The sequence below is a fragment of the Brachyistius frenatus genome, unplaced genomic scaffold, assembly GCF_029030835.1.
Source record: "Brachyistius frenatus isolate BFR_SWC_R1_liver_20210118 unplaced genomic scaffold, ASM2903083v1 Contig_65, whole genome shotgun sequence".
NCBI lineage: Eukaryota > Metazoa > Chordata > Actinopteri > Embiotocidae > Brachyistius > Brachyistius frenatus.
Genome location: NW_027210664.1, coordinates 89,038 through 233,216, shown reverse-complemented (window position 1 = coordinate 233,216; position 144,179 = coordinate 89,038). Strand labels below are relative to the sequence as shown.

At 42.7% G+C, this 144,179-nt stretch overlaps 3 protein-coding genes across 6 annotated transcripts; all 3 read left to right on the top strand.

Moving 5' to 3' along the window:
- Window positions 1-87,240: 87,240 nt before the first annotated feature.
- On the top strand, window positions 87,241-95,574 carry LOC138625759 (serine/threonine-protein kinase H1-like). The gene is made up of 3 exons (XM_069706895.1): window positions 87,241-87,503; window positions 88,262-88,967; window positions 95,317-95,574. The coding sequence occupies exons 1-3, from the start codon at window positions 87,241-87,243 to the stop codon at window positions 95,572-95,574; spliced, it is 1,227 nt and encodes a 408-aa protein (XP_069562996.1).
- A 4,050-nt stretch (window positions 95,575-99,624) lies between these two features.
- Window positions 99,625-111,070, top strand: LOC138625692 (integrin beta-1-like). Of its 2 annotated transcripts, XM_069706790.1 has the most exons (15): window positions 99,625-99,720; window positions 100,656-100,738; window positions 102,117-102,339; window positions 102,977-103,147; window positions 103,527-103,771; window positions 104,151-104,306; window positions 105,814-105,909; window positions 107,021-107,110; window positions 107,220-107,360; window positions 107,522-107,730; window positions 107,845-108,089; window positions 108,185-108,407; window positions 108,897-109,132; window positions 109,477-109,643; window positions 109,900-111,070. In XM_069706790.1, the coding sequence occupies exons 1-15, from the start codon at window positions 99,657-99,659 to the stop codon at window positions 109,963-109,965; spliced, it is 2,415 nt and encodes an 804-aa protein (XP_069562891.1). In that variant the 5' UTR covers window positions 99,625-99,656; the 3' UTR covers window positions 109,966-111,070. The 2 variants fall into 2 exon arrangements, with proteins under 2 accessions (XP_069562891.1, XP_069562892.1); XM_069706791.1 differs by lacking the exons at window positions 99,625-99,720; window positions 100,656-100,738 and having other exon boundaries at window positions 102,256-102,339; window positions 102,958-103,147.
- Window positions 111,071-111,634: 564 nt separating this feature from the next.
- On the top strand, window positions 111,635-136,783 carry LOC138625690 (enhancer of polycomb homolog 1-like). 3 transcript variants are annotated; one of them, XM_069706788.1, is made up of 15 exons: window positions 111,635-111,920; window positions 112,517-112,632; window positions 122,108-122,267; window positions 123,832-123,977; window positions 124,412-124,618; window positions 124,732-124,880; window positions 125,996-126,149; window positions 127,299-127,457; window positions 127,711-127,800; window positions 128,073-128,221; window positions 129,304-129,722; window positions 132,491-132,636; window positions 133,047-133,188; window positions 134,326-134,725; window positions 134,861-136,783. In XM_069706788.1, the coding sequence occupies exons 3-15, from the start codon at window positions 122,168-122,170 to the stop codon at window positions 134,931-134,933; spliced, it is 2,334 nt and encodes a 777-aa protein (XP_069562889.1). In that variant the 5' UTR covers window positions 111,635-111,920; window positions 112,517-112,632; window positions 122,108-122,167; the 3' UTR covers window positions 134,934-136,783. The 3 variants fall into 3 exon arrangements, with proteins under 3 accessions (XP_069562889.1, XP_069562890.1, XP_069562888.1); XM_069706789.1 differs by lacking the exons at window positions 111,635-111,920; window positions 112,517-112,632; window positions 134,861-136,783 and adding exons at window positions 115,218-115,729; window positions 134,076-134,109 and having other exon boundaries at window positions 134,326-134,411; XM_069706787.1 differs by lacking the exons at window positions 111,635-111,920; window positions 112,517-112,632 and adding an exon at window positions 115,219-115,729.
- Window positions 136,784-144,179: the final 7,396 nt, after the last annotated feature.

The following is a 144,179-nucleotide window of genomic DNA, read 5'->3' as shown; positions in this document are numbered from 1 at the left end:
TTGGTGTCTGTGCTTTTAAGTTCTCACTAAACTGAGGCATCTCCCCAAATGCCAATTATTTCAGCTTCTTTTGGTTTCCTACCACTGTTTGTCTTCTGGGCGTCCACCCTGACACTCTTACAACCGAGCTGACAAGGGTGCAAAAATCACGCCATTTTTCTCAGGTTAATTATGTAAGATGTATGTACTGTCATGGAGACAGTGGCAGATTTGCATGCTTCAGGATCCAATTTTGCACCACACGTGCAGATCAGAATAGAAAATAAACGTCTTTCCATGCGTCTTTATCCTGCTTTTGTTCATCAGATCGGTGCCGCAGGCGACGTTACACATCAGAATTGGGACTCTTCCGATTGCAGCATGAATGTGTAGCCACAGCTACATTAGTTCATAACGTCACTGTCAGCAGAGAGACAAAAAAAAATAAACACATCTATATTCATAAATGCATTCAGTATTCATCCATTGTGGTGGAAGCAGCAACCAGTGAGGCCACTTGGATCCTGCCTGTCCTCCGGCAATGGAAGGTCCCAGCTCCATTTGGACCAGAACACCCAGAGGCGGCACAACTCCCCCCAAAAAAAAAACCCAGTGATAAACAGTCCCGGCTGCTCAGCTCACACAAGCTCTGTCAGCGTACTTATGGAGACTTACTTATGGAAAGAAAGAAAAGTAACGACAGCCCAAACGCTTGTGTTTGGGATAACACTTGAGACTAAGGATACACCCTATTGAACTCTGGGCTTGCATGAAGCTAATGATAAGCACAAACTGCCCCCGCTGTGCCTGTCTTGACTTTAACTGTTGCCATGGGATTAGTGAGAGCTACAAAGTTCTGCCTGAGCATGTCTACGTTTAGTACTCCAAGAAAAGTTCAACATTAAAACTTACATTTGGCTCTTTCTTCCAGTTTGTGTAGCGTTGGCTATTACTAGAGGAGTTGTCTTTTTATCTTGAACTCACTGTATGCTGCTTGCATGTTTATCATTATGAAAAGTGCTCGATGTTGAATTTTGTTTAAATGGGACTAGACTATTAGTATGCGTTTGCATTAGCAGAGAGCATTAGCATGCATTTCATCACGCCAGACTGTCATAAAAACTGATTTCAAATTTGTTTTTAAAGACAGAATTTCCTCCTCTCTTTCGCTCTCTCTGGGAAATTGACACGAGGAGAAAGTAGCTCTTAAGTTGCTGTAATTGCGACTTGTTTGGAACGGCCAAATGTTTACCCTGAATGAATTTATTTTGGATGTTATTTGCTCTCTCCGTTATGCCAGTGTCTTAGTGGAAATAGCCCTGCGGGATTCTGATGAATATTTTAGTAAGAAATTCCTGTGCTGGTCTGTCTCTCAGCTTCACAATGAATGCAAATTAACAAAGTGTGAAATCCTGCTGCCGACTTAACTTATGAAATTAGGGCTTTCAAAGGACGGTGCGCTGTCCATCTGTTGTGTAGGCCCAGCGTTGCCCTCGGTTTCCTGATCGCTGCTCTGGCATTTTGACAAAAAGTCTGCCGTCAGTTTACGAGACAGAGTAAAGTCTTTTTCAGGAAAAAAAAACAAAAGAAACATTTACTTTAGAGATAAGACGGTGATATGAAATGAGTGAGCTCTAATACAGGAGAATTGGAGGCTGAAAAAAGATGAAAAAAACAGTCTCGCTGCAGTGCCCGTCGTCTCAGATTGACCACCACACTTCCAGAGTGATATTCAACAGGCCTATCTTCTCCTTCATTGCCCCAATTCTACATCTGGAAGCAGAGCACTTAATGCCTTCACCAAAATCCCAATTTCCCAGTGAAAAGCATCACCCCCCCCCTTTTTGCAGGTAGTTCCTGCTCTTGAGGCCCTGATATGTTAAAACGTATAAATTGTATACCCCAGCGTATGATATAAGCTCCACTTCCGCTCTTTGAGCAGTGCTAGCAAAGCAGATAACTGATGAGAGTGAAGCCGCACTCTATCTGCTGGGGTCACATTGTCTCATTAATTGCTTATGAGTTATCGCTGTACATATGTGAAACAGCTGGGGGCCATTACAATTTGGTTGGAAATAATACCCTAAAGAGCTCAAAGCAGAATTAAGAGATGTGTGTATATCCATGTTGTTTAGTTTTACCCCACAAATAAAAATGAAAATCTAAATGTTTCCGCCCTCTCTCTCTCTCTCGCTCTTTCCCTGTCTCTCTCGCCCTCTCTTATCGGGGAACACAACAAGGCAGGTGACTCATTAACATTCCCTGGTCGCCGCAGGATTAAGAGCTTTGCAGGTTAAAAAACGTGCCATAATCAAATTATTCAAATGACCCTTACTCGACTTCGACCTTCATAGCGCCATTTTGGAGACAATTACACCAGGCAAGTTGTGCCTGAAACCATTTCATATCAGCTGGAAAAAGAAAGCCAGAAAGAGAGAGCTTTCTGGATGGTTAAGGGAAGCAAAAGATACCGAAGACGAAATGGCTAAATGAGGAGTTAATTAAAATTGCTCCCTCAAAGATTTTTTTTTTTTCCCTGGTAGTGGGCAAGGAAAATCCTCATGCTGCGCAATAGAAATATGATATCTTTTTGGTCCATTGGCCTCACAGCAGGCTCACTGATGAATGCTTCCTTAAAAGGTATTTTCTTCTTTTATCCACCTGCAGGTTTTTACAGCCTTTGTTTCAATATAAAGTGCGCCACACAACCCAACCGCGATGTTTATCGTGTGCACGCACGGTTGCGAGCTGACATATAGTACGAGGAGAAACCTGCAGGATTTCCTCTAAACTTGTGTTTGTGTTTTATTTGACAAACAATTAGAGGTGTAGCTCACATTCAAGCCAGCGAAGCCTCTCTAATCAGGTAAAAAAAAAAATAATAAAAAAAAAAAAAACAACACTGGCAGGAAAGCTTTCCGATCCAACCCACGCCGCCTCCGTTTGTTGGAACAAACTATTTTTTTCATCTTTAATTACGCATCTCTTCATCTGTCCACATCGAAGAGCCAATTACGGAAAAGGTGCGCGTGTTTTTTTTTTCCTTGACGTGATTGCTTCGTGTTACCCCAGGCACTTGGGGGGAAATTTAAGAAACAATCCATCGTACATCTCATCATTTTTGAGCAGCGCTCCTGTTGGCCTCCAGGTAATTAGCGCCGGGCCTAGTGGGGGAAGCCAGCGTGGGCGTCCATCGCCAGACGTGATAAATATTGACTTAGTCATACTCTTTCTTCTGCAGAGTTAATTAAAGTGTGGACTGTTTATTTTTCCAGGGCTGCCAACTTGAATTTGATGCCCTGTATTAATCAACACCCACCGTGCTTTCTGTGCGCACGAGAGCCACCCGCGCCCTCTTCAATGGTAAATAACGGGAACGTGGGCTCGCATGAGGACTCGTTGTGCATCTAGTGATTTAGACTTTGAGGCTGAGAATAATATTGCAAAGTGAAGTCAGTCTAGTCCCAACTGATTTTGAATTAAAGACTTCAATTTCGGGTTAAGGCTGAATAACTAGCATGTGGTAAATATCTAACGAGATTAGATCCATAAACAATTAGCTCCATGTAGCCCACGAGGTCGTGTTTTTTTTCTCTCTCTCTTTTTAGAAAGCTAAAGAGTTTAAGAGAAGTGGACCTTTTAGCTAATTAATAGGATGGTAAGTTTATTTTGTTCATTAATCTTTGAAAAAAATTCATACCATTTTACATAACATGGGTGGAAAAGATATTCGTGTGCGAACCATCTTGTTGCATTCTGTGTTTGTGGTGTTTACAGTCAGTTTTTGTTGTCAGATTCCTGCGGTGCTGTTGACATCTTGTGTATATAAAAGGTACCTTCTAAATGCTTCCTCTTTGTTCTTCACTCATGTTCAGACCGGGAGTTGCCTGCGTCTGAACACGAGTCATTTTAACCCTATGAATTTGCATTAATATAAAATGAACAGAGCAAGCCAGCTCTGCCCGTCTACCGTTGGGGGAGTTGATGAGGAAGGGTGTTCAAACAAATCTCAAAGCTACTAGACAGCTGAAGAAGTCGCTTTGTTTCTCCTCGGAAACATCAGACTGCACTTCTTTGCATCTGTGTTTGTTGTTGCTGGGTAATTGAGTTGCACTGCTGTCATGGAGTGACTCATCAGTGGCTCATTATTCCGGCGGCTGTCGGAGGAAGAGGCAAAAACATCAGCCTGCGTTTGAGTGCGGTCATTATAATGGCACCATACCTGCAATCGTACAGGCGAAAAATGTCTCCGGACCCCGTCAGTAAGACGGCCACTCTGTAGTCATTAATTGTAGCACTCACGCATGGCTAAAATATTTAAACAAAAATTTGATGCTATGCTTTTGTGTTTCTATTAATAATTCAGAGGGTCAAGAGAAATTTTAAAAAGGTGTTATTTATGTAGCTTATATTATTTATTTTTTTGAACTTTTGTACTGCAGATTGTAATGGGCTTCAGGGTTATACTCCAAAATGTATCTCAGGACTTACAAGGAGTCAAGCTATAAGTCAAACATTTAATTTCCTCCTCTGAAATGTTATCTTAAGCCATCTCGTAACCCAAAACCTTACTTCTAATTTTAACAGCGAAATCACACACTGGCTGCAGATTGAAGCTGTGACTGAATGAAGTTAAAAGACAGACTCACAACATCAAAATGCCTTTGTGATAAAAAAAAAAAAAAAAGCCCAGGAATAAAAGTGTATGATTCAGGAACTTGATCAGCTAATCAGCTGAATTCCATTAAATCATTCCGTTTTAAGTATTGATGTCATATTAAAATATCAAATACAGTAACTACACAGTTATGGCTTCTAGTACAGTAAACGGTCTGAAAAATACATCGTTTATCGAGGAAATGCATATCCGGTGCTCTGCATTAAATATAAGTTATGACATAATGGGAATTAAATGCTGTGGGTAAGCTAATATAGGTTAAATCGAAATATCTTTGAGAACTATTTTCCTTTGTTTTTCATTCCTTTCTTTGAACCAAGTCAGGCAAAATTTCCAACCTTTCTAAATTACAGGATGGAGCAGAAAATGGAATCAACGTAAATGAAAATAAAAATAAAAACTTGCCAATTTGTAGGACTAACTCGAGCAGCCGAAACACCATTGAGGATGAATATTAAATATGAGTCATTCTTGACCTTGGAAACGAAGTATCACAGTCATTTATATTTATCATTATATGAAGTATGTATTGTCATTTATAGATAACCACTTACAGGATTTGAAGTCTTTCCTGAAGGTGGTCACAAACTTAAAGGTCCCATAATTATTCTCTCTATTTCTTATTTGATTTTAAAGCAGGTGTAGGGGCTTTATAAATACTGTAAAAGTGTCAAAAACACGCAGAAAAACTCACAGCCGGTGCTCAGCAACTGTGCTGTTTGACAAGCAGTTTGGACTACCACAAGTTTGTGATGTCACAAACTCACGTCATATGTTCACCCTCAGCACGGTCCCACTGTCCGCCATTTCGTGTAGAAGAAAGCACACAGCAGTCATAGAACCGTGCCATGGTTCAAAATTATCAACGATATTCGATGCACCCCGAGATCGTTACCTGAAATGGTCTTACAGTTCGGGCAGAGCACATTCTCTTCCCTCGTCTATGCTAAGTTTCCATTTCTATTCAGTCCTTGTTGGTCCAACACCATTCTCCAACAGTTACAGTTTACATTACTGTACCTCCCCCCCCGGTCCTTCTCTAAATCCCCACCACCAGCTTTCCTCATCCCCTTTAGTCATGCGCCATATTCTTTCCTCTCCAGAATGATTCATTTTTCATTTTATCTGGACACTTGGAAAGGAGCTAAATTCCCAGAGAGATTGCTGCCTGTCCTCTCAGAAGACTCCGACTCGCCGGTGGTGGACATTTCTCAAAGGCTGAAGCCATTTTGCAGCATGGTTAATTCATACTTAAGTGCTGGATGAGTGAGGCCCCCTATTAAGTTCTTTGTCAGCGGCCGTCAACACTTCATTTTTCGGACTCTCAAATATGCACTTATCTTGTTTGATGTGGAGGGATGCCGTTTCGTCCCTGGAGTCTGTGATTAGAGAGCGAGATGTGGAGATAATGGAAGGGAACAAATGACACTAATGTGAGTTTGTTGGACAAAAAGTCTAAGATTCGCACCACACTCAGACTTCATGTCTCACATTTTCTTTGCCAACAATAATATAACACACAAGTCAAATTGCCTCATTTTTCAAAGGACAGGTGCTGCATTCCCACCCGCAGTCGGCTGCCAAGACGACTGCCATTGCACACAAGATCTCCCAGAATGCCTCACCACTTAGACAGGTGTCAGTGCTTAAGCCACGCAGGGAGCAGAGAGCACAAGGTTGGGAAGACGTGGGCAAAAAGACCCTAACATTACTGTTCAAGTGGAATAAGCGAACGATCTGACTCGACCTGATTGGAAACCCGGCGATACTACGTCCCGCCCACCGACTGCCGTAACCTGATTGCACCACAGGCCTGTCAATCAAACGGACACGCTCCTCCCCAAAAAACACAGCTTTTTGAAGCTTATTGTACAATTAACGACGAGATTATTTTCAGATGGAAGGTCAGAACACTAATCTGGAAGAGTGAATTTAGCGAATGATGACTGGAGGATTTTTGGAGCCGACCTCTAGTGGCATTCGGTGGTATTACAGCTTAAGGCACTTCCGCATTGGCCTCATTTTTCAGAGCCAGAAGCTACGTCCACTTTTATATACAGTCTCTGCCAGCAACACTTGTTGCTGATTGGTTCAACCTTCACGGAGGCCGTGCAAATGCTAATGCCAGCCGAGTTCCCAGACTGTATTCACAGCAAAGAAAACTGAAGCTACAAAATGATATGCAGCTGCCAGGTACAGTCGCAGAATAACACTATCAAACATTCAATCGTTCTTCAATGTATTTTTGATATTGAATGTCAGAGTTATGATAAAGAGCAACTGAGATCTCCATTTGTGCCACTGAGTGCCAGTCACTTCAGGTTGTGGATATATCTGCACAGGGGAAATGTACAAAACTCTTTCTCTCTTTCGACTTCTCTTAATACTTTAGTAACATTATTCATACAGATGAAAAAAAGAAAAACATATTGTACAAGACTTCACCCAGAAAGGATGATTGTCTCACCCTTCTTGTGGGAATCCTTTGCCTTTGGTCATGCTACTCCTGAGACAAGCAACCAGCCACCTGTAGGATTTCTCCCTTGATCAACTGGAGGACAGGCCCCTTTGATACCCCCCTCCCTCAAAAAAAAAAAAAAAATATATATATATATATATATTTCACTGCTGCAGACAATACCAGACGGCAGAGTCCCCAGAGAAAAATAAAAAGGAGGGAGATGTGCCGCAAAAAAAAAAAGAAGCATGAACCGTGCTATTTGCATTGACCAGGGAGCTAAATAGGATAATGAGCGTGATCATTCCAGTAGCCGGGGAGGAACTGGACCTCAGCCAGTCGGGGCAGCCTCATTTGCTGGCATCCACCAGCCCATTACAGAAAGAGAAAGTGAGCTTCTATCTTTCATGACTTCTCTTTCTGGTATTTTCTGAGCATACTGCCTCCCCATTAGAGTGCGAGCAGCCAAAGAATTCTTCCTTAGCCCTCCCGCTGCCTTTACTTTTTGCACAGGGGGCCGCCTTCTCGGTCGGTAGTGATCAAGAGGTGTTTACAGGAGAGACAAACAAGGGAGAAACAGTGAGGAACAAACAGAAGGGAAACCAGGATGCTGCTCAGAGAGAGAGAAGTCAAACAATTTTCTACTGGCTGCACAGCAGACGCCACAGTTCAAACAGAGTGCAAATTTGAAGTAAAGAAGTCACTTTGCAAAATGCCCAACTTTTGAGAAGCGTGACATGTCCTCAGAAAGCACCAGGTATATCTCACCATCAAAGTGAGAACTTTAGCTGTGGACTGCTCTCTCACAAGCACTTTTTTTTTTTTTAAAGCATAATGCGGGTTACAACTTCAGTGTCTGTTCTCCAGTTTCATCCTATGACCTCTCCCGGCCATGATATTGTACTTCTCAACGTAATTATTGTGGTCTGACAGTGTGGCATTTGACATGACATTTATAGTGCACCTTTCCAAGCAAAAGGCAAAAAGGGCTTTACTGCAGTAAAACAGAAAAAAAAAAAAAAAGTCCTGTATAAAGCAACACTTCAAACAATTCAAGATGAACTAACATCTATGAAACTAAAAAAGTTTCAGAGTTAAAGACTAATTTTAAAAGATCTTCACAGGCAGACTGTGGCAGAGTGTGAGGGCTTTAAAAATGGAGGCTCATATGGCAATAACAGTTCAGCATCAAGATAACTACAGTGTGGAGTGAGGACGTCCCACAAGGTTTTTTGCATCATTTAAAATTGAGTATCTCCAAATGCAGAGTCCTGATCCTGAGTATTAAAATCAATTCAATGTATATGACAAAATGAATAGATCTGTAATGCAATAAGAAACTATTGCCTGCATCCAAGCTGTTTATTAATACGTTTTGTTAACAAAGTAAACATGCAAAATATATTTATGACAAATCCATTTTTAGTGCAACGCTGATTATTTATTTTTTGGTACAAAATAACCAAGTTTCGACATCTCAACCGCAACTACTTTCAATCACAACACTTTCCATTTTAACTGCAGACTTTTCAGGCCTTTTTTTAATTGCTGAATATAATATGTAGCATCTTAAAACATGAATGAGGACACTGATACTGAGGGTGGAGAATTTGGAGGCACCCATGGGTGCTTCAACAGAATACACAGGACAGGCTTTCATGCACATTTGTGCCGTGAACTTGAGACAGGAGATCTGTGTCTCCTCTAATAAGCAGAAAAGAAACACGAACTATCGTGCTTTACATTGTAAAACTGCCCACTCGTGACTCGACGGTGTGAGTGTTACTTCCCGTGACCTTCCCCTTCCTGGCTCGAGACGAGCCGAGACGGCACGGATCACGCTGCCGAAACTCGTCACTCCGACGTTCGAAACCGCGTTTCGTCCCGTCGAGGGTCTTTGGTCTGAACCGGGCTTCACGTTCACATTCACAACAAATAAAAATCACAATTACACCTTGTTAGAATTGCCAGAGAAAAAGGCACTGTGTTTTGTCGAGTGCCGTATCAAATTAGTTGTACTGAATGCAGCCTGACGAAATGCTTCACAGGCTGTTGTGATGCTTTCGCTTTCGATTTTGACATATTTCCACGCTGCAGACGTTTCAGCTGCATGTGTTTCAGCTGCATGTGTTTCAGCTGCATGTCTGCCACGTGTCAGAGAACACGTCTGCACAACTTACGCCCTTCTGTTCATGACTCGAGAAAATAGTTCTTTATAGTCGATATCAATCCTTTCAAAAAAAAAAATACCTTGATCGATCCAAATACCGATCATTGTCAGCTCGAGACATTCCTAGCAAAGAGACTCGGGTGTAATCTGGTCACATGTCACAGTTGCGGTTACAAGATCTTCGATTAGATGAATTGAAGACACGTATGATGCCTTCAGCGTTCCTGGCAGATGTGACGCTTTGATCTGCTCGTCCAATCTAGAAATACTGCAGCGCATAATGCTCATAAAACTACAACTTGTTGTTTTTACACATTCATTTTTATGTAGAATAAACAAGCGTGATACACTTGGTGATAAGTAAACTTCAGACGCTCATTATTTGACGCTGTTGGATCGAGCAACGGTGGTAATTCCCTCTTCAATTCAGACGTTTATGCTAATCTAAGCTAACAATAGACATGAGAATGATTTTCGATTTTGTCATCCGAGTCACAGCAAGAAGTCAATAAGTGTCTTCTGTATAAAAAGAATGAATAGAAAAAAATTCACAGATCTGGACACAGCTGCTCAGAAATATTTCAGCCATTTGTTTACAGCGTTTCTGACCAGGTGACTGCTTGTGTTTATCAGAAGTGCACCTTTACCTGTCACACGGGGTTAGGCAGAGGCATGACAAGCATGATAAGGCAGAGCTTTTCTACCAGGATCGGTGTCGTCTCGCTCTGTGACCTCAAACTGAGGGCGATCCTACGACGTGGACAAGGGGAAGGCAGACTGCAGGATCAAATGAAACAGACAAGAGGAGAGAACGAGTACAGAGGGGAAAAGAAAAAAAAAAGAGAAGAAGGAGTAAAGAGCAGGAACAGAGACAAGGAATCAAGAGCTGTGCGAGCGAGTCGTAGGCCAGCGCGTGTAGGTCATCTGCTTGCTCTTTTTGCCTGCTTTAAAAAAAAACATAGAGGAAAATGAGAGGGAAATGGGAAATAAAGAGACAGCGGAGGGGGAGAAGTGATGGGACAGGGTGTATGCAGGTGACAAGCTGCCACGGGGAGAAAAGAACAGGGGTTTCACCGATGCTCTGCGGGGTGAGAGGCCTCGTCTGACACTGGAGCAGCAGATATGGGAGCTGACAGGTCGGGGGGGAGAGGGGGGGGCGTAGAGGGGGATGAAGGCAAAAAAAAAAAAAAAGAAACAAAAAAAAAAAGAGGGCTGGATTCCTGCTGAGGATGAGTCCAACAACTCTGACATGACACTTCCAAGAGCTAATTTAGCGCCGCTGAGAGATGATGTGTCAGGTTCGGTGCACCTCACTGTGCTGCGTCGTATGGAGACACTGATGTAATTACACTTCCATACAGGACGGCTCGAAGCCTGCAGCGGGGCTTCTTTTTTGTCTTTTTTTGTTTTTGCATTCATATAATCCTTTTGTGTTGAAAGGTTTTTAAACACAGACCTGTCAACGCTGAATTTTACATTTGATTATACAGTAGTCAGAGCGCGTCGTGGATAATTGGCACCCACCGTTGATGTTCAGATGAGAAAGTGTTTCGTCCTCCCAAGTTTCTTTTCTCCCGCCGACGTCCTCCTCCGCGGACTCCCGGACCGTGGCGATATTTCATGAACGAATCACAAATTAAGGAGCATTTGTTAATCAGACCCTTCGCCAAAGCGAGACTCCTCGCTGTGGACGATGCGTTTCCCCATTTTCTCTTTCCCCTCTCATTTGATCACTCTTCCTCTCGCCGTCACCTTGAATCCGTGGACGCGGTGGGCTCCTGGGGAGGCAGGGAGCGGGATGCAGGGTAATGAATCGGACCGCGAGGGGTCACAGCACCACCAACACCAATTCTCATCCACGGTAATGAGCCGAGGTCAGCGGAGTGGAGGCGACGGGTGAAACAAACAGGAGAAACAACATCGGGCTGCAGCATCGCCACTCCCCAGCCAACCTCATTAACTGGGCATCGACCCCAACTACCGCCTCGGCCTTTACACACACACACACACACACACACACACACACACACACACACACACACACACACACACACACACACACACACACACACACACACACACACACACACACACACACACACACACACACACACCTATCTGAAGGTGAGGACTGAGCCCACTTTAATTAGTGCAGCTATTAGTAGCCTCCTGCACTGAGCTCCACCTGCTTCTGTCATTTAATGCTGACATATAAAAGGATTTTTGGCTTAACCATCACATTCCTCCACAAGCTGCTGCATTCCACTTGTATTTTTCCGGGTATACTACTTTTCTTTAATTTCCTTTGTCCCTGAGTTTTGTGAAGGATAGAATAAAGCTGGGAGAGATCATGACGATCAAAGAGATTATCTCCAGAAATAACATGGAGTACAGAGGTTAATACAACCCTATTTTCTTAGTATTAAGAAAATGAACTCAGGCACTGCCTCGAGGAAGTTTTCTCTCAGGAAATGTCTCTGCCGTCCACTGTGGGGCACCCTCCAGCAAACCACTTCATTCCCAGATGTTCCAGTGGAGCTCAGTAGCCAACAAATCACACGATGCCAGCGCTGAGGAACTTCTAGGTGCAAAGTGGAGCCAGCCATTCCTCGTAAAACTATATTAGAGCTCTGCAAATTGCAATAAGAAAAAAACAAAGTTACATACTGTGAAACCAGCCAGGATCTTAAAGAACAAGGTGCTACAAGTTTTTTGGTCATACTGCGAAGACCTTAACATAAACTGAAAAGCTCAAGTTAAAAACCAAAAAGGGGTAAAAAAAACTATCAGTCTTCTGTACATCCAAGTTGACTTTGCATTATATCCAATATATAAAATATCCAAGTTACTGTTGTACAAAGTGTGAAAGACGTCACTTTCTGAACAGTTAACGATTCCCAGGGAAATACCTACAGCCAAGTTTTTGAACAATAACAAAGGTTTTTATAAGTTCGTCGTTTTTTTTTTTTGTTGTTTTTTTTTTTACAGCCTCCCAAACCTCTCTTTACCTTAAATGCCTGTCTGTCATCGACAGAAAAATGTATTATACCACCCAGCTTTAGGATGAAAAAGTAGCACAGAGAACACTGGAGACCAGATTCCTCACGCCTCTCTTCTTCTCAAACTCCACAGTTCTTCACAGATGGAGTTAAATTATGCAGCACAAACTGTCTGCATATAATGTTCACAGAGTGAGGGGGAGTGTATATCGAGCTCTCATTCGCTCACTGTCTCCCTTTCGTTCTGTGATGGGAGAGCAATTCACACTTTGCAGCTGGGCTAAAAAAAAAAAAATCATCTTGGAAATGTATTTGACACAGTGATAAACTAAAATTTACCACACCATCGACAGTAAAGTTAAAAACACCTCCCACGAGCGGAGATGAGGGGTTAGCTGCGTGGTTTTTTTTTTCAGATTAGCTGATCATTATGAGCCAACGTGATACAATATACTTCCTCATTTCAAAAATAGCGACACAGATGGAAACCAGCAGAGGATCCTGACTCTGTACATTTGAAATTTAAACCACTTTGATATGGATTTCAATCACATGCTCATATTCCACTGTTTTTTTGTTTTTTTTGCTCCCTCCTATCACCGAAGCCTCGCCAGAGGACAGGACGCGGCCCGCTCGGCAGCTCAGATATCCTCCGAATGAACGCGAGAGGGTTTCGCACCACTGAAAAAGTTAAAGAACAATTGCGAAAAAACCAAAAAAGACAAACCGATTATCTGCTAAATGTCATGTTTCTCTGAATGAGTCACAGCGTTGACTTTCTTGCCCGTGATGGCTACCGATAACGCCGTGCAAAATCTCAGCACCCGGAGCACATTTGCATTCTAACAAGAGACCGACTTCCTGTTCTCGATTCTGCTCGTTTTCTTTTTCTTTTCTTTTTTTTTTGTCCCCGTTTTCAAACTTTTTCAGACAGAAAAACAAATTGCGTTTCAAGTCGAGACAGAGAGGTGATAATCTTGAGCGATCAGAACAAGTCGTTCACCGCGAGGAGCTTATGTTTTATTTCTTTACTTCTCCAGTGGCTTACAGCTGCTATAAAAAATTAAAAAAAATCTCTCCGCTCCACATGGTTCAGCATTCACTGTATTCCTACATGGCCGGTAGTGAAGTGTTGTGCCAAAGCTAAACGGTGATCTGTGAGGAACTTGCCAAAGAAAAACAAAAACAAAAGAAAAGGTCATTTTTATGCCTGGTTAAGTAGCTGCATGATTTAACATATTGCAGCAGACAGGCTCATTGTGCTCAATAAAGTTATGTGTCCACAGCAGGAAGCCCTACAGGTGGAATTTATAAAGTGCTGGTGGAAAATAATAACAGGTGCTGGGATCTGTCAGATGTAACGGGTTGACGAAATGAAAGGGTTTGTGGGCAGAGTGCTGGGTATGACTTACTTTTATGAAAATCCAGTCAAATAAATTGTCCAGTCTTTTTAAGAGTCATGTACAAGCATACTACACTAATATTAAAAATGTCTTTAAATAGCTTAAGTAAAGGCCAAAACTTTATGAACCCAATATTTTTTTCCCTCCTCAAATTATTGTGACTCACGCACCCTCGAGTCTAATTTCCGGTCAATTTTTTTCTGTTTTGATTTTGGCGCTCAAAGGTCAGCGAGAACGAACATGTACAGCAGTGAAGCGTGTTGTTTGTGCACAAACGCTGGCGTGACTGACAACGGCGGGAGTTGCCAGCGAGTCGTCACGAAATCGGTGGCAAAAAAGTGCAAAAATCGATTTCAGTCAAGATTCAACGATTTTCCCAAAGACGTTTGTCAAAGTTGAAAAAGTTGGCTGTTATCTAAGTGAAGACAGACTCGACATGACTACAATGACAATATATTATCTTAGCATCCAGCAAAAACTGAACTTCCATGATGTCTGAAATTTACGTAAATGTCAGCAAACACGGCAAAACTCTTAACTCAAGTCTTATAGAGAATTTTGAGTTCCGACGTCGTGAATACCACAAGGGGGCGCTGTTCAAATGGACTCTTCTCGTGCAGGCAGTAAATACGACCCCACATTTACCTGTTTGGGTTTGCCCATTAAAAACAAGCACACAAAGAGCACATTTGATGTCTATGGATAAAAGAGAAAATAACATGAAAGTATATGAAGACTTTAAATATTCCAGGGGGTTAAATCAAATTCAGCAGTGTGACAAATAATGTGACAATAATAATGTTTGGAGTATCCTTAATCCTTCACCTGAATAAAGATGTTGTTTAAACGTTGTGCTTTAACTCCCCTATCACCTAAAACAGCATCTCACTGCTCAAATAGCTTAAAATGACTTATTTTCACAATCGGTTGTAAAACATAATGAGTTTTAACATCATGAAAGTATCTCAAGGAGGTCGTCGACTGGATGATCTAACAGGATGTCGAAGCTTGCCAACGCTGGTTCCTTTTAAATAAGGTGACCATCTTGTAAATTAAGTTCAGCTAATTTCTTTGCAAACTTAAATTATGCTGACTGGTGCGTTTTGGTCCATCTGTTGGGGGGGGTGATGCCAGGGGATTTAAAACACTCACGGGGCACTACAATGTACTGACAAATGGGGTTTTTGTCTTTTGGCTACGCAAGGCCGGTTATTAAAATGATAAAATGCAACATTTTCCCATGTTATTGTCAACTAATTGTAGGTTTGATTGATTACACCCCTCCAATTGCTCCAGACTACCCTTCCCTGGTTTTGGACCAAACACTTTTTGGATGTCTACACAGTGAAGTGCTGATCATTTATTTATTTTTTAAATATAACAAAACCTCTTACAGGCTGGATTCCACCGGATTCGTTTGTGGTACATCATCGTCTAAAGACATCCACCCAGGTCTCTTTTCAAACAGCTTACGATTACCTGTTCATGTCTGCTGCAGCTGTTTTATTGCCACTGAATTGTTGCCCCCTGTGTGCATTTTTCTCTACTACCACCTCCACCTGCACCACCACCTCCACCCCCCCCCCCTCCCACACACACACACACCTCTGGACTCCGTTTTCCCAGGGCCTCTTGGGTAATTTGCATTGATCACTCCCTGCGCTCTCATTTGCTGCCCAGTACGCTTTACAAGGAGTAATGAGTTGCAAAGCCTTGATGCCAAAATAAACCTCACGTCACGCAGACATCCTCGGTGAAAGGTCTCATCTGTTCTTTGCCTTGAACAGTAGAACTTTAGTAGCTTAAAATGGCACTTACTGATAGCACTTTGTAGTTTGGCTTTCTGGAAGAAATTGTATTTTCTTGATTCTTGTTGTTCTGGGTTTTGTACCCTCATGGTTGAAATGCACTTGTTGTAAGTCGCTTTGGATAAAAGAGTCAGATAAATGAAATGTAATGTAATCTCGTGTTTTATTTGGCCTCGTATTGTCTATGAGCCTTTTGTTCAATTATTTTCTATTGTATTTATTGTCCCTTTGTATCGTTGTTTTGCCTAATGGTTGTGCCGTTACTGCTGACGGTACAACAACTTGCCCCCTACGGGGATAATAAAGACATCCTTGATCCTTGATCTTTCTTCGTGTCATCGTTTCATGTCTCCTTTGTGGCAACAATGCACATTTGAGGCTAACGCTGATTAACAGACAAATACGCTGCAGCTGCTGAGAGCACATGGGATGTCGCGCGATTAAAATAAAGCTCTCACTTTGAAGAAATTTGTCTGTGAGCATCAAATGCAAGCAAGATCTCCCCCTCCTCACTCCCCCAGATCTATCTCACCGTTAATGCCATTAAAGCCACTGAGAACTGAAAATAGCCGAGTAATTACTGCACAAAAGTGATTATTGATGATTCATCAGGTTTGTCGTTCGCAAGATGAGAGTGTGTTTAAATACAGAGATGTGATGTACATCTATCGATGACCTGCTGGTCAGCTGGCGGGTCTGTGACAGCACGTGTGTCCTACTTAGTGTAGGACCGCCACATTCGATATATTTAGTATATATCGAATGTGGCGGTCTCCACTTACTCATCAGTTCATCCGCTACATTTTTTTTTTTTCTCATCTTCCTATTAAGTGAACAAAGGTTTGTAATTGCAACAGCAAATTATTGTGTGATCACTCGAGCCGTCTTCTGAGCCGCTGTGCGGCAATTAATTATAAATTCATGTTTGTTATAGTGGTTCCAGACAAAAATAGGAAGAGTGTTTTCATTAATATTTAATTAAGGAAGCAAGAACTTGTGGGGACAATTATTGTTGATGGACAGCGAAGCACTGAATCTGTGTATATGAACCAGTAACTAAAACAGTCTTTGTACAACGCCTGGTAAGAAGATGTAACTACTTGCTAATTTAAATGGGTTAAAATTCAATTAACCCTCTGAACCCCATGAAGTTTCTTCTCCTGTCACATTTTTACTCACAGTGGGTTCATTGTTCACTGCACCTCTATGGAAACGGCACAATCACAGCTCGAAGTAAGGAGAACTCAAAAGTAGGTTTTGTGCAGTGTAACACAGTTAAAATGCCATAAATCATAAAAGGAAAATAAACCTGAGTTGAATTTCTTTGATAACCTATTTTACAAAAATTCAAATAGGATGGAGTTTATTTAGACAACATTTTTTCCAAGTGCCAACAGGTGTTAACAATACTGGGGGGAAAAAAGAGAGGGGTGGGAAAGGGATAAGATTTTGGTATTTTTTTCTGACATGATTAGTTGAAGGAACTTCCAAAGATAGTTTCTAATTGGAAAATTTCTGGCAATGGTGTAATTGTAAAGAACATGTCCAACACTAGTTGCATTGACATCAAAAGGTACTGAAATAAACAGAAAATCAGCACATTAAATGCTGAAGCGTGTTTCCATCACAACAATGATGACAACATTCACAGTTGGTTCATCAAGACGAGCAGTATGTGACACTAATTCTCTGGTCAGCTGCCATTAAACTGTAGTTTTAGTTCAGTTTGGGGCCCCAAATAATGAAGTTTGCTCCTACCTGTAATCCAAAATGGAAAATCCAGCGTCCAAATCCACGAAGCGGCTCCTCTGATCCAGATGCAGCAGCTGTGTCCGTCCTTATGTCTCCACGGTTGTCCTCTCTTGACGATAACATTTTTTTTTTTTTTTTAAATCCAACCTGCATAGTAGACAGTTAGTTTCAATTAATGTCCTATTTTTAACAATGTTCAGATTGTTTCCAGTTATCTCAGAGTCCTTTAAAACTATCACGACCAAAATATTCACCCAAAAAAATGCCACTATGTTTTATGCAACAGGGTGTTATGGGAATTGCAATATAAAAACTAAAATTGAATTTGACCGTTTTCTGCTTGATTTAAGGGGTTTTACACAGAGACTTTGAGAGAGGATAAAACATAATACATAACAAAAGGGATAATATGGAGAAAAAGAGAATTACATTTTAGTAATGAATACAAACTTTGTTTTTAATGTTACTTTTTAATGTCATTTTCTTTGGCAAAAATAACCTGCAACATGAGATATGAAGTGTACCAACTGTTTCTTATTATAACAGCAATACAGAGAGAGCCAAATAAGCACAATATGATCAAATAAAACAGAATCAAATTAAATATTCATGTGATTCAACAGGAGAACAAATGGGAACGTAGGGAAAGAAATAAACTGCTCTATGAAATAAAGATTTTATGTTGCTGTTGTGTTTCATCTCCTAAAAACATGCAATTAATTTAAATTGGCTAATAAGTTTTGCTGCCAGACATAATGCAACCCTGATTTTTTTCACCAACACAAAGGCAACTTTAGATTGAAAATGATTACTGTCGCATAAAGATGGAGGTTGTTTTTCCGAAACAAAATCCACTTTTTGGCTCAACTTTAAGGGAAAGATGAACATTCAAAAGGACGAGAAAAACATCTGAGATTTTTTTCTGACCTTAACCCCCCTCCAAAAGAGTACTCCACCTGATTTAGCATTGCACTCATGTAACACTGCACTCACGATGTACAATCACATGGCACTCCCCAGGAACCATAAACAGACTTTGATGTGTGAAATCAGTGGGGTTCCTCTTTAACAAGTATATGAAACACGGCCCAGATCTCCAGTTGTTGAAATCCTGTGCTTTGTGCACATATACACTCTTATCTTATATTCTGATCATGATGATGTTGGACCTCCTGGAACACAAGAAACACCAGGAGCTGTAGCCAAAAAAAAAAAAAAAAGATAGCACAACAACAAGAATCTGCCCCTATTAACCGGCATAGAAGAAAATCCACCCCTTGTTTTATATATATATATATATATATCTTTCTATATAGATAGATAGATAGATATCTTTCTCTCTCTCTATATATATATATATATATATCTTTCTATATAGATATATATCTTTCTATATATATATATAAAGCTTTACAAAACTGTTCAGCTGCTAATAGTTTGTTGCCTCTAGTGGACCACAGGTTACAAGCATCATCCTCCAGACACCCTCAGCAAAGTGCCCTGTCGTCCTTCAGACTCAGAAACCTTCCAAACACGTTGAACTGAAGCTGACACTGCAAAGTAAAAACATCATTTAAAAAAAATAAATAAATAAAAAATTTTACAGCAGAGTTCGAAAGCCACACACAATCCCGTCTGGCAGATCCGAGTGACACAATAGGGGACTGCTCCATACGGTTCATCTTAAATATGCTGAATTAGATATATAACACAGCCTCGTAGCATTTTGTGCCGTGAGCACAAACCGAAAAATGCAGCTTACTGTATGCGGTCTGGATGTGAATATGTTAAGAGTGCCCCCCTCCCCCTGCTACAAACTGGATTATGTGAAATTGGATACGCTGTTTTCACCCGTTTGTCACATTATTAAGATTCCTTTAAATTCAGACAGGTAAAAAAATGCCCGCCTGCCACATGTGTTTGAAAGAAAGACAGAATGTGCTGACTGGTACACAGTCTGGAGTGATTTTTGGCTCATATGGAGGACTAAATCATGCAATAAAATAATATGTCATCATTACTCCAGGTGGTAACAGTTACGTTCAGAGGCTCTGCACACACACAACTTTATTTAGGAAATGTAAAGACAATTACAATCACACAGATTTATTGCGGTTTGGGTCTTCTGCTTCTCCTCTTTTGTTGAATTTTGGTGTTTTACCTGTTTAACTTTACCCCCCCCCCCCGTCCCGTCCCGTCCCTCCCAAACACACTGATTTATGAGGTTTATTTTCTAATCAATGACGGTATTATTTTCAGATGGACCTCCAGAAAACGTATAAGAAGGCGGGACTTTAATTCAAACCAAAATGGCCCATGGAAATTGTTTTTATTGGCTATTATTTCATGAGACGAGTTGAATGGGAGTCTATGCAGCTGAAGGCTTTTTTGGAGCCGACCTCTGGTGGCACTCGGTGGTATTGCAGTTTGACGTTACAGTTTATGCCTGAGTCTTTGCTGCATTGTGTGTTTTGTGTATCTTAAATTCATCCCCAGACTCTCCCTGATATCTTTTGTTCGCCTAACAGAAGCATACTCCTGATTTTGTGTGCAAAGTATTTGTTTGCTCTGAGCTCCTGACTCCGGTGTTGTGCGTTTAGCGCCTCTTCTCTTTCTCCTCTGGACGCATCAAGATTGATGTCTAAAAATAGAGTACAGTGTCGGTTCCACATGAATTTTTATTTTGTTTTGCCTGCATGAAAGCTGCTGTTGGACTAAAGTGTACAGTGAATCATGCAAACACTCATACGCCATATGGCCAAAATTATGTGGATGCGTGAAAATAACATTCCCCTCTAATACCTGTGGGTTTTAAATCTCTGGCAATGATTTTCAGAAGATTTTGAAGCGCGGTTGCAGAAATCTGCTCCCATTCAGCAGCAGGTACATTAGTGAAGTCGGTCACTGATATTGGTCGAGAGGACCCGACTCCCAGGGCTGGATTTAAAATCACTGTTCTGTCCGGGACGGTAAAGATCACGTTGGGGGCGGGGGGGGGGAAGAGACAGTCATAATAACGCAGCAAAGCACTTCATCCAAAACGCTGCCACAAAGATAAAAGCATACTAAAGAGAAGTCATTGTATGTTGTAGCTTTAAGATTTCTGTTTTGTAGACACTAAAAGCAACAATTTAACCATGAAAAACAGCCCCAGACCAAAAGAGACACAAAAGAATGAGGTCGTGCTTTTCTGTAAATTTTCCGTTGTCTCGCATTCAGCTACATTTTTAAAAACTCTTATGTTTTTGGTCAACTTGGAAGGTCGCAATCACATCCAACGTCTGTTTTTAGGTGTGTTGTTGATGGAAATTGGGAAAAACATTTTACGGGAAGGAGAAGCCAAACCTACGGAGGTAGAAGGAAAAAAAAAAAGTCCCGGTTTGCAGAAGGAGAAGCAAAAACACAAGGAGCAGGCAAAAATATCCAAAAACCAGGAAACAAAATCAAAGTCAGAAACAACACTAGGAATAACACGAAGAACATGCTAGACAACGTGAAGACACGAGGGAGAACAAAGACAATCTGGCAACTGGAAGAAAAAAAAAAAAAAAGACAAATATAAATGTATAAATACAAAAACCAGCACAAAACCACAGGAAGTAAAAGAACCAGACACATAACGGGTTATAAAATAACAGGAAACAACAATGCGCCTGATTTTCCGTCAGCACACTCCCTCTGAATCGACTACTCTTTAAGCCAGCGGTCATTTAATCAGATCATGTTTGAAACATGGAATAAGACTACAAATGTGTGTGAGGTAACGGGACACTTGATTGCCCCCCGCCCCCCCCCAAAAAAAAAAAAAAAAAAAACACTCAATTCGAACGACCTGCTGAACTGGCCGACCTCCTCTCGCTGCTCGTTCGGACGTGTTTGCACAATCCGAATATTTAATATCTCCTCTGTTCTGCTTCTGCTTCTGCTTCTGCGTCCTGGCAGGCCTTTAAAAACCTGAGCACTGAAGCACGTCGGGACAAATAGGCTCTTTTAATCCGGGCCTTTTAATTCTCAGCCTAACAACTACTCCGGCGACATGTCATATAATGATCACAGGGTCACTGCAGCACTTGTTAAACAGTATAGCCACATCCAGGTATGTGCTCATTCGGCTGTCGCGCCGATCATTAGTTTCCCCGTGAATAAGCGTAAACGCTCAATGTGTTTAAGTGTGAGAGAGATAATGGCCTGGCTGCTAATCTGATCCTGCTCTGTGCACGTGGATGATGTGTTCATCTGACAAAGCTTCTCTCTCTCTCTCTCTCTCTGCTGCTTCCCTCTTGCAGGGCTCTCTCAAGAAAACAGAGGATAAATAAAAAAAAAGAAAGAAGAGGGAGGGTGCGGGAGGAGGGGGGAGGGAGAAAAATCAATGAGCCACATCTAGACAGACATGAGCTATTTTCACACAGATTGTTATTCTCTGCTGGTATTTACAAAACTTCCAAAGACCACAGTGGGTCTAAACTATGAGCCCAATTATGGTTAGCCTGTTAAATCCTTTGCCATTGATTTCTTTTCAGGGCTCCGTGTGCCGGTCGTGATGTGGGTGTGCTGAGCTGGAATCAGTTTCCCTCCCCGAAAGACTCTGAAATGGAAAGCCTTGTTTCAGCCTCCCTGCACCAAATTAGATTGCGTCCTTGTGTCAAGGGGAGTTGTTTGTTTTTGTCGAGTTTCTCTTTGTTGAAAGGTCAAATGAGCAGGCCTAGGATTGTCCCGCGCAGCCTTTTGTCACACATTATTTATGGGTATTCCACAACGGATGGGTACAGCAAAAAAAAAAAAAAAAAGGCCTGGGCTATACGGTCGCTATCAGGATACAAGGCTGTTCCCTCTCTGCCAAATGGCATTTGGGGACGGGTCAAAAAAAAAAACGGGAGCGAGTCCACTAGACCGCAACTGTAAGTGGAAAAATGTATGAGGAAGAAGCGGTACAGAAAAGCTGTTTATGTTTGTGTGATCTTAAGTTTAAAATACGATAAATGCTAAAGACAGTTTGGCACAGCAGATGCTGACTGGCTGTTTATTTTTTTTTCGCCCCTCTGCAGCTGAGACGGCGGTGGAATAAATCAGTGTCAAACTCGGAGCTAATGTGAAACATGTGATGGTCAGTGACGGTATGACTGATGACTGCATTATTGAGCTATAAACTGCGGTCCCAGTTTGACAATAGTAATGTTGTGCTTCCTGGACAGATTTTTGTCAGCCGTGAAAGGAAGCTATACGTCAAACTGTACTATATCTACAGGATGTGCTAAAGGTAGGGGTGGGAGGGGGGGGGGGGACATAGTCTTTGTATTCATCATTCAGGAGAGCGACGTTTTATTCTCAAGTGGAAAAAAAAAAGGTAAATAATCAATCATTGTAAAGATCATATGCCGATAACAATTCGCACCTGATCTGATATTATGTTAACTCCGTAATAAAATCTCCATTCATGTGAAAACAAAACCTGAAAACGAATCATTTTGTAAATGATTTCAACGGGATGGTTAAATGAGGATTGAGAGTAATACTTGAAAGAAACGCACATTGTTTCACACGTTTGATAACTAATGAAAATGCTGTGAATTAAACCAATTACATTCAAAGATTGAGTTTGCTTTGAGCTGTTTGATCAGATATATTTTTGCATGCACTGCTAATATTTTTGGAGAGCAACAAAATGCTTTTATTACATTTTCAATTAACATAAATGTTCTGCAAAGTTGTGAAAAATTAAGAATTAACTTTTGATTAATTTTTTTTTCTTTTCCTGTAATACGACAACAAAAGCATAATTCATGATTTTATGGTTGTTTCTGCAACTCAAAACATCTATTTTAAGTTCAGCGAAGATGATCTGCTTCGCTAAAAATGGACAAAAACAACCGAGGCATGACCTTAATGTAAACATGCACGATGCTGAGCTCCAGTTCATGATATCGTAGTCCTCCGCTTCTGTGCAGCACAAAAGAAATGCACAAGTCAGTAACATTTCCCTCTAAAACGTATTAACATTCGGCCTGAGGACAGGACACCGGGCTACGATTTACACAGTGAATGCTGCTTTTGCATGAAGAAAGCAGTAATATCCTCGAGGTATTGCAATTTTTAATGTGCTAATATGCAAAATATTTGTAGGACATCTCAAGTGAAGTTCAAGTGATTTTTGGGGAGGAATAGTGCGAATAGCCAATGTGTCTCCAGTCGGTATATATTCCGTCTGAGCTCTTATTATAGCCATTAGTGGGACAAGTATCCCTGCATATGTCAAAGGTCTGAGCAAGCTGGAAAAATAAGTGGCACATAGTTGTGACAGTGAAAACCATCATTTTCACTATTTGCCTGCTTCATTGAATTAAAAAAAAAAAAAAAAGGCCAGCCGACGCCCTTTCATCCGGGGGGGGGGGGGGCAGGGTCGAGAGGAGCTCAAGAGAAGACACCCTCGGCCCTCTTCTTCCGCCCCCTGCGGTATCTTCAGAGCGGCCGTGGTGGTGGTGGTGGTGGTGGTGTGGGGGGGGAAACAGGGATCACGAGGGTGTGGAGAGATCGAGAAATAAACCATATTGGTCTGCATGTTAGAAGGGCGATAAATGACATAAATCTTGCGTGCCAGTCGACATGCGATAACGGGTTATAGCGGGGGATTTTTATACGGCGAGGGGAGGGGGGAAAACAGAGCGCGAGAGGCCCTGAGAATTCAGATAATTATTTCCGATAAGGTGGAAATGGGAAAAGGGTAAGTTGATAAGCGCAGGCAGGGTGACTGAACACTGTTGACACTGATATTCTCCTGCATGACCAAAGACTTTTCCTGCCTTCCTGTGGAAGAAAGGTCGAGCTGCTGCGGGGGAAACGGCTCCTTATAACCAGCAGCATACGTATGCAGTAGATTCACGGCCTGTATCTGTAATCTTGCATCATTTGAAAGAGGAAAAAAATAAATCTGTCGTGTTCCCGTGAATGTTTCATGAGTGGCCATTTAGCCGAGCCGATACTGACGGCGAGAGTGTTAAAAAAAAAAAAAAAAGAAAAGAGAAGAGAAGAGCTGATAGAAACAGAGCAAGTTGAGCATAAAGGCAAAAGACAATGAGAGCGGCAAATATTTCGAGTTCATTCCATGTTTGAAGAAAAAGTTGATCACTTTGGTTGACGGGGGGGGGGGGGCGATCAAAACGTTCCTGTTGCACGTGAACACAACGCAGCACAACGAAGGAGGAAGCTATAACCTGCGTGAGTAAGTATTCAAAGCTGCTCTTGAATTGCAACTCAAAAGCACCTCGCCCGACTTCCTGAAGCATTTCAAACGTGAAGTCGATGAGCACTCTCTGCACAGGACGCATATTGACCAGTGGTCCAAAAAAACAGATGTAACTCAGGTGCTGATTTAGATCAAGTGACGTAACTTTGAATACTTACTCATGAAGGTTTTAGCCTCAACCTGCTCAGAGCGCAAATATGCAAATTACTGCAATAAGTTTAACAGGAACCAGCTCAGCCACGTCTCACCATGTTTTCAGTCCATCACTTCCTGACTGTAGCTCCATACTTGACACACAAGGCTTAAAAGTGAAACGAATGTGCAGTAGTCATCGAATTCTTGGCGAGGCAGCTAATAAAAAGGGAAACTGTCAGAACTTTAAATATGTCTGATTTGTGTTTGTTCCAAAACTAAAACCTCTGACTCATGATTACATCCTCAGATGCCACCGAAGCCACTTTTTCAAGCCACGTTTTACCGATTAACAATCAAAAATCTGATTTCTTTCCCCATCACAGACATTACCGCTCACTAAAAACTTCAAGTAAACAATGGCAATTTCCAAAATCTGTGACGAATACAAGCCCAACACTGACAGGAAGACCTGCTTTATTTTTCACAGCTGCTACAAGCAGCTACAACGCTGTGCACCCATCAAATTGATAGAAGTCTAATGTTTGTGACTACACATATTTTGAATAAATGATAATTCACCTTTTGTCTCTGCAGATATGAGGTAATTTATTCCTGCCTCTCCTTTTTGTTCCCCCTCTGTGCCTGTCAAACACTTTCTGCACCGGGGGAACAAAAGAAAGATTATTGAAAACCCAGCATCCTTTCAGGCGCACTTTTTCATCAAGACGTGCACCACATGGGCAGAGCGGATGTTCTCGCCACAGAGTTTCCACTCTCAAAGCATCACGGGGAAGAAAAGCTTTAGATAACAATGTGAGACTCTTGTAAAGAAATGTCATTAACACTTCAGCCACAAATAATGAGTTACATTTACATCGCATGGTGAAGTTTCAGTCATCTGCAAAGGAAAAGCATATGAAAAGGGCTGAAATGTTCTTGACACTGGGTCTCGCTTAGCTGAATGAGAGTTTTCAAAATAATAATAAAAAAAAATTAAAAAAGACTTTTATCAAGACTTCGCAGCAACTTTTGGAAATATAACAATTAAAAACATTTATAAAAAGGGTTAAATAATTGTTATTCACTGCAGTACTACAGTGAGTAAGTCGTATCCCTCCCTCCGCCCACCCACCCCCCGACTTCCTCGTGTCAACCTGCCACACCACCAGAAGACCCAGCAGGATGCGTTAAAGTCAACCAGTCGGCTTCATCAATCATCAGGCGGCTGTAATCAAACAGCAGAATTATGAAAAATGGAGCCTGTCATGAGAACGTACCTCGGTGTGCGGGATGCTGCTGAGTGCGAGAGACCACTTCCACTTTATCAAAGACACCCCCACTCCCCCCTACACACACACACACACACACACACACACACACACACACACACACACACACACCTTGCACTGATTTTTTTTTTTAGGACTCAATGCGAGATTAAATTACTGGTTAAAATGCAAATTTTCCGCAGTGCATCCCCAACCGGAGCGAACCCCTGAATGAGTGACGGAGAATTAGATCTGGAGAGGATGGAGCGTAGTAAACAACTTTACCTCGTGCCTGGCCTTGTTCAGACCACAGCGATAAATCATTGATGCTCTTTTTTTTCTTTCTTGTTTTTCTCAGCATCTGTAATCTGCCTCCTGTCAATCTGCTGAGCTAAGCACATTTGTGCGTTAAAAAATAAATAAATAAATAAAACCCCAGCCCTCCCAATGAAATTATCAAGGCGTAATTTCATAAATGTAATGATTTTTTCATACCTACTCTACATACAGGGACGGGCAATTACGTTAAAAAAAATATTCCCTTGATTAATTAGTTTAATGGGATTGCCGCTCGTCGCATGAGACCACAGACCACGATTTATTAATGCAGTTCAAGACTCCTCCGAGTGTTCGGCGGTGTGCGAACATTTTTTATTTGCAGAAGCTATTTCCAATCCATACAAGCTTTTCAAAGAGCAATAACATCCTCTGTTCTCTTTGATCTGAACCACAGTGGAAAAGTTAACTTTTATGCCGTCTTGTGTTTGATTTGATTTGGCTCAACACTGTCCAACCGCTTGTAAACAAAACACATGGATTTACAGGAAGAAACTCGTGTATCGAGCATAGATTTGATTAGTTTTGGGCTGTAAGGGACATATGAATGAATCTTGCATCTGTTACTTGAGTTTTGTTATCGTGGCGGGTTTTGATTTAATGTGGTTGACCCGCTTGAGGTTCCCCAAAAGCAGTAAATCTGACGCCTGTGCTTCAAAGCTGGTTTAACAGATCCAGGATATCTTTCTGTTATCCGGTTTAACTGAGCCTCACGAACGTAATCGTGCCCAGTGGTCATATGAAGGCGGTTATTGTCTCGATAAGTCAGCCCAGGGTTTTACAATACAGCCATTCACGTAAAAGGGGGCGGAGTTTGCAGCATATGACCAATCATAAACATGGACAAATGTGCTGGCAGCAGAGCGGGATCTTTTCCAAGAGAATCAACTGGTCAGTAGACGGCGCTTTTATACATTTTGCTCTTATATTAAACTTAACTTGCTCCGAAGAAGGATGGATCAGCATCATGAGTTACCAAGGCGATTGCATCCACGTTTGTAACCCTGAAAATCCAGGGTTAAACCTGAAGTTACCTCAAATCCTGCTGGTCCAGTTTGGTTTTTGTCGGCCAAATAAACCTCTCAAACCCCAGTCACAGTTGTATCTTCCCCTTTTGTGAACTACTTAACTATTGACAAAGATGTTTTATTGTATGTGTGTGTTATTAGGATTGTGTCACAGTTAGTTCTGATATCTAATTGGGGTCGCATTAGGAAAATGTGAGCAGAATAGTATGGAGCAGAAAAAAACACCCATGACTCCAACTGAGGAGTGTCCACACATTATTATTGCATCATTAAATAAACCGAACTAGCAGCTGTTGGAGTACATGGAGCCATTTGTAAAGCAGCAAAACCAGCAAAAAAAAATAGTGAAGTGTCTTTTAAATGACCTGAATCTAACTCTGTATTTATGTTAATATTTGATTGTTAAGGATTGCCGCTTCTGTATTCTTTTATAACTACGCACCCAACAACCTTTTTTACACTACGTGGCATTAAGGAGTGCAGCAGTTCAGTCCAGACTAATGTGCCTCTCTTTTTCTCTCTTAAATATTGCTATTAAAGCTTGTTTTTAAGAAAGTCTATAATACTGATCTAAAAAAAAAAAAAAAAAAAAAGGAAAACTGAGGAAGATGTCAATCAATCACACCCACACATCTAATTAGGCAGTGAGTTAAAACACCTGCGTGGGTTGATAATTCTCTCTCACTCACACACCTGGGAGCTTCCTATATAGGAAGCTCCCAGGTGTGTGAGTGAGTGAGTGAGAGAGAGGCCTGCTATAGAGCAACCACAGCGTCTCTACGACTAAAACACTGTTTACCACGTTATATCGAAACTCTCCCAAAAAAACTATAGGCGGTGCAGTCGCTCTTTAATTCTCTGTAAGAGCTCTTTTCTGTTGAATATTTTAGGAGGAGTCTCGGTACCAAGACGGCAGAAGAAAAAAAAATCACGCTGATCCAATCTCCGGCCCAATTACCGCAGCTCCACTGTGCACGGCCTCACAGAATTGGAGTGGAAAAAGAGAGAGGACATTAACTTTCAGTGAAACGTGTCTTTATGTCCAATCCTGAGCTTCCAACAACTTCGTATTAAATGTAAAAGATATTCAGTGTTCAATGATGATTTACGCGAGTTACAATCAGCCAAAAGTACAAATGCTTTGCTGTTGGAGGTTTATTGCTCACAATACTAAAAGGAATTTCCTTTGAAACCACGACAGAAACGTGTATTTCAAACACATTATGTTAAATGTTTAAACCTCCAAACATTTCTTCGTTCTGTTTCTTCTAAATGAAATCCTAAAGTGTGCAACAAAGCCGCTGGAAATTCCCATTTGGGTTCATCAGTGTCGTCCTGACTCCCATTGATCGGGAATTTTAATCAGATAAAACAGATCACCATTTGAAGTTTTAGACGAGGAGAGGAGAGGAGAGGAGAGGAGAGGAGAGGAGAGGCGAAAGATTAAAAAAAGAAAATATATATTTTTTTATTTAGGTCTGAATCCAAGTGTTAGTCAGCGGGGCTTCAAAGGCTTCTATATCCCCGTTTTTCATAGCTATTTCTCACAGTGAAACATGCTTCGCTGGAATCAGTGCAGATTAAAGTAGGCTTTCACGGAGTCAACTTCAAAGTGAGCATCGGCGAAAAAATATTACTACAATAATGGGAATACGCTTATAAGCTGGTATTAGTTTACAAGTAGTACAGCAGGAAGTATATTTAGGACTGATTAAATTCTCGTGGTATAAACAGCCGCAGATTTTAAGGAACGCAGAAAAACCTTCCTCCAGAAATCTGAACTATGGCATCGGAGCTCCAGCTGAGAAAGGCGGATCAGAGTTTTCGTCCGACTGAGTTCAAGGGATGTGGATGTCGAGTCAACAGCAATTTGAAGTATAAAAAATTTAAAAAAAAAGGGAGAATAACATGTCGTTCAGAGTTACAACATGCTCACTGTTCTCTGCTTTGTCCTACTTTTAATATTCCATCTTTCATTTTGTCATTTCTAAATTAGTGTCATTGAGTTATTTTCATTTGCTTTTTCAAAAACATTTGCTTGAAATCAGCTGCTGCCAAAGATGAAAAGAAGAAAAAAAACAAAAAGAGGCACGCTTGTGAAAAGTTTTTGTTTTTTTATAACAATGATTTCTGAAGGAATTATTTGCTGGAGAAGACTTAAATTTAAAAAAAAAAATTGTATTCCTCAGTGGGCGCCAAATGATTGACAGTAAGTAGAGTGGAACGAAATGTGTGCACTGTTTGGAAAACATTCAATTCAAGGGCACAATGAAACAGAAACAGTGACAAAACCAAATAAAGGCTTTTATGGTCATTATGATGGATTATCTATCTTAAAACACATGAAATTAAATCGTGCCGCACGAGGCTGAGTGTTGGCAAATGGAAATGGCAAACAGCAATCAAAGTAACCATTGAATCTTTTCTGCTGCAGCCCTCGACATCCAGCGAATCAATGAGTGCGGGGGGGTGGGGGGGAGGGGGGTTGACTGATCTGTAGATAGTTTAAAAAAAAAAATTAAATTGGACTTCAGGCATTATCATATGACACTCAGTGTTGATTTCCCAATCTATTTAATGATAGTGTAGGTTCAAGTCACACCTCCTCTCCCTTCCCTTACAGACTTTAACTTCCTTATGCCAAAAAAAAAACTCTCTTTGATTCTTTAACCCACTGGAGAAAAAACAACTTCCGCTCAATGACTTCAGGAGGGTGAAAGGTATCCTGGCGCCCGATAGAAATCAAGACAGCAGAGCTGAAGTGAAGCAGCCAACATCCTATAGAAAACCACTGAAGCCAACCTCAAACAAAAACAGAACAGATCAGTGAAAGAAGACGATGTGAAATGTTCACTGCCGGCCGTCTGGGTGTACGTCTGTGTTACCCAAGCACAATAGTCCCTGAGCGTACAGCCAAACGTGTAAACTTGAGACTTGAGATGGTGTTATAGAAAAATGCGCTGACCTGGCAACAGCTTGGAACAATAACGCTGCGTTCAAATGGGGTCGTATTTACCGTACACGAGAAGAGCCCATATCAACGGCCCCCTCGTGTGGTATTCACGACGTCTGAACTTTTTTTCTATAAACCTCGAGCGACGTGTTTGCAGACATTTACTGAAATGCCGGAAGCCATCGAAATTAATTTTGTCGTCGGATGTTCAGCTCGCAAATTGTAATTTGAGTCATGTAGACTGTCTTCATAACTTGGACAATATCCTACGTCTGAGGAAAATGTTGATCTCCCCAACACCCACCACGCCCTCCCACCCCCTTCCCGTTAGCTTGCTAATTTGTTAGCCTCGGTGGCTTCTAGACGTCGCCCTCGTTGCCGTTGCCTAGCAGCAGAGTTGAGACTTAACCACCCGAACGGCTAGTATACGACTTCCCGCATTGTAACCCACGAGCTCACGAGTTCCATTTGAACGCAGCATTAAATAAAGAAAGAAAAAAAAAAACAGTATGAGTTTAATATTTAATTATCAGATTTATGCATCCAACATACTTAATCTGGTTCAGTCGGAGAGGATAATGTCATTTTGAGAGGGAGACTTGCCCTGCAGTGAATACAGGTAACGTTCAGCATAAACCAAAGAGCTTTAAAAACATCTCATCAGAAAACGCTTCGGAGTTTGGTGAAACTTATGTTTAGGATATTTTATTCGGCATTACTCATAACACCCTGATTTAATTCACTGATTCATCAATCTGTTGTTTCCCCACGTTTATACCGTGTCACACTGGATCTCCGTCAGCCTGCCTTATCGGTTGCAGTGTCGATTAACTGGTTAACATTAATTGGGCCCTTTGAGCGGATGAAGTGCAGCTGGGCTTCGCCTCGATCAAAAGAGGGGGGGAGGTGATTGCGCCTCATCAGCCGTCATGAGGGAGAAGCCCGTGGGTGCGAACACCCAGCGCCGGCCTCATCTATGGTCGAAGAGGCCGGGAGAGACGCCAGGGGGGGAAGTGGCAGCTTTGCAACGGGACCAGCTGGTCACATGTGCAATAAAGGCTGTGATTTTTCACCTGGACACTTAGCGCAGGCGTTTCATCAGCCGAGGCTGGCACGCCGCGGCGCCCCGCTCATTAGCAAGGTGTCGCTCCAGCCCTCCAACAACAGAGCGGCCTGAGCGGCTGGAGAAAGGAAAAGTTAAAGTCCTTTACTACATTTTAAAAGCTATATTTTACTTGAATTTAAGTTGCGTTAAAGCTTTGTTGCAGTGATATGACTTTATTTTGTCTGTTTTTTGTTTGTTTTTTACAGCAAACAAAACGATTTTCTTTTTTTTTATGCATTCGAGGAGCATAAATGCGACATGTTGCGTCTGTATTTCAGCTATATTATACTGTAAAATCATCACGTTTATTTTCTGAAAACTCATTTTCATGTTAACTTTAGCATTTTTTTGGAGAGATTTTGTTGCCTGCCTGTACAGACATCAAACCAGCGTCTGACCAGCTGCTCTCGCATCCGCTGGGGAGTTTTAAAGGCTCTTGTGCACTATATGCCTTATGTGAAGATGATCCTTTCTGTTGTAATATGATGGATCTTTTGCAACATAAAGGTTTACTCTGCTTTGCTGAAATTCTATTAAACATTTTACACATGTAATGATGCAAAAACATGTGCTTTTTGAAATGAAACAACACTTAGTACAATCATATAGCTTCACAGTGGACGAAACTGCAAAACTACAAATATCTACACTTAGAAAGCAGTTAAAAATATTCAAAATCTAAAACATTCCCACAAAATCAGGATGAGAAAAGCAGGACTGATGTTTGACAAAGCTTTAGCAAACCTTAATTACAAGGTTAGAGCTGAATTAATGGTAAACATTTGGACGTTAGATGTTTTCTGTCTTTGAGCACAAAAGCTTAACAACTAATTAGCGATAAATGTTGCTTTTATCTTGGTGGAAATTATCCTTTTTCTACAGTGACAGTTCCATTAAAAAAATATAAATAAATAAATTTAAAAAAGGACACTTGCTCTCGTGGCTGCTTTGGTCGTTAAATGAGATTCTGCACAAAAGCACAAATCATATTTCGGGCTCCAACTTCCTCACAGGGAGCCAAAAGGCACCAAGCATGAGTCTGAAAATTCCTCTTTTTTTTTCCCCCACACGGTGAGAGTGTGATTCCGCCTCTGCGCCCGCATACGTTAGGCTTCAACATCCATCGCCACTGGCACTACATGTGTGGCACAACGGGACACCAGCTGTGCACCCCAATCTGCTGTCAAGATAGACCCGAGCATTTAGACCCCCCCCCCCAAAAAAAAAAAAAAAAAAAAAAAAACTGGGAGAAAAACAACAGCCGGCTAAGAGATTACAGCTCTCCTGTGTGTGTGTGCGTGTGTGTGTGTGTGTGTGTGTGTGTGTGTGTGTGTGTGTGTGTGTGCGTGTGTGTGTGTGTGTGTGTGTGAAGGTTGCGCGCAGGTCTTTTGATGTGTTTTGCGCGCGTCGATTTCTCTCTTTCACCGCATTATGAGTTTGGACACCGTTGCCCGGGGCGTCGTCCCGCCGCCACGCGGCTCACGCTCTCCCATCTGTAGCCGTCGGTAGAGCGTAGCCGCAACGCACTTTTGATCGCAGCCATTCAAACGAAGGCCGCGCAAGCAGCCTCGAGGCCGTCCCGTCGAACTGCGCACGTGTTCGCCCCGCGTGCCACCGGCGCCGACGCGTCGCCTACGCTCGGGCTCGACACGGCTTGGCGGCAAATTAACCCGAAAGGAGACTAGACGCTACGGCGCCAATTCTGAGGAATAACGATCACGCCGGCGCTGTCAGCGCTCAGCCTTTCAGCCGAGAACTGAAGACGACAACAACAACAACAACAACAACGAGGTAAAAAAAAATTAAAAAAATAAAAAGCTCTCGGCTTCACCACTGGCCAGGAGAGATGTGCAAGGTGTTACTGCGTCATGAATAATTCAAGAATATAATCCGAGCTCGCTTCTCGTCGTTTCTTAACGGACGTGTGCTGTGTTTGCTCGGCGCGTAACAGTTTTCCCCTTTGTTGTGCAAACGCAGCCATATTCTGTCTGATTGCGTTTAAATCAACAAAGCATGTGAAATTTAAATTTCTTCAAAGAGACTCGGGGAAATATTTTCAAAGGCTTTGAACTTTGACAGCTGACACGGAAGAATAACAGAAGGAAACGCAGAACATTTATGACTATGTATGAGACACAAAAGGCTTGCAAGAACACAAATTACAATTCTGCGAGTTCGAGTTTATAAAAGAAAAAAAAAAAAAAAAAGTCAAACTCCGGGTTCGCTGGCGTTGCTGTCGTCATGACGCCGGAGAGACTTCCTGTTTTTTTTTTATTTTTTTTTTATTGGCGTTGTAACTTATCAACGTGGCTGTCGGAGCAAGGCGAGCTCAGCGCTGACCCGAACTTGCATACGTGCGGAAATATGTTTGTCGTTTGTTTCTCGTAGTGGTACGAAGTGTAAATAATCGTCACGTGAGCATATCTGACGTTTGTCAAACCGCCGTCCGCGGTTTCTGAGCCCACGTCTCGGTTTTGAGGGCCTTATCTCCGGCACGCGTGTGCTCTGATTAAACAGATCATGCATTTTGCATGTCGCTACCTCGCTATCTGTACGTGGCTGCGGCCGAGCGAGCTCCGAGGCATTTCCATGCTGTATCAAAAATCAAACATGCTCGTGCATCTATTGGATACATTATGAAGGGGATGGCAGATGGGATTTTTTTTTTTTTCTTTTTTGGAGAGAGCTCACTTGAACTTGATTTCATGCAAAAGCAGAGTCCATCCAGCACGTTCGCATTCAGAGAATCTGGTCCAGCTCGGTTTTAGATGATGGACGTGACGAATCTCTCTCGCATGAATCATCCAGCTCCCTTTGTCATTCATCTGAAGGGTCTGAATTACTCAAATACAACTTGATATGTCATTTTATGTTGGCGGCATTCAGCTCCGTAGAGGCTTTTTATCCAAGTGAACCAAATCTAAAAGTCTCCATTTGTACTGCAGCTCTTTATGACCACACGTGATTGTTTACTGCCCTCGCATCCATTTCATGTTGTTTTTTTTTCATTTGAAAATACTTTTGTATATACCAGTAGTTTGACTTATTCTGAAAAGTAAAAAAAAAAGTACATTTTACTCTGGAGATATTATTTTCACGTTATTCTCGACATTTCGGCTTTTTTCTCAAAACCCAAAACTCCTCCTCTTGTGTGTGTTTTTTTCCCCCTATTGTTGCCCCCATACGTCGTATAAAACATCTTTCCCGTCCACGTGGAACTGTAAAGGAAAATTTGACAATGTCGTGGCAAAACTAGCCTCCAGAGCTCGTCGTCGGACACGATGACTAAATTTCTACCCGCCGTGTAAACGCTCTCTCTCTCTCGGCTCTGGGTTCTCGTTGTTCTGTCGATCAGCGCCGGTACACCGTGTGACGGGGGAACGTTCTCCGTCAGTAAAGCGCGGCGCTACAGCGGTCACACTTGAAATGAAATACAAAGCACACACCAGCACGGCCTGGACTTCTGCATAATGAATCAACTTCTCTATTGTAATTACTCAAATGTAAACCTTTTACTGTTGAAAAGATTACAAGGCAATTACTGATAAATGACTGACTTCTGCAGCGGACCCTGTTACATGTCGTGTTTTTGTGTGTTTGTGAGCGATTACCCCCCCCACACACACACACACACACACACACACCACCACCACCACCACCACCCCCTCAAATGTCAACAGAAACTATCTACTTTTTGGTATGTAATTGAAATTAGCACAATCCAATCAATTAGCCCATAACTCCATGTTTACACCGTGCCTCTGCAGTGGCCCCTTCAGCTTTAAAAAATGACCGTATTACATAGAGTCCTTCGCCACGACCAATTAACACCCGCCGTCGACGCGGCGTCTATGGAAACTCCGGCGTGGTTAGCACATCTGGGAGGTTAATTGCGTTGACCCTTCTGTTTTCCTCTCTTGTCGCCAGTTCCTTCCTCCAACCGCTGATGCCCCGTGTGATCAGTCACCATGGTGATGGAGCCACAGGGAAAATAGATCAGATATGGCTTACAGGCCTTCGCCGGCACCGCTGTGAGCTGCGTAAGAGCAACGATTTATTTGTTATTTCTCGCCACTTAACTGACGGCTCATTAATTTTCAGATCATGTGGAGGACGAATCAGGGGATGATTTAGGAGATATTCATGATGTTTTTGAGATGCAAACAATATTCAAAAGATGAGTAACTGCAAATTGAATAAAATTTCAGCATATGTTGTGCATGAACCCTGTTTTACTTCTGCCTGAGGGGTAATATTATATATATATATATATATATACAGTGGGTACGGAAAGTATTCAGACCCCTTTAAATGTGTCACTCTTTGTTTCATTGCAGCCATTTGCTAAAATCAAAAAAGTTCATTTTATTTCTCATTAATGTACACTCAGCACCCCATCTTGACAGAAAAAAACAGAAATGTAGAAATTTGTGCAAATTTATTAAAAAAGAAAAATTGAAATATCACATGGTCATAAGTATTCAGACCCTTTGCTGTGACACTCATATTTAACTCACATGTTGTCCATTTCTTCTGATCCTCCTTGAGATGGTTCTACTCCTTCATTGGAGTCCAGCTGTGTTTAATTAAACTGATTGGACTTGATTAGGAAAGGCACACACCTGTCTATATAAGACCTTACAGCTCACAGTGCATGTCAGAGCAAATGAGAATCATGAGGTCGAAGGAACTGTCCAAGGAGCTCAGAGACAGAGTTGTGGCAAGGCACAGATCTGGCCAAGGTTACAAAATAATTTCTACATTTCTGTTTTTTTCTGTCAAGATGGGGTGCTGAGTGTACATTAATGAGAAATAAAATGAACTTTTTTGATTTTAGCAAATGGCTGCAATGAAACAAAGAGTGAAAAATGTAAAGGGGTCTGAATACTTTCCGTACCCACTGTATATATATATATATATATATATATATATATATATATATATATATATATATATATATATATATATATAAAGTTTAGTACCACTTTTTGCTCGAGCTTCCTTTTTTTCATCTTCTATTGCTTATATCTATTTTTTAAACTAAGTCAGTGGGTTCAGCTAAGATAAAGCTCAAGTTTTTTTGTGGCAGGCTGCACGCTCAGCTCTGGAAAGTATGTAATGAAGGATCTTTTATTAACATTGCCACGAGCGATAATAAAAGATCTGTGACTACAGTATACATTTATGAGCTGAGCGTGCCGCCACTCACACTGATTTTAAGTTCATCTTTTTTTATAGTTCCTGCACTTTTTGCTCAGAAACAAAGTAAAGAAGAAGAAAAAATAATAATCTGCATCTTGTGTCCCGAGTTGCTCCTCTGGTGTGTGTGTGTGTGTGTGTGTGTGTGTGTGTGTGTGTGTGTGTGTGTGTGTGTGTGTGTGTGTGTGTGTGTGTGTGTGTGTGTGTATTTCTAGCGTTTATAATGGCCCTTTTGAAAGAGTGTTTTTTGTGTGGAGGTGGGTCTACTGCACCCATTCATTGTCTAGATCAAACACTTCCCCTGGAGTCAAGTCTAAACAAGCATGGAGGGAAAAAATATATATATTATTAATTAGCGGCCATTGTCATTTTATCAATATACATTCTGGGATGTAAATTGAAAAGGACATTTGGGGTCTCGGACTCATTATCATTCACAGAGTGATTTCAATAAAAATAAATAAAAAAAATAAAAGAAATGCCCGTGCAGACTCGGGCATATTGTGCCCACCTGTCAATTGCATCTTTCAAAAACCTGCTGGACCATCATGCAGCTGTGGAATGGGAGGGCATATTAAAAAGGTCATATTATTTGAAATTCAAGGCACTTTGAATAAAATGAGAACCCATTTATTCTCACAGTGCCCGGTTCCTGACAGCTAAAGAGAGGAGAGAGAGAGAGAGAGAGAGAGAGAGAGAGAGAGAGAGAGAGAGAGAGAGAGAGAGAGAGAGAGAGAGAGAGAGAGAGAGAGAGAGAGAGAGAGAGAAAGAAAAAGAAAAGAGAAACGTTCATAATCATCCATAATGTTGCAGGAAGAAGAATCAATTTTTGACAGAAATATTATTGCATGAAATATATTCCTCCGCGTTACTATGAATATGAAAAAGAAAAAAATGAAAAAAAGAAGGAGTGTAAGTGGCTCGGTGCCTGCAGTTGAGTGGAGGTTTAATACTAAGTGGTTACCCGCCACTGTAGATGTGTCATCACAGAGAACAAACATCATTAAACTTATTATTCATTGCAGTAGCTTTGCAGAAGGCCCTGATGGCACATTAACAACAGTCTACTGAGAGACGCATCACTCTTCAGTGACTCTGAAGAGGGGAATGAAAAGCATTCCCATTGACTTGCCCTCTTCCCCCAAGCCCATTAATGATAATCATTATTTTCCCTTTGTTCATTATGATCCACACTCCTCCATTAACAAGGACTCTAATATCCTCTCGCAGCGCGCCGGGAACGGAAGTTTTGTTGGAAGCCCGAAAGTGCCCAGCGTTACCTCGAGACTCGCAGCGGGAGGCAGACGTGATGGGTGATAAATGAACACTCATGTTTGGATATCAGCCCCATCCCTCCCTCCCTCCCTCCCTCCCTCCCACCTCCCAATCTCTGTTGTCATTATATCTTCTCATACCACTTTTCGATCTCGCTTCGAACTCCAGTCAATCACGTGGCTCAAAAACGCCGGCGGAGCGACACACAACTACAACACAGCGAGCGAGCAATATTTTTCTCTTTCTCTCTGCGGTTTTCTTTTTCTTCTCTCTTAAAATGAAAGCAGAATATTTTTTTTTTATGAAGAACAAAGTTTGCACCGCGAGCACCGAATGCCACTCACATTGTGTTTAACTTCTTTTTGATATGAATCTGTTTTGTTTTGGGGTTTTTATTTCATTTGACAGATTAATACATTTAAATAAAAACAGCCTGCTGTGCATGTTTTTTTCAAAATGCTTTTAATTCTAAAAAAAACCAAAAAACATGAAAAGATCAAAACCGACAACTGGTTTATTCAACTAAACTAACAAGTATTAATAGTCTGATGGAATGTATGCTACCATAATATAAAACTCTACTGTTGTATTGAAGAATAATGAAAACATAACTTCTTATTTTTGGGTTGGTTGACATGCACCTTCACCATGATGAACACAGCCAGTGTGACTTATTCTCTTTTGGATCGTTGTTGCATTTCTTTGGTTCGATTCGGTAAAATATGTTCAAATTCAACTCTTTCTTAATCATTTTCAAATTCAGTATCCAACGTAGAGATTGTATTTGGGTTTACGGTTGGCTTTCATCATTTGAAACTCATGTTAGACGAATTACAAGAAGAATATAATCAAACACTCATCACATATTAGTCAGTAAAAGGGTATAATGCCATAAATTAAGAGTTATTGGCTCTGGGAAAACATGTTTATCTCCTGATTCGATATGTTTTAACTATTGGCAATCCCACAAGTGTTGCAGTTTGATATTATGATATATTTGGCTTTTTCTTTTTTTTTTTTAACCTTTTTAAATACTAGACCGCGGAGAAAATGAAGACTAATGCATTTTGAGTCATTCTAAAAACACTGCACAATATCGTCTCTATCAGTATTCCTTAGTTTTATTTTAGCATCATCGTTGCTATCAACCCACGTAAAAAAGTCTTCAAGCCGACACAGAAGTATTCCACCTGTTAGTTGAATAAAGTTCTGTTGTTATAAAAGTTAAAGTGCCCAGTTAGGATTCAGTGAACTATAATAAAGTATTTGTATAATAAAGCTTAACTAGGTTTCGTTACTGTGAAATGAATCAAAGCAGAACTCCCAGCGCTTTAATGGTATGTTAATGTAGCTCGTTGCTGCTTGTGGTCAACGAACGGTTCAGTGAATAGATTTGTTCCTATTAATGACATTATTACTTAACAACAGAAGTGATTGGTTAAAAATACTCATCGCTTCAATCCCTCAGCAAATCCTCCATAAAAGGATCTTTCCAAAAATATCCACACACGTCACATCTACAGCGGAGCACAAATGGAGAACGACACCTCGAGCTTTAGGAAGTAGTCTCGTCGTGTCCTGGAGGTTTTACCGACGATCAACAGGCCGCACGACGCCACAGCCGCTCCGCGTCAGCGCTCGACACTGAGTGGAAAAGGATGTCTCCGTCTGACCTTTAAAAGATACATAAGGGGTTACATAAGTGGAAAGTGAATGTTGAGAGGTCGCTCCCACTCCAGCGTCACTACTGGAAAATTAGGAGAGCACATTTAAAACTGCAAGCCTGCATTTCTGAGCACTTTACGCTGAAGGGAAGTTCGAACACATTCAAGAACAGACGTGACAAGAAATAAGGACCAAAACGTGTTGGACTGCACACAGGTTAACAACAGCAACCCGATTAAATCGGAATAAGTGACCTATTGTATATTTACAGGTCGGGTGCAAACGGTTTGCGATTAAATGTTTTTCTGCGGCGAAGTGCAGGATTTACAACTGTTCATGAATATTGTGTCTCTCAAAGCAGGTCAAACTATAGATTTCAAACAAGGTGTGCAGAGATGTAAAGTGTGTGTGCCAGGAGTGCTGAAAGAAGCATCAGTTATGTGGAGAATAAACCTGACATACATACAGGCAGTCAGTAAATGCTTTTGCGCTTATCAATTTTTGTTTTTTTGTACAATAATACAACAGTACACTTAAAGTGTTCTTAAGGAGAATATTTCCAGCAATCCGTGACAAAAATGTAAAATAAAAAACCAGAGTGCAAAGATGTGCAAATCATGAAAACCCATATTAAATTTGTTTTTAAATACACCAAAGACAACATATCAAATGTTGAAACCGCAAAATGATATTTTTTTAATCAAAAATATATGCTCATTTTGAATTTGATGGCAGTAAAATAAAGTTGGGCCAGGCTCTTGTTTACCACTGTGTTGCATCACCCATTGTTTTTTTGTTTTTTTTGTAAACCAGGTTGTATATTAAAAGAACACTTTTTAATTCGCAAAATTTTATTTTTAGTTCTTTCTATTGAATTTGTTAATAACGATTAAAAGTATAATACCAACGTCAGCCTTTACTAGGGAATACATACTCTCGTGCCAGATGCCACGTGTTTGCCAATCTCCTCTTACCGCATCAGTGCCTTCTAGTTGACCATGAAACCCAATCTGGACTCTGACGAAGCGCCTGTCAATGCAAAGACGTGTCTTTGCCTCTTTATAAATCACTCTGCCCCTCCTTGCTGCCGTGGAGTGAATCTGGGGCTTTTACCTCTACGTGAACCTCTTGGCAAAAAGCAATTTGTCAATGGCTCATCTGCATTCAACCCATATCAGGTGTGACGTGGTCGAGACTGACAACTCCATCAGCTTATTCTCCGGCAGTCTGCGGAATCCGTCGCGTAAATGTGGGTTGAACAGGAAGGTGGGTCTTGTTTTCATGCAACAGAGATTGCTGCCGGCGGGGGCGGGGTGGGGGGGGTGGGGGGGGGGGACAGCCGTTAAACGAGACAGGCCAAGTTAACAGCGCGTCGTCGAAGTTTCTCAGGCTGCGTGATGCACAAACAGAGCTGGGAATAGACGTCGCCGCGCTGCTCTGTAATTGACCCACTGCACCTGCTGCCAATGCTCGACGTGACACCTTCCCACCCTGTTTTCTCACCGGCGAACATCAGCTAACAGCCTCCATTATTTATAATTTCCTCTCAGCATGCACTTGAAACAAGAGCATGTTCAACGCGGCACCATTGAGATCATGTTGCTTCTCTGGCAGCACGAACACGAGCGGTGATGAGAATAATGAACTCGCACTTCTCACACCCGACGTCAAATTTGTTACAGATGTTAAAATGCAAGGCCGCGGCCTGAAAGCTGCTTTTGGAAGGATTTTTAAAGTAAAAAAAAAAAAAAAAAGAAGTGCTAGATATTTATGGTAAAGATCAACTAATGACCCGTTTTTTGACAAAATAGGAACTAAACTCATGAACTATATTCGGAATTCAAAATCCATTTATCGTGTTTCGGTGTGCGAAAACCAAACCTTCACATGAACACAGATCGAGTGTTTCTGCCATTTTACCTCTTCGGTGTGAAACTGAAGCACTTTGGTTACTCGGTTTGAAACGAAGATCCGAAGTAAGAAGGTACTTTAGTGCCTTTTTTTTTTATGTATGTGTAAAAAAAACAGTTTATGTTATGTGCGGGTGGTAATACGAGCAGCATGGTCAAGGTATATCCTGCTTAACGTGAAATATAACCAAGGGGAAAGTCTTTTAAGTTTTAAAGCATTTCAATAAACCAAAGTTTGAGCGTGTCCCGCTACATCCTGCTCAACTTGCAACCGAAAGGTTTCCATTTTCAAAAGTTTTTGTGACGCAAAACCAACAAAACTGAGAGAATTTGTTTGTAATCCAAATATTTGTATTCACAGTTCATATATTTTTACTTACAAACTTGATTTTTGATTGCAGAGCGAGAAATTTGCTCCCTACACTGTTTTTTCTTCTTGACACAAAAATAAAAAGGTTCTTGGAAAAACCAACTATAAACGTATCTACCTATCTATCACATTATTCAGCACCTCCCCCCCCCCCCCCCCGCCCCCACAACCCACCCCACACATGATATACAGATTTGTCTGCCTGCAACTGTGTGAAGAAGTTCCTCATAGAGACAAACTGTATAATCAGCCTCAGCCATGATTGCAATTCCATTGTGGCTCCCCTGTAGCGACCTTACTGTGCCTCAAAAATTGGTGTGTTAAGTGCTCCACATTTACAAAGTAATTAACACCATATTAGTGAGACTGTACGCAGAAATGCTGCCAATCAGTTCCCCCGTTTTACTGCCATGAGCTTGTGTGACGTTGATAAACGAAGTGCAACTGACATTTAACGACTGCTTTTGTCACAGCGATCAAGAAACAATGAGGTTTTGTTTTTTTCTATTTCAACTGACATATATTTTGAGTTCTTTGAAGAAAAACAATGCGTGAGACTTATTAAACCATCAGGAGATTTTCGCGGTGTACTCGGTGGTTATGTGTTTAATGTGGTCTCCAAACGGCGGAGCCTTTTATTCATCGTGGCTTTCTGTGCCAGAGGGGCTAAAAAAAAAAAAAAAAAAAAAAAAATAAACAACAAAAACACAACAAATGTCAGTGCAGACACGTTGCAGGTTGGCGAGCGGTTCCAGGAACTTCATTATGTTCATTAAGAACCCGGGGTCAGAGCAAGAGAACGAGCAAGGTCCCCCGAACAAAACAAAACACACAGAAAAATTCCATTACAGAAAGGTGTATAAATCAATTCTGCGTAAAACAACAAGCCCATTACGTAACAGCGCACTGTGCAGTGGCGATATGAGCTGAAATGGATAGTGACTGTCATAAACAAAAACCTCCAGAGGAAACATGACATCCATCACAGCCTGGGAACGCGGTCTGAGTTGCAAAACTCTGAACGTCTCCATATTCCCACTGCGAGAAAAGACAAAAAAAATAAATAAATAAAAAAAATAATAATAAAAGATTCCCCAAAGAGGAACTTGTAAAGACGGCTGCCGGTGCTGCAACAAGAAGAAAACAGGGGACCCGTTAGGCGGTTTGGAAAAGAGAATCATGTCTGTTTCTGAAGAGGGACAGGACTCCCAGGAACTGTGACACAAACACTGTTCGGGAAATCACTGTCGCAGCGGGACCCGGCTCACAAGGTGTGAGAGAGAAAACAGTTGGGACTCGAGGACGGCGGCTGAATGAAAGCACAATCACCAGCACCGAGCCAGCAAATATATCCCACATAGCCGCGGTCTTAATGAGGACACAGATACAGTGTTTCTACAAATACAATCACCCGCCGTCTCTCTGCTGCGATGCATTTCAGATACAATTGATGTTACACCAGAGTGGGTAGATGTGCTACTTCCAGGTTCAGTCGGGATAAATGCATCCAGGATTGGACCTGCAGTATGTGCATTAACACGACGACACTGTAATGAAAACAGCAAATTGGCAAATACGGTTTCTTTAAATTGTGTATCGAGAGACACGGCGCCACATGTGACAATAGAAAGCTGTATGTCATTTTCCATTTATGTCGGAGCACATTATGGCGTCTCATCTCCACTTATACCACGATTGCTTAGTGTGACACAAGTACAAAGAGACGATGTGTTCAAATTTTAATTTTATAATTTCTTGTATTTGTTTATTTTTGTCAGTTTAACCCACAACACTTTTAAATTTCACCAATTTATTTCATTCAATTCAACAGTTAACTGAATATTTGTCATTAAAAGCCACTGACTGTGATTTAATCTAACTGTTAACCTGAAACTAAAGTGAGTTAAGCTGATTTCACCCATTGACTGTGCACAAAAGTGAACATAGCTTCCAAAAAATTAGGCGAATGCAGAAGTGCCATAAACTGCAACACCACCGAGGACCACCAGGGGTCTCTGATCCCACAGACTCCCATTTAACTTCTAGAAAACTAGTGGTCCATCTGAAAATAATCCCGTCATTAATTAAATATTAGGCCTCAAAACGTTGTGTTTTTGGGGGCGTGTCTGTTTGATTGACAGGCGTGTGGGGCAGTTAGGCTATCGGTGACTTTCTTTAAAAAAAAAAAAAGAGGAATTAGTCATGTTAAATAAGAAAGTAAATAGATGTTGCATTAAATTATCATACCGACAATATTAACACGGTCCCTCCATAAGTCTAACTTGTATTGTACCTGAAGCTGCAGTTTAATGAAGCAGAAAAGCCTGCAGGGATCATATTGATATTATTTGTGAATACGCTACAGCACAGCTCCATAAAGCATGCACGGCTGTGCTGACATCACTGACACATATGTTGCTGTGGTTGCCGCCTTCGAGTGTCACAACATGCTTCACCGGTGTGTACGAGGGGCTTTAGAGAGAGCGCGCTCGCATTGCTGAAGTAAACAGAAACGTTGAAAAGGTGCTATGTTTGGCGTGTTGCATTTTATTTTGCAGCGAGGATGCTGCCGCTTTATCCTGCCCATCCCTGCCCTTTGCTGCTGGCGCCGGGTGTTTTGAAGAGCTAGGAGATGAATAAAACTTTAACATCCAGCATGATATGACACAGAGAGAGATAAGTAAAAGGGAAGTTATGCAGTTGAGAATAGTGCCAGTGGAGTAAAATTGGATGATACGAAAAGGAAAAATTATCCTTGAAGAAGTCTTATTTAGGCCACAAAGCAATACGGCACCTGCCAACATTCATTGTCTCTCCTACAGTGGAAATAAACTCACATTGTATTGTATTTAAATACAGTTTTGAGGCTTTATTTCATCTGCTGTTTCTACTGCACTTCAATTGTACAGAGAAATATTTTTACTTTTTACTCTGAAACCAACCACGACTCAACACGTAAACTAATAATCTTAAAGATTGTTATTGAAATAAATGTCCATTAAGTCTCTGTCGAGCAAAGGGTGGCACAAAAATGGTGAGTGAGCCTGAGGGCCGCTAAAGAGACTGAACAAGTTGGGTGCCGGTGGCCACGTTCCCGGGAAAAATCATAAGAAACATAAGAAGCATCAGAAAAGAAGTAAAAAAAAAAAAAAAATCACAGCCGCAACTACCGCTTATCACCACAGGCGCCGCCAAATACAACTAAACGGAGAGCCTCGAGATCTTAAAGTGTTATCTTTATTTATTTGATTTATTTATTTTCATGCTTCACACACAAAAAAAGCCATAAAATCGAAATAAACAATCAAATCAAACAAGCTGTAGAATCCAGTTACACGATGATCATATAAAGTAAAGAAATGACCATAATACCAAAAGTAATACAGCAGTTAAAGTGTAAAATGACATCAAATGCTAGAATCACTCAATTTAACCAAAATCAGAAAAGGCTCTCTGATAGTATGTTTTAAAATTAGATTTAAAAGATTTTGTCATCGATAGATACAGATTAATACATCAATTATAATGACCCAGTCCCAATATAGTAACATTAAACTGATTGGGGTTTTTAAATGTGGTAATTCTGTGATGTGTTATTGCAGCTTTTATTTAACGAGAGACACTAAACACTACGGGTGAATGAAAACTTTTAACTCGAACATATCACCATGAAACTTCCCAAGTTGATTATTTATATTCAGGCCATAATTTTTTGTATTGCAAGTTTCCTGAGATTTTGTGTTTAAACATGCAAAGTAGGCCTTATATAATTAAATATGTGCTAATTTGCATACATTTCAAGAAGAGAAAACCGAACACTGGATGAAGCCAAGCTCAGAATTCCTGTTTCCTTTTGTCGACATATAATAGTCAGAGTTACTCTTTATTGAGGGGATTCTGGATATCTATTTTTATATCTCCATAAATCGGAAAATACCGTCAACAACTGTGAAAGAAAAATCTATTTTCACTATGTTTTAAGGGAAGAAATGTTCCATAAATCAGGCTATGAACTCTATAGGAACAAACCCTTCTGTAAAATTGCTTCAGGATGTAGATGGGAATAAAACTATAATGTTTGGTGTGCGTCAGCGACTGAAGTGGAGATTTCTGGTTCCGAGTATGAGGAAAAAACTCATTTTGAGCACACAGCCTTGAGTTGTAGAATTAAAGCCCATTTTCTCAGACTGAGTTTTTGTCTCGTACTTTCAGCTATAAATCTCCACTTCAGTAGTACTTACACACACCAAACTTTCCTTTTTTTCAACCCATCTATATTCTGAAGGTTTTTACCGCGGAGTTTCTTCATACATGATTCGTATAACAGCGCGTTACGATTCATCATAACACGCTAACTCTTCGTGAATTTAGGCGAACTCTACCGAGGCAAATACACAAATTGTAGTAAAATAAACACCGGCTTGTGTGATTTGGATGTTTTCTTTACACTGGTCTGAAAGACAACATGCTATGGAATCAAAATGGCCCAAAAATCAAAGTTGACCAGCAGAAGAAACTACAATGTTGAATACTTCCACCACTGATAAATGCATCGGTCTTCTCAAAATGTCATTCATGCTTGTTTTGGTGACATCTATGGCTACAGGTGGTTATAGCACTGAAATAAAGAAAGCCCATAAAGCTATTTTTAAAATAACAAGTCTATTAAAACTCCTTTGTCAGACAGGAAAGAAGACTAACTGGTCCACACTACACCAAAACAAATTGTGGGTCAACTTCATCACATTATTCTAATAAAGAAGACCTGAACCGTGTTATTTATGGCCGTGTTACCGGGCTCTTTATCGAATGCTGTCTGCTGCGTTATGTAAAATGCCTGAATGTCTGACCCGTCTGGATCCCATTCAACAGCTGTTTGCGTCATTCACTTGTGTAATATACAGACAAATATTGCAGGAACGGTGGACCCTGCCGGCATAGATTTAACTCAAAGCATACAGATGCTGATTCATGGAGCAAACACAAGGAACAGCCATTGCTAAATAAATAACCGTGGTCATAGTTTCAAAATGGGGGCTCTATTTTTTATTTTATTTTTTTTATATCATGAGAAATATCCGTTTTCTAATGATTTTGATTCCGTGCCTTTCTTTCACTAATCGATCCACTCCTTGAATAAACTTCGAATGTCTTCTTCGGGCAGGAAATAACGCAGCAGTGAAGCCCAACTTCCACAAACATCCAGACTTTTTATAAAAGCTGTTTTGGCCGCGCTCACCGCTGGCTCTTCATTTAAAACTCTAAAATGTCACGTCTGCTGCAGGGCAGCCGCATTGCATTGCGATCTCTCACTTAGCAGCAATCTGTCCGTGACCACCGCCACCGCCACCTCCTCCTCCTCCTCCCTCCCCACTCCGCCTGGGCCGTCAGTGTCCGAGTCTCATCTCATTTGCTCCCCCCTCAGGCCCTCCGAACACACAGCATCCACGAGGAGGGGAGACGGCGGGGTGGGAGGGTGGGGGGTGGGGGTGAAAAACTCCCATCCAGACTTTTTCCTCGGAGAGTGAGCTAACATTTGGGCTCATGAATCACTGCATCATCACAGTGTGTTTGGGAACGCGTGGCGGATTCCTCCTCAGTGTGTACCTGTGAGCGCTGAAGTGTGTGTTTTTTTTGTTTTTTTTATCCGTTTCTGTCTTCGCATTCTTATTAAATCATCTGGACGTACTGCGTAATGTGCGAGGCGGTTTTCAGAGCTCCTTTTCTTGTCTGTTCTTGCAGCGGAGATCAACAGGTTCATTCCCCGCAGTGTGAAACCACTCGCAGGCGAATATGTCCGTTAAGAATATTTGATAAATGCAGGAAGCTAGTGGCAGAAAATAAAGGCCATTTTAAGGCACTTGTACTGTGCTTCTTTGTACTTTAACATGCCAAGACTTCTCAAATGAAAAACTACAAATGATCAGCCTTGATAAATGGTAAACCTTGTGACGCTCCTTTTGGAGGCAAATGTGACGCTTTGCAAATACTCTTCAGAAGGTAATCAAAGAATGTGCCTTTAGCATGAAAAGGCCTCTTTGTACGCGGGTTTCAATAATTTGCTTAACAATAACGCTGATCTTTTCATAAAAAGGTCCCAAAATAATCCTGCACCTCATAATTCTGGCCATCTGACCAGTATAATTCTAGTATCTGATTTAATTCAAGCTACAATGTCTGTTTTTAGTGACTTTGGAGCAAACCAAAGCAGCAACAGCAATTAACACATTAATGTCTCAAAGGTTTGCTCGCGCATGTGTTTGCCGTCACTTCGCTAAGTCCACCTTGAGATTTGATTTGGTGTCTTGTCTCTGCTCGCCTTAGTAACCCTAGTGATGTCTTCCAATACCTGCCTCTGGTTTGGTCTTTATTAGTTCTAGAGAAAAATATGAGGTTCATCAGCAGCTAAACGTTTGATTTCTTTTTTGTATACCAGGTCAACGCAGAGTTCATCTGCTGCTGTACAGTGCGATTATTTTTTAAATGAGAGAACGTGTCAAAAAGTGAGCCAGAAGAAAAAAAAAAAAAAGTTGTTGTTTTTTTTTTTTTTAAATTGAGGTAGACGTGTTTTTAAAAATGATCTGGACGCTTCTCACCACGGGAAGGCTTCCTTGTTGCCATTCATTGTAAATAAAGGCATTTGCTTGAAAAAGGTGACTGATTCTTCTCCACACACACACACACACACACACACACACACACACACACACACACACACACACACACACACACACACACACACACACACACACACACACACACACACACGTATTGATTTCCCTGAATGTCCTGTAGCACAATCGATGTTCCAACAACACCGCCCAACAGTCTGCAGTCTTTCGCTCCGGCAATAAACTCATAATGTGCCATCGCCTGCAGTGGTTTTCATTAATGACGCCTGAAAGACAAAGAAATCTCGCCCCATTCAAACAACTTCTGAAGCATGACCGTTGTCCTTGAATACTAATGATGATTCTCCCGAATGTGCAAAACGGAGAAGGGTTGAAATCAGCACGTTGCTCACTCCTCGGAGGATATCCTCGGGGCACAGTAGGTCTTAGTCCCGTCAACCGCTGACCTTCGTGTATCCCTCCCTGATTTCTGAGTTTGTAGAGCTGAGTTGTGTGTCACACTCGGCTGAAAAAAGGCCAACAGCTTCCACGCTAAGGAGACGCCGGTGACAGCGGGGGAATCACGTGGGAGACGGTGGCGTGTTTTCATGCCGTTTGAAGGACTGGAATGATTTCCAAACGAACATGTCCTCGCGCGATCGTGAAATTCCACCACGGGGTCTGTATTTCAGCGGCTAACCGCACTGTTTGATGAATGGCGGGGGCACAGCTTTGCAAAGATGCATGTTAACCTCTGCCATTTACCAAACTGGATGTCAGACTCCATAACAGCGATTGGCTGTGACTGGTTTATTAAGGTGCATTAATATCTCTCTCTCTCTCTCTCTCTCTCTCTCATTCACGGCGGAGGTCAAATATCATGATCCCGACCTTGGTCGACCGCTTTCATCAATCACAATCCCACGAGGCATAAATGACGTCACGTCGAGTTCGCCGGTCGATCTACATATCAATCACAGCTCATACAAGGCTGAAGTGAACCCCCACCCCCACCCCACCCCACACCCCACCCCACCCCACACCCCGATAGCTGATGTCATTGATCGCACCTCAGTCGTACTGTAAACCACACAGAGAAACAGGGAAATAAAAACCCCTTTGCTATGTTACAGCTGTAGAATAGAAGTTGTTGGAACGGCCGAGCGCGGCGTGGAGTGTCACACTCGTGTGAAGACAACAGGGTGAATTCAGCCTGAAAGCAACGATCAGGGCCCCCAGACTTGTCAGGACCTCAAGAAGTTGTGCTTGCTTTTTTTTTTTCCCGCAGTCTTTCTCCATGAAATCAATAGTTTCATGGCCATTGGAGTGTAACTTCTCCTCTGCAGGATTGAGATCGCTATTGTATGAAATGGTGCACTCTCCTGTGACTTTGCCTGACATTCATAGCTTCTATTTTTTTTTTTTTCCCTCTCTCATTCTTCTTTTCTATCTTTTTGGTTTTTTTTTTTTTTTTCCTCCTCCTCAGGAAGCTGTTTTGTTCTTTTCCCATCTGGCTTCATTTCATCATTCGTTTAGCCGGGACTGGCGCAGATCCACTGAAGCAGAGGCATGTCACACATTTCCAGACCCCGCGCCCAGAGAGGATGATATGATAGAAATGATCAGTTGCAGTGTTTACGCACATCTGGCAAGTCCTTCACTCCGTCCCCGTCGTGTCCTCTGGCGTATATACTGCGACGTAAAAAAAATAAAAAATAAAAAAAAGCAGAGTGTGGCGTGTTGATATCTTCGTGTGCAAATTACAAATACTGACACATGCATATGCCTCGCAGACATCCACATTCTGTATATCGGCGGCTTCACAACAACAACAACAACAACATATGCACATACAGTAAGCGGCCATGCTTTTAAATGCGAGGGATAGCTCCCGGTGTGTGATATCTTAATACCCTGCGGCTCGGAGACAAGTGCGGTTTCCAAAAACTAATATTTGTACGGATGGTTATCTTTATAGGGTTCTCCGGCTTTATGAAGTTGTAAACCCTGGACTTCATTGAGCGAGGACAGTATGGAAGTCAAGATAAGGAGAAAAGGCCCCGACTGGAGTTGAAGTGCGCTGGTGTTTATTCAAAGCACAAAAAGGAAGAACCAAGGAAAAAGGATGAGACTGTAACCCTACTCAAGCTTATGTTTCTTTGTATTGATTTATTGCTCAAGCTGTACCAACATTTTGCTATCAAATACCATATCAACATGCTGTTATTGTAAACACAGTTTGATAAAACAACACAAAAAAAATCATTTAATTTTAATGGACTATTATTAAAAATAAGAAGAAGAAAAAAATAAATAAGGGAAATTATTGTGGCTGAAGAAACCAACAGCGACGTTAGTTCGTGAACGGCCGTCGAGAAGACTCAAATTCGTATTTTGGCCGTCGCCCATTTTGCTAGTTCGGAGCAGTTTGGAACAGGAAGTGACCATATTTGGACGAGACGGGGGTGAAATTAAGTGACTTTGTATTTCATGAGAGAAGTCGAATGGGAGTCTATGGAGACGGAGGCTTTCTGGAGCCGACCTCTGGTGGCACTCGGTGGTATTGCAGCTAAAGGATCTTTCGCATCGGCCTCATTTTTCAGACCCGGAAGCCACGTCCGCCTCTGAAGATGTTTCTCTGCAAAGTCATCAAGAAATCTGTATTAATGGGTCATATCTGGCAACATCGATTCAGTAAATAATATATTCATGTTCACATTGTGCGTTCGGGCAACTTTAAATACAGAGCAACAACAATTGACATTGACACTGGAATTTGCCATCGCTGCAGAACTTTGAACGTCTACTGAAACAAGTCAGTGATATTAGCCTGTGAGAATACTATATATGCAATAGAAACACAAAAGAGTTATTGGAAATGTAAAAGAAAGGAGGACAAAGAGCGCTGGAGGAAGGAGCTCTTTCTTCTCTCCTTGTCTTTGCAATTACTTTTTTTTTTTGCATGGCCTTCCTGCATGTTTTTGAGCATCATAGCACTTTATATAAATTAATTGTGACTGGTTTCACTCCAACCACAACCCAGATTGCCTTCAGCTTAAAACACAAGAAAGGAAAATCAGCCAGTGGAGGCCCTTTAAATCCAAGTGAAGAAGTTTTTCACTTTGCAAGTTCGGCTCGAAGTCTGTCGTTGCAGCGGTGTCTTCGATCGAAGGTTAATGAGGACAATATTCCTCCACATCTGATTTCTTTCTCCTTCTGTTGCAGAGGAGAGCATCAGTGAGAGGGAACATTTGGTTCGGTGCAGGAAGATAATGGGATAAGTGGTTTCATCTGTGGGGAAGATGACGTATTGACAAACATTACTTTAAACCAAGAGCCCAACAGCTGTTCTCCGTTCCATTCGAGGTGTTGAAAACAAAATGTATGAAAACAAAAGTCAACACTGACTTCTGTTAAGTTCCACTTATGCAAGTTAACCTTCATAAAGTGGTCACCTGACTTAAGTAATATCACTTATGCGGGTAACACAACCCAAAGCAATTATCACCTCCTGAACTTAACCAAACCGCTGCCGTGTTATAACGTCAACCACGTTTTTATCATTGTTGCCATGACGACGAAGATGGGTATGCCCGTTGCTGGTACTCTTAATCCAATGTGTCCAGTTTTATTGCCATCTACCATTACAGAATAAAAACACCTGAATTGCACATGTGCAAAAATTCGTGTGGCCACAAATGCATACACGTGTGATTGTGCACATGTGCAACATGTATTTTGTGTATGTTAAACATGTTATAAAAGTGTGAAGCCCATATATTCCCAGGTGAAAACTTTTCCACATATTTATGTGTTATTGTATGTTACAACATGTGTCATACATGTTTACATGTGGAAAAACATGCGAAATGCATGTGTTTTTTTCTGTAAGGGTACATTATAAAGGGTTTTACACATTTCTTTTCTTCTAATATCACCGCTAACCTTAATTATAAAACATTTTTCATTAAATTAGGAGAAATCAAATACAGTGTTAATAAAATAAATTCCTAAATTTGTATTTTAGACATTTTCTTTCCAATTTTCTGAAAGACGACATGTTACTAAAGCAACAGCCCAACACCTGAAAATTCACCAGTGCATAAAAAAAACTGTGTCTGTCTGCAGTGTCTCGTCTTAAAGTTTCAATGGAACAATAAAGAAATGTGAAAATCTGAAGGGGGTGGCGGGTTTGAAGTTCAGTTTAAAGAAGACAAAAAAATTAAAAAATAAAATCCCTGCAAAAAGAAACCACAGTCCTGGAAACTTTGTGATTGACATGTAATCACTGAGAAGTGCACAGAGTCACAATACTGCTGCAGCGCTCCTGCCTTTCACTTGAAATGCTGTCAACGAAAAGAAAAAGAAAAAACCCCGTCTAGAATTGCCTCTTGAGCTGTGTTTGTCTTGATGGCAGCAATATTCCAGTAGATTGCTCCTATGCATCTCCTGAATTATAATACCTGAAGTAATTTACTGCACTTACAACTTCATCAGAACAGCATTAAGCTCAATTTTCCATGGGCTCTGCTGTAAGGTCACTTCTGTTTACCGATACCAAATCTCACGGATTGTACAAATCTGTGGCTGTTAACCTAACAAACGAAACCTCCTAATGAATGCAGAGTGTGTTTTATGACTTGTTGACTGCTGAATAACGTCTCGTTAACCTTTACAGAGCTGCCGTCAGAATTATGCAGAGAACATTTTCATTGTCTGCTTCCTTGTATGGCATTTAGTTTTTCATGAAAACATGAGACAGATGAGGGGGGAAAATGCAGTTTTCAGGAAAAGTGAAACAGCTTCTCTCTCCTTCCTTATATGTATAAAAGCCAGACAACACAATTAATAATCCAGAAAAAAATAATTTCACTCCCCCCCATTAATTTCACAATAACGATTTCCATGTCGATGTGGCGGAAACGAATATGAAGCCGCCTGCATCAGCTCTGTAAAATGTCAGCGACTGGTTGATTTGGTTTTGCTTACTCCCACAGCCGTGTGTCACCAGGTCTTCAAGGGACTTCAAACAACTTTTGAAAATTTCTTTCCTGAGGAAGCTAGTTCATTTTTCTGAATGCACATTTTTATTTTTTATCAGTTCACACTAAGAACAGAAACTGAACGGCTGATGTAAGCATGAAATATCTTTGAAAATGTCGTTAAAACACCCAAAATCCTGGTCCTATGGCGGACTTTTTTATATAATTGCAGTAATTTTAGCTACTTTGAAAGCTATAAAATGGTCAAATATTGGCCTGCTTATCTGAAATTAATTCCAACAAATACCGTAACGTTTAACAGCACTGATTCTACAGTATTCACGTGACTGGTGAATCCTGGGATTGTCCAAAATAATTTGGGATGGCACCGTGCAACACGAGGTCTATTTTGGGGCCCATGTCTTTATTCTTGGATGCGTTTCTTTACCCAGTGGTGGCGAGCTTTTACCACATCATAAAGATTTGTTAAGAGTCTCTCTTCAGCTATTCTGTGTGCCAATAGCTGTGCTGTCTGATAAAAAAAAAAAAAGATCCCCTGTTGATCTGTGAAGTGGTTTTGATGTTCAATGGCCAATATGTTAAAGCTGCTACTAACATCTTGAGTTTGTCGTATTTCAGAGAAATGCTTTGGTAATAACTTCAGAGAACGAAACCTACAGTGCTTCACATCATGTATAATACAGCATAATGTAATATTATTAGAACAACTGTTTTTCAAATGGAAGTTCTTCGATATCATCCGCCCTCGAGCGGGAAAATAGTAATTTGGTTACGAGTGTGTTTCTCCCACTCATAAATACTCGTCCAAGTATCCTCGTCATAGTGGAGAATATTATAGGACTGGATTATGAAGTGATTTGTTTAACACAGCACTGCAGCAAAAAATAAATCAGCGCCCATCACTCATTAACAGCGACAGGTCATTGTTGCAGCGGGCGAACGAACGTGTCCCGCGGTGCCGCGGGATGAAAGATGAGCCTTTGGCTTTGAACTTGAACTGTACTTGCCCCTTTTTTCCCCGGTCTCTCAGATCCTCATTTGAGAATACCGCTAAATTGCAAATTTATCGAATTTGATTTGATCGATTGGAAGTGCGTCTGAGCGAGTCTTTGGGTGCGTGCGTGTGACCTTGTTGGCGTCGGTCGTACATCGGCTCCGGTCTCTCAGGTGGAGCGTCACGCGTGTGGTAAAGAGTGTCGATTTCTGTGAAAATAATTTCCCGTGTGCGTTATTCATGCGTTTGAACTGCACGGCACTGCGCCGGGATATATGTAAATAACAGTAATGATAATGGAGGCCGAGGGTCGGCCTCGGTCACGTGTGGGAAAAAACACATCTTGAGTAACTATAGCTTGACTGGCGGAGACCTTTCTCCCTGCAGGTGTTTTAGATGGACACACCAGGAAAACACAGGTGTGACTTACATTAACGCCGACTTAGTTCAGCTTTGTTTTCTTATTAATTAAATGCTTAAAATCAATACCTACTTATCGAAAATTGTAGTTGTATTTATTTTTCAAAATGTCTGCTCGTACTTTTTTCTTATGACAATGCTAGGAGTCAGGGAGGGAGGAGGAGGAGGAGGAGGAGGAAGAAGATCCTGTTTCTTCAAAGCAAAAAGAAGAACTGGCCACTTGCTGTTATTTGAACAGTGACTGAAAAACAGACGGATTGGTCCTTAAAGTTTAATAAGATTCTGCAAAACGAAAGTGACAAAAACTTCAAAAACAATTGAATATTTCTTTAAATACTTATTTTTTATTTTTTTTAAGGCTCTTCAGTTATATATATATATAGTCAGAGTTGTACTCTGTTGTTCCCCCAACCCCGCCCCCCTTTATGTTTTGGTTGGGGCTCAAAGAGCTCATCTTTGAGTCCAGGAACAAATACCAGTGACCTTCCCTCCTCGCATGAAATGAATGCCAAGGCGCATTAATCATTCCAAAGCATAGATGAAATGTCAATTGCGAGATGCAGAGCGAAGACCAGAGGGTCCTTCAGGAAGATGGCTCCCTCTGAAGAAAATCATCTGACGCCGGGAATATTCCTTGATCAGCGCGCCTCCCCGCCAGCCTCACCAGGTGATCTCAGCCTTCTTTAATCTGTCTAATGGAGTCTGGGAGGCTTTTTTCTTTCCATCAGATATATTGTGTTTTTCTCCCCACACATAGCCACTCTTGTACAAATGACTTTGTTGTGACAGAATGCAATACTTCCCCTTCCAGGGCCTCACATACTCCCTGAGTCAGTCTGGATGGTCAGTTTGTTTTCCCTTCACGTGCAACAGTGAGTTGTTCCCTTTACGCCTCATTTCAGTGGCGCAAAGGTACTAATTGGTACTAAATACATGTTTTTACTGTTCATTCATATCTTATATCTTATACTTTGCACTGTAATTTTTCCTTCAATTCTTGTTTTATTCTGTACTCTTTTTGAATCCTTAGTTATGTCTGCTTATATTGCACTGTTTCCATGACGCTTTCCAATAACAATTTTTATACATTCTTATTTGATATAAAAACGGAATAAAATATTGCAAATTCAATTCCACAAATATGGAAAAGATCCTTAGTTTTCAGGCGATTTTGTTTTTTGATGCCACTATTTACGCATGTTTCCTAAATGCCTCACACACAGCAGAAGCTACAATTTAGAAACAGGATTGAGTAAAATAATTTCTTATCTGTAAATAATTCGATTTGTGTTTGTTTGTAAGGCCATAGTTAACTCTGGTCCACACTCCGAAACAGTAGGTGGCGGTCATGCACCTTTCGCTGGATGCCATCCGCCATAAAACGCAAGAAGAAGAAGCTACAATTTACGGACATCACCTAAACGCATCAGAAAGCAGCAGACAAACAAGCCACACAGATGTGACCTGAATGTTTTTACATGCAGTCTAATGGGAGACACTAAGCTGAGTGAGCAGTTGCTGCAGCACAGACACACCTCCACCAGGTACGTGGCCCAAGATGAGCTTGAAAAGTGATACTAGATAAATATTGAAGCCATTCGGCTCCCAGCATGTTTTAGAATTGATTTTACTGTTGACTTTTAAGACACTTCATAGCCTCTCTTCCCTCCTATTTAGCTGACCTGATTCTTCCGTACAAGTGCGCCCGATAGTCCTGAAATCCTCAGACTAAAAAAAAAAAAACGTTTATCTGTTTCTGGAGACACGTCTTAAAACTTAAGGGTTTTAAGGGTGACGAGGCATTTTCAGTTCAGAGCTGCCTGAGGAAATAAAGGTCTGCGGAGTATGTGACGTCTTTTAAACCTCTTCTTACAACCTACTTTTATCGAAGAGCCTGTTCCTGATTTCAGTTGATTTTACTGATCAACTCTCATTTCATTTGTTTTAATTTGTTTTTATGGGTTTCTTTTACACGATCATTGTGTTGTTAAGACTTGTTGTTTTGTTTTAATGTGAAGCACTTTGTAATTAGAGTTTAGAAAAAGGGCTATACAAATAAAGATTATTATTATTACTACCATCATCATTACAAAGACTGTCTCAGTCACAGTTATTATTATTATTATTATTATTAGTTATAGCACTGAGCATTTAAGAGAGTTAACCCCACTAGAACCGAATCAGCATGCATGTTTTTGTGTAGTAATACAAAGAGACAACATGCATACAAGTTTGTGTTAAAAAAAAAACAACAACAAAAAAAGTCTCTGCGCCTGAACAGCAGTCTGGTGTCTCCTCCACCAAACTAACAACAACAACAACAAACAAAAAAGCCACGTGCTTCATCTCACCCACTTTCAAACGGACCTCCTTCACGTTCACAGCTGTGATGCTGATTGAGTTGAATCTTTGAAGGTCCATCCCACGAACTGTTCAGTTCGGCTCACTGCACGGTCACAGGAAGAGAAGCGGCGAACGGACTCGGGACCGGATGTGAAGCACTCGATGCGCAGACGGTGCAGTGCGCCCCTTGTGGCACCAACATGCGGGGGGGGGGAGGGGGGTTAGTAGCCCCGTATTTAATACGGGTTACATACAATTAATGTCATATTAACGGATTCATATTACTAATGAAATAATGTGGGTGTTTTTTGTTTTTGTTTTTGTTTTTTTTACAGCTGATCAAACGGTTGAACTGTTTTAAATAGTGGAGTATTACATTTATATAATGTGTTTGCATTATGTAGTGTTTGAGCTAATTATGTGAGGGGATGTATTAGAGGGGAAATGGTGATATTTAACAGTAAAGTAGTATAAGTGAGTATAAATTAAGTGGAAATATTAAAGTAAAATGCAAGCATTTAAATATTGCGGCCCTTATTATTCTTTTTTTTTTTTTTTTTAAATCGACTTTTCTGCACATTTTAATGAGAATTATTCCGGAGCTTTACTCAACTGCTGCGGTGGTGCTGGCAATGCTTTCAGTCATGATCAGCCTACAACAACAAATTCAAAGTAATAAAGATTTACCGAACTTAACATCAAAACAATGCCAGCTCTTAAAATTGGTCATAGTTTGTTAAGTTGCTGTAATGGAAAGCCTTAATTTCCAGCTGTCCAATCTTCCGCCCAAAAAGAAACACATTTTTCATCACGGTATACAAATTCAGTTTAGTAATATAGAGAAAGAATTGTCCGAAGTGCTTTCTGATGCTTCACAGCCGCAGGATATGAGCCTCTTCTCAAATTGTTCACCGCTGCCATTAGGCTCTCTGTAAATTACCGTCGTAGCATGTAATTCTTTAACCAAGATTGATGTCTAAATTTACCTGGCGGTGGCACAAAACTCTCTCCCAAATGGAGTCTTTCTCGCTCGTCCATGTCAGACACGCTTTTTTTTTTTCCTTAAAAAAAAAAAAAAAAAAAAAATCACAAACAAAGCTTAAACGCAGCATCTGGCCACAGAGACAGTTTGGCAGTTTTTCTGCGAGGTGGTAAGTGGCGACTTTAATGAAGATGCATCACGCCTGTTCCAGATTTATCTCCTATCGTATGGCCCGGCAGATGCTAATGTAGTGTACAACCTCCACAGCAGAAGCCCCTCATTTCTCCACACCGCTGCATCCTCATCAAGGCTAATACACTGTAGATCCAAGCAGCAGGTCTGTTTGCACCTCTCCAAGCCCTCACTGGGAGTTCAGTGTAGACACTGGATTACAACCAAGGAAGAATTTGCAGGCGCGCGCGCGTGTGTGTGTGTGTGTGTGTGTGTGTGTGTGTGTGTGTGTGTGTGTGTGTGTGTGTGTGTGTGTGTGTGTGTGTGTGTGTGTGTGTGTGTGTGTGAGCGCGGTGTCTTATCTGGCAGGGCGTCAGCAGCAGATGGTTATATATATATATATATATTATTATTTTTTATAAGTATTAGAGCGCTTCAGTCATCTGATTATGCTCGGTGTTTGTCAGAATTCATTTCCAGTAAAGTCAGACCGTAGAAGCAGACAGGAGAGTTCCCCCCCAGGAGCATATAGTGTATATGTTGAGTATGCAGACGTGCCTTCTGCAAGGACACTTTAGCAGGAATAGATTAAGTCATGGATAAGTCATGATCTGCTGAACCTTCCCTTTTTTTCACAGCAGCGATGCGGCACATCATCGAGAGACACGCGTCGGTGTTGAAAAGCAGCTCTCCTCTCCACGAGAGTTTGAAAAGGATGTTTTATTTTTACAGTCGCGGATATATTTTGATGTCTCTCTTTGTTAATGTGCCCATTCCTGTGCTGACTCTGATTTCTTATTTGTGCAAGACAGACAAAGACAGAGATGTAAACAACAAGAAGGAAATGCACAGGTAGTGAAATGACGCCTCTCATTAAAGGGCTGTGTGGGAAAAGAAGCTGCCGTATCTGCTCTGACATGTGCGTCAACAAGTGCACGTGAACAAACAAAACACAAGCAACACATAGAAATTGCCATTCGGTGATACGCAAGTCTTCAATGAAACCTTCCATGAAGCCGTAAATGACAATCAATTATAGTGATTACAAAGAAAATGGATTGCCAGCAGGCACCACGGAATTGCACTCTAATGAAGTTGATGTCTGTGTTGCCTTCTAGTCTGTTAATGATACTCAGGAGGGGGGAGGGAGAGAAATGTGATATGTTTTTCCTCCTCTTCGGTGCACTTATTCCTATATTACATTTAGAAAGATGGTGATGCAGAAATACTTTGATTTTTATCTCCCCTTCAAGCTGCCAGGCGTCGGATGCTGCCACAAAGAAGAATTCAACAAACGAGGCTGCTTCGCGCACACCGCCGAGCCCGCAGCAGACGGGATCTATCAGAGCGGCACATTTTCAAGGTAGGAAAACCGAGATTAGTGTGACCAGTTCGCTACCTGACCAAATGTGAAATATGGTCACGATCTCCTCTTCTGTTCCTGAGGTGCGGTGTTGAAAAGTGGCCAGAAAAAAAAGTGTTTTTGCTGAACATTTTGATGCCACAGTGAAGTTGAACTTTGACCTTCCGGATATAAATTGTCACGACTTCATCCTTTTACGCTGTCAGACATTTATGGAAATGTTTTATCACCATTAATCGATGAATTCTTGCGTTATGGCCGGGTTCATACCTCGAATCCACGTTTGTGCCAGATGGAGTGAAAATTCTGCTGTGTGGCGAAAAGATTCAAAGCAGTATTATATATTATTAATATTTTATTCTACATCAAACATTTTCCCTGAAAAGAATATTTTCAGATGTAGATGTCTGTAATTTGATCGTTTTTTTTTCCCTAAAAACCTTTCATTACATTTATCTTGTAATTTAATTGTAACTAATCCCTACCCAAGACTGATGTGACTTTTTTGTGTATGTTCACGTCGTTCTTTCCGCGGAAAGACCAGAATCCACGTTGCATCCCCGACAGTTGCTTCGCTTTGTTAAATTCTGTTTCAAGTTTCCCTCTTGTGAAATCTCCCGGTCCTTCGTGGTCGCACCGTGCGTCAGCCGCATCAGAGGTGGGCACCGTCCTCGCGTGATAACACGCGTCGAGCCCACCAGTCGTTTCTGAGTCAGCCAACCGTCCCACAGATATTCCAACAAGTCCGCCGGAGCTTTTCCGGACCCTCGAAAGCCCGATTGTGTCCTCACGCCTGATTTCAGTGCTAATTCAAGCCTCACACCCAAATATCATTTGGCAGCGACGCGGAGGTAAAGCGGCGGCAATCTCAAAGGGATCCTTCCGCACTTCCATATGCTCTGCTTTGAGCCAATTTATATTTAGTGTTCTCTTTAACCTCTGTGTTATCTGGAATTCACAGGCATGAAGGACGGAGGATGAAACGGAATGTTTATTGAGTTGTAAATATTGTAAATGGAATCATGATGTGGCGCCCCCTCCTTGCTAGGCTTTCCAATTATGGAAGGGTAATAAGACTCCTTTGTCAGGTCAAATCCAGCATGTCTAGCTCTATGATTGCTCTGCCGGTAAGTAAAAAAAAAGAAAAGAAGAAAGAACGAAAGAAAGAAAACTGGCATAAGTGCTGTGCTCAGGAGACGCGCTGTCGCTGGGAGGAATTGTCCAGCTATCTTTCCTCCCGAGCACACACACACACACACACACACACACACACACACACACACACACACACAACCATTGTTGTTGACAAAATACGCTTGTTGCAGTTAAAACAGGCCGTTAAGTCTTTATTACAAGTATCCTTGTGATGTCCTCATTTGTCTCACTGGTCATTACAGTTTAATTCAACCTCTGTGTAATTGCGTTCCATCCTGTTAAATCTGGTTAATATTTACAGTATGACCGTGTTGTTTTGCACACGCTGGAGCAGCTTTACGGCCGCAGGCGTAAATAGCACACCGCACACACCGTTCGTGCTTTTAATTATTGACGACGAGACGTTCGCATGTCGGCCGACGCGCAGGCAAACGTAACGCACCTGCCGAAACAAAAACTCTTGAGTTAAAGGCTGCGACCGCAACATTTCATAAACATGCCACTTTTAATCTCGAGCTGGATAGAGAGTGCGGCCTTGTAACGTTTGAAGTCATTCGAGTTTTACCTCAGTACCATGAACACTCCTCACTACATTGTAGTGGCAAATTAAATCCGTCTTGATGAAGAGAAAGTAGCTAAACAGCAACAATTATTTGTGTGTGTGTGTGTGTGTGTGTGTGTGTGTGTGTGTGTGTGTGTGTGTGTGTGTGTGTGTGTGTGTGTGTGTGTGTGTGTGTGTGTGTGTGTGTGTGTGTGTGTGTGTGTGTGTGTGTGTGTGTCTATGCAACACATTTTCTCAAGCCGTTGTGCTAACAAGATAAAGTGGAAGTCTTTGTCAGCTCCCTAACAGAATCTCTTCGACTCTCAGACTCTCTTCGTGTAATGTAAAGCACCTTAATGAGGAGGAAATAAAATCATTCACATTTGGGAATCTCAATCAATCCCAAAAATCTGTTCTTGTGCATCAACAGTGTTGTGGTTTCTCCCTGTTAAGTACCCGATGCAGAGGAAACTCCCCGAACACTCATGCAGGAGGGATTTACTCATTTTATTCCACTGTGTGAAGCATAAACTGTCAGTTAAACAAGCCAAACCTGTTCAAAGCCAGAAACTCTGACCAGAACAAGTGTTTGGCCTCGTGCAACTTAGTGCAGCCATTTGAAACATTTTACTATCAACCTGGAAATCTCTAAACAGTATAGCCAAACGTTAACATGTTAGAAACCTGATTTCAGGCCTCTGAATAACTAAGTATTTTTTTTTTAATAGTTCAGAAAGTGCTTGTGAACAATGCAGTGAGATAATGCTAACATCCGCATGCTCACTGTCACAATATGTTTTATTTTACCATATGTACCACCTTGTTTTACCATTTAAGTGCGTCAAACTAATTTAGGTCAAAAAAAAAAAAAAAAACTTCGATGCATAAAAGCTAAAAGATAATCAAAGGTGAAACATATTTTTCTGAGGGGTACATGCGTGTTTATGATTTAATTTCCAGGCAATATTCCAATATTTGTTGATATATTTAACTCAAAACCGCGAAATGTCAAAATTCCCCCAAATTCATCCTTTTGGGAGCCGCAAACACAAACCTTTGTGCCATCCGTCTCATACGGCGATATAGAGGTAGAGATATTTACGTGGATAAGTAGGCCTGCTGATGATGCAGGATAAAAAAAGTCAGGGGGGTCACCAAAGTGAAAAGCCTCCAAAGCTTTGTGTAAAATTGTATGGAAATCCATCTAATAGCTTTGGGGATATTTCAGTCGGGACCAAAGTGTCGGACTGGCTGAATAAACCATTCTAATAGCAGATAGGATTTTTTTTTTTTTTTTTTTTACAATTTTATCCAAAACCTGTTTGGTCTGCTGAAACTCACAATTCAGAGTTCTGCAGGTGGATGATTGAAACCTGCTGACAAAAAGACAAAAAGGGTGTGAAATAATGACCTGTAGAGCTGTGACTAACGGACAGACAGGGATCTTAATGACAACAATGAGTTGTCCATGTGCCGAGAAACGAGAGGGACAATTTCCATAAGAGCCTTTTTTTTCTTCTTCTTCTTTGTCAGCTTGAGACAACATTGGATACGACAGCCTTCAGTCAGTGTCACGTCAGCGCCAATATCATAAGTTAGACTCAGACATGCTGTTAACATGGCTGAGTGTGTGCGTTAAGGAGATCTGCAGAGGTGGTGACAGATGACAATGATATGAAACGTGACATCTGTGTGTAATGACATGCAGGCTGGTTATTGGGTGACATATAGTACATTTTCTGCTCTGATGAGGTGCAGGTGGAACTGCCTAGCATCTTAGATTTAATGCAAATATACTTCTTTCTTTTTTTTTTTACATTGTAGGTTGAGCTATGACTTGCAGCGAGAGCTCATGTGCCGTACAAGTTCACTGATTAACTACAAACCCTACTTACATCAGGATCGGTCCAGTGAGGGGTAACGCTCACCAGGGTGCTAATGATGTCGAATGAGATTTATTCAATAGGGGCTAAGAGTCTAGTTGATAAGTCCGTGAATACAAAGTCCTAGTTGCAACTTTGAAATGAAATACTACAATCCCAAGCAGCTAAAACACATAACGCTATAACAGTGTTTTTTTTTTTTGTTTTTTTATTTTGAAAATCCAATTTGGCTTATTGTTATTCTTACCCTTTTCACGTCCGCTTACCATAGAAATAACAAAAAGTGTGTTTGAGTGGTGTTGTGCTTCGTGCACTTCCTCTGCAGACGGTAGTGAAAACAGATGTGTGGCATTCGGCGTCAGCTGAGCCGTAAGCGAGGATGCTGTTCTGCACCAAACGGCGTCCCATGGAAGTTGCTGTATTCGTGGGTTTTTGCACCATCGCATCTGAAGTCCCCATTGATTAAAAAAGATCTTAAATTGATGCTTTGTTTTATCTGTCCAGCTCACCCTGTGATTACCTCAGTACATGGCAGGTTCCTGTTAAGTGACGGTAAAAGGCCCATTTCAATGTTAATGTTTACTCTCAGTTTGGATATCCTGTTTATGCCAGATGTACTTGTAAATTGCCTACAGAATGCTGTTGGATTGGACCACATCTGGAGGTGCCATTGGTATATGATGTCAGTCGGGTATATTATAGGAAAGATAATATATAACGTGTAAAGCAAGTGGAACGGTCATCTAACTTCAAAATCTTCCCAGCAATGTTGTCTTTCTCTTGTATTATTATTTATTAATTATTTATTTTTTTGCATTAGTAACTAATATTTTAGTAGGTTGGTTATTGTGACAAAGAGTAAAAACTCATCGAGGCACTCTGAGCAGCTGAGAGGTCCTTTCGCTGAGGCGTACGAGGGTGTCCGCGCATCACACGCAGCCGCGTTAAGCTGAAGTGCTCGTGAGAGGAAAAGTGTTGAAAAGATCCACAACGGCACATGGAAAGATGTTTAACGGCGTGTAAGAGTAACGGACTATTGTTAATGCAGCTTTAACATTTAAGATCAGAGTTTCACTCGTTAAACGAAAGACCTCGACGTGTGAGACAGTGTTTCAGGAAATCAGGGGTGTCATCACCTGCAGCCTGCTAGAATACATGTTGTGTAGAGTTTACAGAACATCGTCAGTGTGAATGTGTTTTTGAGGGGTCAAAGGGGACGTTTTCTGTTTCATGCAAATTCACGAGTGAACATGAACGTTTATAAAACGCTTCGTTCCAGACAGACTCCGACAGCCTGCAGCAACGCCGCCGCCGCCGATGCCCACAAAAGAAAAGAAGTGAAGGAAATGTTTTAAACAAGCCTTAAAGTCTCTTTTTGTTCATCCAAGTGTGCATCACAAGGCCACGGCTAATTACCATATCTGATCCTAATACGGACAAAATCAAAATAATGAGAAGAATGTTTATTAAAAACCAGATTAAAATGCAAAAGATGTAAATAGGTCCTGAATGTTCAGTCGCTGCTGTAGCTTCAAGGTGTTTTTGTTACACTTTTGCTCTCTTTTTTAAAATAACAATTTCATTAAGAAGTTACAGCTTATTCTATCTACAAATCTGAGACCGAATCTCACGATATGTCCGTATCCATCACTGTCACAGGCCTCGAGCCTGATTTACCAGTGAACAGATGTTGTGTCCGGTTTTGTACGAGGAAAAGCAGAGACATGAGACGTCGGTTGTCTCCATTCAGCGGGCTGTCTTAATTAAACCAAATTGATGTCCTTCTTGCTTCATCAACACAAACTTTGTCTTTTATCCAGAAAATCTTTCTGAAAACAAATTTGCCTTTTCACAACCCGACGGTTTATTTTATACACCGAGCTGCTGAAATAACATCATATACTCCGACTCTATGTTTGACACAGAAGCTTTAACACTAGTCAGGCCTACGTTTTTAACTGTTTGACTGCGAAACGCAATTCAATCAGGAGAGACTTGATTAAAGTGAACAGATAGAAAGCTTTATTGACGAGCTCAGGAACAGAAAGAGGCGTGAGGGATGTGAGAATCGTATGCGACTAGACCCCGTTGTGATGTCATCAGATTTAAAGGGGGAGAGGCGTAGTACAGTGTGTACAAACTCTCTTTTAACAGGAAGAAAAACCTCGTACAGTAGAAACAAAAAACTCCCCTTCAACAGGAAGAAACACCTCGCACAGAAACGTGGAGTTAATTGTCTGTTATTGTGAAATACTTTAAGTGTTCACCAACATTTCTACAAATAGTGGAAATGTTATGTCATATTTTAGTATCCCATTTTACAAAAGCAGACATTTGATGTTCATGAACCTTCGTGCCCCGTAGTTTACTCACTACAGGTATTTTTGCATGAATGTTTTGTCCTCTCGCTGACTGTAATACACCTTTATCTGAGGAGAAAACACCCCGAGGCGTCCACAACACCAAACTCATCCACAGCAGAAAAGATCCAGACAGTATCAAATTATCAGTGGAGGAGGCCTCTGACTTCTATTTTCGTCAGGGAAAAGTAGACATTTTTAAAACTCTCCCTGCCTCTGAATGTGTGTGTGTGGGGGGGGGGGGGTGGGATGTGTGTGTGTGTGTGGGGGGGGGGGGTCAGGAGACACTGAGCTGTACTTAGTGAAAGATGTATGAGCACAGCTCGACAGACAAGAGCCTCAGGGAAAGAAATGTAAAGTGGGAGGAAAATCATTAGCTTTGTTTGCATGTTCTCTCTCAATTACGCGTCTCCCAAATCTGGCAGAGCGGCGGGGAAAAAAAAAAGAAAAAAAAAAGGAGACGATTCGGGGCTCGGATAACAATTCATCACTCGCTTTTGTATCTTTAGGATGCACACGGCTTCAAAAAGGCATCCTCGACTGTAGCTGCCTGAATTACAACTCTAAGCTCATCCCCCTGCCCGGGCTCAATCACAAAGCCACATTTCATGGCGGAGGAGGAGGGGAGAGGGAGGGGGGGGGGGGGCAGTGACAAAACTATTGCTCATTCCCACCACTCAATATTTATCATACTACAATTTCCCCCTACTGCCTCGCTCTCGAGGGGCATGATTTACGACGCGCTCGCCCTCAGCCTCATCAGAACGACGATGCGTTCATCACGGGGACTTTTCACAGGCATCAGTTTTGTTTAATCCCAAAAAAAAAAAAAAAAAAAAGCCTGAGAGAGCAGGAGACGTGAGAGAAGGCGGTGGCAGACAGGGAGGTGGAGGTTTCCGGATGGAAACTTAACTGGAGTAGGGTGAGGCGGACTCACGGAGACAGAGAGACAGAGGAAAAAAGAAGGAAAAAAAAAAAAAAAAAGCCAGCATCCACTTATCTATACATCAAAGAGGGTGACACTGCCTTGCAAATTTGCTAAAGCTCATTTGTAATGTTTTCCGCTTGTCACTGGCCTTAATGCACACAGCTCATGGGAGTCGCAGCCTGTCACATGATCAATGGGAAGAGAGGGAAGTTACTTCTCACCGTTAAACGCTTTTGACTCGCAATATGCAAAACCCAGGCCTCTATGACTGATGTTTTTGTGCGCTGGCTGGCGGAAGAGGGGAGGGGCGGGGGGATGGGGGTGGGGCGGGGGGGGTGGGGGGGGGGTTGTCAGATCGATTATAAATTGCACTTTTGGTGCACAACCAAAGGCGCGCGCTCCCTTGCATGCAAAAGGCAAAGCCCTTGTTGAGCGCTCTTTCAAAGTCACCCTCGGCCTCCGAAGCCCGTGAAGCAGCCCGTTGTTGTGTGTCCGGCCACCGCTGGGACTCGGGCCAGCTGTGATGGGAGAGGAATCAGAGCTTGTTATCTATCCGCTTTGCTTCACGCAGCCTTTAATGGTTTTGCAGTGATTATGAACTGTCTTCTGGGGTCGAGAGGTCTCTACTTTAAATCATCGCCTAATTGGCCCGGTTGGTCATTTATGGATTAGGAAGAAAAAAAAAATCACCTTTTACTTTCTGGCTACTTTCATTATTTTTTTTTTTTTTCAGGCTTCCTGAACTACTTTTTTTTTTTTTTTTTTTATCATCATCAACTTTTCCTTTCTTTTAGTGCCGTGTCATTGTCTGCACTCGGTCTGTTTCCACTGCATTAAGTTTGCCTCCCCCTCCTGACGGTGACTAAGTCAAGTCAAACACAGTTAACATACCATTCATCACGATTATTACACACTTATTGAATCTTTCTGGGAACTCCCTTGAAAGATCCTCCGTATCGGGGCGGTATTAAAAACACTTCAATCCACGAGGTGCTGAAAGTCTATTACAGTATAATCATCAAATATAGATGTTGTAATCTATTTTTGGGCTTTGACTAAACACCCTTAAAAAAAATATTCCTTGACATCCCCCAGCCAGCCCGTGACACATCTCTGACAGCAAGCTGAATTTAGCAGAGTCTGGTGAAGAGAAAAGGTCTTTAATTTGCCGTGTGCGGGGGTTTGGGGGGGGGGGGATCAGTTTGAAATAACCCGATCATTGGTAGGCTGTCAGGGTGAGAAACAGGACTGGATCTCATTAGAGGTGCATTTAGACACGGAGGATACCAACCTGCGCCTTGACAGAGGCTTAAGTCATCTCACTCCTCCACAAGTTTGTTTACAAGTATCTCTCTCGCAGGACGGGGAGTGGAATCCAGTCATCAGTCGGTGGGGGGGAAATTGCAAACTGGCAATCTGCGTCGCCATTAGCAACATGCATTCAGAGCACCTGTCAGCTCTTAGGTCTAATTCGCTCGTCTAATTTACAACCCGCTGGTATCAAACAAACCCTGCTTGTGTGTTTTGCCGCCGATCCGTGTGCTTCAGCTCTGACTTGTGCTGCCAACGCAAAGTACCTTTGTTGTTGACTTCGTTACAGGTATGATGTATTCGTTGTTTGTCATGAAACTTTTTCCAACCCTTGTTTCCCAAAAAGTTTGGACGCTGTGTAAAAAAAATGTAAATAAAAAGAGAATGGGATGACTTGCATGGAAAATAGACCAAAGACAACATATAAAATGTCAAAAAAAAAATGTGCACTTATTTGGATATTTTATTTTATTTTATTTATTTATTTTTTTATTTTTTTATGCTGGCAACAGGTTAAAAAAAAAAAAAAAAAGTTGGGAAAGGGGCAAAAAAAAAAGACTGCAAAAGTTGTCTAATGCTAAAAAAAAAAAAAAAAAAACCTGGTGGAACATTTTACGACTAATGATAATTAAGAACAAATTAGTAACATAATTGGGTAAAAAAAAAAAGAGGCAGAGTCTTTTAGTAGTGAAGATGATGAAACGTTCACCACTCTGTGAAAGACTTCAAGGGCAAACAGTGCAACAAACGAAGAATAATGTCCCTCAATGTAAAATTGCAAATTATTTTGAGGATTTCATCATCTAATATCATCAAGATCATAATATCATTAAAATATTAAGGGAATCCAGAGAAATCTCTGTATGCAAGGGACAAGGCCGAAAACCAGCATTGAATGGTGGCGATATGCCGGCCTTCAGGCTTGCACTGCATTATTTCTGTAGTGGAAATCACTGCATGGGCTCAGGAACTTAGTTTCAACATTTGATGTTGTCATTGGTCTATTTCCAATTTAACATAGTTTTACATGATTTGCAAATCACTGCATTTGTCTTTTACTTACATTTTACACAGCGTCCTGACTTTTTAGGGGAAATGGGATTGTACTTGGCACAACAGATCCAAACACGACAAAGCCCCGCAGGAAATTTTACCTCGATTTAGCCTGATATTTCCCCCTGTCGCACACATTTCCCTGAATATATCAATTCAATTTCCTCAAGCTTGTGAAATCCATTTACTCTGGAGGGACTGCCTCACCCTTCCTAAGCCGCAGAACGGCAATAATGATATAAATGACCCCCGCAAAGTGAATGGAGATCTCAGTGCTGTGTATCAATTCTCCTACTTAAGAGGAAGCTGGAGGATTTAAAAGAGGACCGGGTCTCTGCCGGGGCGTGGCCGAGGCTCCCCCAGGAGAACCCGGTGGAAAACTTGGTTAAGCTGTTTATTGATCTCGGAAGAAAGGTATTTCCAGTCTTGTGCTTCCTTTCCGCGCCAGGTGAGCTTTTGTAGAGGAAGACCTCTCTGCACAGACCGTCACTGTCGATGCACATCACTCGTACATCCACCCACGCGGTCAGCGGCAGATACCAGCCGGAGAGCACACACACACACACACACACGCACACACACACACACACTTGCTTTCACAGGCCGTAAAAGGACATGCAGGACGTCCACTGCACCCCCATATTCTCTCTGTCACAGTACCGACCTTGGAAAAGCATCCCCGGCTCTATCGCCACCTGATAACCTTATTGAATGTCCGATGCGTTCAACCAGTTCTGTGCAGTGACTTTTTCAGCTTCGCTCCGCGTCAGATCGGCCGGCCTGTAGCAGAAAGAAATGTCAGAGAGATGCGTGCATGAATCCATACCGAGACACTCTCAGACCGAATGAAGTCATACTTAGTAGACGCACACCATGAATTGTCAGCGATATCTCACTTCCAACAGTTTGTTACACTTTCCGATCATTAAACTCCTCCTGTCGTGTTTTCTTTTCACTGATGAGCGAATGATGAGTCAACGGATGGAAAACAGCACCAAACTGGATGTAAACAAATATGAATAATCATCAGGATAGGGACAGATGATGTGTTCGGAACAGATGCTGTCATAATTTGCGCTGTAATATTTATAGGGTATTTTGGCTCACAGGCATTTGACTCAGACTTTATCTTTCAAATGAAAGTAATTCACATGACTTATCCACATTATGAATTTTGAAAAATGTACCTGATGCAGATTGGACAAAAATCTAAATAAATACATTCAACAAGATTAAAAATTTATTTCCTTTTTTATTTTTCTGTTTTGACCAGACTGATGCTGCACAGATGTTGTTGGCATGGTTTAATATAGAAGTCGAGACATTTCCAGCCAACATCTGGTGTTTTTCATTGCATGCATGGAGCACCTTTCATTTTTTTTTAACATTATGCAGTATGACTTCGTCAATTACTGTGGCTCACCTTTCGTCAGAAATTTCATGCATTATGACTAGTATTTGTTATATTTTCACATCTCGATATAATTTATATTTACATCATTGTTGACCATGAGCTCTCTGAATCTTTAGGTCAAATAGAAAAATAGGCAATTGTGCTAGGAGTCTTACCTTAGGAGTGATTTTAAGAAAGCTACTCTAAGTAAGGGAAGGACCCTTATCATAATGACCCAGTTGCAAGGTGTCACGTGTCCTTTTTAGGGATATGATTGGTTGATTAAACTGTTTGGGATAACGGGGATAAATCAGACAGTGACATCTAGTGGAAATTAAATTAACTTCATGTTAATTTGAGGCTGTGACAGCGTTTGTTTGTGCGATCTCTGCTGATGAAGGTTGCGATAAATCCGAGTCGTGTCTATCTCAGTGCCGCGATCACTTTCCCTTCTGGCGTTATTGTGTGATTGCGTCGAGTGTTAGATGTCGATGTCTCTAATGAGATCGACCAAAGTCATCATTCCTGCACTAGATCATTTGTTTTAAGATAAAACAGGGTTGTTGTTTTTTTTTAACATTGTGTCATTCCGTGTTTTACCTCATTGTATTTCTGCAATTGTCTCCTCTGCTTAAGGAATTCTTAAAAGTCCTCCTCCCTGAGAGATGTTTTGTGAGTGACTTGTATCTTTAAAATGAAATTCTATCAACGTTTTTAGATATTCGTCACTGGGAGTAACTCTTAGCACTGGAAATCTTTATGAATACGGGCAATGATCAAATTAAACTTGTTTCTGTAGTGTGACACACAAAAACAGACTCACACACACTCGCACACGCACACACACACACACGCATACATAATTGCTCATGCAGATGCCACACACCGTGCTGCAGCCCAGACAGATTGGACTGTTTATGTGGCTCCCGGGAGTAGAGGCTGTGTTTTCTGGCCGTTCCAGACTCTGGCTGAATAGTCCCAGTGTTATTACTCCATACTGTGGCTACTGTTGTCTTATCTCAACATGTAACCATTAATTAATTGATGATTATCAGTGAAGAGAATTAGCATAGCCCTCCTTTAGACTTCATTAATTACCTAAGCCTGGGCACTGGGGGGGAAACACCCTGCCAGTACTCAGAGCTTTAAAAATAAATAAATAAAAAATAAAAAAAAATCCTCAGATGGACTGCTGAAGTGTATTTGACTTTTTTTTTTTTTTTTTTTTTAAGCTTGAGGACAAAAAGAGGAAGGGAGGAAAGAAAGTAAAAGCTAGTCAGTGGAAGTTAAAATCATCAGCACGTATGATATTTAATGTAAAAACCTCGTTCCAGAACACGTATGCTCGAGCTGCGGCAGCCGAAGTAATTTTGAAGTGCAGATGAGACGTGTCGGTGCTGAACCACAGATTGAGGAGCGTAAGCAGTTCTTTTTCTGTCCCATGGAGAGGGTGACATTTACCTGTTAATTTATTATTCATTCGTAGGTCTCAGCCAGATTAAGTTTCAATAAACTGATTAGATGTTTTGTTGATTTATTCGTCAGTCACCACAAAGGGCTCATTTTCAAATGCTGAGTCTGGCCAGATGTTGAGAGGGCACAGTTGTCATGGAGACGGATTAGTTGTTATAACCTTTGTATGGGATTTAGGTCAGGTGATAACAGGTGGTTGTGTACGGGGATATTATACACGTTAAAAACATAAAATATCTAAAGTACACGTGTTATTTCCATTTTAAATGACATTTAATGTCATTTTCAAGATGGACAATCTCACCTGACTGATTATGAAGTTCATAAAGTGGGCGGATTTCATTGAGCTGCAAAACTGAACCGAGACATCGTGGTGCAAAAATAGATTTGGGAGACGTCCAAGAGCAAATATACGGCTGATATTAAAAAGAAAAAGCTCTGACTTAAGGCTAAAAGTTTTACATTAATCCTGGTTTTGTTCTAAGAATTTATCAGAACATTATTATTTGTCTGACTGTGATGGGATTATTTTTAATAATCTCATCACAGTCAGCCACGGTCCACTTAATTGGTATTTCCGAAGGCAATCACGTGGCCCTCCTTCCTCAGATGAGAGTTGCTCAGTTGTCATGGCGATGGTGCTGATGTCATCATGTACATCTCAGACACTGTGTCTCTCGAGGACGGTCTCCAGACGTAACTGAAAGCTTGGACAATGTGATGATACTCTTCGGTCAACCGGTTATTTTAAAAGGTCAAGTACTCAGCTTCAAGTGCAAAATATTGGTATAAACAGGATTGGTTAACCAGAGTAAACATTGAATGAGTTTTAACTCACAAAACTGGTCTGAAAATATCCCCCAAAAATCTAATTAGCCAACTATAGAAGATGATCACTTTATATAAGTGTAAATCTGCATATTCATGGACAGTTTAATACATGAAATTCATTATAAAACTGGATTGGATTTTCCAATTTTTCAGCATTTTTTCCAGTTTGAAAACCAGTTTAATTTCAATGTATATTTTTCAAATTATGATCAATCATATGAGAGCGTTCGGGGTATTGGGCTCCTTCAGAACGGAGCGAGAAAGCAAAGCTTAAAATCTTAAACTACGAAAATTGGGGCACCACGTCAAAAATATCCCAAATAAAAAGGATTCGCTATCAATGCTCACAAATTACAACTCATTCAATCTGTTTGAATCAGAAATAGATTTTAATATCCCAAAGCTGCACTTCCCGATTACAAAAATATTCTTGAACAGAATATATTTATTTATCTACCCCTCCATGAATATAAGGGAAACCCCGACTCTACTTGGGCACGTGCAAAACGGAGGAGTCGAGCCAAGTGGTGGAATTGAGATCGGGCCTAACTCTCCCTTAAACCCATGGAAAAGTCTTTTATACATTTATATAATAGACAGATAAAACAGCTGCAACACTGATTCGAATTTTCGGGCTTAGCGCTGTTTAATTGACGCAGTTTCTCCAGACTGTTTATCAGATGAATCTCCTCCTCTCTCCATACGTTCACGTCCTCCTATCTCTCCTTCTATCCATCTCAGCTCTGTTGCGTTCCTCAGCCTTCCTATTAGTGTCATCACGCTCTGTTGAGCTGCACTTGTCAAACTGATACCCAACTAATCAAGACTAATGAATTCATTTAACTGATGATAATAATGTTATTAAAATGCAAATTGTTAATTTCTTTTAATTGCTTTACATCACATGTAATCAATCACAACAACTTCTATCGTCGCCGCAGATCTTTTTGCTTATTTCACACTTCGCTCTGGAAAAAAAAAAAAGAAAAATGGGAAAATCCATTTCCCTCCTTTCTCATGAAGAGTCAGGCAGTGTTGGTTACTTCTGTCATGGTCTGGTTAAAGATGTGATTGTGTGTCATATCATTTATTCCTAATCTTCTTGTTTGTCTCTGCTCTGGTGATTGTGAATGGGCTGGTGACTGTAGAGCTGTAATTGGAAAATGCATGACTGATTTGCTAAGACGTAGCAAACATGCGAGCATTTTTATATCAGCGTTCAGTGGTCCTACCGCCTCCCGACTGGAATGGAACGGGGATCAAACCGGAGGGCGCTGAGTCCAACCTGGTTACCGCAGTTCATGTGGAAACCAATAAAGCAGTTCATGGGAATTATCACCACGACTTATTGAGCGTGACTCCATTAATGTTAATCAGCCTGCTCGAGTTTTAAATATAAACATTTGTCTGACCCTCTCTGGAGACACGGAGTCAACTTTTATTTATCTAATCATAATTTATGTCGGTTTGTCCATGTGAGAACAAATACAGTTTAAGTATTAAAAGTCAAAAAAATACCAGTTATACAGTTCCCGTATTACTTTTCTGTATCTTTTTTTTTTTTTTTTTTGTGCATTAACACGTGAGCAGCATTTCTGTTTTGCAATTTGTCATCGCAGCTAATTTGTTTTACGGGACGCAAATTGAATCCCACCGTCAACGTCTCATCCCGGTACGACGCACTCGCCAGCAAACAGGAAACAAAAACATTCCTGCATAACTAATCAGACCAGGAAATAATTCCTTCGCCCCAAACAAGCACCTGGTTTGACTGTTGTTCGGCTTCTTTTTTTTTTTTTTGTAGGTTCAGAAGGGCTTTATTAATGACGTGTATACCGTACCAGCAACGGGCGTACCGGACCTTTATCTTCAATTTAATTCGATTTGATTTACACAGCATCAAATTACAACACAAGTTATTTCAGGGGACTTCACAGAGTAACGTTCTTACAACCGAACTCGAAAGGAACAAAAACTCCCCGTTAACAGGAAGGAAGTAAAGTCGTACTTACACGTGTAACTTAAAATAAGTCAACGCGGACATGAACAGCAGTCTCCTCGGTGAAAGTCCCGTGTTTGATCCATTCATGTGGTCTTTTGACGCCCTTTGCACCACACCGCCTGCATGCATGACTTCCTCCTTCGCTGTTGTTATACTCACTACGACCACTAGAGGTCGCACTTAAAATACCCTTCCGGTCTACTCGTAGGTCAAGTTTTTTCCAGTAGGTTGAGTCGACCTCCTTGAGGTCGATATACTCGGGACAGATTTGTGATCTGTTCAATCGTCTGATAACCAGTCAGATATCCTTAAAACACAGCACCACCATATTCATCATTCACCTTTAATATATACTTCTGGCCTCCGCTGCATATAAGCCTCGTTCTCCGGAAAAAACAACTGCATTTTGAAAATGATTTTTCGCTCTTCACCAATGTTCAATCAACCATTTCCTTTAGCTCCGTGTGTGTGTGTGTGTGTGTGTGTGTGTGTGTGTGTGTGTGTGTGTGTGTGTGTGTGTGTGTGTGTGTGTGTGTGTGTGTGTGTGTGTGTGTGTGTGTGTGTGTGTGTGTGTGTGTGTGTGTGTGTGTGTTGTTAACGCGCAGTATGTCAGCGCTCACAACAGAAAAACAACCACAACCAAAAAAAAAATCAATCAACAAACACGTCGCGGTGTGCATTTAATCCCCAGAGTTTATGACCTTCACGGCCTGGAATATCAATTCATCTCAAAATTATTTTCAGCACTCCATCTTCCAGTGTTTTGTTACTCCGCGGTGTCAGTCCCACAATTCATTGGATTCCATCTCGGGCCGAGATTCATTTGGGTGTTATTATTATATACAGTATTTTGAGCGCACCACAAAGGAAAAACAAAGCGGGGAGGGTGGTAATCACCGGTGGCACTCCAGCTGTGTGAAATTCCAGAAAGAAATTGAAGTTTAAAACTGAGAAAGTAAAGTCGTTCGGACTATCTCACAAGTCGGTAACGCGGTTGCTTCACCCGTTGTGCGCTCTCTTGAAAAGCTGCGGACTTCATGCCGTTTGTGGAGTTTTTGCAGGAGGAGGACGACTAGAAGCATTGATTTGGTTATTCAGCATGTCAAGTAATTAGCAAACGGGATTATCCACAGGTGAAGAAATAAAGAGTTTAGAGTGATGAAAGGTTTATTCCCCATAGTTGCAGGGCCTCACCGTGTTGATTGTTCAATTGATCCATCCAGTAGTTTTCTTCAAACATGGATTTGCTCAGTATTTAAATCAAGTCCTACTAGACTGGTTCCAGTTTCTGTGAACGAACAACAATATTTGTATTTTTTCACCCATTTAAAGAGTTGTGATCATTTATGTCTGTTTTTAGAGATTGAAAAAAAGCAAACAGAGCGTTACAGCTTCACAGAGGAACTCAGATTTTGGGATAATCTTCAAGTGTCAGAGCCAGAAAAACAACTAAAGCAATAAAAGAATAGACCTGAAAAATTGCTGCTGAAATGTCAACAGAATTATTCGCCAGGTTTTAACTTTTTTACTCAGTAATGCTTACTGGGAAGTGCTGAACGGCCAACAGCTGACCTTTACCTTTTAACAGAAAAAATAAATAAATGTCCTTCTTGAGATATTCAAGGTGATTTTTGTGTTGTTAGTTCTTTCATAATGCGAGCTGGACTCCATCATCGCAGCGTGGTTGTTTAAAGGGAGGATATGACACGACAGGAAAACAATTCTGTCTTTCAAATTGCCTCGCCGTCTTCCACTTGAAACCCTTTTTAAAAGGAAATAATTACAACTATGAGTACGCAGAGAAATACAAAAAAATTAGAAAAAAAAACTGCCTTTGGGTTGAGATCATTTCACTTGTTTTCAATTGTGTTTCTCGCGCTTTAATATTTCTTAAGTGAACATCAATGAAATAAGCCAGTAATAAGCAGTAAAATGGAGGAATGTTTTGAGGCTGTTGTCAGACTGAAATAGAAAGGAGCATTTTTCTCTGCCATTGTTTAGTGTCTTTAACCAGGAGCCGCAGCAAGGGTTGATCCTCCGTCTATGTCATGATTCTCCCCGTGGTGCTGTCATTGTGAAAGGTTAGCGTTCGGCCTTTGACTCGTGAAACCATGGATCAAATGAATTGTGCAGTGGCTTTGGAAAGGTTGTGACCTAGGCTACAGCTGAGCAGTTGGGGGCTCTGCTTTGTATTTTTACAGCGTGGACATGTTTATGTGTGTGTGTGTGTGTGTGTGTGTGTGTGTGTGTGTGTGTGTGTGTGTGTGTGTGTGTGTGTGTGTGTGTGTGTGTGTGTGTGTGTGTGTGTGTGTGTGTGTGTGTGTGTGTGTGTGTGTGTGTGTGAGGCACAAAGCTGAATGCAGAGATGCGGGTAAGAAATGACTCTGTGTGCTCGTGTGTCAAAGGTGGAGAGTATTTAGTGCATGAACTGTATTATATTATTGACAGCAGTTGTAATTGTAGTATTTGGGCAGTAGTAATAGTACTATTCTATACTTTAATAGGAAGGAAAACATGTTTTATGCTTAAATTTTAAACCATTACAATAATAATAAAAAAAATTAAAAAAAAGGTCTGGATAAAAATAAAAAATAAATTTTAGTTTGACGTACTCTTGTACATTATGTTTATTCACTATATATTTAAATTGTGTTACTATGTTTCATTATAAGGAATCTCTGATGATTAATGCCTTAATATATCAGTTGACACCAATCTGCTCTTTACAAAACCTTCCAACTTTAAGCCTTCAACTAAAAATAGGGTGTACAACATATAGACTAGTTCTTACAGTGATTAATCATCACTTAATATTTATGTGTCAACTGCAGGCTAATTCAATTAAATTCAATTTTATTCATACAACGCCAAATCACAACATCAGGGCACATAATAAGGCAGAAAGCCCAAAAATGAACAATTGCTCACACGGCAGTGGGAGGTAAAAAAAACAACAACTGCCAATTCCTCTGATAACTCCAGAAGCTCCCAATTAGTGTTTCCCTGAATGTCAGTCAAAACAATTATCAATCAATGAGCCGCAATTATGGCTAAACCATAAATCAGACTGCAGGCAATCTTCAGGACAGACTGTCTGCGCTCTTATTTGCAGAATGAGCAGATCAGATTTGGTGTGCATCATCAAACGTATCTGCAACGGTTGCTGTGGTAACGACATTTGTGCAGCTACGCTGGTGACGCGGCTTTCCAACAAGGAAGACATTTATATTTTATTTTGGCTTTTGTCCGTGGACTGTTCTTATCGTTGTCCTCTAAAGTGCCAAAATACACACTTTCTGATAGCGCTCTGCTAGCGGTAGCATAAATTCTGCTCACTCTGTCTCTCCGAAAATGACGTCATGGTGAAAATGACAAATGTGGTTCTGATCCGGATTACGAAAATCGCATTTAATGTGTTTTTTGGTTGTTTTTTTGCTGCTCAGACTTTCAACAACCAATCTGGACACAATCTGGATATCGCAAAATACTGGTTTTGGACTGGCGGTCTGAACAAAAAAATCTCTCAATTTGTACCTCAATAACAACAGCTGAACGTGCGGCTAAGTCTTCATTTTCTGCTGCACAAACAGTGCAACCAAGCGTACCCGAAAGGATTTACTTTCCCACCTAAACTTCGCCCAACTTTAGCCGAGATGTCATCTTTTCATCACCAGTGCTTACTGAGAGGGATCAAATATTGAATGGGACTTTAGCTCTGAGCTCTATAAACAATACCGCAGCCCCGGCAGTGCTTTCTGCTGTAATATCTGTGCAGCCCCTCAGTCCACTCTAACACTGCCTAACCTAAAAAAAAAAAAAAAAAAAAAAAGCATGCCTTGATTACTGAGTCCCTGCTCGGCTTTCCATAAGGATCTCATTCCCTTCTGGAGAGTGGCGGCGGCCATTACAATCAATGCTTTGCATACGGTGATGAATTCTAACACTACGTGGAGCTGTATATGCGCTTGCATTAGCTTGCTACGCATTAGTCTCATGCGCATAAAACCAAGCAGCTCCCATGCATCGTCACTAGAAAGATGCTTCCCTTGGACTCTATATTGACACCTCATGCTCACCGAGTGGGCGGCGGTGGTGATTTCACTTGATAATAAGTCGCCTGACTGCCTAAGTCCATTTCCTTTTTTTTTTTTCTTTTTCTTTTTTTTTTACCCCGGAGGCACATATTCCTCTGTAGAGCTGCTGGGAGATGATAAGACAGTGGAGAGATAACGACTATTGGAACGGCGTGTTATGGTACCTGAGAGGCCTTTCGTTACAGTGCATGTCGGTCTGACAGAAAGTCTGAGGAGAGACAAGGGCAGCGAAGTATTTTCGCTCCTATCGTCACAGTATAGGGATTCTGTATGCTTCAGCTTTAATGACGAAGCATCATCTGTGCACAAAACGCAGCAAAGCTGTTCGAATAAACTTTTTTGAATAGAGCTACACATGAAAAGAAAGAAAAGATAAAATAAGACAAAAACTTGTTTCAATTTTTAAATTTCCCTCCTTCCCAATGTGTCTTTTGAATTTTGAACAGTTTAAAATATCCAAATTTAGACAACTTTTATGAAGTTAAACATAAAACCTCAAGGGCAAAACTGCAGCTTAGTTTGAATCCCAACGGTGGGCTTGTCTTTTTCTGTTCTGGTGTATAACCTTGAAAATGTGATAGACTGGATTCGTATTATGCTCCACATTAAACCTAAATGCAGGGAAGCAGCTGAAAAGATGTTTTAGCTTCGGAGTTGATTATGACACCCTGGACAGCTGCAAGCGTTTAAGAAAATATTTCCGGTTTTGTACAACCCACATTTTATTTTTATTGTGTTTTTCCATTACTCCTATCAGTAATTTGAATGTTATTCATCAGTCATTATTGTTTTTATCTGGGCACATGGAAATATTGGTATATGAACAGCGATGCAATATGGTAAGTGACTAAGAGTGAGGAGTTAACTATTTCACGTCGTTTGGTTTTGCAGGTATTTAATCAGGAAAGAATGGGTCAAATTGTGTCTTGTTCAAATGATGGCACTAGTCACAGGCATTCGTATTCATCCTCTGGGCACTATGAATATCTGTACCAAATGTCATGTCAATCCGTCCGATGGTTGTTGACACATTTCACGAAACATCACAACATTTGATCTCATGGAGGCTCTGGAGAAGAAAGGTCAAGGTAACAGTAAAGTCAGGAGGGTTCATCCTCTTGTGACCATGAATGCCGGAACAAAATTACAGAGCAATCTACCCAGTAGGTGTATGAGATATTTCAGTTTGGAAGCAGTGGGCCAACCCAACCCTTAAAGACATTTTGCAATCCTTAAAAATGTGCCACATTTTCTTTTTGGTAATCAAGTCATGTTGGGACTCACTGAATATAAAAACTCACCTGAGATGTCAGTTATTATCATCCAGTACAGCTTAGAGTACATATACACACACAGTTACAGCACATCTGGAAGGTTACAGTTGTGGCAAAATGCCTCTCTGCAAAACTAATGGGTGTTTACACAGACACTTTGGGTAATAACTTACCTTTAATGTTCTCCCTGGACTTCGCTTGCGTTTAATGTTTGGATAATGTGCTTGAACAGTCTCCCTCTTTGTTTCCGCTTCTCGCTGTAAAATCTCCCACATATCACACAGAGGCTGGTCAGTAAATTGCACAATCCATTGGAATCCTGGGCCAAATATGAAATTACTAAACTTTAAAAAAATTAAGAAAAAGGAAAATGTAATGTTTTATTATAGAAAACATCCCAATTGGTTTCAAAAGCTTTTATACAAGCCTCAATCTTTACGGGTACTGACAGAGAAGTTTTCCTCCCAGTAATAAAACAGAATAACACAAGTGAAAACAAGTCGCGATTACTGAATAGTTCCCAGCTGGTGGTTGGCATGGCAACAATGAAGCGCTGCTCTCCCTGCTCTTTATAGGAATTATCAGCACAGCTTGGGCTGCATCTTTGATCAATCTGACACTTGAAAGGAAACTGTGCATTAAAAAAAAAAAGTTGCTGTGTGTATTTATGAATTATTTTAAAAAGCTAATTCTGTCAAGTGTGATTTAAAAAAAACAAGAATCTTCGCTTTTCAAGTTAATACTGCAACGAGTCACATGAAATAGTTTGCATGTGCTTTCACAATATTTTTGCTGCTGTGTAAGATTTGTCTTAAAAACCAATAATCATGCAAATAATTATTTAAAATCCTGTTTTTCTGAGGTCTTAATATGAAAAGTAATGCCAGTTTGATTAAAGTTCCTTGCCGTGTCCAATAATCACCTGTAAAATCAAAGAAAACCTTTTCTGTGCTTGTACTATAATTACAGCCACTTGCACATTTCTGTCTGTCATTTAAAAATGGGAGCAGGATAATGGGAATAATCCCGCCGCCCATTTTCAAATTAAAATTCGGTGTTCGCGGTGAGAGGAGTGTGTGCTCATCTCTTGGAAGCAAATCCCCCATTTGAATAACTGCCCTCGAGGCATGATGGATGTGATACAGATATTAGATTTCCGTCACTTCAGACTCTGAAGTTTCTGCCACTGGGAGACTAAATAATTGAAGACCTCTCCTATAAAAAATGCAATATATCTGTTTGAGAAAAATGTTGCTTCCTCAAATTTATCAGTCAATATTTCAGAAGTGGGGACGAGTCTATCCCCAGCAGCATAACTATTCGTAAGCACAGGTCTTAAAATGACTCACTTTTACACAAGCATTTATTTTCTAAAAGTATATGTCAGGCATTTTTCATTTTCTCTTTCGGTTGACATGTAAACTTTTTCAATTATAAAACATGAAAAATTGGAAAAGTGGTGTTTTTTATTTCACCGATTTTTTTTTCGTGTCACTCCTATGAAATGTATTGAAATGTATCACATTTGATATATCGAACATGATTATTAAATTCAAATTCGGTGGACATGTGTATCACACCGAGATGTACAAAAAAGTTCCAATGCACCATTACGTTAACTCAACAGCAAGTCCGCTATTTTGAATTTAGTCACCATTTTTGGCGATTCACACATTGTACTTTAACAAACTCCTCCTACAGATTTTGTCGGACCAACTTGAAATTTTGTCTGTGTACTCTTAATATGTTTGCAATTAAAAGTTATCAAAATAATTTGTTTTCGTCGATCGGTGTGCCCGTGGCGTGGCGGCCAAAAAGTGACCCAAAAATGATTTCTGGGTCAAATTAAAGCCCTAATAAGTCGGGGAGGAGGTGGCCTCGACCCACTGGATCCATGACGTGCATTCACTGCATATCACTGCTTAAAGTTTTAATTCTAGTTTTGTTTTTGTTTTTTAAAACAACTATCATCACTAGCCGTAGGTGATTTTAAAGATCAGATCGGTCTGAGTCATGAAGAAAAAACATTTGCTTTTCTCAGAAGAACTTTTGGAGGTAAGTTAGAGGTCAGGTTGTACATTTGAAAAAAAAAAAACATATTTAAAATGTCTAATAGTTTCCTCACAGAAGAGTTTATCATCTTATGCACGTTTGTTCTTCTTCAAGAGGATGGTTTCAGGCACAGTTACCCATATAATTAATTATTTCAGTTATTCATAACTTTAATTTAAGGGGTGACTGAAGCGCCGCTGCAGAGACTTCAGGAAAGGACTCGCCGTATTTTTTTACAAGGCACGTTGCAGCAGCTCTACATTCTCAAAATCAGAGTTATTAGACCACCTGACCTCCCTCGGTTGTTTTCCATATCCCTCTCTCAGTTAGAGAGAAATTAGCAGAGCTGTTCATTAATTACAGATGAGTCCATGGCCAGATATCTGAGTGCTGCTTGGGCAGGTGTCTGTATCTGTCAACTGAATCCAATTTTCCCAACTCGCGCAACGTTCATGATTTGTTCAATCAAGACGTCACAGACAATTTGTCTGGCATGCCTCGTTCCCCCGGCCACCTCCGAGCTCTTTGCAGAAAAGAAAATTAGAGTATCCGTCAGCTGTCCCTGAGGGTCCTGCCTTTGGGAGATGTAGCATCCTCCCCCTCTGTTGACAGACCTGGCGCCTGCCTCACTTGTCACTGTAATCAGTTTTGTTTTTGCTACCATTGTGCACAACAGCCCTGCTTTATTGCCGCATAGCCGCGTGCAGTCAGGGCTCATTCCACAGTGTTGTATTAAAGCAGGCTGTGTTTAAATGCCCTGACATGAAAAAACAAGGATCCTCTTCAAGCATTGATTTCTCCCTCTCTCCACAGCTTGTAATAAGCAAACATACTTTTTGTGTCCAGCTCCCCACTTATTTGTATTGCTGCGCAAAACAACAATTACGGGCCACTGTTCCATTGACGAATCGTGAATAGCTTCAATTAATCAGCTGGATAATGCTGCATGTGGGCTAGCTGCAGATGAAAAAGGTCACGAGGGGGGGGTTTGGCCCATCATGGATGCAAGAACAAATCTCAGAGATTGATCAACAGTAGCAGCATGTTATTTTAGTAGCCACCGCGTGGTCACTCTGGAAGTGTTGATCTGGTGTGCACAGGGTTTTAGGACCATGAAATAAAACCAAAAGCAGGGTTACTGGTTGTTAAAATGCTGCATTACTTTGTCAACAGGACAACAAAGTGCATCATCTGCAGTTAAGTTAAAGTTTACGCACTAATATTTTACTCATATAACAGGCCTGTGCTTTTTTACACATAAGTATATATTCGACGCAAAGAAGCAAATGAACACAGGTGCTTATCATGGAAAAGGAAACCGAGGCAAAGTTGATGTGACTCAACTTCATGAACATCAATAAAAAAGAAGAGAGGTGTCAAAGAAATGAAGTTTTTGGTAACTTTTAACTCACACTTAAGATTATGCTGCTAATACAGGTGTTGCACAGGTTCCTAGCTAGATATAAATTAAGACTGTACATGGGCTTGTTGCGCCCTTCCAGAAAAAAACACATGAATTTCACATGTGCGAAAAAGCCATGTGATTGTGCACACATGAAACGTGGGTTTGAAACCTTTTCGTGACTTAATTTGTGAAGCTAATGCAGATTCCCATGTGAAAACTTCTCCACGTATGTTATCATATGTTGCAACGTGGTAAACATGTGTGATACAAGTGTTTATGTGTACCACATGTGGTAAACGTGGAAAACCTGTGTTTTTTTTTTTTCTTTAAGGGTGTTCTTCCTCTGCCCTCGTCTCCTGTGGAGTACCACAAGGCTCTATTTTAGGTCCTGCGTTATTCTGTGTATGTACGTTTTTTAATCTTGGCAGAGCTACATACGCTGCACATATACGTTTCAACATTTTCCGACGCTATTCTAAATCCAAGGTTTAAACAAATAAACAAGGTTTCCATCCATCCAATAAAAATTAAAAAAACTTAACTCTACTCTGAAAATGCAGTTTGTCCATCTTTGCACAATAATAGTTGTGAAATTCTTTAGGTTAAGCAGATATAATAAGTATGCAACCAAAGTATCTGCATCATGAGCATGTCAAAACCATTGGCTTCAAAATGCCACTCTGACAGCCTCCACACTAGTGAGAGCCGGCTGTACGGACTGACTCCCATTCAAACACCGAAGCATTAGTGAAGTCAGCCGATGATGCCGGCTGATAAGGTCTGACTCGCAGTCTGACTTCCAATTCATCCCGAAGCTGTTGGATGGTGTTGAAGTTAAGGCTGTGTGCAGGTCAGCCGAGCTCTCCTACATCAAACTGGGGGATGCATTTCTATACGGACGTGCCTTTGTGCCTTTTTGACATTGTCGTAGTGAAACGGGAAATAACAGAGAAGGGCTACAGCTTTTTTAAAACATGCTGTTTCTAGTTATTCTTGTCGTCATGTTAGGTGCACACCATGAAAAGGCTCCCAGCTGTCTCGCCCACCCACCCAAAGCTTGCATTTTGTAAAGTTCAAGTGTTCACTTAAATGTATTGTGTGTGTGTGTGTGTGTGTGTGTGTGTGTGTGTGTGTGTGTGTGTGTGTGTGTGTGTGTGTGTGTGTGTGTGTGTGTGTGTGTGTGTGTGTGTGTGTGTGTGTGTGTGTGTGTGTGTGCGTGTGTGTGTGTGTGTGTGTGTGTGTGTGTGTGTGTGTGTGTGTGCGTGTGTGTGTGTACTCTCAACCCAGGAACAGCAACTCTCTGCCGGCTTTCACAAACCCCGTGCCTCTGAGCCACTTCAATCCGCGGCTGTTAGTTTAGCTGTAGCATGCCGTCCACTCCCCTCACACACAGGTATCACATCCTGCGACTACAACAACAACAGTAATGAACCAACTGGCAAGTGGCAGCTGTGCTCTGACCGCTCCTCCAGCCTAAACTGATTCACGGCAGCCCCGTAATGGATTTTTTTTACTCCCAAGGCCCCGGCATTACCAATACCACACACATGTTGCGGGTTCATTTATAACCGAGGACAGCCTTTTAGTAATCAGATAGTGGTTCGATAAACGCTGAACTGCTGACTCCCTTGAGGAAGGCTTCTGAAGGGCGATTTACCACCTCAGTGCTGATGTGATGTCTATCCTCTGTTGGCTCTGTGTGTCTGTGTATGGAGGAGGTGTGGGGGTTCTCTGTCACTCTCTTTCTGTATATATATATATATATATATATGTGTGTGTGTGTGTGTGTGTGTGTGTGTGTGTGTGTGTGTGTGTGTGTGTGTGTGTGTGTGTGTGTGTGTGTGTGTGTGTGTGTGTGTGTGTGTGTTTGTGTGTGTATAGTCCCTCTGAGAAAGGATCGACAGTCTGTGACAGCAGAACAGACTGATAGGCCCACAATCCCCCTTTGGCTTCTCTGGGAAAAAAAATGAAAAAAAGAAATGCAGCAGACGAGCAACTGATGATGCGGCCCAATTCTCCGTCCAATGACAACAAAATGTACGCCTTTGAAAAGACACAGCGGTGTGTCATAGCCTCCACAGAAATAAAACATTTCCTTCCCCTTCGTAACTGCCAATGGATATAACGCAATAATGCTTAAACCTCTACTCATAGCATGAAAGCTTTTTCCCCGTTTGCTGCTTTTTCAAACACTTGCAATGTGGTCCGCCCTCTTTTGTGGGAATAATCCTGCTGGCACATAATAAATGGTGCATTTTTCTCCCCACAATGGCACATGTTTGTTTTTTTGATAAATACATGAAAATGAAAGACATGAAAGCCACAGGAGGTGTTGAGCAGGGGCAGCAACACTTAGCACTTCAAATCCAAGCAACAAAATGCAAAATATGACATTCTTTTAAAGTTGCATGAAGTAAGTCTATAGGTGTTGTTTCTATAAATATGAAATACCTTTTTTTTTTTTCTTTTTTTTTGGAGAAGCAGGTTCTGCAAGTCTTCCTAAATACACAAATGCACCACACAATGGATTCATAAACATGAACTCATTATGCAAACGTCACATAAACATGTTATTTCTGTGTCGCTCAAGAAGTGAAACAGAATAATTCAAACCTAGCGTACGGCACACTTGTGGTAAAAAAAAAAAAAAAAAAAGGTGCTTTTTCCATCTTCCTTTTTTTGATCCCGAGCTTCTGCACAGCTGCCTCATATGAATAAATATTTGCATGCTGTTGTGTCGTCTTCAGTTTCTGCAAGGTTGAGCTCTTTTAAACAATGTGCAGTGCAGAGGCAGGCAAGGAGGAGGCTGTATTATGTTGTGTTTTTTGTTTTTTGTTTTTTGTTTTTTCTCCTGGTTCCATTCTCTGAAGATTATGGACACATGATGACAGCAGCACCACACAATGCAGAAAATAGAAGTAGCTGAGCGGCACTCATACAGGCTTTACAGGGACACTGTATGACACACCGTGCTTAACAGTACAACACAATGAACATACCTTCTGCATTAGTTCCTGACACAATAGGACACAAGGGCAGGAAATGCAGCATGGAGACGCGCCATAGTGTTGTAGTTCACTTTCACATTGTTTAAAGCATCATTTTTAGACATGTAGTTCGGCTTTCTTTTCATGAGACCCATAAAAAAATATAAAGCTGATGATGTCATCAGGATGCTGTTTGGTTGCATTATGGGAATCCAGTATGAGCTGATTTATTTTTGGCACCTGGCCCTCTACGGTGACAAATAATTTAGATATGTTGGCCTCCGACGCTTCGATTTCTTTTCTAGTTTATTTGTAAAACAGCATATTTTCTGAAAGTGCAACACTCGCCATTTCATTCTGCAAACTAAACACTAACTTTAGCCAAAGCAACACAGTGCTAGAAAAAAAAAAAAACAGACATAATTCCCTCTGAAAAGGTGGTAAAGTGGATTTAGTGGCAGTGGTGTTGATCGGACGGCATTTTAAAATCACGTGAGAAGTGCGTTTTGTTATTCTGTTGCAGTGTTATGAGTCCTGACTTCTTGGGCTGTTTAACCCTCCACAGTATTTAACCTGCGGTCGCTGTGGCGATCGGCTCCACGCGGAGTGACAATAGCTTCAAAAACAACTTCTGTTTGCATGAGTGTTTCATCGCAAGTGAGCGAGAGGTCGAGTTCACACACCTGCCCTCCTCCAAACCTAATGGAGAGGCGGAGATTTACTGTTGTTGCTGTTTACTCACCTCAAGCAGCACCTGCCTGGTTGTGTGAGCTCCGGCATAAAGAAGCTGCTGCCAGGAGGACCAGTATTCGTTCAGCCTTCCAGCAGACGTCGGAATTTCTCGCTCCCTTCATGGCGATCTTCGGTTTCCGTCTGCACGATGGGCTGCGGGAGCGGTAAGGTGCTGCCCGAGGCCTCCAAGAAGGGCTACGTAAGCGTGGTGCAGTCGCTCGTCGCTTTCGGTAAAGTACGTGACGACGACGATCCAAAGGAGCAAAAGGAGAAGCGAGGAGGTCCGTGGTTTTCCGCCGGCGTCGACGCTCCTCGGCTGACGGCCGACAGCCAACGGCAACGCAGACGAGGACGGAGACGGGACGGAGCCGCCAAGTACAAAGACAAGTTCGAGCCACGTGTGACAGCAAGGTGAGCACGTGGAGAGCATTTTAAAGTACATTTTCTTCAGTACATACTTTAAGTTACGGCATGAAGTAAACCAATGTCAGATCATTTCAAAATAAAAGTACTTCCTAAAAATGTTTAACTTTAAAAAAAAAAAAAGTTATTCCCATTATTCTATGTAAAAATGTCCTTAAATCCATTGTCATTGTGTATTTTTGCCATTAAACTGACAGGTAGTTATCTTTTGTGGCAACATCCATTATATTTAAATCTGCTATTCTAGTTTTGAAAAGGTTAAAACCAGCGGACTCCCAAAATCCACGACAATAGCGAATAACTTCACGGTCTGTACCCTCCACTACTTTTATGGCAGCAGTAATTTACAGCACAACACAAGCTGAAGTGACTTATTAAGAGCCTTTGCAATGCTCATGGGAGCATGTTTTTCCTTCGGTCTTTTCAGCCAGCTAAATTCCATGCAAGAGTAGACATTCGCTCGAGAGGCCTGCAGGCTGTCATACCTAAAGACTGCCTTTTTACGTACTTGTCAGATGAAAGCTTAGAAAAAAGTAAAGCCAGGAAAACACATGTCTCCTACATCTGATAGGTCACAGCGTCGATAAACTATAACCTTGTTCATCGGGGCTCTAAATCAGACTGTACAGGATATCTTCCCATACATCACGGCGGCAGCAGCTGGGAGAGACATCGAGTGCTTTGCAACAGTGTATTATGAGATAGTTACGCCGTAATGAGTCATCATTCCCCTTCTGCCCTGTCAGATACGACATCAAAGCACTGATTGGTCGCGGGAGCTTCAGCCGCGTGGTGCGCGTGGAGCACAGGGCGTCGCGCCAGCCCTTCGCCATAAAAATGATGGAGGTGGAGGCCCCGGAGGGCCGCGAGGTGTGCGACTCCGAGCTGGCGGTCCTGCGGCGGGTGAGCCACGCTAATGTGATCCAGCTGACGGAGGTGTTCCAGTTCCCGCAGCGGGTTTACATGGTGCTGGAACTGGCGACGGGCGGGGAGCTGTTGGACCGCGTCGTCGGCAGGGGACATTTCACCGAGCGGGACGCCACGCGGGCCCTCCGGATGGTACTGGCCGGGGTGGGATACCTGCACAACCTGGGGATCACCCACAGAGACCTGAAGCCTGAGAATCTTCTGTACTACCACCCGGGAGCCGACTCCAGGTTGCTGGTGACGGACTTTGGGTTGGCCACGTTCACAGGGTCTGAGGTTTCTGAAACGGACGGGGGAAACCAAAGTGGAGGGGACCGGTCGTGGTCTTTGAGGACCACCTGTGGAACCCCGGAGTACATGGCCCCTGAAGTGGTGCTGAGGAGACCCTACTCCTGTGCCGTGGACATGTGGGCCCTGGGGGTGATTGCCTACATTGTGCTGAGTGGATCCATGCCGTTCGATGAGGACAGCGGCGCCCGGCTCTACAGGTCCATCGTGAGAGGAAAGTACAGCTTCCACGGAAATGTGAGTTCACATCTCTTTTCATTGAAGATTGGAGTTCAATTATGTCCTTGTTAGTGAGTAAATCTAGATGCAAACGCAATGTAACTAGTATCCTTTGAAATCACGCAAGTATTGGACAATTCTGCACCCCACGACAGAAAACTCTGTTTTTTTTATATTTTAGCCAACAACTATACATGTGAATCCATTTATAACGACCCGGGAAACGTCCAGACGGCCAGTCTACATGTGGCACTCACCTTTCTTCGGAAAGAAATTAGTTAGTAGTTTAGTTAGTAGTTCTTTTTTCCTCTGTTTGCTGTCGTTCTTTTGGGGTTTTTTGGTACCTCAGTTTCCCTTTCTCGGAGAAAGACGTGACTCTAACACGGCGAACCTTCATCTGCATCAGCTGCACTCGATTAGCCTCAGGAAGCCTTCACTATTGTTTTCTTTTAAAAAGTATGAGCATCTTAACTGATTCATTCAGCAAATTTTGTATTCAGTCATAATAATAATAATAATAATATCTTTATTTTCATAGCACCTTTCATACGAGAAACGCATCTCAGCAAGAACAGTGTTTCACTTATAAAGGAACATTTAAAAAGATAGAAAATATATCAAATGCATGAGATTAAACACAAATAGAGTTTGAATATATATCATAACACTAAAAAACTGTTGCAAAGAAAAATCGACTTTTCACTGCAACACCCCTGTGAAGCCACCGTAACATTAGTGGGTGTAGGTTGTCTAACTTGCCAACTGTAGTGTGTCTTGTTGAACCACATCTCTTTTCCCCAGGTGTCGTATCTTTGTTCGAGCCGTTGCTCGAACAAAGTGTGAAAAATAAGTAGATAGTTTAAAAACTGAACCCCAGCAGACGCCACAGACGCAAACACATACTGTTACATACTGATGCGTGTAGAGGAAGTGGAAAGCTGCAGTTATTGCAAAGCTCACACGGTTGTTTTTTTTATACTGAAAACTTGACCCTCGCTCCTGCGCAATTTTTTTGCATAATCATTACAATCATGCAGTCAAAATGCAAATTGTTTGTTTTCAGGATCAGAAGTTAAGGAAAGCAGTTTATGCAGAGAAATTTCTTCCCAGATGTATTTTTGTTTCTGTTAGTAGAGGTTAAATCTAATAAACACGACTAAATCTGCTTCCAGCATTTAAAAAGAATGAAGTAAAACCCTGATTTTTTTTTGATTTTTTTTTTTTTTCCATTTCGTCTGACATCTGTCCGTTCCCACGTGGCCGCCACGTCTACTCGCTGCTAAAGATGCGATTCACACCTTAATCGTGACTCTATTAGAACTGACAGAAATAGCTGCGTTATTCCATCATTGCCTGCTAAAAGGAGAAAAAGAAATCTGCTGAACGTATGTCGGTGCAGGTGGACTTTACCTCGTCTTCGTCTCTTCCTGAAGCACGCGAACGGATCGGGGAAAGTTTGTTGTGAGATTAATTTTTTTTTTTTTTTTTGGCAGTTTGCTTTCCTTCAAAATGGGGGGTAAAAGGAAGCCTTGCATAATTTCTACCCCACCCCACCCACTCTATTTGCCGTTGTCATACAACAGAAGTGGGTATTTTTAACAGCCTATTCTGTCAAGCTCGGTGGTGAGTTCAGGGTTGTTCTTTCACGCTGATTACACCCAAGGCTGGATTATTCGCTGGGTTTAAAGCCTGGCCTGATTTCTCAGGGATGCGGTCTGACATTTTAGTCTGGCATACAAGAGGCTCCCTTACATACACCCTGGACTATTATCCCTGTGTTTACCGCTGCACTGACCACCAACTGAACAATAGTGCAAAAATCCTGGAGTTTATGTGCGAGGGCTTATTTCATTTTTATTTTATTTTTTACACGGTGGCTCTTTTCGACACAGGTCCCATTGTAGGACACACCGGTGAGGAAAATAAAAGCTAAAAAAAAAAACATTTCACACCACCGTATGTAGAGTATCTAAAACATGCCAGCGAGTTGGAGTGAAGGCATCAATCTGTGAATTCGTACGGTGACATATGAAGACATCATACATGCTGAATGAGAAGTCCACAGCTTGATAGACCGGCCATCAATCACATTTCCACGTTGACAAGACACTTATTGTTCCATCACGGGCGAGTACCAAACCCTCTGCAGCAGAGTGACAAGGCAGCTAAACACACACACACACACACACACACACACACACACACACACACACACACACACACACACACACACACTGTTATGACAATAATAATAATAATAATAATAATAATAATGTTGCGGGGTGTGATGAAGGTTGACAAGTCTCCACAAAATGTGGACCCGAGCCGTCACAACGGTTCTTGGTGTCACTCAGAAGGGTGCCCCCCCTCCCCCCCGCCTCCCCGATTCTTGAAGAGTTTCATTTAAAACGACCAATTGAACAAAGACACTCGGAGACCGACGAAAAGGCACACGACGACTTTCATGAGGAGCAGGTTGGCGATAACACTCGTTGAATACCGAAACTGCACTTAGAGCAAATTAATAACATTTAAAAGAATAATGCAGGTTTTTTTTTCTCCTGAAATAACCGAGATGTGATGTCTTTTTAACTCAGGATTGTTACTTGTAATTGTGATTGGATGTCCACACAATAGCAGCAGACATTCTCACTTATCACAGTCAGCGTGTTGCTAATAACACAAACAATGGCTCCTTTTTTCTATTCGAGAGTCCCAGGAAGTCGTGACGGTGTGAAAAGTGAGCCGTCACTCAAGAAACCATCAGAAGAAAAATGGGATTTAGCCAATCGTTGTTTGGATTATTGACACGTGTGCTTTCGACTGCTGATATATGTCGAAATGTAGTCCAAGAAAAAAATAATTCCTAGAGAGCCCTTATAAAGCTATTAAATTTAGTATGCAGAGTTTACAAATTTCAAATCAAAGCCAGGATGTTCTGCATAATGGAGCGAACCACCGAGCCAACACGCCACCGTGATCTCAACAACGCTGGCAGTGCAAAGTTCTGTTTGTTCAAGATGGCAGAGATGCAGCAGATTAATACAATTTGACACGACAAAATGAGAATCGGGGAAACCATCTGGTAAATCAAATTCAAATACCAAATATTCTTCGTAGTTGACTGAATATAAGAACAAAAAACTGTTTGTTTTCCCAACACGTGCACTCAAATCCACAAATTTTGCAGACATAGAATAAATAAATGACCCAATAGCGATCTTTGAAGGCTGCAATTACACACATTTGTCCAAAAGTGTGTGTGTGGGGAGGTGGGGGGGGGGTTCAGCAGCAAGATGAAGGTGAGACTTGCTCAGGTGGCCCAACAGCCGCCGGCACCTTCCCACAAACCAGGTCCCTCTGTCTCCCCGCCCACCCTACCCCACCCCACCCTTCCCCCTACTACACTAGCAACACACACACACACACACACACACACACACACACACACACACACACACACACACACACACACACACACACACACACATTCCCACACAGGTGCAACACCCCCTCTCCTGAGGACCTGTAGTGCAGACTCACATTGATGCCGTGGGTGGGAGGGAGGTGGGGCTGTGTGGGGGGGTGGAGGGGGTGGGGGAATCGGGGATTGATGGCAGGGTGGTGGAGAAGGTTGGAGGGTAGGAAAAGAAAGGAGGGGACGGAGGACGAGCAGGGCAGAGGCCTCCAGGGCTTCTCTTCTTCTTTTTTTTTTTGCCCCTTATCACCACACAGAGGACAGATCATTTCCCTCGCATGTAATCAGGACGTCTCATCTGTGTGTGCGTACAAGTGCGGCTTTTTGTGTGTGCGTGTGCGTGTGTGTGTGTGCGTGCGTGTGCGTGTGCCAGGCTTTTTTTGCACACCAATCCTTGCATCAGCTGTGTGCAGGTAACCTCCTCGTCCGCATTCTGCTCTCGTTGAAGCGGCACTTTTTCTGACCACAAATCATCTACATCTTCGAAGCAGCACGGACACGAGTGTAACGGTTAGCCCAGTGTGCCCCCCAGTGGTCGCCACGGCAACACATCCGGCCTCCACTTTTGGTCACAGCGTATTGTGCTCGACGGCCCCAATACCCCCCCTTGCATCCGAGTATCGATATTTGAATTAGCGCGGTTTAGCTTTCAACTTCCCCCCTGAATTAACAACAGGACACCTTTTTTTCAGCCCTTTTTTTTTGTTGTTGTTGTTATTTTAGTGGGGACTCGTCGACGAAGGCGCATTTTAAAACTTGGCTTTGTTGCTCGGGAAAACGCTGCCAGGTGATTAGTAGATTGTGATTGCGAGACGAGAGACTCTTGCCGTGGAGTAGTTCATTACTCAAAAAGTGCATTATACCCGTGATCACGTTGGCGTTAATCCGACCTTCTGGCTTTTTTCTTCATTTCTTCCAATTACGGCCTTGTCAGCGCGAACGCGCTCAGCGGTGCTTCTCATTCACTCTAACAAGATGTTGCTCAATAAGCCGAGCCCTGTAGGTATCTCCACTGCTCGTCCCGAATCTGCACTCCCACCCTCCTCACCCTCCTCCTCTTTTGGCTACCTTTCTGCTCAACAGTGATGTATAACACCAGCTCTCGCCTCCTCCTTGCAAACGCAATAAAGCCTTTGTGTATTTTGACGTGAAAAATAACGGGAGAGAGTTTAAGTGTGCGGGAGAAAAGGAAAAACTTTCGATACCCCCTCAGTGGTGGCATGCAAGATTCTTTTTTTTTATTTAAATTTGTTTTTATTGCATTATTTCCAACCTAGTGAAAGCGTTTTGTTTTTTGTTTTTTTTAAGCCGGCACGCTCCAAAACGTATGTGCTCCCATCATTCCAGATCAAGAACCAAAAGAAAAAAAAGCCACAGCAGCTATCGAGTGTGTATTTCGCGGCACGGTATAATAAGGAGCGTCGGCTAGTCACCACCAGGGCTGAAGAGGAAAGTCAGACTTGTTAGTCGTGGGAGCTCAATCAAACGGTGTCACTCCGCCTGCCTCTCAGGTGTGAAATAGCAGCACAATGAGAAGAAAGTTTGAGTGAGAAGCTTTTTTTTATTTTTTTTTATATATTACTCCTTTACACTCCTCTCCAAGTCGGTACACTGTGAGAATAAGCAAGTCCTTGCTTCTTTGAATTCCTCTCACCGGCAACAGTCTCGCGATTGTCAATTTCATGCTTGATTAATTGTCATTATACCGCGAGAGACAAAAAAAAAAAAAAAAAAGAGAGAGAGAGAGAGAAATGCATTTCAGGATTAAAATGGAGAGCGAGACCTCCCTAAAGAGTGGAGATTTTAGTCTGAGCGGAGAATGAGAGAATTTATTTTTTTTACTGTATTTAAAGCTTTGATTCTTCTTCAGCCAAATACGATGGAGAAATATTTGAACTAATTGGTGGTGACTGTGGAAATAGAGAGCGAGATAAAAGTGATTAAGAAAGCAGTCTTTGCATTACGCTTATTACACGACTTTGTTCTCATAATTCCAGCCGAACATCACGAACAGAAAAGGAGCGGGTTTTTTTTTTTAAATTTTATCCCGATTAAGGTAATTGTGTTTTGTCCCAGTTTCTGTAACCAGCCGTGTTGGACATCTTTTTTTTTTTTTTTTATTTGGCGCCCCATCAATCTATTCAATGTGTATATCCAAAATATTTTATTTCAAGTGAGATGGAAGCACTAAAGGTCGTCAATTTCCCGAGGCGCGCCTCCGCAATGTTGTCCTCATAACAAAGAACCAAAAGCCACGATGAATAATTAAATGATTGTGAATTATGATAATGATTCTGTTGTCCTTTTTCTCCTTCTGGAAAGATGGCAGATTTCAAAGCGGCGTTGAATGTCTGCTCGGGTCATGACAAGGAGAAAATGATTTGCAGTTTGAATTAACAAAGAGCAAAAAGAATCCCGACGAAGCTCATCTGCAGTGCCTTTATCGCGAAGCTAAGAATAAACATGCACTGAAATCCCACACACATGCGGCAGGGCCGTCTTACCTCCCGGTCTCTATTCATTCAGCCAAAGACTGCTGCTTCCCTTTGCCCAGTGACATTTAGCTTTCCTTTGAATTTAGTTCTGCTTGTTAGGCCTGCAGAGCGCAGGGATCATAGTTTTATTGCTTTGTTAGAATGAATTCTTGCATCCATCTTTGAAGAGGCTTTGAATCTTTGCAGGCGCCCCGTCTAGATCTTGCAGCTTTTAGAGCGCTGCAGGTTCCAGAGGGCCTATGCGTGTTGTCTGTGTGTGTGTGTGTGTGTGTGTGTGTGTGTGTGTGTGTGTGTGTGTGTGTGTGTGTGTGCGTGTGTGTGTGTGCGTGGGCTGACATGACATCTCCTGCAGAGAGTGTGCTATCAATCACCCTGCTCTTCTTCTACCCCACAGCCTTGGCCCTCCGTTTCCAACTCGGCCAAAGACTTTATTCTGCGCCTGCTGGTGTCGGACCCAGCCACCCGGCTCACCGCTGAACAGGCCAGCCGCCATCCCTGGGTGGTCACCATGGCAGCCAGCTCCTCCATGAGGAACCTGCATCGATCTATTTCCCAGAACCTCAGGCAGCGGGCGTCACGCGGCTCCTCGCGGTCCCCCAGCAGCACCGCGGGCCCCGGCGACGCTCGCAGCGCGGGCACCGGCGACGGCTAATGTCATCCGAGACAAAACAGGAGCAGCAGCGGGGGCCGAGCAGCTGGACCGACTCGGCCTCAGAGAGCCGTACAACCTCCAGCCAGAGGGCAGGAGCATCAACACCATTCAGCTAAAGCATGGGGATTCGTGAGGAGGCTAATGAAGGGATGCAGCCAGCTGCCCCAGCTCAGTGTGTATTGCAACATAAACCTCGGAGCTGCAAACAGGGCGCCTAAGTGCCTGGAACAGGTGTTGTGACAAAAAAGTTTTCTGGGTTTCAGTCAGGTTTCTCTACTTGGGTAATAACCCAGGTTCCCCTGAAGGCTGATTTCCATCTTTCATTAGTTTTCTTTTTTGGGGTGAATATGCTTCAGTTTTGGAAGTCCAGGCCAAAGCAGACACAGAGCTGTCCACCTCCACAAATCCATGTAGCCCCTGGTTATCCACGGAGCTCAGACTGATGAGTTCAAGGTCTCATTTAGATCATTATGAGTCACGACATTACCTGCTTGTTGAATGGCTTCATTCAAAAAAAAAACGGAGAAATGAATCATTTGAGGAAAAGGAGCTAATCTTAGCCAGGACGATGTTCAAATAAAAAAAAAAAAAAATTAAGCTTCCTCTACTGTGATCGTTTTCCTTTTTTTTTTAATTGAATTTGAAATCCGCAGCAGCACCAAACAGCAGGGAAGATTTACTTCTTTTTTTGGAGGGGGGGGGGGGGGTCAGGTATGCCAGCGCTCTTGTCTCCCCCTTTTGTTGTACTCCTCCTACACAGGAGCACCCACAGTCCTGTGTAAAGCACAAACCAGATATTGAGTGACAGGCCTCTATCAAGTAAAAATTGTGCTGCGGCTACAAAGAGCTCTCTCCTCTCCCCCCGTCACATTATGTAACCTGTAAACAACAGCAAAGAGCATTTTCAAAACAAAGCTTCTTTTTTTTTTTTTTTCCAGTGAGAAGTTTTAAATTAAAATTGGTAATATAAATGTTTGAAAGGAGGAGGCAAAGCTCTGAGAGTAGATTAGAATAGAAGTGGGATGCAAAACATAATTAACAGTGAAATCCAATCCATTTTTTGCAAAATCAAATTGACAAAAATTACCTCAAACTAACCTCTTCTCGTGGTCAGAAATATCTTGACTTTTATTTTTGCATTTTCTGCTGTTTTGTCCTATATTGTGCAGAATATCTTATCTAAACAACATCTAATAGTTTTCATGTGTGGAATACTACAAAATGACGTTTGATCTCTGGAAAATGCTCAAGTAATATTTACCAAATAGCGGCTAAGCAAAAATATCAAATTATTTTTTTACCTCAGGCAAGGAAATAATGCTTTGGCTGCAGTTTTTTCGTTGGTGTGTTTGTTTGCAGGATTTTGGAAAAACTACCGGCCCAATTTTTATGAAACTCAGTGAAAAGGTGTAGCTTAGACCAAGGAAGGACCCTTTAAATTTTGGAGCAAATCTGAATCAAAACACGGATCCACAAACATTGCGAGATTTGGCCTACTAACTGCAGTGCATCTTAAAATCCAGTAGATGGCAGTAAAGTTCAAAAGTGACCAAACATAGGCCATTCTCGGAAGACGAAGACTCCATATCACAAGCCACGTTCATGGTTATGAGTAATCCTCTGGGAAACACATGTACTTTAAACTTCAAGCAGTCGTTGGAGCACTCGGGGACGGTGAACGCGTCGACCGCGGAACCAGAACCGGAACCGGTACAGCAGCTGAAATGTGAGGCTTCAGCTGGGCATGAGCGCATTTTAACATGATTGTAATAGTTTTTAGAAATATATAAATAATATATTGCAGTTGGATACAAGAATGGACGAGTGGCCTCGGCAAAGGTCACCCCTCTTCAAGAACTCCTTTCCTGCTTTTCTTTGATGAGCAAATGTTAGAGAAGGGCGATGCGACGTGGTTGTAAGCTTCAGAAAAAGGGAAACAGACCTTGAATCGCATTTTCTTAAAGTGTATACATTTTTATTTGCTGATGAAATAGGGCCGTTGCGTCTTTAATTCAAACTTCGGCTGTTACATCTGAGGCCAAAAACACCCAACTCCAGTCTCACAGATCCAACCAGACCGGGTTTAGTGCGGTGCTAAATTGTGAATGATGTCATTTGGAGGAAGCTCATGTATTATTTCTCCAACAAGGACCATTGGAGAGGCGCTAATGCCTCTCAATGGTTGCCCATTTTCACTGACCTGAGATCGATGTCCCTTTGGGAAGAACAAGAGAGCTGCTCGGGTATTTTGGAAGTAATGTGTCAGCAAGTCCAAAAAAAACAGACAACTCCATGGTAGTAGGACGATAGTGGGCACAGAAAATCTCCTTCAAACAAACACTGCGTGGTCTTTTTTTCTCCACGCTTTCATGACATGCTCTATATTCTGCTTTAAAATGAGTCAGTAATTCATTTTTTTTTTTTTTGCACATGCAGTCACACAGCCTTGTGTGAGGTGAGAAAATGCTATATATTTTTCCTCCTGAATTGTTTGCATTGTGTTGTGCAGTTCACCCTATATCAGCTGTTATCAAATTATGTTTGAGTGTGTGGTTCAGGGAGGGGTGGTTTGTTATGCATTTTTTATTCCAAACTCTGTCTGCAAACAAAATTTCACTCAAAGATTGACAAAGACATTTGAATTGAATTAAACCAAATAGAAGTCAGCAATAATGGAATGTGGCCTTTTTTCTTATTATCCTTTATCTTTCCAAAAGGAGAAAAGCAAACCAACTGTCGCCTTTCTGTGTGTTGTCCTTCTCATTTTCGCACACTGACTAATCCCATTGTCTTTTTCTGTAGGTTTAAAGTGGGTGGCGAAAGCTGCTTGATCTTCAGGAAATTCTATACATATTTACTTCTGGTTTTAAATAGAGTACTGCAGATTATCCTTCTATTATTTTAGTCTGTGATGCTACGTGATCATCCAGCAATTTATTTTCCACAAACTGGATGAAAATAAGAAACCTAGCATAACGGCAAAGCGTGAATTAGACACGCCTGTCCGCCACAGCAAAACGTGACCTAGCTACGCTTAGGGCTGTCCAGGTGTGAAACGTCCATGTTTTGTAAGCGTGAAACTTACACGCACGTAAATGTCACGTGATGAAGGATCATGCGACCGTCACGTTTTGCTGCGGTGGACAGGCGTGTCTATTTCACGCTTTGCCATGATAGCAGGTTGCAACAAAATCGCCATTATTTTTGATATTATTTATTTATTTCCTATATGTTCTGCAGCCGGACGTCGGATCTGACCGCAGAGGTTTAAAGGATCTGCCTTTTCAAAAAGGGGAAACTCTTAAACCTCTGTGTTTTCAGCAAGAAATGTGTCCTCAAAACTCATTTAGCTCGTGCGCTGCCGTGTCCACGTTTTTTCTGTACGGGCTTTAGTCTCATGCAGCGGTCAGCAAGGTCCGAACAATTGGGAAAGCAGAGCGTAGCAAAGATTGCAGGCGATATGCGTTCGCTCTCTGACACCGCAGCCGTGTGCTTTGCGAGGACAAGTAGGACAGAAAGTGTCTCTTTCTTTTCTTTCAGCCTCTCTCAGCAGAAAGCCGTGGACTTACTCGCTTTATCTTTGGCCTTACTTGAAGAGATCATTTGCGGCTCAGGACCCCGAAACATAAGCCAGCAGATCCACTTGTGGCTGCCGTAAGAAAGAGGATAACAGAGGGAGGAGGGAGTGCTGGTGGAGTGTGTGTCCACCCCCCTCCCCTCCCACCACCACCCCACCAGCTCATGTCTTACACAGGAAGCAGAGAGGAACCATCTGGTTCCCCCCACCCCACCCCACCCCACCCCTCACCCCTCCCCAAGAGGGAAGACACCCCTACTCCCCTTTATGTTTATCTCCACATGGTTGAATCAGTCAAGGTAAGTGCCTCTTATTTCTACTGTATTGTGTAAACCAAACAGCCGGTGGGTCAAGTAATGTAGTCTTTTTTTTTTTTAGCTATTCAGCGTAGAGATTATTTTCCTTAAACAGCAATTACAACTCCACTCCACCTTAATGATTTGAGAGGAAAGAAATGGTCCAGATTTTAGTCAGTAAATTGCATTTCCCTCTTTTTTTTTTCCAGATGATCCTGCTATTTGCCGTCGTCTTGTTATTGTGCTGCAGAGACGACGCCACAGGAACACGAGGTGGGTCAATACTTTTTCTCATTGAGAATGCCATGAAAGTAAACCATCTCATTATTCTTCCTACTCAGAAATTCTCATTTAGATTGTAGCCTGGATCCCGCTGGTTGTTTGCCACTCAAAATTTGCACCTGTCATATCCTCAGGGCTGAGCAGGCTCTGCTTTAAATGCAGTGTGGATTCAAACGTGGTGGGACAGCAGGTGGACATGTTTTCACTTCTGTGGGGCATTTCAGCAGAGTGTAACACTGATTAAACAAAATGGGTTCGAACCAAATTTAAAGAAAAGTGTTGACATTTTGGAAAACAATGTGTTTTACTGAACTCCACACACACAAAAAAAGGATGTTGATATTTTAAAGTAAGAGCCATTTTGAATGCAATAAAGAGCCACTCTCACAATATCCCTGATCTTTACTTAAAGGAATAGTTCAACATTTTGGAAAATTCACTTATTTGCTTTTTTTGCGGAGAGTTAGATCAAATATTGACGTCTGTATGATATGGAGCTGCAGCAAAAGGTAACAAACGATCAAAGGTAACTAAAGTATGTGTCTGCTGCATGTGAAACAGGTGTGATAGATGTGTATAGATGTCCAGTGCGGCTGGATGGAGTCCACGCAGTCTGCAGAATGATTCAGATCACATATTGGCTTCAAATAGAATTTGTGAGGTTGTATTTTTGATGCGGAAAGTTGAGTTCATTGCATCGTTTTCAGACTTTGAGAACCGCGTTGCTCGGAACCGGCTTCCATGATTGAAAAGTTCGGAAACAAAAACTCAAGAATGAAAAAGAGAATCCGATTTGAAGTAACTTCCCACGAAATCACCAAAACTAGCAAAACTTCACCCGTACAGATTTACACATTTATTGTGGTGGGCAAGTTTTTTTTTTTAAATTTTTATGCTGTCTTCTGTTCTGCCTCCAAACCATTCAGATCACGAATGCCAAAGTCAAGGGGTCAGGAGCTGTGGAGAGTGTCTGGCAGCTGGGCCACACTGTGCTTGGTGTGCTGAGGGGGTGAGTGGCCTCGGAAAAGCTCCATGACTTATTTTTGTGAAGAGATCACAGTCAGCGCAACAGTGTGTACATTTTAGGGCCACAAAGAACTTTGTCAATGCTCCGTTCAGCTCCTCTAACAGTGTGATGTTCATTAGGAAAGGCAATAATATTTTAATGAACTAATTTTTTGTGCAAAGCCTTCCTCAGTAATTTAATTGATCATAAAACTTACGGTACAAATGTAAATATAAAATGTGCAACCCGGTATCACGCCAGAGCGTGAAATAGACACGCCCGTCCGCTACAGCAAAACGTGATATAGCTACGCTTAGCGATGTCTAGACGTGACAGCTACATGTTATGTCCTGTAGTGATTTCTAGAAAATGAAACCTGCTGCATGGTTTCAACCATGTAACTTACAGAAAAACAAAACCATTAGCAGAAGCGGGTTTAAACAAAAAGTTAATGATGATAACAATGCCACAAATCCTCCACTAATACGACAAAAAAAAATCTGTTGCAACACCACGGTCACATGATCCTCTGTTTAGAGGACATTTGCATGCGTGTAACTTTCACTTCTACAAAGCGTGTAACAGACACGCCAGTCAACTACAGCAAAACGTGTAAGTGTCACGCCTTGAAATCGCCAATTGTAACTATTTCACATTTTGCTGTAGTGGACATGCGTATCTATTTTACGCTCTGGCGTGATACTTGGTTGGAGTTTGACTTACTGTAAAATATTTAAACGATTTAGGAAAGTCAGCAGTGGATGGTTTAAAGTTTGTGTATTCTGTAAACATTCTGCTACAGCAATAATAAAACTGGAGAAAAACTAGGACATTTTTTAATTAATAGTTCAAACTGAGCGTATGTGGTGAGAAAAACCCTGTAAAATTGAGAAAATCATGCTTCTCTGATGTGATGTGTTGGTATTATGTGTTAATAATAACTGGTGTTATATTTGACACATCATCACATCGTCATTTACATGCGGTGTTTAACATTCATGCGAGCATGGTATGCTGTCAGAACAAAAAATGCCACAAAAAGCAAAAGTTCAAAAGGCCAATTTTTGGAAGTGTTGAATCTCTGTGTGAGTTTTAATGGCATTTATTTGCATATTGAAAGATGTTGTGAGCAAAAAGAGAAGAAATACACACAAACACACGCATGCTGCTTTTAATCATGACATTCATATTCTTTCTATATCACAGTAATTAATTGACAATTCTTCATGCAAATTGTTGTTTTTCACTCCAGCTGCCGTGTTATTTCGTCTTAGCTGTCTGAGAACATTTCATTTTCAGCATTTCTTTTTTGTTGTTTTGTTTTTTTTAAGGGGTGGGAGTTGTTATATGGGGCTGAAGTGAACCTAAAACTTGTGCGAAGAGTTTTCTAGAAGTGGGCCAGCACATATGGGAGCGCTGCGACACAGCCGGGGTGCTGCTGAGGAGGGGCTGTCCTTTGGATCACCTGGAGGACCCCAGAGGTTCCACCGTCCTTCTACAGAACCGCAAGATCACCTCTCACCCTCCAGGGCGAAGACGTCAGCGGTGGCACGGACAGGTGACCCAACTGCAGCCTCAGACCGTCCGGTTGCGCCTCAGGCCAGGTGGGTGCTGTAGGCAGAAGTATATACGTATCGGATCCATCTCTCGTTTGTGATCACAGAGGAACTGGTTTCTCTCGCTGTCTCCAGAGTGACGGGGTCACAGTGGTCCGCTGAAATTCAAGTGCTGATAGTGTCGGGGAAGAATGACCAATTGATAATAGTATGGTACACAACGTATAAGTTTCCTCAGGCTGCGCTGCCTTAAGAAGTCTTGCTATTACAATTGTAATGAGATTTTTGTGGAGGGGTATTATGCAGGGCCATGGCTACAAATCCTCTAACAACCTGCACCCACAAAAGAAACTAAAGAAATCATTTTTTTTTTCACATATTATTTTGAAAGTGGAAAAATGCCATTTTCTGTTACTTTCAGCTCCCTAAATGGTGATTGAAATGATATGAGCCTTCTCCATTAAGTCAGGAATTTAATTCTGCGGAAGAAATAAATCATTTTATTAACTTTTTTTTTTGCACAAACCCACAAAACCCCAAAATACAGACCCTTAAAGAATGTTTTAATCAGACTTGGAAAAACTTTCTGTGTGTGATTTGTGTGCTTTCACGGACTCCTCTTCGTGACCTCGCTGTTATGGCGGTGGTGTTGTGTTTCCAAAAAAGAATTATTTCCCCTCGGCAGGCGAACCCCAGAGCTTTGAGGTGAAGTTCAAACGCGTGGAGGACTACCCCATAGACCTGTACTACCTGATGGATCTGTCCTTCTCCATGGAGGACGACCTGCCCAATGTCAAGAAGCTGGGGGCCGACCTCATGGCCGAAATGAGGAACACCACCAGCGACTTCAGAATCGGTCTGTCTGCCTCGATTTCAGCCTCCCCCTATTTTTTCGCCCTGAAATGTAGGCTGTCATAAAAAAAAAAAAAAATTCTTATAACTTTTTATAACTCCATTCTCCTTTTTATGGAATACCCTTGTGTCACATTCACACAGTTACACACCTGGGAGCTGCCCAGTACAATCATAATCTTACCGTTGGCCACTGAGCAGCACCACTGGAGCGATCGGGGGATTAAGTGCTTTGCTCAAGGACAACTTGTAACCGTTGAGAGAAGGGAGGACATTAGTTATTCCATTCCCCCCATCTTCAGTTTTATAATCACTCCTTAAAACTTTGTGCTACTTCTTACGCCCCCCTCCATTCGTTTTCCAACCCCCCCCCCAAAAAAAAGGCTTCGGTGCGTTCGTGGACAAGACGGTGATGCCATACATCAGCATGGCGCGGGACATGCTCCGAAACCCCTGCAAGAGGACCGAGCCGTGGCCCTGCGCGCCTCCCTTCACCTACCGCCACGTCCTGAGCCTCACTGCCGACGGGAGCCTCTTCGCGGAGCTGGTCGGGGGGCAGCGGATCTCCGGCAACCTGGATTCGCCGGAGGGTGGGCTGGATGCCCTGATGCAGGCCGCCGTGTGTGAGGTAATGTGAGGAAGCCCAGCAGGGGAGCGGGACTGCAACACAGGGATTGTTGTGATTTTTTTTTTTGTGGGTTTTGTGGGCGTTAACGTGGAGGAAGTGGAAAGACTGCAAACAATAGATGAGAGAGCTATTTCAGAATACTAAGCTTCCTTTGGGAAACTGCACCAGTCAGTTTTTAGGGCGTATTTTTTCGATCCATTCTGAATTTTCAAATATGAAAAATTTGACTTTATAATTTCATACTGGCAGGTTGTTAAATTAAAGCCCTAAAGAGCATGAAGGCATAAAGTATTACTCATCCACAGTTATTTGATTACAAGCAGAAAGGTAATTCTTTTCCCTGTCAGACACAAACCTCTTTGGTGTTCTTCGCTCGCAGGAGCAGATCGGCTGGAGGAACGTGACTCGTCTGCTGGTGTTCTCCACGGACGCTGGTTTCCACTTTGCTGGAGATGGAAAATTGGGCGGCATCGTGCTTCCCAACGATGGAAAGTGTCACCTGCAGAAAAACGTGTACACCAGAGGAAATTCCCAGGTTTGCTCCTAAAAATGGATCGTATTTAAAGTCCCACTATTGTATCACAGAACCGAATCAGGTGGCTTCATGTCGAGTGACGGGAGGACATTCGCAGTGACACATCCATAAAGAATCAAACTCTAAATCTGCAGCTCCACAGAACCTTTTATCCTATCATAGAGGCGACCTCGGGTTTAATGCTGTAACCGATAATTAGTTAAGTTTAGAGGACTATAAACACATTTACAATACTATTTTCTTCTATTTCACAAAAGGGTTCCACCATCCAAAAACATGTCAGGTTAATTGGTGATTTTTAATTGTAAGAGTGAATGTGAGCGTGCTCGTCTGTTTCCGTCTTCCTGTTCTAACAAAGTTAGCACGTAGCTGAAAAAGAAGCGGATTCTCCAACAGCTACAGACAAATATATCTTTTTGGGGATTAATAGAGACCCGGCGAGAACTAAAAGGAGAGTAAACACCAGATTTCCATTCATTATAGCCGGACCAAAACACGATTTTAATAAGTTAATAATGCTACAGCTTGTCTGCAAGCTCTCCTCGCTTCTGGGAAACAACTGATTAATGCAGCTTTGTAATCACTGATATTCCCAGGTAAAGAGTGAAGCTTGAGCTCAGCAGACCAAACAGTCACCAGCTATGGGTGGATGGTTTATCCTTTATGGACCAGATATTGCAGCGGCGTACTAAATTGATTCCCGTCTGCAATCCTGGCAGTGAAATAAGGGGGTCTGCTGTGGACAGAAGTCAAAGACAGTGATTTAAAGGTCAGAATCAACAGCACGGTTCGCTGGGTAAAGAAGATGCTGACGGGCACACCCTGATGGGAAACAGCTGCACTGTCTGTGGAGTAATTCAAACCAAAGCTCTCATCTCTTAATCTCACTTGTGTATCGATGGCTAGCTGCTTGTCTGTGTCTGTGTGTGTGTGTGTGTGTGTGTGTGTGTGTGTGTGTGTGTGTGTGTGTGTGTGTGTGTGTGTGTGTGTGTGTGTGTGTGTGTGTGTGTGTGTGTGTGTGTGTGTGTGTGTGTGTGTGTGTGTGTGTGTGTGTGTGTGTGCTGGAAGAGGATGCTATTTTCTTCTTCCTGCTTGTGAGTCTTTATCCTTGTGTGGTAAACATCCAAACAGGTCTCTCATTAGGCTCATGAGAGCGTTATGTGTCCTGACCTCATTCCAGTCACAGGCAGCTGACAGGCGGAGTGACTGCGGCTGCATTATTAATCTATTTCTGTCTGGATAAATGGCCGCCCAGGTCGGGAAATGGATGCGCGAGATGCAGGTGTCACTCCTCTCTGAATGGTACTTATTTATCTGTTTGGAGCAAATGGAAAGTCTGTCAGGGAGAGTGAATGAGATGAGCAATCGGAGGAAGTTGTTAGATGGGAGGGAAAAGAGGGAGGACAGCGATAGCGGGAAGAGGGAGAGCGTGCTTAACTACTGATTACACATATATATATTCTGCTCTGACGGTTATGAGGTTTCACATCTGCCCCCTCCATCTCAGGACTATCCTTCGGTAGCTCACGTCGCCGAAACGTTGAGACAGAAGAACATCCAGATCATCTTCGCTGTCACCAAAGAAGTCACGCACTTGTACGAGGTACAGCCGGGGCCAACCTCTATTATTAATGATTTAACAGATGTGCTTCATGAATGTATACTTTGATGCTGTGGTTGTAGTGTAGTACTTCACATTTTAACCACTTTTAATGGAGCTTTTGCCCCTCGAAGTCCGCCATATTAAATCTTCATTGATTTCACTTTATCTAATAGCTCCTTCTAACTCCCGCTCTCCTGCATAAGTTTCCGAGATGTAAACAAGTATTTATCTAATATTATTGCAAAACAAGTTTTATGGGTAATTTGGCTGCAAATGAAGTAACACTAAAATGTAACACTGGGCTACTGGCTAGCAGCACCGGATTACATAACAAGAAAGGTTAGAAATGGTGGTGCATTATTGGTAAAAAAAAAAAAAATTTAAATAAGCCTGAAAAGATCAGAATCTAACAATGTGTTATGTTGGTTTTTCAAATGCCAGTGCAGCAGTGTGTCTCATCGACGTGGTTTTGGGTAAAAGTGGAAGTCTGCAGGGGACAGGATCAGGCTTGTATCATTTATGTTCTCAACATGTTTTTGTTGACAAATACAAAAATATAGATGATAAACAGATTTATCCTTTTACTGATGTATTCTGTGGAGGTCAATCAAATGATGTAACATTGAAGGTGGGTTTTTTTTTGCATTTTTTTTTGTATCCCAAATTCAATTTAATACTCAAATTTGACCACTTTGTGCCTAAAACTAACCTACGAGCATTCTGCAAAGTTATCCATGTGTTTATTATCGTTACCATGACAACAAAGGCCCAGTACATCCACCGGGTGGTACTGTCTATCAGTCATTTATGTCGTTATAACAAATGATGCATCGTTTAGCTGTAAGGACGCGTTGGGAGTCATTGAAATCGACCAATTCTGTCCTTAAGGTGTGAGGACACGTTGACTGTCCTTGAGACGACCTTCTATCCGTCAGAGGTGGTGATTTTCGACCATGACTGATTCAAGTACCCGTGCTTGTTCAGTTCTTCTTTGCCATCGCAGTAACAGACAGGTTTCCTAGAAAGAGCAGCACGTAAAGCTGGCAGACTTGTCAACAAACACACACTCCGCTTATTAATTTATGTTGTGGATATTGTTGCTTTGCTGCAGGGCCTGAGAAGCATCTTCCCAAAGTGTGCCGTCGGAACGCTCTCCAACAACTCCCACAACATCCTGCAGATAATTGTCGAAGCCTACAATGTAAGTGAGGCAAGAAACTCCCTTCCTACAAAGGTCGTTATCCTCATGCGAGTAGCCTCGCTGACACCCTCCTCATCTTTTAAGAGGGTAACTGCTTTATTGACTGCAGGCACTGACCTCTGAAGTTGTTATGGAGAACGGCAAGCTGCCGGCGGGCTACCACATCTCCTACACTTCACGCTGTAAGGACGGCGGGCCGCGGCGAGGCGAACGGGGGAGGAGGTGCTCCGACATCTCCGTGGGTGACGAGGTGTGTGTGCTCGCATTGGCGGGCTCTGAGCGGGGTAAATTGTTTAAGTGCTCCTGTTGGCGTGTGGCCATTTCGCAGCGAAGCAACGGTAATGCTAATTATAATTACCTCATTAGTGCAGCATTACATTTGAGCTCAAGGATTTCTCACCTGACCTCTAGGTGAGCTTTAATGTCAGCATCACGGCGCCTCCGTGTGCGGCGGCCGCCTCACGACGACCATCCCGTGTCACCATTAAGCCCCAAGGCTACGGTGAAGAGGTTGAAGTCCTGCTGAGCCCCATATGCGAGTGCTCATGTCAAAAGGACAGGGTCCCACACAGTGATTCGTGTAGCCATGGCAACGGCACTCTGGAGTGCGGTGTGTGCAGGTAGGTGAAGTAGCTTGATGGCATACATTTTTACCTAACCAGCCCAATTTGAGGCGATCCGGGGGGAAAAGGGAAAAAACGAGCAACAAGATATTTTGTTTTTCCGCGTCGCAGGTGCAAAGAAGGAAGAGTCGGAACGTTTTGTGAATGCGACGATGAAGAGGAGTCGGGCGAGGCGCTTGACTCACACCTCTGTCGCCGTGGTAATGCATCAGAAGTATGCAGCGGACGCGGAGAGTGCGTTTGTGGGAGGTGTGCTTGTCAAAAGGGCGTCAGAAAGCCCGGCCGTGCCTACTACGGGCAGTTCTGTGAGTGCAGTGATTTGAGCTGCGATCAGCACCGAGGACTGCTGTGTGGAGGTAAAATACTGTGTCACATATTCCAAGAGCTGATTATGCAATATCCAAAATTTTTTTTGATTTAAAACTGTTTTGTCATGTGCTGCTGTCCCCAGGGCGCGGGAGGTGCGTGTGTGGCGCGTGCGTGTGTCTCCCAGCGTTCGGCGGCCGAGCGTGCGAGTGTCCTCTCGGCTTGGAGTCTTGTCTGTCTCGGGATGGACAGATCTGCGGGGGCAGAGGGGACTGCCGCTGCGGCGCCTGCATTTGCCATGACAACCGCTTCCAGGGCCCGACCTGCGAGCTTTGCCCTTCCTGCCCCGGTGTCTGCACCTCGCACAGGTGTTATAACCTTATTATTATTGCTTAAATGGCGTGTGGAAGTTTTACATTCCTGTCTCTAATCTCTTCAAAAACTACTTTTTTTTTTATTTATTTTTTTATATAATCATGAACTCGGCACATTGCATTTAACAAATCTCCCCCCCCCCCAAAAAAAAAAGATAACAGAGTACGTCATTGTCCCTTCGTTTCGATGTCCATACTACGATACTACTTAGTATGCCACAAAAAGATTTAGTACGTCCCAATACGTAGTATGTTAAACAAAAGTACCAGGGGGTCCTACAACATCCGGTTAAATCTTGCAGTATGCAGGCCAGCATGTGACTCTAAAAGGAAGCGTACTCATTCCAATGAATTAGTATGTCCCAATTGTACGCATACTACATGCAACAGTATGTACTTTGTAAGGGTAGCGGCAGTAAATCAAAAAGAAATAGTATGTGATGTACCTCGCTCTGATCATATTGATGTTTCTTCTTTCCGAAGGGAATGCATCTTGTGCCGGGCCTTTGCACTAGGCTTGAGTCTAAAGGAGTGCGAGGTGAAGTGTTCCCACCTGAATCTCACCTCGGTAAGGCAGACTGGTGTCTTAGCAACAGTTCCCAACTCTCCAGGCCTTCAGAGGTGTATGGAAATGGACACGGAGGGCTGCAGAGTGCACTTCCTGCTCAAGGCGGGAGAAAAAGGAGAACCCATCCGCGCTCATGTCGCTCTCGAAAGAGGTGAGCGGAGTCTCTGTTTTTTTTTTTTTTTTATGACTGCACCAAAACCCCGACATAAAAATTCTGTAATTAAAGACGCCTGAGGGATTTTTGTTTTATATAAAAATGTATCTACAAAGTCAGTCCATCCAGCAACACTTATCTCCTCGTTTAAATCCCTTATGTGTCCTTTTTGCTTGTGATGTCAAACACTAACATTATGTTAATTTGTCTGTGTATTCTGTTACCTACTTTATGTTATTTATTTATTTCTCTTCTAAAAACTTAAAAAAAAAAAAAAAAAAAACAGGGCAATATGTGTGTGATGAAGAGCCGTGGTGTTTTATTTTTCTTTGTCTGTCAAGAATGCCCGGCGGGCCCGAATGTGATCCTGATTACCGCAGCGCTCTCAGGCTGTGTAGTGACGCTGGGTGTGGCCTCGCTGCTGCTATGGAAACTACTCACCAGCATCCACGACCGCAGGGAGTTCGCCCGCTTCCAGAGCGAGCTGGAGCAGAGACGCTGGAACAGGGTGAGCCTTCTGTCAGTGGCTGTCTGTCAAAAGGGCTGAAACAATAAAATGCTGCACTCGGTGACACTGGGACAGGTACATACTGACAAGCAACATAGTAAAAAACAAGCTGAATTTGGTACAGACCCAACTAAAGAAACAAAGTGAGAGCAATAGAAAAAGGCATTACTTGAGAAATATCAGAAAATAACCACGTTATTAGATATATTGCTTAAATATTAGAAAATAACCACAAGTTCTTCCTTTTCTGTTGCAGAGGGACAACCCCATCTACAAGAGCGCCGTCACGACGGTCGTCAACCCGAAATATAAAGAGCAGTGATCGCACTGCCAATCTACTTTTCTTTTTCTTTTTTTAAAATCTCTGTTGTGTTGAAGCGCAGTGAAACAACAATCCTTTGTCTGAAACTGCTGTCAGCAGGCAGCCCAACTTATTTCACCGGAGGAAAACAGATGTGGATGTCTGACTTACTCTCCTTTGATCTCCATATGCAACCCCTGGACCGCCAGTCTCCAAGCCTTCCCCCTTGCACACACATACACACACAAACTGCTATGAGATTAGTTGTCTGTGGGATACGTGCAAAGTTAATGCCCTCACATTAAAAAAAAAAAAAAAAAACCACAAAGGCTAATTGCATATAGGCTTTTGGATGCAGGGAAGATCTCCAGTATGTGCTGACAGTTGGGCTCAGCTGTGTAACCCGGGTCTCTAAAGAGGAAGATAGTGAGGTGAGCGTTCTGCCATCATGCATTGTAATTCCAGTGGAGGCGCTGGGTCTTTAAACGTGTGTCTCCACTGCCCTCTAGATGAGAGCGGAAGAAAGTGTCCTGCTGCTGGATATGAGATGAAGCAGCCCCCCCCCCCCCCACCCCCACCCCCGATTCATTTACAGTTCACCACGGAGGATGCTATTTTTTTTTTAAATTTTGTATACCAACCAAAAGCCAGACTCGCCCGAGCTTTTTGCATTCCAGCAGACACGCGTGAATTTATCAAACAGATATACAGATATACTGGAAGTGACATACTAATACTGTAAAAACTTTAAACAACCAAATTGTGTGTGTGTGTGTGTGTGTGTGCCGACCACTTTGCCGGCGCACTGGGCTGCGTCGAGTAAAACGCAGAGTAACAATGGGATGTTTCGGATCTAAATGGATATTAGTTTTTTTTTCCACTGCCTTACAGATGGCTGCTGATGACCTTGCTGGGAGAGTCGAGCAAAACCATATTAATCATAGCGACGCCTCCTCCACTCCTGGAGTCACCGGGCAGGCGTGCATGCAGCTTTAGTGGGTGGTGGGAGGCGGCGGTGGTGGTGAAGCATCACACAAAATGACTCCATATGCTTCCACTATGCAGCATTTTCTCTCTCTCTCTCTCTCTCTCTCTCTCTCTCTTTTTTTTTTCTGCTTGATCATTAAAAAAAAAAAAAGAAGTGTGGTGCAAATATCAACAGCATCAGAGGAGGCAGCAGAGGCAGCCCTGCCCTGCGACAAGACAAGGAGGGGAGGGTGACCGGCCCTGGAGACTATTACATAACCAAATACTGCAACCATAATAAAAAAAAATAAAAAATAAAAAATACTGTATATCTGATTTATTGTATGTCAATGAGAGGCTTAAATAAATGTGTAAAAATAAAAATTTAAATGGCTGTCTTTTATTTGTAACTATATTTAAATTCCAATATTTATTATTTATGTGCAGCCTTTGCTCTACAATCCTACTAATTTGAATATTTGAACTCCTTTATCATTAATTACAGTCGCTATGATGATTGTATTCTTTTCGTGTTACCGTTGTTGTTGTTGTTGTTGTTGTTGTTGTTCGTGGGGTGGGCGGGGCGACCCAGTGAGCTCATCCACAGGTGATTGGTGGCTTCCGCCGTCCAATCAGAAATCGCCTGCAAAAGTGTCTTCGGTGGTCAGTTTGGGTCTTTTTGTTTTTTTCTGTTTTTTTTAACCTCCGCCGAACTATCACAAGTTTCACCGTCAGCGACAGGATATCACTTCGGTAGCTTTTTTTACAAATGTATTTATTTTTTATTTTGTTGCTTCTCGTGCTGAGTTAACCCGCACTTTCCAAAATATAAAAAAAAAAAATCAACTGAAATCCTTTTTTTTTTTTTTCCTCCGAGGCGCCCTGAAGGGAGCTAACCGAAGCGTTAGCATTGGGCTAGCATGACAACCAGCAGAACTGCCATCATCATCATCACCATCCTCCTCCTCCTCCTCCTCCTCCCCTGTGGCTTCCTCCGCTTAAGCAAGCAGGTAAGTTGCAACTCGCACTCAAAGCTTGGGGTTGTTATTGTTTTGTTGTTGTCGTCTGAAGGGAATCAGAAAAGCGGACAAGTTAGTTGCGAGTTGGAAGTGAAAGTGTTGGCGGTCTCGCGTTAGCTGCTAGCTGGCTGGTAAATGGCGCAGGGTCAGGGGCTGAGCTAACGCGCTAGCCTCGTCAGCTAGCCTCGGTGTTGCTGTTCCTGTGAGATCTTCTTGGGACACGATTGTTAAAATCCCCTTTAAAAAAAACAACAACAAACAAACACTAAAAACAAACAAACACTGCTACGTGCTCGTAGGTAGGTTTGTTGTTTTTTTTCTACTACTCTCGTGCTAAAACAAAAACAAAAAACTTGATCTACGGTCCGAAGACAAACATCATAACGTCATTTAATGGAGATAATTATTGTTATTAATGCTTCACAGAGACAATACGATGTGACGATGACATGCCACAAACCTGGGGCTCATAAATCACAGTAACAGCGGGGTTTTTTTTTTTTTTTTTCCTGTACAGATTTGACCCCATTAATGCTTTTCTTTTTTTTTTTTATTCTTGTCTTTCTTGACACACTCTTGTTTCACAGGCGTCCATTATGGCCCACAGATGTGATCTTATTACTCCCAAACGGATGATGATTATGATGTCAACATCTGGATCGTTCAGTCATGCCCGTGGGGGGATCTTCACCCGGGCTTCCAGGTTATTCCCATTTCTTTATTTATTCTACCTAAATATGGTGTGTTGTATTATTCAGAATCAGATTTATTGGCCGGGTGTGTTTCCGCATACGAGGAATTTGACTCTCTCTCTCTCAGCGTGCAAAAAAACAACCAAAAATAGACGTATATATAGAGCACATATTCACACATATCGTGCCCCTTGTGTATAACAATATAATGAAGCAATGCACACGATAAAATGTCTGCACATCCATTTCTTATTTGTCAGCGTTGCGTATAATCGCAATAGGTATTCAGATGTATTGTTTTTGTGGCCGAGGACATTACCGACAGATGTGTTGTACATGTTTTCGATTCAACAATAATTTAAACACGTACACTTGTGGTTAAAAAACAATTAGAAAGTGTGCACACTTGCAGCCGACGTTGCTTCGCTCGTTTCTTGGTGCCTTTCGCGCCCATGTGAAAGGAGATCTGTTAACGCAGAAGAGTTTCGCAGCGGCCTTAAAGTCGCATTAAACAGTCTTTATCTTTTGCCGTCTGAGGTGAAGAACCCAAAATACCTTCGCACACCGCTTCTTGGACGTGTCTTGTGCCGTTATCCAATTTGGACCAGCTTTGCTCCGCAGTGTCTCGTCTCTTAGCTGAGTTTACGGATAAATCAATAGGGCACGATCGGTCAAGATGGCTACACAGACTGCTCCAGGCTCTCTTGCGTCACCAAGCACTGTATTGTAACATGGTTTTTTTTTACAAGAGAAGGATTTACAGTTTCAAAACACCCATCATCGAGTTTGCTCTCGTCCTCCAAGGGGGATGTTTTTTCTCTCTCTATTACAATTGTATATATAGTTTCTGTATTGGTTCTCACTAGATAAAACTTTCCTTTTTCCATCTAAAGCGGTTAGCATTGAGCAGTAATATTAAAAGTCTACCATATTCCCTCTTACATTTTAGTAGACCAAAATGTGTGTGTGTGTGTGTTTTTCTGGGAGGGAATTCAACAATTCCCACATAAGTTAGGAGGGAAGAAAAAAGTCCTCTTGATGGGGAAAACTCTCTTTTAACAAGAAGAAACCTCCGACAGAACCGGGCTCAGAGGTGGGCGGAGCATCAGCGTAGTTTTTACCCGACCTTTGCAGTTCTGTGTTTAAAGATGCTACATTGATGGAGGTTGTCTGCTGAGAAAGGGGGGGGGACACGCGTCTCACGTGACAGGTCACCAAAATGTAAAAGTATTGCAGCACAGAAGGACCTCTCAACATGCACAGTTAATGCAGCTTACGGCAGCTTTTTTGTATGAGTGACTGTCACCAACAAGGAAGATGAAGCTACAACTGTGATTAAACAACACTTAATCACAAAAAAGTGATTCTTGACAAATTAAACAATGCTGCTTGTGTCGGTGTATGTTGATTTCTGTTGCTTGGCAAGTCATAAAATTGATGTGTGTAGCCCACGGGACCAGTTAGAAACAAGTTATTGCAACACCACGACATACTATTCATTGTTAATGGCCCGGCACCCAAAGGGTAAAAAAAACATAAAACAAAAAAAAAGAGCATTACTTAATAAGTTCACGTAAAGACTGTCAGGACTGTTCATGAAATTAAATTAAAAACCAAATTAATCTGGCGGTGTTCAAGTGGCCTTTTCCATCCAGTAAGCTGGTCTTATTTTTAGTTTGCAGGGTGGACTGCTCTCCATCCCTATTTAAGGAATAACAAAAACAAAACTTAACACATCTCATTCAAAATCAAGATTACAGAGCTTTCCTCAATTGGCATCTATTGGGCAACCATTTTATTGAACTGTTTCCTATCGTTATGTCCACCCATGTTTAGTTTTTTTGGTGCATGTAATTATTTTTTCCCCCTCACTAGCAATACTTAAATTAATTCACTTAATAGTATTTGAGGGAACTTTATGTTTAAAAAAAAAAAAAATTTAAAAGATGGTAATGATGTTTGCAAAGTTGTGGAGATGTAAGTTTTCTCTGATCATGTTGTGTTTTGTGATGCATTAACATGCAAACTGAAGCCCTTTTAATCACAGTGGAGACACTGCGGTGTGGCTGTGTGTTTGCACCACAGGGTGGCGATATTTGCAAAATAGTTGGATCTAATTGGTAGAACGTGTTTTTGTTGTTGTTGTTGTTGTTGTTGTTTTTTTGGCCTGCATACAATAATTATAACACACGACAGAACTTATAAAAACGTGTTCTTGCAAGGTTATAACATATTCACACACACTATAGAGCATGTGAGTGCTGATAGTGTTTTTGCACCCTGGAATATATGTATTCTATTTAAAGTATTGATTTTATACTTTACATTTTAATTTTTAATTATTTTTTTTTCTCCACGTGGAGAATAAATATGTTTTTCGTACGTCAGCATCAGTCTTGGCGCGTTACAGGATGTGAACATCCCGAGCCTGGGAAGTTCACGTCCCTTCATCAGCATCCAGCATCTTGCCCCCACCGTTGGTTTATCCGCTCCTCCCTCCTCCTCCTCCTCCTCTTCTTCACCTCCCCCCCCTCCTCCTCCTCCTCCTCCCCTCGTACCCCGAAGGGTTTCGCGAGCGCGCACGCGTGCGAAACTGCGTGGGAATGGCTGTTCGTGTGATCGAGGGGGTTGGGCCGCTCGCAGCGGAGCGGTGAGCTGCATGAGTTTGTAATGTCCGCCATGTTGGCCATGGCGTATTGAACCGGGGAGGAACAGCGGAGCCTTGGGAGAGCGAGAGACCGACAGAGAGCGACCGAGACCCGGGCCCGCCCCGGCTCTGTTCGCGCTGCCACGGACCCGAGCCTACCCCCCTTTTCAATCGACCAGCTGACTCTCGGAGACCGTCACAGATTCATCCATGAGAACTCGAGGCAGACCTGCTGTTATTCCTAGCAGATCGAATAGATTTATGCTGCATCTTTTATTATAAAAAAAAATAAAATAATAAAAAAAAAAATGAGTAAATTGTCGTTTCGGGCACGGGCGCTGGATGCTAGTAAGCCCCTGCCCGTCTTCCGCTGCGAGGATTTGCCGGACCTGCACGAATATGCCTCGATCAACCGGGCAGTGCCGCAGATGCCGACTGGGATGGAAAAAGAGGAGGAATCGGTATGTTTTTTGTTTTTTTTCCATTGCTGCCCGACTGGCGCCGGATCACTTTCCCCGTGTTTTCACACCGAAGCGGCGCCGCTAATGTTGCCTGCGCAAGAAGCCTGTGCAAAATGGCCGCCGTTATCTTCGCTCTTTCGCGCACACGACGGATCTCGACGAATACTGAATTTCACCGAGCCGCTCCGGCGCGGGTGTCTCCGCGAGGTCGCGGCGCGGCGGTATTTTACTCGTCGGCCGTGTTGTGTCCGCTCGTTTCCTCTGAAACCGGACCCGAACGCACAAAAGGAGTCACGTGACCCGCGTCTGCTCCACCATTTTGTTGACTTTCTCCGTGGTAAAGGCGAAGCGAAGTGGGGGGAGGTGGAGGGAGGGGAGGTGTGTGTGTGTGTGGGGGGGGGGGGGGATAGGGCCTCGGACGTGGTGTGCTTTCCGCGAACAAATGCCAGGGGGAGACAGTGAGTCCCCCCCCCCCCACACACACACACACCCCCATTCACCCCCAAGCCCGGTTTGACAGCGAGGTGTTGCGTGTTGACAGCTCCGGCTCTGCCATGTGTGTTGTTGTTTATCAGGAGGGAAGAAGAAGAAGTGTTTTCTTACTCGTTTTCCTCTTGAATCGCATGCAGACCTTAATGCGACGTGACATCTTTTAGAGGAAGCTTTCATTCATGTTTTCTGCGTTGACATCTGGTTGTTGTTTTTTTGGTCACTGGGGTGCGTGATAATTGGTACTGTAGACTTCTGCTGCCACGTTTAATAGTTTTTTGTTGTTGTTGTTGTTGTTGATTAGATGTGAGAAGAAATGCCAAAAGAAAAAAAAAGCATGCTTCTGTCAGTTAGCGGGCTTGTTTGCAGTTCAGTCAACTTAAGTGTAAAAGACAAGTTTGTTTACGGTCTGAATGATGTCACAAATCATACGTCTTTATTTGCCTTAAGAGTTGCATTTTTATAATTATAAATCTGTTAACTTTGGGGGGATCATTTTAGAAAATTGTCTCATTTTTAACTTTTTCAGATTTTTAGTCGTAGAATACATGCAACTTCTTTCCTAGTTTTTTAGTCTCGTTTATAGTTTGTAGGTTTTACACATGCAAATAAAATAAATTCACATTGTTTCTGTTGGCGGCTTATGCAGAACCACGTAGCTGCTCTACATTTCAACCCTTGTCGAGTTGAATATTGTCCAGATTCAGCCTTTTGAATTCTGACTCACACATCAAAACGGTGTCAATCCATTGAACTTACTTTTGATCCTGTACTTTAAAAAGCTAAGCCTCCTCAATTACCACCCGAAACTGCTCGTAGGTTTGTCAAGTCGCCTGCGGGGATGTCTGTTGTCTCCGACCTTTTGATAGCCGGCTGTTATTTACAAGCGTAAACAAAGCTTTAATTGCCGGTGGTGTTGACGGATGTTTACAACCCCGCCGTGGTTTCTGCCCCGGCTGAATTCCTCTCGGTCACGTCTACGCTGCCGAGATGCCTCAGCAGACACAAAAACACCAGGAGAGCGAAGTCAGCAGGACTCCCCTCCACACACACACACACACACACACCCACCACCACCACCACCGCACCCCCACGTACTGTACACATGCACACGGCGGCATTACATAACAGCGTGACAGCAGAGATAAAGAGGACCGTTTTACTACAAGGCTGTGCATGGGCTTAGCTCCCTGACCCACATCCTGTCCGGCAACAATGGGGGGTGTAGACACGCCGACCGACTGACCACATGCTTTTGCTTTCCCTCTTTAGTTTAAGTCAGTGAGTAGGCACAATTTGTGAGCGCTGATGGCGCGAACATGCAGGACCGTCTGCTTTAATGCACCGTGTAAAGCGTGCAGGATGTAAGCCGAATTTAAAGCCAATGGACTTTTCTTTTCTTTTTTTATATTATCCGGTAACTGCCTCATCAGCATTCATGGCTCCAAAAACCAGATAAGAAATATTGAATCTCTTGCAGCACAATTTGAACTCCTTTCGCATTGGAACAAGAAACATGGTGTTTCGTGCACGAATAGTTACTGTGACAGTACACCTTTTATATATCGGTGCTATACTGAAGTTTATAGAGGCTTTCTGCTTCCATGTATTTATGTGTGACGGCATAACAGGGACCAAAAGGAGCATTTTCGTCCCTTATCTTTTCTTCTTCTTTAGGAAGTCTTGTTAAATTTGCACTCATAGTTCAACTATGTAGAGATGCATCATGCCAGAAATCACAAAGTGGAAATTGCGCTTGCATTTGTCTCCAGTAAAGTCTCATAATGTGAAACGTAGGAAGTACACAAGATGGAAAAACTTAACTCAAATACGTAAGTATGACAAGTTGCCATTCAAAAAAGATAATAATTTTCCTTCCCTCAGACTCAAATCTTCAGATTTGCTCGAGCCATATTTTTTGGTTTTAAAGTGAAAATGTTCTCTAAGAAAGAGAACTTTGTTTCAGTGATCATTTTAGCTTTATATTGAATATACATGCCTCAATAACAGCTGTGAAGTTATGCACCAGCTGCAGTGTGCTGCTTCTTGTCTGATGTCATTTGAGTGTTCGGTGGTAGCTGATGAAGGGCGATCTTGATTCTCCTTTGAGTTATAGATGTTGTAAAACACAGATCACTTTCCCTGTCTGTTTTATTAGATGTAAAGGAATGTGGTGGGGTTTTTTTGGTTGTTGTTTTTTTTGTTTTTTTTTGTTGCTTGTTCGTGTCATTTCATGCACTGCAAGTGCTTTTTTGTGTTTTTTTGGGTGGTGGGGGGATTTCAGACAGAGTGCATGTACTCTATTGATTTACCGAACAGATCGCCGTCCTTAAAAGACTTCCTCGCTTTTTCCATTTCGCTCGGCATGAGCTGAAAAACACCTGCTGGAGGCCCGCACTTTTGTTGCCATGGCAACTTTTGTTGGAGTCGTCTTATTTGTCTCGGGAACGTTTAATGGAAGGAACGCGTGGTGCTGAGGAAAAACATTTAAAAAAAAAATGTTCCCCTCGTCTCCTCTCTCCCTGCATCGGTGCGGCCGTGACAGAAAGCAGCGCCGCCGCCGTGGAGTTTCCACGTCGGTCCCGGAGCGTCGTGTCCTGGGAAGAACTAGAGAATTGAAGGCTCAATATCAGTTTGTGTTTTTCTAGGGCGAGACGCAAGAGCAGTAAGGAAGAATTTGTTTGGGAAGAAAGAGAATAAATGCCACTAAACTTTCCGGCATCGGGAGATCGTTTTAAGTTTGATTAAAACACCACAGTTGCAGCAGGTCTTACAGTAACCTAGATTACTACCTCCCATGTGCCCATTCACAAAAGCCCTTTTATCCCCACTCACCCGATTCCTCAAGCACAGGAAATCCCAGGCCGTGAACCGCGGTTGCGGATCACAGCTGCGCAAGATCTGGATCTCTTTGGGCCAGAGGAGGATCAGGGCAGCCTGCTGCACCCCGCCAAGGTGATATCCTCCACCGAAGCCTGGAAGAGGACAAGTCTGGGCTCAGGCTCAGGTTTAATTGGCTCCGTACGCAGCTCTCCTTTTATGCAGGTTCCTTTACTCACAAAGCTCGGGGTTCATCGGCGTGTCAGCCAGCGAGGGACTTGTTGTGGATGCGTTGGACGAGTTAGTCGAGAAAACAGATCCTTCACGGTCTGTTGGTAAGTTGGTTGGTGGAGTTTTACATAAGGTCACGTCATCGGCAGACATGTTTGACTGATGAAGCACTGATCTGTTTTTGCTTTGAGCTTTAACGACTGGCCATATAACCGTGCCAGGTAACAGTCTTGAGTCATAGACCACATAATGTTTATGGCGGTTTGAGGGAAATACATTTTTACAGTCAACCATAAGTGGGATTAGTTCGCTCATAAATGTGTAACTTCCGAGCCGTTCTCTAACATTTAACTGTTTTTTTGGTTTAGGCCGGCAGCACGCCTCGAGTCAAATAAAATATCCTGTGCTCTGAAAAGCTGTCACACTACTAGTATGAAGTGCAAAGCTGTGAAATTTGTGTGTTTCCGTCTCGGCTGTGCGAAGCGCGAAGCCTCATTCTTCTTGCATTTGAAGTTTGAAGTCGCTGAGTTGTGGACGGACGGACGTCGCCGCAGTTTTACACCGTCTGAGCAAGTTAAATATACAAGGGCACAGAGCTGTTGGCTAACTGCAGGAAGTTTTGTGTGTGTGTGTCTGTGGTCACTGAAGTTTGGCTAGACGGCCCACACACACACACACACACACACACACACACACACACACCAACAACAGTCGCAGCCAAAACGCAGCACTTTTGTTTCGCCGTCCTAAACCTGCGATTTGTCATTTGCGCGTGTAAACATGCCAAATTCAGCGCCGCTGAGCGTAACGTGCCGGTTTTAAGGATTTTGTCAAAAATTACAAAGGGATTTGCGAAATACGTGGCAATTTGTTTTGCGGCTACGTTGTGTGTTTACTTCCCAAACTCATCTAGAGCCACCAAAGAGCGGAGTCGGGCTTCAGTAGGTCGGCGGGGGAACGCTTTCACAGTTGACAAAATAAGCTGTTGTCTTTGTGTATCGGTTGTAAGAAAGAAGGAAGAAAAAAAGTACACAACGCCGGGTTTGATAAACATTACGGGGAGGGGGGGGGGGGGCAGATGGTTCAGCACTGGGCACATGCTGCTTCCTTTCATGCCAGCTCACAGCCCTGATAGGGGTCCTCATGTTACTCCATGCAGAGCTCCTCAGGGCTCTGGAGAGTATTTAAGGCCCTAATCACTTCAAAACTCCCACGCAAGTGTGCAATTAAAAAGTTCCAGGTGTGTGTGTGGAGGGGGGAGGGGGTGTATATATCTGCTGATGGTCATTTTTGACCAAACATTTTCAAAGTCATGGCCAAGAATCTGTGTTAAAAAAAAAAAAAGTGTAATGTGTAAAAATGAGTAGGAGCTCTGTTAGAAGACTTGTTAGAGCAAAGACGGGCCTCGAGTCCGTTCGACTGACTCGGCCATCTGTCGCAAGAAAAAACACTCATAATAAGCTCACAATTATTGTGCACCACATTGGTAATAAGCTTTTGATGCAGGTCTTTGCTTCGACTATTCGGTCAGAAAAAGGCCTATCGGTAACATGTCATCCAGACAAGACGTGCGACAGAATAAAATGACGCACGTTTTTGTTGGATTCTACCGAGAATAAAGCCGAAAAACATCGTGTGCTCGCCGAGTCCGAGAGTCAAACTGTCTGACTCATTTCTCCACATCTTTGCTTGTGCTGCAGTTCGAAGCACCGAGACTTGCCGCTGCAGGAACTTGCAGGTATTTCAGATTTGATCCCACGGGCTCAGGACGCGCAACAGCTTTTTCCCTCTGAGCTCGGTAGTTTAGAGTTTTGTATTATCGTTCTTGTTCCGCCCGAGAGTATCAACAAAAGAAAAAGGAGTCACTGCTGAGTTTTTTTTGTTTTTTTTTTTTAACCTGTGGCGATGCTCGAAAGGATGTCCGCACACGATGGGAAGAACTGATGACTGGAATTGACACAGCGGTACACGAGCTGATACTCCCACACCCGCTCTCCTAAGGATGACTCATTTCTCTGAGATACTTCCTCACTGCGCTTGTATACAATAGGCTGTATACGTTATGACAAACAGTGTGTTATTAGCGAATGTATATATAGCATAGAAACAGTGGAAGATGTTCAGCATAATTAGGACGATATTTCACGGCTGCAGCCCCCGTACTGTGTTGAAATGCTCTACTTTTTAGTAACTGCCATTGCATTTGATTTTTAATGGTGAAAAACAAGTCTTTACGTGCAGTTTATTAGGTTTGTGAAATGTTTTGCAGCCGACTCCCCGCATAGCTCCTGCAACATATTGCAGCGCAAATGAGTCTATACTGCTTCTCTCAATACGAGATCTGGGTTGCTGTCGCTCCGAAAGCGAGGTGTCATTTTCCCGTGATGGATGCCGAGGCTTTGTGTGGAAGTGAAGATCCTGTACTACAAACCGCGTTAATTATCCCATAGAAGAACTTTGGAGCAGTTGGTTATTTATTTTTTTACCATCTGTACGGTTTGTGATTATTAATCCTCTCTGAAGGAGACTTGTGTCCCTGCGTTCAGGATGTCTGGAAGCAAAATGAAAAAAAATTCTGTGACATGTTGCTCATCTTTATTCCCATTTCACACCCTTCTGTTGATTACGTATCCACGCAATGAAGTGCTATTTAAAAAAACAAAAAACCTGTTCCTGTTCACATGTAAAGGTTGATAATCCTGAAATTCACTTTTTGCATTGCTTGTGTGAAGAAAACTAGTTGAGACAATGAACTGTGCAGAAGTCCTCCATTTACAGTCCCTTTTTTTTTTTTTTTTTTTTTTTTTTAAACGGGCTGTTTTGTTTCCTCTCTTCCAGGAGCACCATCTCCAGCGGGCCATCTCGGCGCAGCAGGTGTACGGCGAGAAGCGGGACAACATGGTCATCCCCGTCCCCGAGGCGGAGTGCAACATCACGCACTACGAGTCCCTCTACCCCGGGGAGTTCAAAATGCCAAAGCAGCTTATTCACATACAGCGTGAGTAGCCGGCCGCTTGCCACCGGATTATCTGCTTTAGCTGCGCGAGTGGTCCACGAGCACGTGGCCATGTTTTGGATGCACCGGATAGTCTCTGTCTGTCTGTGTGTGTGTGTGTGTGTGTGTGTGTGTGTGTGTGTGTGTGTGTGTGTGTGTGTGTGTGTGTGTGTGTGTGTGTGTGTCGGGATCCTGCCGAGAGAGAGAGGCTCGTGTGTTTCAATTTGCAGTTTAAAGAGAAACTGGAAGTACAAATAAATAAAAAAGTTTGTCTGGTTCTCGTCCTTCTACGTTGTCGACATAAGCTTCTTCATCTGGAGCGTGAAATGTCAACAAAATAGGCCCCAAAAAGCTGCGTCTCATCAAAAACGAGTACAAACACAGTTTGTTTGGTGTGTGTGTGCGCGTGCTGCAGCCATTAGACCGTTTGAATGTCAAACTGGGACTGCTGTTGCACATATTCTCACCTTAATTTCTCCCGTCATCTGAACAGTTTAAACACGGTGTGTTGAGAGGAAACGCTGCATACCTTCCCAAGCGGTTTTGACAGTTTAATGTGTTGATGATAGCGCAGCTCTGATGGTGGTTGTGCAGTAAACACTTTTTTATTTATTTATTTTTTTTCTCCCTCGGGTCACAGTAGCTGATGGATCACAACAGACAGACATATTTGCCCATTTTATGTCTTTTGTCAGACTAAATTGTTATCTTTTTCTGGATAATCTGCAAGCCGGGGCTTGAAATTGTGGCCGAACTGGTCGGGTGAAAATCAAAAACTCAGCCTCTCTCTCTCTCTCTCTCTCTCTCTCTCTCTCTCTCTCTCTCTCTCTCTCTCTCTCTCTCTCTCTCTCTCTCTCTCTCTCTCTCTCTCTCTCTCTCTCTCTCTCTCTCTCTCTCTCTCTCTCTCTCTCTCTCTCTCTCTCTCTCTCTCTCTCTCTCTCTCTCTCTCTCTCTCTCTCTCTCTCTCTCTCTCTCTCTCTCTCTCTCTCTCTCTCTCTCTCTCTCTCTCTCTCTCTCTCTCTCTCTCTCTCTCTCTCACATGGCAATATTTATAAGCAACTGCCTGGTTACGCTCACAACTTTATTGCAAGTGTTTGTCCTGCAGCGCTGCTTTATTGAGTTATTAAAGGCACAGAACTAACCACACACGGTGCCTTGTTGTGAAAAAATGTTGTTTATTTCTTTCAATAAAGTTGGATGAAGTCGAATAACAATAACGCCTTTAGAAACTCGTACCCTCACGGCTTGTGTTCATTGACTTTGTTTAAAATGCAATGTTGCTAAATACAGCAGACCTTGTTAAACTTGTTTAACGACACACTTTTTCCTAATGTAACTGATTTTATCCCTCTAAAAATGTGCCTGCTTAAGTTTCGCTTTTGCAAAGTAAAATCTCCCCTCATGGTTTGATATTGAATCATCCATTCATTGCACGATGCCGTCTGCACTATTATTATTTCTGATGTTTGTTTAGTTCAGTGCACCTCTGTACCTGCCAAATTTCCCTCTGAAATATTGTAGCTTGTAGTCTGTCTCTCCGGTAACCGGCTCCTCTTTCATCTCTCAGCTTTCAGTTTGGATACAGAGCAGCCAGACCACGACCTAGATTCAGAGGATGAGACGTTTGTGAATAAGCTGAAGAAGAAAATGGAAATCACTGCCCTGCAGTTTGAAGAAATGATAGACCGACTGGAGAAAGGCAGCGGCCAGCAGGTATTTGTCACCCTATATATGTGTGTGAGTTTATTCTGTTTACAACAGAATAAATACGACCATGGACTCATTTCTGCGGTTCTAACTGTATTTTACCAATTCGAGGGGTGGGTCATCTTCTTACTACTTTGTTTTTCTAGGAGCAGTTTGGGCTTTTTTCGGAGTTCTTGTGATCTCTAATAAGTCCAAATTTAATTCATACAACTGCCAAACTAGTACAAGTTAATGTGGTGTCCCTGAAGGCCACAAGAACTACTGAAAGCCAAAAAGTCTTGTTTTGTCACGTCATTGGCTGTTTCTAATGACAGCAGCTTGTTTTAAAAAAAAAAAACAACTAGTCTCTTCTCGATTTTGTTTATCACTTTTATTTATTTATTTTTTATACACGAGTCTTGTGAATAATGAACCTGGTCTCGCCCGTGTTCCCGCCGCAGCTCGTCACTCTCCAGGAAGCCAAGCTGCTGCTGAAGGAGGACGACGAGCTGATCAAGGAGGTGTTTGACTACTGGAGCCGCAAGAGGAAAATCTGCAAGGGTGGCTGCTTCATCCCCAACGTCAAGCAGGAGAAGAGGGACGGCTCCAGCACCAGCGACCCTTACGTGGCCTTCCGCCGACGGACGGAGAAGATGCAGACCAGGAAGGTAGGACACTTTGGTCAAGAGGAGGAGGAGCTTGTGCATCAAGGGGAGGTGGGGGGGGAATAAGTTCCTGTATAAATGGAGACGCTCTGAATCATCGCTGCTCCATTTTTCAGAATCGAAAGAATGACGAGGCGTCATACGAGAAGATGCTGAAGCTGCGCAGGGACCTGAGCCGAGCTGTCACCATCTTGGAGATGATCAAAAGGCGAGAGAAGAGCAAGAGGGAGCTGCTACACCTCACACTGGAAATCGTGGAGAAGAGGTGAGAGAGACCATCGTGTGAAATCGGTTCCCCCTGAAGAGTTTCGGCTGCTGGTTGTCCGGGTCGACTGCACTGCGTCAGCTGCAGCGTCGAGCTAGTAGCCGCTGTCAAGGAGGCTTTTTTTTTTTTTTTTTTTTTTCTATTTATTGGTATTCAGCACACAGTCGTACGTTTAAAGTGTATTTCTCACTTTGTTCATACACGGATGGATTTCTGGGTAATATCGGTCAACGTTTCGTCCTGTTGTTTTGACATTGTTGTCTTGTGGTTTTAAAATGCTGTCACCGTGTGTGGTGTTTTGGACAGCCTCTGTGGTCACATTTTTGTTTTCTCATCAAGTTGAACTTGACACAGAAGAATACAGCACTTGTCAGCTCCCTGACTGATTGTGTGAAAGTCAACCACATATTTCCTGTCAGGTCGGGCTCCACTGCTCCTGCTAATTGGGAGGCAATGATGACATTTGCTGGTTGTTTTTTTTTGCTTGCATTATCAATTTGGACTTCACCCTGTTTATCATATCACATCGACATCATGCTGCCTGCTAGAGTTTATTATCCCCAGTCTGTTTGGCGGTACACTAGACTATATGTTTGTATTATACAATATTTGTTTTCACGTATCAGCTTTTTTTTGTTGTTGTTTTCCAAGCTCCGCTTTGAATTGTTCTTTCTTTTTTTTTTCTTCTTCTTCTTCTTCTTCTCTCGCTGCCCCGGTGGAGCCGTTGCGATCCATCTAAACATGACATCCGAATGGAATGAATTTCCTCTGAAAGTAGCTGTCAGTGCGAGCTTAAATTGGACCCGTCTCCTTGAAGTGCTTTTGATTTGTAGTGACATTTCAATTTCCTCTTGTTATCCCCGTGCCTGCTTTTTCTTGCCCCGGCGCATGGCGGCCAGTGTTCACTTGCGAGCGCTCGGTTCCCGGCGGATATCTTCTCCCAGACCACTTCACCATGCTGCGCTGGTGCCGAGTGACCCGAGTGTACCGGGCTCCTCCGGTGCGCTGAAGTTTTAGCGGGCCGTGTTGCTGAACATCGGAGATAAATAACTGCACAATTTCCACAAGATTTGTAGTATTTCATATGTTTTGTTCTCCCCTACCCCGTCCGTTAGGAACGCCATGCCTGACCTGGGCAGCGAGGTGATGGCGGAGGCGCTGGCGCAGCGGGCTCTGGTGAAGCCCGTCTACACCATCCCCATCATTCCCCTGTCCAGCAGCAACCAGTACAGGCACCAGGACCACTTGGACATGAAGGACTACAAGAAAGTAAGGCCCGCATTCACAAACACGCTCGCTTCGTCCTTGATAATGTCATACATGTCAAGAGGGGGGAGGGGGGGGGGCTGAAAGTGCAGGATGCGATATAGACTTTGCCAGGCGTCCTTCACTTGAGTGAATTCACACATTTAAATGCCGTATCTCGCATTGTACACAGACACGAGCCAGACCTTGGAGTTTTTCTTCTTTGAAAAGAAGCATCACTTTTTAAACGGCAACTTGGTATTAATTATTGAAAATCATTGACTCACGAGGAGCACAAATGCTGACGGTCGATTGTTGCTTTCCCGCGTACGTGTGTACAAAATCTACCCACAGTGGTTTTCCTTTGTCAAAATACATGGTGGAGACCATTTAAAGCAGATTATATAATGGAAGAAATTTTAGAGGAATATGTTTTAGTATTTTTGTGGTTTGTGCTGAATTCAAATTAATTAGATTGTTCGAGTTTTCATTTCGCACTTCATTACACGACACTGATGTGAACTCCGTGTCACCTCCTGTCATTATAACTTCATTATCTCCAGTGTCCAACAACTCACCCCCCCCACCCCACCCCACCCCACCTTCTGCCCTGCAGGGACACCTCTGCACCCCCTCCCCCTCTCCCTCCCCCACTACCAGCTGGTTGACTTTTCCCTTTTGTTTACAGACAGTCATTTTGGGGTTTAACTCTGCCCCCTCATCCCTCTGACCCTCATTTCTTCCATTGATTTGACACAGCGGTTCTTCACTGCAGAGTCTCTGCCTCTCTGTTAGGTTTTGTCCCCCTCCCCCCTCAAAAAAAAAAAAAAAAAAAAAAAAAGAGTGAGGGCTGAATAGCATCTGACTAATCCTGGTAGAGTTGGAGTCTGTTCAGACAGGGAGGGGTCGTCCCACCGGGGAAGTTGGGGTGAGAGGTGGCGGTGGGGGAGGGAGGGGGCAGCCATCTGGCTCGGCAGCAGCATCTGGCACGTGCTGCCATCTGCATATCAATGCTTCTTCTTTTATTTTTTTTTTTACTGCCGTTGTTTCTGCACACGCTCAATTACCAGCAACAGCTTTGTTTTTGCATTTGGGAAAATGTCCTTTTGATTACACAGAACGCAGTATATAAACATGCTATCGTTTCACTTCCTCCCACCCCCACCCCCCCAGCCGGAGAAGACGGAGGCAGTACGAACCAAAAGGAAATACGAGAAGAAGCCCAAAATCCCTCCGCTGTCGGCGCCGCAGCACTCGGGGCCCTCCGTGTTCAATCCCAAGGACCTCAACCAGTACGACTTCCCCAGCTCAGACGAAGAACCGTTCTCACAGGTAACGCCGTCGTGTCTCGGGATGAACGCGGATGATTCAACCCTCGGTTGTCGGGCGGTTCCGGCACAATTTTCATATTCAAACTGAGCAAACAAAAGGATGAAAGCTTTAATCACTGAGCTAAATATTGATCTCCTAAAAAAAAATTAAAACAATTTTTTTTTAAAAAGGGGGGGGTGTTATTAAAGGGGTACAATTTCAAGTCCCTGGCTCTTTATTTACAGATTTTGTGTTGTTGTTTTGCATTGTGTAGGTCCATTCAGGTTCCTCGGAGGCAGAGGAGGAGAATGACCCAGATGGCTGCTATGCGTTCAGGAGGAAGGCCGGCTGTCAGTACTACACTGTGAGTGCCCTCCTGTGACTCCCCTGCTTTCTATTTATAGCTCCAACAAGCAAAGCTGCCCAGTCTGGCTGCCTCATCTCTCCCACACTCTGCCGGACAGGACATGCAACAATGAGACGGGCCTCTTTTTTCTTCTTCATCATCTTCTTCTTCTTCTTCTTCTTCTTCTTATTGTTTCGATGTTTTTAATATCCAATGTACTTCTTTTTTTTGTTGTTGTTGTTGTTGTTGATGTTTCCGTTTCCCCATCTCCCTCTTCGTCTTTCCTTCAGTCTCGTCCGGACGAGAGCGGCAGCTGGCCCTGGGCGAGCCCGTCGGAGGGGGGGCTCGGCGACCCGCGCTTCCGCTACTGTCTGACCTCGCTGAACGTGCCGCGGCGCTGCATCGGGTTGGCACGGCGACGCGTGGCCAGAGGGGGCAGGTGAGTTTGGTCTGGGTTGTCGTGGTTACAGCCGCTGCGACGCAACCGGTCCGCAACCGGTCCTTTCCGGGTTCTTAGGTCGTTTTGCCCCCCCCCAACCCCTCCCTCTAAAACAAACAAAACCGCAAATGCAGAAATATGACGTGTGTAGGAATGCTGCCAGTATCGACGCCGAGCAGGAGATTTACTCAGCCGAGTGTTGGCTGGAGGCACCGAGGTTGTTTTGCCCGTGTACCAGCTCTCTTGGCAGATTGCCAGAGACCGTTTGCCAGGCGCGTTTTATTCTAAAATATCAAGCTGGTGTTCAAACCGCGAACGCTTCCCGTTTGTTCGGGATTCGCCTGCCGCCGCGGGAAAACTTCGCGGCTCCGTCTGATATCTCCACGGTAATTACACACACGATTGGATAAAGACGGAGCGACTGGAGGAGGCAGCCAGCATCACGCCAGGTTGTCGTGAAGGAGAGACCAACTGGGTCACCCGGTATCGGCTTCGCAGGCACACACACACACACACACACACACACACACACGAGATAAGCGGCGTTCCCCTTTCTCACCTTCTTCGATATGACGCGTACTTATGACGGCGATCGTGTTTAGAAAGCACGGCGCTTTAAAAAGGGTTTGTTTTAGGTCCACAGTAGATTATTCACCTGACATTTTTGCTGACACTGCACAATTTTCTCTTCTTTTTTTTTATATTACAACAAAAACAAACAAACGACAACAAAAAAGCCACTGTACAGTTTTAAGTCAGATTACTACACCAGCCTCTCCTCCGACTCCGGCCTCGGGCCAAACTAAATAACTTCTGCTCCACCGGTCACGCGGCTCCAGATGAGCAGAAAACGGCCTTTTGTGTCTGTTTTTCTAAGATTGCAACGAGCTCTCGAGGCCGCAGCGACGATTGTCGAACTCCGGGTTTTTTTTTTCTTCTTCTTCTTCTTTTTTTGTGCTGCTATATTCGGTACTGGCACATTGTAATTACATAAAACAGCCGCACTCGCTGCAGTGTAACCAAAATGTCGTCAGACCTTTAAACGACTTGCCACTGACTCTTGTTTTTGTTGTTGTTTGAAGGATCCTGTTGGACCGAGCGCACACAGATCTCGACAACATCTGCCAGAGCCTGGACTCCGACCCGGAGCCCGAACCACTCGCCTCGCCGCTTCCAAGCTCTCCGCTCCGCAACTCCAACGCCAGTACCTCAGAAACCAATACCTCGGACCCGACCAGCTCCTCCCACGTTCCCTCACCTTCATCGCCGCCGTCGTCGTCGTCAACGCCCATGGACCTCAGCCAGATTCTTTTGAACATTAAAGCGTGCCGCTGGAGGCACTTCAGACCGCGGACGCTATCCCATCACCCTCTGGGTGCGGGAGACTTGTCTCGTAGAGGATTTAGGGATTTTAGCCGGACGGTGTCGGGACTAACCCGGACCCTGTCTGGAGGAGCCGGCTCCCAGAACCGCACCGGCCCAGCCGCCACGCCCGTCAACGGTGAGTCGGCCGCGGCGTTGCAGCCGTTTCATCTCGTTGCCTCGGAGGGGAGGTTTCTCTGCATCACAGGGGAGCTAATTTAAGGAAACGTGTCATTCTTACAAGGTTACAGTCTCTGGCAGGAATGTTCACGGGTAGATTCAGTGAAGCCTTCTGCTATAATCAAAGAAGGAGCTGCGTTCAGGCACCAATGCAGTTTTGCCTTCGGTTCGTTTTGCCAACTGCTTTAATTGGACGTCAGCATCCGTATTCATGTTTGGTCTTTTTAGAGGAGCACTTTACTCTGGAATCTGGTGTATTTTATTATTCTTGGTTTTTTGTTTATCTCTTGAGTTTTTTATTCTATTCTGTTTCTATTGTTTTGGTTTTACCCGTTAGAGGATCCTCTCCTGTCGGACTCCAGCTCATCTCTTAAAAAAAAAAAAAAAAGGACAAATTGCAGAATTGCTTTCTGGTGCACGTGGAGCAGCGTAATTCAAAGTTTCTCTTTGAACGACATGATGTGAGGTGCTTGTTGTTTTATAGATTGGCTTTTTTTTTTGCGCGCGCGCGTGTGTTGTTCAGTCGAGACTCGCTGCTGCTTTTTTGATGAGGCACCTCAAAGGAAGATGGCTGTGCTGCAGCTTGTGCTCCCAAAGTGACGGTAAATCCAGTTTATTTGTGTAGCGCCGAATCACACGAACTTCCTGCTTTCGTGCTATAATATATCGTGTTCCCCCGGCTTGTGTAGCGGTGGCGGAGGGGTTGATTAGCAATATATTTTTTGATGTGTGCTTGAGTGAGTGTGGAGGGAAATAGGGTGAATATTTGAAGCGCACTGAGCTGGTAAGAAATATAAATTTATCAGAAAGATCTCCTGATTTACCCCCAAACTTCCTAATCTGTCAATACTCAGCCGAGTTTAAGGGGGAAAACTCTGGTGTGGACATTTTTTTTTTTTTTTTTTTTTTTTAAACGTGAATTTGGACAATAGCAAACTTTTTAAATTCAAGTTTGTGGAATAAGCTGAGTAAAACATCGACCGTTTGAACTTTCGAAGTCGAGCTGTTTGTATTTTGTGAAGGAGGTTGTTTGTACAGGCCTGATTATTTCCTGTTGTTGGCGCCTCTATTTGGAGACGTAATAGATAGTTGCCACATTATGGGTTCCTTCAATAATTAAAGAGAAATGAGGTTGAAAATGCATGTAATTTGTTTGCCCCTCAGCGTGGAGCCATGAGTGGGCATTTCCTTTGTTTTGGTTAGTTTCTAAAAGGGCCATTTATCTCCGGCGAAATCGGGGACATGTTCAGATTGCGGAACTCATTTCTTTCCCCGCGATTGTTATTAAAGCAAGTTAATCGCAGCTGTCGGTAAAGACTTCTACGTATTACATCTTGCTCTCGGGACCGTCTCTGATCTTAACTGGTGGCTTTTAGCCTGAAATTTGTCAAAACATGTTAAAGAGCCGCTGTTTGTAAGTCGTCCTCTTCTTTTGCCTGGAGCGGGCTGTCAGAGGAGAACATGTGTCTTCAAGTTGTATCAGTGTTCCCAAAGCATTAAACTTCCACTTACTTTATTTTGATCATGGTTTTTACAAAACAATGCTTTTTATTTTCTAGTTTTAAGTAGCTGTACACAAATTTTGCGTTTCAAAAGTTCAAAACTCCAATTTTAGTGCCCTCCGTCTGGACCTGGCAGTATTTTTAAGAACCTGCTCAAAAGAAACCATTTTGTTTGTAACTACAAAAATGATTGAGGTTTGAAAGCCTGTTCGCTCCGTTCACGATTACCGACGAGCAATAATATCAGGATATTTCAAGGTATCCTGCGTTAGCGGCGTGTGCAGCCAATACTAAACAAAACATAACCTGATGGTTTGTAAACAACAACAGTGGCTCAGACTGAGGTCCAGATTGTGTTTTAAATATAGCCGTTTTAAAGCCGTGCTTGTTGTTGCTTACGTGGAAGTTCACACGTTGGGGGAGGGGGGGGGTGATGTAATGCTGTGACATCATCACCCTTTGAAATCCCTTTTTGTTTGTTTTTTGCACAGACAGGGACGTTTTTGTAAAAAAAAAATTGTTGTTGTTGAGGGTTTTTTTGTGTGGTTATTTTCTGATGCGGCGAAATTCAAGATGAAGTACGGAGCCGCCCGCGACGCGGTGTTGTCGACCGCTCGGATACGTGCGTGTGCGTACGAGAAGGAGATCGTACAGTCGCGCCTCGGGACGTCTGCAGCGCCGAGCGTTTGGTAAACCGTCGGACCGGACTTTCAGGCTCGTTCCATTTGTCGCCCCGCAGCGACGCGCGTACACGTGCATCTTGTTGGGACCGCGTACGCAAACGGATCAATTTGACATGCGAGTGCAGGAATGCGGGTTTAAAGGTGACGACGTCTTCCTCGTTCAGAGGAGAGGTCATCTTTTCACATGCTTCTCGCTTTGAAGACCCCAATTCAGTGGAAATCAAGACTTCACGTGTCCATGTGGTGGTAATTTAGTTTTATAGATATATATATATGGGAGGGGTCTTGCTATGTGATTGATCTGCCAGCTTGTGCTGCATAGAACTTCTAAATATGTCCTTTTGATGAACATGGACGAGCTTTTAGAGGTTTAATCAATAAGAAGAAGGGTGTGTGGTTTTTTTTTCCTTCTCCCTGACAGAAGACATAATAAATATCTTTTTTTCCCCCCCGTCTTGCTGAATATCGCTTCGGCAACGGTCCAAATACCTCCACCCCACCAAAATCGTGCTTTTAACCGGCGCGCCTGGTCTCGTCCGCAGTGTTCACAGCCGAGCAGTACCAGCAGCACCAGGAGCAGCTGGCTCTCATGCAGAAACAGCAGCTGGAGCAGAGCCAACAGCAACAACAAGCCAACAACCCTGCAACAACCGGCACCACCACCACCACCACCACCAACACCACACAGGTCAGTACGGACCGACACACTCGGAGAACCACAGATAAGGCGGCGACTGTTACGAATGTAAACGTACGAGGAAGAAGGCCGTTTTTACGCCACGGGTGTGACATCGGAGCTGTTTCCGTGTCTTTTTTTTTTATCTTTATTTTTAACCGCGCCGCATGGGCCCGAGTTTCCTCCCGTATGGAAATGATTTCCAGCTGAAGGTCAGTTCGGACATCCTCGGGACAACGGGACACGTCCTCCGTTCCCACCAGCAGCGTTAATGCCCACCGGTTGCTCAGTTTCCTGGTTTTGGCAGCAGAAGTGCTGAGCTCGGTTTGTTTTGTTTTGTTGACAGTTTCACACATTTTAGCCGAGCGGGTCAGGTCTCACACGTTTCCTCTCCGGGGTTTTGTTTCGTCTTTTCTGCGTAGGCACTCGCGTCCAAGACGTTGGACCAAGCCAGCGCCCAGTTCGCCGCCTCGGCCCTCGTCACCACAGATCAGCTGCTGGCTTTCAAGTCCAAAGAGGAGCTCGTGCTGGCGAGCGGAGTCAACGGGGTCCTGGCGGGTGCAGGTGAGTTCCCCGGCTGCGATTTTGATTTATTAGCTATTACACCAACCGTCCCATTAATGAGGAGGTTTTGATCACCGTTGTCAACGGTTAAAAGGACGGTCAGGAGGTCCGAAGACATAAATCTGGGAAGACATAAATCTGGATTAAAGACGATTTGTTACATCATGAATCTCTATAGTCATTTTTGAATTCCTCTACAAATCCTTGAACATGAAAAGATGCAACTCCCTGTTTGGTGAAAGTACTTCCCCCGACGTCTCCAGTGGGACTGTAAACTCTGTCGAAGGGGTCACACGGGTACATTTCCTGCATATTTAGGAAGGACACGGGGGCGACGAGGTGTCGGGACCGCTGACGTAAAACAACCTCGGAGGTATTTAACGTGGGAGCACGCGGTTAAAAGGACGTTTGCAGAAAATGTGCTTGCATAACCGCAAACTCAGCAGCTTTCACCCGACACATGGAAACAAAACACCCAATAAATCACAATCACTACCGATTTGCGTCAACGACGCTCCGACGTCCAGGAATTAAAACATTGTACACATGAAGATAAGATTTCATTACATTGTGCAGGCTTACGTCTGATCTGAAAATCATACTTTGTCGTTGCGTGCTGATCTCACGCCAACAATTTACAAGGATAGCCAAACAAAATATAGTTTTGGAAATCTATGTTGTTGTTTTTTATAAAATATCAATGCTGCTTGTTTGTTTGTTTGTTTGTTTCTAAAGGGGTCGTCCTTCATTTTCATGCAAGCGGAGGCCCCTTTTATATTTGTTGTGAAACAAAAATGCTCTTTTTGTCATTTTGTTGAATTTGTTCTTGATTGTGAGCTTTTCGCTTGTTGAAAGACTTCATTCTTTTGTTCATTCGTTACCTACAGGTGATAAAGGGAGGTGAACGGGCAGTTCATCGCTGTACGTGTTTTATCATTCCAGTTTTTAATAACAAAACAAATCAAATGTTAACGAGGAGGACGGAGAGGGTTTTATTTCTCCTCACGTCCTCTTTTTCTTGACCTGCTTTTACTTTGAAAATCCAAGTTTTCTGTGGTTTCTTTGTTTTTTTTTGTATATCATTTTTCATTTCTGGTCTCCTCCGTCCCCCCCACCCCCACCCCCACCCTCCCCCAGGTGTTTTTAAAGGTCTGCACCTGTCCAGCTCCACCGCAGCCCTTCACCAGACCAACCAGTCGACACACACTACCGCCGCCGCCCCGACGTTCCTCCAGCCCTCCTCCAACTCGGCCACCCCGTCGCCCGCCAACGCCGTCCCCGCCCCCCTCAACTCCACCCCCAGCGCCCACGCGACGGCGGCGGCGCTGGGCCTCCTGGGACGCGGCGCTGCCAGCGCCGCCCCGGCCACCACTCAGGTCCTCATCGGGAACAACATCTGTCTGAGCGTGCCGTCGGCCGGACGCCACATCCCCCGGACCCTCGGCAACGTGCCGCCCTCTGCCTTAAAGCTGTCCGCCGCCACCAACCTGCAGATGCCCAAAGTCTCCGGAGCGTCGCCCATGGACATGGGCTCCAGGTGAGCTTCGCTACACCCGCCAAAACCGCTCTGACGTCTGCCTATTGGACTACAAAGACTATCAGCACTGTTTATGCTCAGCTAACAGACCCCTGGCTTTTGGCCTTACAGTCATGTATTTGTTTCCTCCGACAGGGATAATCACGACGAAGACAAGCCAGCACTGAACAGTATAGCAGACAACACAGTGGCCATGGAGGTGACGTAGTAGCGGCGAGGCCGAGGAGTGCGACTCTTCTAGGTGCTGTGCATCGTAGCAGCGGGAATGCAAAAAGGGGGAGGAACGAGCGGGACTCTTTGACGGCGACTCGGCGGCGCGACGGGAGGCCGCGGCCGCTCGCTTTTGCAATTCTCATCTCTCATACTTTTTAAAGCGGTTTTTTTTTTTGTTTGTTTTTTTTTGTTACTGTTAAAAGTTAAAATATTGACACCTGTAAATTATGAATATGGCAAAATTAGTATCTGTACAGTAACTACATATTTGTAATACCCCCCCGCCCCCCTCCCCGCCCCTTGTATATATTACTTGAATACAGAACTGTCCATTTGTGATGTTTTTGGTTTTTTTTGCACTTGGGAGTCAAACTTTAAAAGGAAAAAAAAGAAAGCCAAGTACTTTGTGACGAGTGTGAGAGATGTGGGAGTTGTATAGAGAAGAGTTTTATCACATCATGTGCATGGTGCGCGGAGCCTGCTGTTTTTTAATCTATTTATTGTGCTGTGTTTACAGTTTTTTTGTTGTTGTTTTTATTTTTTTTGGTTTGGTTTGTTTGTTTTTTTGTTTTTTTTTATTTGTACACTGTACCTTTGTTGGTTCCTGTGCTGTAGTAAATGTTAGGTAGCTACGGACTCCTGGGTATTTTTGTATATTGTGAACACAATGCAGGCCCCCCCCTCTCACCCCCCCGCCTTTCCCCCTCCCCCCCACCATCACCTCCCTCCCCCCCAGACACACACACACACACACACATTTATTTTGGGTCCCTGTGCTTCTCTCTGTGGATCATGTGAAAATCAGTGGTGACATACATACAGACCAGGAGGATGAGGAGGAAGAGGAGGAAGAGGAGGAGGTGGTTGTGTGTTGGCAGGTGACTCCCTGGGAGAGAGGGCGCTCCTCTCTTCCACAGAGCTTCCATTAAACATTGTCCCAAACACAAGTAACAAAACAGGGATGAAGTCTCTTCCAGAAGCTGCTGCTTCTGATTTTAAGCACTATTTTTTTTTTTCTTGTGATGTTTTTATTTTTTTTTGTCGTTCATGGTTTTGATAAAATATCAATGCTGCTTTTTGTATTTTGTTTGTTTAAAAAAAAAAAAAAAGGGGGTCGTCCTTCATTTTCATGCAAGCGGAGGCCCCTTTTTATATTTGTTTTATCCAACAAACATTTTTTTGTAAAACAAAACTTCAGTTATTTTTGTAATTGTTTTGTTAAATTTTATTTTCTCTTGTTCTTGTGGTAAACTTGATTGTAAGCTTTTCGTTTATTGAAAGACTTCATTCTTTTGTTCATTTGTTACTTGTTCATGCACAGGTGATAAAGGGAGGTGAATGGGCAGTTAATCGCTGTACGTGTTTCATCATTCCAGTTTTTAATAACAACAACAACAACAAAAAATGCTAACGAGGAGGACGGACGGAAGTTGTGAGGAAAAAAAACAAAACAAAAAACACTTTTCTCCTCGCGTCCTCTTTTTTTTTTTTTTTTTTTTTTTTTTTTATTTTAATTTACTTTTTTTTTTTTTTTTTTTTCTTTGAAAAAAGAATCTCCAGACGGCTGCAAGGCCAAAAACCACAAGTATTGGGTGCCTTCCTTTGGGGAATTTTATGTACTCTCTTCTGTGAAGAGTTAGGCACAAAGGCAGCATTACTTAGTAGTGCTTCTCGTCTTTGTCAGATTCTGAATGCCCAGTCCAATGGCAGGATATATCCTTGAGGTTTACTTGTCCCACCTGGAGGCTGAAAAGACTTTAAAAAAAAAATAAACACAAAAAAAAAAATAATGTGACAGAACTCTCACTAAAATAAGACAATAAAGCCCAGGGCATTAAATGTGAATTGTTTGGACTCTGGTGTATTTTATGTGTGTGTGTGTGCGTGTGTGTGAAACGTAAAGGAAACTACGTGTTGTAGAGAAAGTTGAGGTTTGTTTTATCCGTCAGCAGGTTTATTAGTACAGAATCACACATGTACAGCTGATCTTTTTACACGGTGAACATATCGTCAACGATATCCGCAGATCAAAGTTGAATCGGAACTTTTATGAGAAGTTTAATGAGGTTAATTACACACCGGGATGCAAAAATTTAAAAAAAAAGCTGATCAGTTCTTCGACTCCTGACCGTTAAAACATGTTTTAATGGTGGTTTTTTTGTTGGTTTTTTTACGTGCACCATCATTAGAATTTATGTATTTATAATTAAATATATTAGCTCCGGTTGCGCAAGACTTTCTGTCTTTGGGTTTTTGCTCTTTTCCCATAACACAAAAAAAAAAAAAAAGGATTTTTCTCTCCAGGAAAAACTTGGTAGTTTTAGCTGATATTTTCCTGGTTGTGAGACGCAGCAAGCGGTTTGCGGTGCCGACTGGCATCTGTAGGAAATGTGTTTCATTATCTTTCATTCAGTGCGTTAGACCAGAAGACTGATACCACCCGGACATGAAATCTTCTCAAGCTCACTAAAAAAATAAACAAACAAACTGCGTCTAGTTTGTTTCATTAAGAAGATTTCAGACTTTTGGGTGCTGTAAATCTTTTCCATACTTTCCAGTTAGTTGTGTGCCAGCGTTTCATGGGGGGGGGGGGGGAGGAACAAATTCCTGGTATAAAGACCGAATTACTCCCCGAGCTGGAGCGCCGCCAGCGTTATTCAGTCCCCCTCCCACCTCCAGATTATTTATGCGGAGTGGAAATCTGTCAACGGGCGAAGACAACTGGCCCACCTCGCAATTTTTGCAGAGTGGGCGTTCACCGTGCTTTCGCATATCTCTCTCGTTACTATAGTGAAGCGCAAGAGCTGAAATAAAGTTGTTTTTCCTCATCAGCCTTTTTCTGGGTGTTAACAGTGGTGGCAGAAATAAATCACAAAGGTCTTCTGGGTGGAGGTGGAGGTGGAGGTGGCGGGGGATAGCTGCATCTGTAGCTCATATATTGGAATTTCTATTAGAGTCACTGCACATCTCTTTATTTTTGTTTTTTTTCTACAGTGATTTATGAGTCTGCAGCTTCTATTTCCCCGGCTATAATTTTAGTCTGTAATGGAACCGAATCGCGTGTGAGGGGGTTAACGTTGCGGGCCGCGGGGCGGGCTGACTTTTCTTATCTTCACTGTTGAGTAACTCCTCTTTTCGCGCCACATTCTCCAGACAAGCTTCGCATGTATTTTTATTTTTTTTTTTTTTTAAACTCCAAATGAAAGTGACAAATTCCTCCACATCAGGCACAAACAGAGGGGCGGTGGAGGGGTGGGTGGGGCGGGGTGGGGTGGGGTGGGGGATTTAAAGGAGTGAAAACACGGTGCAGCTGTTGGCCACCACTGGGGTCGGATATCCTGGTGGAGAGGTGGTCTCAGACGACAGGTGTGAGAGGCTGAAGAGTCAAACTGGACTTTGAATTGCTGGTGTGGTTGCGCCCTGAGATTTGAAACCACGTCGGCTGCAGCAACAAACAAAAACAACAAAAAACAAAAAACCCCGCTTTCTGCGTTTATGAATGTCACGTGACTTGCAGTTCCAACTTTGCCCACGGTGCCAAAATTGGCGCACAACTTCCTCGTCACCAGTATTTCCTTACTTCATCAAATAATACAAAGTTCATGAGAACGCTTCCCCCGAAATGCAGTTTCCAAATTATTATTTTTTTTTATTTTTTTTTTAAACGTGAGAAAGAGGCCTTTAATGTCTTCTGGGGGAATTCAAGGCCTGATAAACCCATGATGGATTTAAAGGAAAGTAGGATTTCAAGAGACTTTTGTCACAGTTTTTATGCTGGTGTCAGAGAAAGAAAAGCCCCCCCCCCCCCCTCCCCCTCCTCCTTAAAAAAAAAAAAAAAAACTACACAAACAGAACTACACACCCGGTGCCGCAATCTTTATTTCATGCCAGTGGCACCACGCAGGTCCACAATCACCGCGCCATTCAGCGCCGCCTCGGAGTCAATAAAGTCTTGTCTGAATTCGTTTCTCGTATCGCCCCGTAGAGGCAGTATGCTAATATCATCCCTCAGACAGACTCCTTGTTCCCGGTGTTTGGCTCGGGCTTCAGGTTTTTTTTTTTTTTCTTTTCGCTGTGCCAGTATTGAGCTGCCACTTTGATGACACATTAAAATATTCTGACACGAGAACAGAGAAATCCATCTCCCCGCTGAGGGCCGCCACTCGCGGCGAGGCGCGAATGTATTGTTGAAGGTGACTGTGGGGGAATGTTGATGAGAGATGGGCTCGTTAGTTCTCCTCCATTATGCATTCAGGGGGAACTCGGCCTCTGAAGTTCGCCGACAGCTGCGCGTGTCCCCGTCCCTTCGTCCCATGTCGACGCGGATCTTTATCGATCGGAGTGGGTCACGAGGTGGAAGGAAAAAACAAAAACAAAAAACCCCACGGGTAAAAGTGACTTAAACGCTACGGATGTACACTTGGTGTCGTATTTGAAGTTGACCTGCAATCTGACGTTTGCTGTTCAAAGAACGTGTTTTATTGCAGAAAAACAAAATATGAACGAAGGATAGTGACTGAAAAAACAAGTTGATTTTGAGTCCCGGGGAAGATGTTCAGCCTGTCTGAGCAAGTCCTGAAGTCAAATGAACAAAATACAGGAAGAGATGCGAGTTATTCAGGACAAATCTTAATCTGAAGTCATTCCAGACAAAAATATAAGCTGTGAATATTTTTTGAACGTTGAACCTTTTTCCTTTTAATTCTGTCCGAACAGTGTTTTGCGCACCTGCTGCCATTTTCATTTAATGCATTTGAACTTTTCTGAAATAAAAAAAAAAAAAAAGTGCGCAACAAACTTTGCGTATCCTCCGTACACAGACATCAAACCGATATTACTAAATTAATAAACTGACTAACTAACACGTTTTCTACTTCATGTATTTTTTATTGTTTGTTTTTTTCCAGCAGAGCCAAAGTTTTAGATCTTGATTTCTTGTGATCAACTGCCCTCTGGGGACCAAATGTATATTTGTGAGCTATTCCAACACAAAAGAAGATTTTGGTCCAAACTAATCAGTCTGATGTTGAGCCGCGTTCACCTTCATCATCAACACAGTGCGGTTAATGAAGGCTGGGACACGCGAATGTCATGTTTATCCAGCCCTGTTTGTTTGGATTTAAAAAAAAAAAATTTAAAAAAAAAAGTTATTCCACTCTTATTCTGAAAATATCTTTATATATACAGTGGGTACAGAAAGTATTCAGACCCCTTTCAATTTTTCACTCTTTGTTTCATTGCAGCCATTTGCTAAAATCAAAAAAGTTCATTTTATTTCTCATTAATGTACACTCAGCACCCCATCTTGACAGAAAAAAACAAATGTAGAAATTTGTGCAAATTTATTAAAAAATAAAAACTGAAATATCACATGGTCATAAGTATTCAGACCCTTTGCTGTGACACTCATATTTAACTCACATGCTGTCCATTTCTTCTGATCCTCCTTGAGATGGTTCTACTCCTTCATTGGAGTCCAGCTGTGTTTCATTAAACTGATTGGACTTGATTAGGAAAGGCACACACCTGTCTATATAAGACCTTACAGCTCACAGTGCATGTCAGAGCAAATGAGAATCATGAGGTCGAAGGAACTGTCCAAGGAGCTCAGAGACAGAATTGTGGCAAGGCACAGATCTGGCCAAGGTTACAAAATAATGTCTGCAGCACTCAAGGTTCCTAAGAGCACAGTGGCCTCCATAATCCTTAAATGGAAGAAGTTTGGGACGACCAGAACTCTTCCTAGACCTGGCCGTCCAGCCAAACTGAGCAATCGTGGGAGAAGAGCCTTGGTGAGAGAGGTAAAGAAGAACCCAAAGATCACTGTGGCTGAGCTCCAGAGATGCAGTAGGGAGATGGGAGAAAGTTCCACAAAGTCAACTATCACTGCAGCCCTCCACCAGTCGGGGCTTTACGGCAGAGTGGCCCGACGGAAGCCTCTCCTCAGTGCAAGACATATGAAAGCCCGCATAGAGTTTGACAAAAAACACATGAAGGACTCCCAGACTATGAGAAATAAGATTCTCTGGTCTGATGAGACCAAGATTGAACTTTTTGGCGTTAATCCTAAGCGGTATGTGTGGAGAAAACCAGGCACTGCTCATATCCTGGATATATCCTGGAAGAAAACCTCTTCCAGAGTGCTCTGGACCTCAGACTGGGCCGAAGGTTCACCTTCCAACAAGACAATGACCCGAAGCACACAGCTAAAATAACAAAGGAGTGGTTTCAGAACAACTCTGTGACCATTCTTGACTGGCCCAGCCAGAGCCCTGACCTAAACCCAATTGAGCATCTCTGGAGAGACCTGAAAATGTCTGTCCACCAACGTTCACCATCCAACCTGACGGAACCGGAGAGGATCTGCAAGGAAGAATGGCAGAGGATCCCCAAATCCAGGTGTGAAAAGCTTGTTGCATCATTCCCAAGAAGACTCATGGCTGTACGAGCTCAAAAGGTGCTTCTACTCAATACTGAGCAAAGGGTCTGAATACTTATGACCATGTGATATTTCAGTTTTTCTTTTTGAATAAATTTGCACAAATTTCTCCATTTCTGTTTTTTTCTGTCAAGATGGGGTGCTGAGTGTACATTAATGAGAAATAAAAGGAACTTTTTTGATTTTAGCAAATGGCTGCAATGAAACAAAGAGTGAAAAATTGAAAGGGGTCTGAATACTTTCCGTACCCACTGTAAAAAAAAAAAAAAAAAAAAAAAATGCTGTTTACGATTTTTGCCGCCGTCAGATCAGACGAGCCGAAGCGTCGGTCCTTTATTCTGTCCCGCATCATATACCATCATATACCATCATATACCATATGTTATATACGACTCGTCGTATGAAATGTTGAACGTATGGAGCCTCGTTGACTGATATGTTCTTTAATCCGATGCAGATTTCCAGTCTCGGGAGGATTTTCTTTCAGGGGCGAACGACCTCCTGTGGGTGAGTACTCCATCAACACGGGCATCTGGCGATTTTACCATTAAGTTCTGCAGAGAGCGCACGTCCTGTTTATTTGTGTATTTGTGTACAATTTATATATAGAAGGGTTTCTCGGTCTCAGCCTGCAGCTAATTCACTCTGATGAAATTGCATACCGGCGGCAACCTAATGACTTGATTGCAGGCCCCCCCCCTGTTATGTTCAATCAGTGCTTTCAATTGAGAATAAATGCACACCCGCACGCACACACTCTGATTTGTGGTATAATTTGAATGTGTTTTTTTTTTTTTTTTTTTGCGGGTTTGAGGTGAAATTCAAAGCGCCGTTTGTCAATTATCCGTCACATTTACGAAACATCACGGGCAGCTCGTCGAAAAGGTCAAAGGTCAAACTCGTTCACCTTTCGAAGCAAATTGGAAAAAAATCAAAGCGTGGGCAGCGGGGCAGGGAGGAGGAGGGGGGGGGGGCAATTTGCAACCGAGGGGCCCTTCGCCGGTCTCGCCTTTCGGAGACATTTCACCAAAATCTCGACGGAGAGCCGCGGCGGTCCAACGCGCGGCTTCGGTAACGCGTGGAGACACCGACAGGCGTTTTGTTCTGAGAGGATGACGGAGACGCTGTGTTTGTAGCCGCGGTAACGGCCCGGTCTCTCGCGTGGGCGGTTCCTGCGGGCTCACCGCCGTGAAACTTCCCGAGAGCCGTCGGGGGCTCGTTCGCACATTTCGGCACGGAGTGCGGTGAGTAAACTGTTTCCCCGAAGACGGCCCAAAAAAAATACAATAAAATACCACGACCCGGTTCGTAACGGGAAGAAAAAAAAAAGAGGAGGAGGAGGAGGAGGAGGTGGGGGAGGAGGTGGGTGAACGGACTTCTCCTTTAAAACCGCTCTGAGGGGCCTCTGACCTATTGGAGAACAACAATGGAGCAATCCGATGGAGGGGGGGGGGAGAGGGGGTGTCACATCCAGCATGTGATGAGGTAAGTGTGGCATTATCGATCCGGCAGCAACCCCGTCCCCCCCCCCGTCCTCCCGTCCCCCCCCCGCTTCGATCACCGGGTCCTGAGGAGAGCTGCCTTGCGGCACGCTCAGCCCACTCATCACCCAGTGTTTCACACCCACGCTGAAGTGTCCTCCCCCTGTCTCACACACACACACACACACACACACACACACACACACACACACACACACACACACACACACACACACACACACACACACACACACTCTTAATACTCCTCACAAAAGACAATCTTTGCTCTGTCAAACAAGGCGAGGAGTGAAGTGACCTTTCAATCATTCCTCCGGGACGGACCGGGGCGGAGTCTGTCCCCCCCGTCTCCCCCCCCCCCCCCACACACACACACACTCTGACAGAAGATTGGAAAAAAATGGGGGGAAAAAAAACCCCCGCCTGCCTGGATTTTGTTGCTAGGCAGCGCGGCCCCGCAATGACAGCGTGTCAACAACGAGAGGAGAATGAGGACTAGATTGCGCCGCGGTCGGTGGACATGAGAGGACGTGTGATTGGCGGAGACCGCTCGGTGTGCTCGGGGAGCTCCGAGGCACGCCCGAGGCGCCGGGAGGTCGTCGGGAGCGCCGCTCGCGGACGCGCTTTCTTTCTGCACGTCACGCCCCGGCAATCGTGATTCCTCCCCGGCGACGAATGACCTTCAGACGACTTCGGTGCGAAGTCATCTGAGGTGCTACGCCCCCGTGAAAACGCAATCAGGGCATCTTCTGGCGTCGCCCCGAGAACGGGAGGGCCTTGATTGTAGTTCCCGGACGGCTGATGAACCGTCGATTAGTGGTGCGCTCGCTGCGGCGGGAATCTTCTGTTTCAGGCCACGATGTACTTCTGGAGGTTTTGTGCTTTAAATTTTTTTTTTTTTTTTTTAAATCCAACTTATTAATCTTTCTTACTCGGTTTGATGTTCATGTAAAAAAATAAATAAATAAATATCCCCGTCGCTCCGTTACAAAGTCGGAGCATTTGCAGGCGTCCCACCCGACTTTGACCATTTCCGCATCCGCCGTGTTTGTCGTGGTTGCCGTGACAACGGACACCCAAGGAAACGCTCACCGCCGGTCGTCTCCAACAGTCAGAAATTGTGTGTCGTTACCGCAAATTTCTATTTGTGCCGTTTTGGTTTTGGGCATTTTTTTTTTCTGTCCAAATATTCCATTATTGGTTTCGTGCAGCGATTGCTTGAAAAGTTGGAAACCGAATACGAATCATATTCAAAGACACTAAAACCCCGGCCGACTTTTACGACTTACAAAATACAATTTCA

What these genes read in the sequence shown, in the direction of transcription:
- LOC138625759 (XM_069706895.1), top strand. Translation starts at nt 87,241, where the DNA reads ATGGGCTGCGGGAGCGGTAAGGTGCTGCCCGAGGCCTCCAAGAAGGGC. An exon ending in GAGCCACGTGTGACAGCAAG is followed by an intron (nt 87,504 to 88,261) that starts GTGAGCACGTGG and finishes CTGCCCTGTCAG; the next exon opens with ATACGACATCAAAGCACTGA. An exon ending in AGTACAGCTTCCACGGAAAT is followed by an intron (nt 88,968 to 95,316) that starts GTGAGTTCACAT and finishes TCTACCCCACAG; the next exon opens with CCTTGGCCCTCCGTTTCCAA.
- LOC138625692 (XM_069706790.1), top strand. Translation starts at nt 99,657, where the DNA reads ATGATCCTGCTATTTGCCGTCGTCTTGTTATTGTGCTGCAGAGACGAC. An exon ending in ACACCAGAGGAAATTCCCAG is followed by an intron (nt 104,307 to 105,813) that starts GTTTGCTCCTAA and finishes CCTCCATCTCAG; the next exon opens with GACTATCCTTCGGTAGCTCA. An exon ending in AAGTCACGCACTTGTACGAG is followed by an intron (nt 105,910 to 107,020) that starts GTACAGCCGGGG and finishes GCTTTGCTGCAG; the next exon opens with GGCCTGAGAAGCATCTTCCC.
- LOC138625690 (XM_069706787.1), top strand. Translation starts at nt 115,577, where the DNA reads ATGAGTAAATTGTCGTTTCGGGCACGGGCGCTGGATGCTAGTAAGCCC. An exon ending in ACGAAGAACCGTTCTCACAG is followed by an intron (nt 127,458 to 127,710) that starts GTAACGCCGTCG and finishes TGCATTGTGTAG; the next exon opens with GTCCATTCAGGTTCCTCGGA. An exon ending in CCACCACCAACACCACACAG is followed by an intron (nt 132,637 to 133,046) that starts GTCAGTACGGAC and finishes TTTTCTGCGTAG; the next exon opens with GCACTCGCGTCCAAGACGTT.